General features: G+C 39.9%; 2 protein-coding genes across 15 annotated transcripts; one reads left to right on the top strand and one right to left on the bottom strand.

Moving 5' to 3' along the window:
- The first annotated feature begins 6,251 nt into the window (after positions 1-6,251).
- si:dkey-178k16.1 (band 4.1-like protein 1) lies at positions 6,252-40,304 on the top strand. 9 transcript variants are annotated; one of them, XM_037277637.1, is made up of 25 exons: positions 6,252-6,488; positions 12,771-12,877; positions 15,072-15,160; positions 15,354-15,503; positions 21,890-21,994; positions 22,886-22,928; positions 24,438-24,513; positions 25,975-26,193; positions 26,283-26,370; positions 26,454-26,606; positions 27,221-27,318; positions 27,719-27,894; positions 28,448-28,692; positions 29,082-29,120; positions 30,578-30,607; positions 31,659-31,814; positions 32,099-33,073; positions 33,959-34,009; positions 34,749-35,153; positions 35,431-35,646; positions 35,848-35,907; positions 37,558-37,647; positions 37,721-37,801; positions 37,915-38,028; positions 38,436-40,304. In XM_037277637.1, the coding sequence occupies exons 3-25, from the start codon at positions 15,089-15,091 to the stop codon at positions 38,439-38,441; spliced, it is 3,648 nt and encodes a 1,215-aa protein (XP_037133532.1). In that variant the 5' UTR covers positions 6,252-6,488; positions 12,771-12,877; positions 15,072-15,088; the 3' UTR covers positions 38,442-40,304. The 9 variants fall into 9 exon arrangements, with proteins under 9 accessions (XP_037133532.1, XP_037133539.1, XP_037133521.1 ...); XM_037277644.1 differs by having other exon boundaries at positions 12,793-12,877; XM_037277626.1 differs by lacking the exon at positions 12,771-12,877.
- A 693-nt stretch (positions 40,305-40,997) lies between these two features.
- On the bottom strand, positions 40,998-108,525 carry cntn3a.1 (contactin 3a, tandem duplicate 1). Of its 6 annotated transcripts, XR_005101365.1 has the most exons (24): positions 108,190-108,524; positions 97,306-97,449; positions 90,620-90,752; positions 87,648-87,823; positions 81,166-81,261; positions 71,595-71,798; positions 71,022-71,124; positions 68,396-68,580; positions 66,461-66,600; positions 62,677-62,809; positions 60,485-60,635; positions 53,824-53,951; positions 51,393-51,568; positions 49,796-49,913; positions 48,771-48,929; positions 48,496-48,645; positions 47,995-48,065; positions 47,437-47,671; positions 46,456-46,571; positions 46,044-46,230; positions 44,980-45,092; positions 43,607-43,775; positions 41,577-42,137; positions 40,998-41,493 (listed from the first exon to the last, which is right to left on the bottom strand). XR_005101365.1 is itself a non-coding variant. In XM_037280373.1 (23 exons), the coding sequence occupies exons 2-23, from the start codon at positions 97,358-97,360 to the stop codon at positions 42,046-42,048; spliced, it is 3,042 nt and encodes a 1,013-aa protein (XP_037136268.1). In that variant the 5' UTR covers positions 97,361-97,449; positions 108,190-108,525; the 3' UTR covers positions 40,998-42,045. The 6 variants fall into 6 exon arrangements, 5 of the variants coding, with proteins under 5 accessions (XP_037136268.1, XP_037136249.1, XP_037136262.1 ...); XM_037280373.1 differs by having other exon boundaries at positions 40,998-42,137; positions 43,655-43,775; positions 108,190-108,525; XM_037280354.1 differs by having other exon boundaries at positions 40,998-42,137; positions 108,194-108,524.
- Between the last annotated feature and the right edge of the window lie 35,654 nt (positions 108,526-144,179).

A 144,179-nucleotide genomic window follows, 5' to 3' on the forward strand; every position in this document is an offset into this window, starting at 1 on the left:
CAAAATAATACATGCTATATGACTAATGGCAAGTGACACCACAAAGGAAAAAAGGACATCCAAAAAATACATACCACTGTAAGATTGCACAACCACTAATTGTGAGTTGTAATTCAAACTGGTACACTGAAATAACTGCGCCTTGTACTCATTTTTTGCTTTACAAAACATGGCAGTAGCACCATTATTAAAAAGCTCACTGAAAGAAAAGGTTACTGTTTTGCTTAGAGCAGTCCTTCTCAAATAGTGGAGCGGGCTACCCTGGGGGGCGTGACCTCGATGGCAGGGTGGGGGCGTGTGACCTCATGGAACATGTTCATTTGGGTAAAATGGAATGCAGAGGTGTACTCATTACAATTTTATAAACATATTATACTTTTTATAGTCACAGATGAGAATTGGGGGGGCATCACAGAAAATAATTGAGAAGCACTGGGTGAGAGTAAGATAAAGCCTTTTGTCAGCGTGCACAAAGAACTGATAAAACATGTGTCTTAGTTCTAAGCCTATGAAATGAAAAGGCCAACAGACAAAATGAAAAGTAAAATGTATACACACATTTTAAAATAAATCATAAAAGGGTATGACAGATGCATCTTTGATTTCATAAGAACAGAATTACTCACCTTGGAAACATGTCCACAACTAGTCCTAAAATTACTTAAAATTCATGTTTATGAGCTTGTGACCTGCTCTTGACGATGTTTTTGAGTAACACATTGGCCTGAAAACTGAAAACCGAGTCGTAACATATTAACGTCATTTGAATCTTGATTTACTTACCAATTATCTTCATGATCAACAAAAAAACATTTCTGAAAATGCTTTTATTGTCAATTGTACTAATCTTTGCAAGTAGAACCAAGCAGCCTGTCGCAGCCCACAATTGGCAAAGAGATGATGAGACCCAGCCCGCTGAGTGATGTAAAAAAGGAAACTCCCAAATGCCAGCCGGAACATGTACAGTTGCCGGCGGGATCCTGCACCTGCTACAGGCAAAAATGCAAGCAAAATTGTGCCTGCTTCAATACACTTACTGTTCAGATGCTGAGAGGCAGAACTGGCTTAATTGCATTAGACAGACCGAGAAATGGGCTGATTTCAGCAAGACAAGATATACTGAGAAGTAAATTTGTGCTATAATTCTGGATCCTTGGGGTATTATGTCGATGTTTTTGTATATTATGTTTTTTGCATGTTGCCAACATGTTATCCATACCCCTGCTGTTTCAAATTGTGAAAAAAAAGTGCACATACCAATGTAGGGAAGAGTCCTATTCGAGGGAAGAGTCCTATTCGGCCAACTAAAGAGTGGATTAATTTTTTTAACATTTTCCATTTATATTTTGGTGTTATTATTGCCTGGTGTTGACACAGGAGCAAATGTCGTCTCAGGTGTGCAATAAATGTAAACACGGATATATGGGGTATGGTCACTTGGAATCAACAGTACTGTACATATAAGCAAAACATTCTTTCTGTTTTGGATATGGGAAAGAAAATCTATGTGGAAAATTTATTTTATAGCGTTTCAAACAAAACCAGTTTTGCAAAGTGCAATACATCCCTGCATCCTACATGGATCGTAACATCCAGGGCACTCTCTTCACATATGCCCATCAAAATAAGAGGGGAAAAACACACAGATTTCATGCATCCAAACTTTGCCAGATGACATTCCATTTCTAAAGCCTTGAGATGGTTCATAAAATTGAGAAGAAATGCATGCTGGCCTTTACTTTGATCAATGAGACAATCCAAGTATTAATAAAAATCATCAGGACTGTGCTATAACAAAGTTATTCAACCGAGTAGAGAGATACGGTACATATTTGTATTAACCCCTACAAAATGCAGAACCAACTGTTCTACCAACATATACACCAACATGACCTTGAAAATAGTTGAATTACTTCCATCTGTTTTGAAATAAACTGGGAAAAAAGTAATCTAAAACACAAGCCAGTCAATGGTTTTATCAACTTGTAAGCGCATGAATGAATTTATGAAGTTGCCTCAGGACAACAGTTATTGCATGATGAATAAAAACAAATAGCTTTACATGTTTACCATTTCTTTTATTTATACATTCCACGAAGAGGTTTGTTATGATTCTGTGTTACAGTATGTGCAAGAGTTCCCAGACATGACTCATGAGAACCAATGAGAGACAATAAGCCCCGCAAAATTTGCTTTAAACAGACCCGTATCAGAAGATGCCACAAGCCGCCCAAGCGTTCATCTTTTTTTGCGCAGAACCAAACAAAAACAGTTTTTTTAAAAATAGTACATGTTACAGTATGTGCAGTAGCTCCACTTCAGCACAAGGACGGAGGAGCAGAACGAGCTCCGTTGACACGGAACTTCTGCATTTGGTGTTCAATGGCATTGCCAAATGTTTCTGCAGGAATTATTTCTCAAATGTACAATGCTGAGAAAAGGTATCAGCCCGCTTCTTAGTTCTCCCACTTTAATACTTAAGATCATCAAACAAATGTAAATATCAGACAAAATAATCAAAGTAAACATTATTGGTGATTTTATATATTGAAGAGGAAGTCAAGTAAAAAATATAATTTACAATTGTATGTTTGATGTGGCTCCACCCATCCAAACACGGTATTCTGGGTTTTTGAAATATGAATCTAGCAGCAAAATCAAGCGTTTATATCCATCTCAGGAGGCATCTATATGTAAATGGTCTCTTTGAGTAGAAGCACCTGTGGCTAAAGCCAAACTGTGGCCAATATATACATTGGACTATATTTTTTCAAATAAAAACAACCAAAGGTAAAAGTAAACTCTAGTAGTTACCTGACAGTGGTATTTATTTATTTATTTATTTATTTATTTATTTATTTATTTATTTATTTATTTAACAATAAACTAATTTGTTGTAAAATATTTTTTGATGCTTGTGGAAACGTTACAGGCTTTCATAATAATACAAAATTATAACTACCGAGGACTTACTATATTAAACGTAGCCTGCATTTCATTCATTGTTGTGTACTGTTCTTTATTTATTATTTGCTCTTTACATGAATGGACCATGCATTCCGTTCAGCCTTTTGGGTTTGACTTCCTTCGGAACGGTACTTAAAAGTAACCTTTACATTCCTCCACTGGTCTCATGTTACGTAATCAAGTCAAAGGGTTTGGTGGACCCTTTGTGGGGGGTTTTCAGTCCATCAGATACGTATGTTGACAATATCCTGCAGCTGTGCTCCCTCGTATGTTACAACAATGTTTTGGTTGCTTGATCAAAAGTATTTTCTGTGAAGACTATTAATTCTATCCAGTAGAACAGGGATGAGCAACTGGTGGGCCTCGCAAACTTAATGGCTCCACCAAAATATATATTTTTTCTTTTTTTATAACCCCCCCATGCAGTCTTCAGAAAAAATCGATCTACATTTCCCACAAAAAATAGGGGAAATTGGGATAAAACATAATCCCTGAAAAAATTGGAGAAAGTCCGAAATATTAAAAATGTGCAGGGTTGGATTCTGGCTCCAATCTTCCTGTGTGGAGTTTGCATGTGCATGCCTTTGTGGGTTTGCTCCAGGTGTTCCAGTTTTCTCCTAAATTCCAAGCATATACATAGTAGGCCGATTGACCTCTCCAAATTTTTAGTAGGTGTGACTCTGTGTGAATGGTTGTTTGTGTGCCTTGTGATTGGCTGGTGACCACTTCAGGGTGTACCCCACCTACTACACAAAATCAGCTGGGATAGGGTCCAGCATGCCCGCTGGATGGATGGATGGATGGATGGATGGATGGATGGATGGATGGATGGATGGATGGATGGATGGATGGATGGATGGATGGATGGATGGACGGCCAGACGGACAAACTGATGGACGAACTGACGGACAGATGACGGTGACAAACATTTGCAAAGGAAAAAAACACACTACAGTGATCACATTAACACTGAGGGATGTGCAGGAAAACAGGTACATAGTATCAACAAGTATATATTTACAGGCAGGCTCCAGGGTAAGTCAATAGGTCTATGGTTGTACAAACCAGTCATCACTGTTGCCTCTGTCGCTCAGATTTGACATTTCTCCAACAATATAAGCACAGAGTCAGAATAACAAAGAATGATATAAATATAAATAATAGTAAATACTTATCTCACGTCAGTTACAATAAGAGGCAGGCAATGCTGTGAGACCACAGAGGGAGCGCTCAAGCGGGGTTCCTTATCTGTAGGACCTTGTACCTTCACGCAGGCATCATGATGGTAACAAATCTTCTTCGAAACATTTGGAACTGCAAACAAAAAAAAACATTAACTCAGGTAATGCATTGGATAACAGGAAACAAGGGAATTTTTCAGTGACCTGTGTGTTGATGGTGACGGCTTGTGACTGCCACCAAGTGGACGCATTTTACAACCCCTCTCTGGTGTGTTCTGGCAACACAACAATTTTAAGATAAATCATGGAGTTGCAGTCACATGCATGCAGGCCTCACAAGTTTTTCAATCATCACAGATGCGATGAATACAAACACATTCAGTAGCAGTGTGTTACAATTTGAAAAGCTTCCCAATACTTTTGGAACTGTCACCCTCATCCACTGAGGTATGACAAAGAAACTATTTGGGTCCAAACTTTCCCAGGTTGAATTCCAAATTTAAGGGCCTTAGATGATTCAGAAATAAATCAGATGGATAAAAAAAAAGGTTATGATCCTGACTATGTAGACACAATAGATATTTTCATTATCCAGTGGGACAATCAAACAGTCAACCAATAAAAAAAAAAAGAATTTTTAAACAGTCATGACCTGGGTCAGTCATGAAAATAGATAAATGCAAGACATGCCAGTACTGTCAAATTTCAGCACAAAAGAGTTCACTAACAAACATTTATGAGAAGTTGCCTCTGAACGGGTGTTTTTGCATGACTCAAGGAATGAACAAATTTAATTGTTGGTATTTTTCATACGTTCACCAAAGAGTTTATCTTTTAGCCGTACGTATATGTATCAAGTACACTGAATATGAAGAATCAACGATAAGAATTGACAAACAAACATAACCGAATCAGAGCCCAAATAAGCCATTCTTTCTTTTTGGTATGAATGTTTTTATGTATAGGTGGTCCAATTTACATTTGAATTGTTTCCTATCACTTGAAAAATTATATAATCCAGTACACAAGTAAGTAGTTTTTGCTGACAAGCAAAATTAAATAAAATTAAGTAAAAAATGGAGAGAAACGAGTTGTTTCTCTGTATATTCAACCCTGTACCACAGTGACATTGGATTTCACCCCACCTGCTGCGTATATCCATCCATCCATTTTCTGTACCGCTTTATCCCCACGGGGGTCGCGGACTTGCCGGAGCCTATGCCAGCTGTCATCGGGCAGTAGGCGGGGGACACCCTGAACTGGTTGCCAGCCAATCGCAGGGCACACAGAGACGAACAACCATCCGCACACGCACTCACACCGAGGGGTAATTTGGAGCGCTCAATCGGCCTACCAAGCATGTTTTTGGGGATGTGGGAGGCAACCGGAGTGCCCGGAGAAAACCCACGCGGACACGGGGAGAACATGCAAACTCCACACAGGAAGGGCCGGAGGTGGAATTGAACCCGCACCCTCCTTACTGTGAGGCGGACGTGCTAGCCAGTGCGCCACCGAGCCGCCCCTGCTGCGTATATTTTTTTTCAAATAGCTGTGACTTTCACTCATGGACCTAATCACACTCACAATCGCACTTAATCACAAAACGTGGCTCATGCAGCAGACACATAATTCCCAATCATTTATTAGGATATTTTCCATTATGGTGAAGTCAGGTGCTGGAGTGATATTATGTCAACCTACAGTAAAAATAAATAAAAAATACTGAGATGACATTTTTGTATCTTCTCAGCAAGTATTTTCCCTATTGTTTACTGCCAACTGTAGCTTATATCTGCAAACCAAATGCCTAGGATGGGCTAAATGGGTTTCGGTTGTTAATTGACAGCAGTTCGGGTTTCATTTGGAACAACCAGTTCACGTGAAATCAAACTGCGTGGGAGGGCATACGTTTTGCTGATTTATGCAATACGTATATCATTTGAAAAGTTTTGATTGAAATTGTACAGGCTGTATTTTATTTGTTGCTATGCCAACTATATTTCCAGCTTTTGGGCGCGAAATGTAAAAATAGCTTAGGTTAAAAAAAGAAAAAAGAGAAAAAACGTAAAGGTGAAACGACGACGTGATGCTGCGTGGCAAATGCTGAGTGGCGCTCACGCGCATAACGCGCATAACGCGCAACGTTAGGAGTTCCCCTCTCTTCCTCCCCCTCCTCGGGTCGGCGAAATCTTTCTCGCCGGCTTGTGGTTGCTTGCTTTCCCCGCCTGCAGGGCTACATCTCCCCGGGCAGAAGAAGGCGCTGGGCGGGGCGGCGGTCAGCATACGACCCGCTTCCTCCATGATCCGCATCCGGTATTGACGCCCGGCACCACCACACAGGTACGACTTGCGAGTTGACTGCATTTGTTTTGTGCGCTAGCTGAACAGGTGCATGCTGCGTTTGGCTGCCTGTAAATGGCATTTCAGGGCCAGCTGCATTGCAGCCGGACAAAGGCACCGCTTTGTCTCTTTTGCAAAGGGACAGAGGGCGTTGACACGTTTAATGCACCCACTATTTGTCACCTCGTACTGGTGTAGATGTAATCGGAGCATCTTTCTATTTCATGCATATTAGGCCCAGTGTGCAGAAGCTGTAAGCAGGTGCACCTTTCTTTTCCTAGCATCTCCGCTCTCCACCTCCATTATCATCCCGAGACAAATCATTTATTTCGCAATCGTGCCGCCACAGGCTTTGAAGCCGAAGATGATCATGTAATGAGCTCATTGAAGATGGTGTGTGTATTGTCGCGGGTGTGGCAGAGGGGGCAGGCGTGGGCTCCTCACAGACACCAGGTCTGTGCACGCTGTGCATTGTGTGCAAGTGGAAGCCGGAGAAGTGACTGCTGGTCTAGTGAAGCAACACGTTTATTGCAGATTAAAGTGGAATGCTGGTTGAAATGAAATCAGTTTGCCTCCATTAAAATCAATGCATTCGTGTTCAGTGTCTTGGTGATAGTCCAGGTTGTAATGTTTCCATAGGTACGTTTATGGCAACAAATAAGGCTCTTAGAATTTTTTTTTAGGAAAAATATCATGGCACCACACAACCAAACAAAAGTATGGTGGCCTATAAGTATACTGGCTGCAATTACGATTACAGTAATCCCTCGTTTTAATTTTAATAATCAATACAAATTACGTACTATACAGTGCACCTTTGCGGCCTGACTCCGCTCTGTAGTGTCTTTTTCTTCTGAAGCCATAACACAATGCACTGTGAAAAAAAATCGTGAAGCAGCGAGGCCGTGAAAGGCGAACCGTGATATAGCGAGGGATTACTGTACTATAGATTACTATTCACATAACATATAATATAGAATAACAATAATTTTTTTCCTCTTAGCCATTTTTTATGTTTTTGGCTCAATAATACTCAGATACTCTACTGTTTATTACAAATTACTTTATATTTAGTTTGCCATTTTTTTATGTTAAGCAGCTGTCACCAGCTATGAACAGCAGTACTTTGCAGTCATGCTGGCAGTGAAAACAAATAAAATGGTTTGAAGGAAGAGAGCTTACTAAAAATAAAATGTGGACACAAGTCTAAGTTTAGCCATCAAAGTGTCTATTTTCTGTAAGACAATGTTAGAGAATTTAGAAGAGTTTTTTTAACAACACCTCTGGATTTGTTGGAATAGGAACGTCAAGAGTCTCTATTTTTGCTCATTGTCTGCACACTGTGGATGTTCTTGTGGGCCAAAGGCAGCAAGCAGTACGTCTTCTGACTTCATGGAGGCAAAGGCGTGGAGGGGGCAAATTAGATCAACAGTACATGCATCTGTCCACTCATGCGTCCCCGAATCTCTAATCATCTCCTCCTATCTCAGTCTATCTGATGTGCATTTAAGTAATGAGGCTCTCGTAAGATGTTTTGCAGGCCTTTTTGTTTTTGAAACAGAAATTATACATTCAATTGCATGACTGTTTAACAGGCTGTTGCCAAGTCGGTTGCCTATGTACTTTACAATAATGAAGTTTCATTCTGCATGAGGATCACATTATGACACAAAAATGTGTCTTAACTTAGACTCCCCAGTTTAAAAAAATTATCCAGCATCTGTAGAAGCAGACAAGCTAGTCAATAAAACCTCCTGTCAGTGTGTTCTCAGAGAACCACGCCAAGGGTAATGCTCAAGTCCCATGCAGCTGCGTGCATCATTCATCATGCACACTCATGAACAATTTCCCCCTTGAGAAGTATTGAAGAGTCGTTCTTTGATTGACTTATAACAGCGTATTGATGCACAGCCAAGTGGTGTGGCCACAGCCAACCACCAGATGAAGACATGGAATAGAAATGACAACAATTTTTAAAAGGTCCCGAACGTGACAATGGGAGCATGTAATAAAATGTACTTTATTCCCCCACATGGATAACCGAGCAAAGTACGCATGACATAGACTGTTCTGGTATCGCTCTTCGTAGACATTTTTAAAGTTATGACTTCATGCTGTTTTGACTGGTAAGCAGCGACTCATAGGAGTCGTAGACCAGCGCACATATGCTCGGGCTTATAAAAAATGGTGCATTTTGATTTTGTGCCGATGCATGCTTAGTTCAACAAGACATTTGTTCTCACTTTATAGGGACTTTAAGATAATAAGTTTTGTTTTTGTAGTTTACAGCAGTGCACAACTGAGATAGTATATTTGAGTTACAAGTTGGCCAAACTTTGATAATACTACGAGTAGTAATACGAGTGAGAAAGTCTCAATGCTGTAATTTTGTTCTGCCCACCCAAATAAAAAGATTTATTGATGTATTTTCAGAGTCAAGACATTAAATCCAAGTGACTTATTTATATTTCTTTCTTTTTTCTTTCTTTCAAAAGTTAAGGTAAAAATATTGGTCTAAAAATAGCTGTTACTGGGTGAGTTAACATATCCACCTACATAGGACACTAAAATAAGTCTTCTTGAATATGCCACTGTTATTCAAATCAGAAACACCAAATGAGGTTATTTGAAGGTCAAATCACTGCATAATTTTGTCGTGTGTGAGCGTGGTGGCTGATACGTCACATGGAAAATTGTCGCTCACCCTCATCCACCCACCATCTCTGTCTCCGCCACTTCAGTATTCACACTTCTACTGGAGCTGTCACTGCCTTCACTATAGCACCAGGCGACGCTTCACCTCTCAAGTGTGTCAACAGGCAAAATAGTGCCTGGAGGCTGCTCTCTTGTGTTTTCTTCACTTTTTTTTTCTTATCTTATTTTGATACGCTTGGCAGAAGATGTTAGCCTGGAGTTTCCACAGCAACTGCATATAAAAAAGGCCCGCCTGATGTCTCTGTTGTGTTAGTTTTCAAAAAAGTTACAATTTCCATTAGCCATGCACAAAACGATGCATAGGGCATGACATCTCTCTTGCCACTGATTGAAGAGATATGTTCTCAGTTGGACTGCGTGCGGACGAAGATGATGCTCTTGAACTGGCTGTGACTATCATGTTTGATCGCCACTAACTTACAAGGCAGCCTCATTTTGGGGCAGAAATCAAGCCCAAGATGCCCTAAATTTTGAGCTGGTTCACTTGATATCTTTCATGAAGAACTTTGAGTCAAATCTGGGTTTAAATGTGACAGATTCTTTGTGGCTTTACATTTAAATTGTCATGACTTCAAATTGCAGTTGCTGTTTGCAGCAAAGTAGAATATACCGTAATTTTCGGACTATAAGTCGCACCGGAGTATAAGTCGCACCAGCCATAAAATGCCCAAAAAAGTGAAAAAAAACATATATATGTATATAAGTCGCTCCTGAGTATAAGTCGCCCCCCCACCCAAACTATGAAAAAAACCGCGACTTATAGTCCGAAAATTACGGTAGGTCCTTAAAGGCTTTCACGCTGCAATTAGAACAACAATTGTTTGCCGTTGACCAGCCTGATGGTTGTGTGCATAAACACTGGTGATGGATGAGGTGGGGACCTGCCATTGTGGCCTGCACGACTGAATTGAAAAATTCGTGGCAGCCCCGATGACATCTTGCCCACCCAACAGAAGAGATGACGGCAAAGTGATATAGGTGGAAATAGGTGGTAAACTCTGGGATGCAAGACACATGTCATACATTGAGAAAACCATAGTCAGAGAAGTAAAACACCACAAACAAGGGAAAATGATTTAGAACATATCCTCCCCAAAAGAGGACTACATATAAACTGACTCCATGGGTTAAGCCTCTATGGGTTAAGGCTTCCACTACTACTGTTTTTCGACTACTTGATCTATAGAGCACGGCTTCCTCCTGGTTGCGTTCTCCCAGCGAGGATGAGGTTGCAGCCTCACTGCTTCTTTCGATGAATCATTTATCTCTGTTGCTTTGGGATGTGAATTGCAGCAGACTGAAGCTGTACTATGCAAGCTGTGTCCAACAATGGTCTGTGCAAGAGTCTCAGGCTTATGTGTGTGTATGTACGTATATGTGTGTGTGTTTCTCCCTTGGACAAGGACATCTTGCCACTCCCTTTCACCCAACCCCCACCCATGGTCTTGTACTGGTTTCCCAGAGCTACCATGAGCCCAGTTAGAATTGATGAGTTGGCTGTGTGTGCCACTTGGAAGCAAGCGCTGATTGGAGTAAGAGCATGATGGCATGGCGAGGATCATTATAGCCTAAGGCAGACTGTGTGTAGAAGTCAGTGATGATACAATGGATTATTTTACAAAGCATGCAGAATTTCCTGTTACATACAGGACATGCAAACGCACTGTCGCACAAATGATCTCTGAAAACGGTTCAGTTTGAAGCCTCAATGTACACAGTACAGGGCTCTATTTGAAGGAGGTCTTTTATTTGTACAAATGCTAACCTAGTTAAGTAAAAAAAACGAGAGGTGTGAATGTTTGTTTGGTGGCCATTCGAGGATGTGGATGCCCAACTGTAATTCCTTCAAGTTCAGCCCCATCTCACTGAGCATTGGCGAGCATTTTCAAAGGCAGCAAATTTTGCGTTCTTGTCAGGGTTTGTTTAAGGTCGTAAGTGTTAACCAAAGGGTCGCCAGTAGGGGTGTAAATCGCAGGTTTTGTCACGATACGATATCATATCGATACAAAGAAGCACGATACGATATTTGCCGATATCTTAAAGTCTGCTGTGATTCATTCACGATACATCACGATATAGTGCTCTACGATCGATATAGAACAATATCCTGATTTATAACAATTCATATGCAAAATCAACAAGGTACTGCAAACTCTTTATTTAGGAAATTACAAGAGTATTGTAGTATACAAAGTGCTTATTTTAACACTGAACTTTATCAAATTCCTATATTTTTTCTCATATAAGTAAGTAAAGAAAAATCAATATTCTTTCTTTTTTTGTAATACCATTAACTTTAAAGTGCATTACTGAACTATTTAATTACAAAACAAAAATAAGTTCTTTATAATGAATGTAGTAAACATTACACCTTGACCATATGTTCTAATCCAAATGCAAAAAAAAAAGGGCTTCCAAACGAATGACTTGAAGCCCAAAGGGGAGCGAATTTCCTCGTCTTCTTGGACACTAGCCATAGCACCAGCCCAGGAGCCGCGTAGTTGTCGCCTCCCCTTTCACGTGCCTGCTCTGCTCTGCTCACAACACAACACGCCGCGCACTGCTCCCGGAAAGAGGAAGCAAGCAACAATGAACTGGATTTCAAAATAAAGTCGCGCCTAATGTCCGAGGTCAAAAACGGGTGATATAGATCGATGTTTACGTTTAGCATCGATGCCAACAAATCGTAGAGCATTATATCGATTAATCGATGTATATCGATGAATCGTTACACCCCTAGTCACCAGACGTTCGCCTGTTTTGAAATAGTTTTGTACAGGTTACATACATGTTTGCAGCGTAGCTTTGCACTGTAAAACGTATTTGACTCCTGCAGCAAAACAGTGAGCGAGAAGCTGCTGAAATCACATTTTCCCCACGGGCATTATGTTTTCCAAAGACAACAGTTCGATGTAAACCGTATTTAAATGCAGAATTGGGGCTTCTTTAGAGGATGATGGTGGTGTTTTTATAGCTTTGACAGGATCTGCCAATAGTGGCTCAGTTCTACCTCTTTACTTGATTAGAACGAATCTGTGCTATTTTCTAAAAGATGAGAATTAGAACAATCAGCAAAACCGGAAAGCAGTGACATGCTTGTTTTTAACTTTCTCTTGGAAGATTTAGAGTGACAATGTTTGGTGATGGGTCTTAAGAACATTACCACTGTTTCCCTCAGATATCCAGACAGCTCAAAATTACACACTATCATCTGATCTCTCATTTGTTTTTTGGCCAAAACTAGATGAAGGGGGAAAAAAAGAACACTTGCGGATGCACCCGCAAATTTGCATATGAGCAAAATTCTCAAGTTGCGTATCCTATGCAGATATCTTTTGGGGTCATTATTTTTGGACATATTCATTAAATAGAATGTGTGAGGCACATTCGTAAAAAGATGCTTATGGAGACAGACATGATGACAGGGTTACGAGACTCCCCATTACCTCTGTTGTCGTAAATGTGCTGCATTTTGGTAGGAGAACGGTCAGGAGATCACGATTTTTTTGGGGGGTCACATTTTGCCTCTTTTGTTGGATCAGAGTTTGACATATGTTTCCACTTTAGTGTGTTTGGTTTTGAAGTCTAGCTGCTGGACTGACAGCAGCTCGTGGTGCTGAGTATAATGATCCCTGAGGAGATACTGCATGACTAAAGTGGAGAGCAAAGCCAAGGTCAGTTGGAAGGCCTGACACAATCCTGAGTGACACAAAGCAGGAATTCTTTATGAGTTACTGACAGCAGAACATGACACTGACTTCCTCTAGTAACGAACGGCATTGCAGCATCTTGTAGTAATTATCTCCAGAACATTAGGACTATTATGGCTAGAAAAGGGTGGAGACTTATACACTATATTCACATTCATCTTTAATAGTCTGCACCGGTGTCCAATTTTACATGTTTGTGTAGAGCAGTAACCTACACCTTATAAGCGAGAGTCCATTGGCAAGAGCATTTGATTCGTTCCACCAATGACAGACAAACCCTCAGATGAACTGTTACAGAAACTCCTCAAACATTTAAAAATGTACATAGTTATCTTTTCTTTTGTTGTTGCATCACATTTTTAATATCTTTAATATGGCCGCTAAGGGGTTAGGAAGAAAAGTCCCATCCCCTTAAAAAAAGTGCCATAACATATATTATTTGTAATGTATTAACTTGAAAACCATCATACATTCATACCATTAGGTGTTCTCATATTAGGACTCTGATATGAATGAACTGCATGTGGTATGAGTAAAAAGAAGTCAGTCATTGAGAAGTTTGACAGCTGTGTATTTATTAATTGTTGGTTCAGGCCATTGAAACACGAGTTCAGAACAAAAATACATTTTTTAAAATTTTTAAATTAAAAAAAAAAAAATATATATATATGGCACGCTTGACACTTTTTTTTTTTCTTGGGCTATGCTGTTTATACTTTAAGCTGTTTAACAGACTTTATATCCAAATTCTTCTCAATTGGTTTTTTTCAAACCCATCAGGGGTCACCACAGTGTGCCACCTTCCAAGCGGAAAACTTGTTCTTCATCTGGGCCTGGAACCACTACTTGTGGTCTTCAGATGTTTTTTTTGGACACTAAACAGCTAGCATTTGGGAATATTCAGTCTTCATGCAACCCAAGTTTTCATCAGGATCTTAGATTTTTTTTTTTTCCCCGCAAAAGTAAAACTTCAGAATTGTTTATTCATCAGGATGTGAATGAAGCAACATCAGAAAACATTCTCAGTGTGGTTAATGTGGAAAAGTGCCATGTGAAACCCACCCATTTACTGTTTCCCAGATACCTGGCACATAAGCATTGTTTTGCAATAAACAGTTTTGAGCATTCTTGGCTGTGCTTTTCCTACTGGAGGAGAAATCATCCACTTTATATGTCAGAAACAACATTAGCTTACCATCAACGTCCCTGGAATGTTTACAAAAAAATCTTGAAGAAATGTTTAATTGCTTGTGTTGACTGTTAGCAGTAGGACTGACTGCAATGCAAGTGCACCAATAAACTGAAAACAAACAAACAAACAAACAAACAATAAATCCCACTTGAGGAAAATGCAGTACATTTGCATAGAATTGCCAAGCTTTGGTAACAATATAATATTCCTACTTGGTCAAGTAATTTAAACTCAAAAGAAGTTCAAAAGAATAATTCCAGTGTTATCTTGGCCAAGTTCAGCTGACATAAAGTAAATGTTAAAGCTCTGATCCTGTGCTCTCTTTTGATAGCAATGTCACTGTCTGACTCGGGTTTTATCTGGAGTAATTTGCCCCTCTTTGCCATGACGCCTAATCTGAATTTCAGCTCTTTTATTTGGAGAACGAGCACAGATAGGGTTGGACCAGAGCGCAGTGGTCACCTTCACATGACAGGTCTCATCCGTCACCAGTATATTGCGCTATTGCTTTTATGTCCATCTCCCCACCTTGCTGTCATACTCTTCATAACCCCTTTTACTTGTGTTCTATCATTTCTCTTCATAACCTCCCCCCGCATCATCAGATCACTACCCCTTCCTGCCTCCTCCCCTCTATCTACGTAGGTTGCCTGCTGCGAGCCTCGCCTGCTGATAGAATTTACGTTTATATCTGCTTGAGAAGACAGGATGCAGGAGCTCGCACCCTGCACTCTTTCTCTATTTCAAGATCCTTTCCGTGCATGAAAAGCCGGCTGGATGCGAATGGCAGCTGAGACTAATACAGTATGCCAGCATGACTCAATTAATGTGAGGATAGTTACAGAGGGAGAGCGTTTTGTTCAATCAATCAGCCATATTGGACATTTAGGGCCAGTAATCATTCCAATCACATTGTTCTTTTGAGCAAGCAAAATTAGAGCTGACTGTGTTTATATGTGCTCTTAGGTCTTCGATCTATTTCTATGACGACAGAGAAGGCTTTGGCGGAGGAAATGAAAAGTGCAATGGAGGGTGACTCCAGGCGAACCAATCAGGTGGGTGCACTGGGTAACTAACAGCAGCTCACTTTAGTCGGGTCTCTCAATCATTCCTCCTACCTAGACAAAGCATCTTTACATATTTCTGCAACGCTTCAACCAATTGAACAATTAATCATGTCGTGAAACAAGCAATTGCATCTGACTGAGGATAGTAGGACACGAGCACTTTTTGACTTTCTCTGTCCAGATTCCGGAGGATCATCGAGATGTGGATGAAAGCTCAGACAAGACACCCAGCAAGGCTTCCAAATCCCCCCAGAAGAGCAACAAAAGGCCCAAGACAGTCCCTGTTAAAGTCAGCTTGCTTGACGGCTCAGACTACGAGACCGCCGTTGAGGTACATTGCTCAATCCTGTTCCATTTGCATACTCACATGCTGAAGTGGGACAAGAGTGTAATTTTTAAGAGCTACATTCATTCACCCTGTCATTTACTGGCATCTGGGCCGTTAATTAAATCAATCAGAGTTGCCTACTGCAGAAGAGACCAGCAGTGACCAACTCAGCAGGCCAAAAGGACATCCTAATCCAACCCCAAATACATTTTTCTGACTTTTATTGGAACAAGACATTAAATTGTTTAAACCTCATACTACGATGTAAAATTGCACACATTTTAAAAGTTCTAAACTCGTCTTAAGTTGAGTTCAGGTAACTCTGTTTTCATGCTTTCACCATTTACCAAGTTCTCTTCGACTTAGTTATTATTTTTTGTGTATGTGTTTAATGTTAGTTTTTTATTTTGGTGCATAAACGGAACCAATACAAGAACTTGTTTGTTGGTTGGTCGACATTTGTGACAATTGAATGAATTCAGCCTATGGGGAACGGAAATGTGATTGTGAATGTCTCCCATTGTCTTCTTTTGTTCCTCTTGTTTGTTACATTTGTTCGTCCAATTCACTGTTTTGTGCTATTGTGATGTCACAGATATCACCATTCTGCGTGCACACCCGGCATCAGAAACCCATGTCAGAACACAAACAACAACTTCAAATCTTGGCCTCTTTTCTCTCTGGCCTACTATTTTCTCCACGATTTTCTGATTTAAATCGTCATTCAGCTGTAGTTTATGTTATTGTCAGCTTTTTAGTTTGCAGCTCATTTTGCTCATGTCTATAAGCTTATTAATCCTGCACCACTGCCAGACCAAAACCTGATATACTACATTATTCCCTAATTTAATGAAAACTTCCATGTCACTCTGGTGATACTAGGTGAATTTCCACAAAGAACTGAATAGCAAAGTGACTGTACATGAACACTGATATGGAATTTTCCAATACGAGTCAGCACGGGTTATAGCATTGTGGTGTCACTGAGGAATGTTTAATGGCCACACTCCATGGATAGTTGGTACAGATGACAAATGACTACCAGATGACTTTGGATAAATCAGTCAGCAGCTTTTGGGAAAAATAAAATCAACTCATTAACAGAACAGCTTCAGGTCAGGTAACACAACAGCTTAGTTTTGAATGAATAGCAGCCACTTTTTGTACTGACTAAAAAAATGTTTCTTCAGCTAAAACAATGGAAACAACCTTGAGGTTTGCGGGTCAAAACTTTCACAGTCCCATTGAGGCTTATTTTACATGTATACTTAGGAGTGAACACCCGCAAGAGTTACACAGACTCATTCTCAGAAGAATTTTGTTCAGTAATTGTTTTATCATCCTGTGAAAGTGCAGACCTATAATTTAATTAGGCTTTCATTTATAAAGTGTATAATGCTGCAGCAATTATAGCAATCTTAAAATGTGCAAAATGCTTCTGATTGCTGTCACACTGTGCAAGCAATTCTACTACATTTGAACAATCCTTGACTGACTCAGCACAGCACATTGCATTGCACCTCAGAGAGACAATGTGTGTCGTGAAAAACTAAATGTCACTGAGTCAGGAAATACTACAGCTTTCACTGTGCGGGTGGGTGCTGCTCAGATCAACGACCGCAACTGCTCAGCAACTGTGCGGCTTGAGGTGACTTTCCAGGAAGATTGGTGGATGTTAATTGAGCATTCCACATTCCCGGTTGCCCATAGATCATTCATTATGAAGCTCTTTAACCCCTTTGGCCCATGCACTTGTTGAAGGGTCTATTACGACAACGGCTGACCTTATTCCTGTAGACAACATTACTTGTAGACCTTGCCGTGACTGCCTTCCTCCATAAAACGGCGTAGCCAGCGAGGTAATTACCGTAATTTTTGGACTAAAAGTCGCTCCGGAGTACAAGTCGCATCAGCCATAAAATGCCCAAAAAAGTAAAAAAAAACATATATAAGTCGCTCCGGAGTATGAGTCGCATTTTGGAGGGCAATTTATTCGACAAAATCCAACACCAAGAACAGACATGAACGAGCAACAACAGGCTAAACGATAGGTATGCTAACGTGACATAAACACAAACGAAGAGCTGAGAACGGGCCTGACGTAACATTCAGAGTGATAAAAAAAACTATTACGTAAATAAAACGTTCATAAAACCATCTGTGTCACTCCAATTCATTAAATCCATTGATCGTCCTTTGTCAACAATGGGTGCGCGCCGCTGACGGCGCTTGCACTTCAAAATATTCCACAGGCCCATATAACGATATATAAATTAGATATCAAATAACTATTATATAAGCAATAATATTATCAAACCATCTGTGCACTCTAAATCATTAAATCCATCGATCAAATTCCTCGTCCTTTGTCAACAACGCCGCGCGTGCGCCCTGACGTCAGCCTCGTCGTTATTCCACAGGTCGAGTATATAACTAGATTGTAGCGTTAACAAAGTACAAGGAAAGACGTGGGTTTGGTAAACGGCTCTTTATTTAACAAAACAAACTTCCAGGCGTGTGGTGGCGTGGACTTCCAGCCACGGAGGTGGAAGAGAGATCCATAGAATAGGACCGGGCGTGCGTAAAAGCCATGACCGAGCCCCATCCACCGTCCTCGGACAGCCACCCGGCCGAGCGCCAGCCCCCGACTTCTATCCACGGAGGTGAAAGAGAGCTCCGTAGAGTAGGACCGGGCGTGCGTAAAAGCCATGTCCGAGCCTCATCTACCGTCCCTGGACAGCCACCCGGCCGAACGCCGTCCCCGACTTCAATCCACGGAGGTGAAAGAGAGCTCCGTAGAGTAGGACCGGGCGTGCGTAAAAGCCATAATAGTTTTTCAAACCTTCTGTGTCACTCCAAATCCTTAAACCCTTCAAACTCTTCATCCGCCGTGTCACTTAGAAACAAAGCCGCTAATGATGCCGGTAGTACGTGGGGCCCTTCGTCATCTTCGTCATCCCGTGATCAATCTTTGTCATTTTTGTAAACAACCGCCACGCTGCGTCGCGCTACTGACGTCACTTGAAATTCAAATTACAGTAATCCCTTGCTACATCGCGGTTCGTTTATCGCGGCTTCACTTTTTTCTTTTGTTGAAAATTTTTGAAAAAAAACACATAAGTCGCTCCTTATTATAAGTCGCCCCCCCACCCAAACTATGAAAAAAAACGCGACTTATAGTCCGAAAATTACGGTAATCCAAATGTAATCATGTTTTCCAATTTGGCCTCTCTTCCCGATGTTGTGAAAGAACTCTGAATGGACCATGTTACTTGTGCAGCAAGTGTGTGACGAGTGTGATTCTGTTGTCCTTGAAGCGTGCTTTTCGGCTGTTTAATGACATCGGAAGCTATGGAAAAAATTGAGCAGCTGAAAAGAAGAGCAATAACACAACAGTCTATAATGAATAGATCATGCTAGCGATGCAGCAGACCTAGCTAAGAACGGTTTGTGCATGCACACGTGACGTCCTGACAGTGCAGATCATGCAGGCTCACATTGGTGAGGTGAGGGCCGTGGCTTCGGTCAGACTCAGGGAGGAAGGCATTCAGTGAGTCTACATTCAAACGTTGCAGTTTAAAAACTGCAAACTGCCTCTTTAATAAGCCCCCCACCTCATTCTTTACTAAATAAAATCTTTATTTCTATCTAACCTCTATGGGTATTGTGTATCTGCGTTGTTTTACCTCATTACATTACATACATAATTTCTCCTTGTCCATCAGATGCACACACATCCATCCCTTCACGTCTCTTGGTCCACAGAATTTGCACTTTGACAGCAAATCCATACATTGCAATTGACAGATGATGTTTGACCAGGGAGAAAATGGAATGTGAGAGCGAGAGGCGTAGGAAACGATAAAGAGAAGTGGGGGGAGGAGAGGCAGAGACATATGGTCGGTCGTGGGTGAGTCTACTGTTTGGACACAATGATGAATGTGGTAAAATCCAAACTGTAATTTCAGCTATGAAGTGCATTGAGCAAGCAGTTTTGATGCGAAAAACACAGAGAGCCTGACTTTGCCTACCATCAAGGTTTGGCTGGTAAATGAGATATTGATCAAGTCCCACAATTAAAGCTGGGATTCCATTCCCTTTTTGCTTCAGGCTTCCATAGGAACTCTCTTTTTAGTTAGTGTTTGTAAATTGAACTGAATTTACAGAAATGCTAATGGCCATATTCTCACCTCTGCTACTTAACCACACGTCAATGTGAATCAGTCTTACTGTTTTGGAAGTTCCTTCTATGTCTCCTGGATTTTGTGGCTAAACAGAATCAAATAGCAACAAATTCAAAAATTTAAAAATCTTTGCTTCAGATCAGTTTAAATAAGATATTTATTACATATATTTATAACAAATAAAGAAATGTGGAGAAAAATAAAGCCACTATACTGACACAAGGTCACAGTGTCTTTTTCATCCATCCATCCATCCATTTTCTGAAACGCTTAGTCCCCACGGGGGTCGCGGGAGTGCTGGAGCCTATCCCAGCCGTTATCGGGCAGTAGGCGGGGGACACCCTGAACCGGTTGCCAGCCAATCGCAGGGCACACAGAGACAAACAACCATTTGCACTCGCACTCACACCTAGGGACAATTTGGAGTCTTCAATCGGCCTACCAAGCATGTTTTTGGGATGTGGGAGGAAACCGGAGTGCCCGGAGAAAACCCACGCGGGCCCGGGGAGAACTTGCAAACTCCACACAGGGAGGGCCGGAGGTGGAATCGAACCCGCACCCTCCTAACTGTGAGGCGGACGTGCTACCCAGTGCTCCACCAAGCTTTTTTCATTCAGATTTAATTCTTCTTTTTTTCCTTCTTCTTATTTATAAAAAAGGATTAACGTCTGCTCTGTTTATCATTTTACATTTGCATGTAATTACTGAACCAACGACAATAGTCATGTTAAAGGGGCATTGTTGATGCACTGCTGTTGTCACGGCGACCCTGTATCCTCCTAGCTTCGTGGTCTACAGCATCATCGTGGTGGACCAGCCAGGGCACACTTTACAGTATGTATGAGTACCATATTTTCCGCACCATAAGGCGCTTCGGGTTAAAAGGTGCAAAGTCAATTGCAGGGTCTATTTTGTATTTAATCCACACATAGGGCACACCGCATTATAGGACGCATGCTTGCCATGACTTAAAGGCTTTTAAGTGTGCCTTATGGTGCGGAAAATACAGTACAAGTTGTGTTCAATAATCAGCTGCAAGACATTTTCAAAACGGGGTTAAATAATTTTTTTTATTTTTACCATCCATCCATCCATCCATCCATCCATCCATCCATCCATCCATCCATCCATCCATCCATCCATCCATCCATCCATCCATCCATCCATCCATCCATCCATCCATCCATCCATCCATCCTTGGGCAGTAGGAAGTAACCCCCGAACTGCCAGCCAATCGCAGGGCACACATGTACGCACACACGCACGCACGCACGCACATGCACATGCACATGCACATGCACATGCACATGCACATGCACACACACGCACGCACGCACACACACACACACACACACACACACACACACACACACACACACACACACACACACACACACACACACACACACACACACACACACACACACACACACACACACACTCAGTCGGTCGCTGATGGTGTTGATAGTGTATTGCTCAAGAGCAATAAAGTCCAATTCCTCTTCATTACTGTTTTCAAAAAAATGGCACATTGTTTGGCTTTCTTCTCGTGTTCACTGCTTTAGTCTTTTCTTACCAAAGAGAAAAGGATGGAGTGGGAGAGGGCACAAGGAACCTATTACGTCTGTTTCTATGGTAACAGCTGCTTGGTTGCTTTGTCACCGTAGGAGCTGGACTGCCCAAGGAGATGTGTGTGTGCACATTGTGCATGTTTGTGTGCAATCAACAGTGTGCATGTTTTTTCCCCAAAGGGCTGCATTAATAAAATGTGTGATCTGTTGTTTAGCTGGTGATGTGTTTTCCTTCGCCTGACGCTTGTTGGCACTCCCATTCAGCAGGGGGTAGTCATTGCTTGGCATCTTTATGATGTTAAGCATTGGTTTTTACCCTTATGGGACATGAAACGTCAACGATGAATAAAAAAATGTATACAACATGCAGTACTATTGTTTAGTGCCTTGACAGATAAGCCTTCGACAACGTCAGGACTTCCTTATAGTTTTATGGATGTTAGGTGGTAAACATTCCGCAGTCTGTATGCCTCTTTTTTAGTTGTTGCTGGCATACATTAAACATGTTTAGTCACTTGCAACTGTTATTGTACAGTTTTTTATAGCGATGTGATTGTGTGTGTGTGTGTGTGTGTGTGTGTGTGCGCGTGTGCGTGTGTGTGTGTGTGTGTGTGTGTTTGTGTGTGTCTGATAGAAATTTGCCAAGGGCCAAACACTGCTGGACATGGTTTGTGGCCATCTGAACCTGTTGGAGAGGGACTACTTCGGTTTGACGTTCCACGACCCCGACAATACCAAGGTCTTGCCAACATATTAACACACCTTTGGAAATATTTGGGATGACTTGTTCCGAGCACGATTCCTTCACAGCCAATATGTAAAAATTATATAAGGGTGGCACGGTGGAGCACTGGTTAGCATGTCTGCCTCACAGTTCAGAGGTGTAGGACTTGATTTCAGCTCCGGCCTTCCTATGTGGGGTTTGTATTTCCACCTCTTCCTTAATCGCTACTCTGTGGATCTGAAATACATAATGACAAGACAAGTCCGTGGCACCTACTCTCCTGACCACATTTGCTTCACACACTAGTTAGACTGAAGGCGCATTTCAGAATGGAATGTGAACGCTTCCACAAAAGAAATTGGATTCTACCAAAATAAATCCAAATTGAGCATAAAGACCTGCTCGACTATGTCTAGTGTTTGAGGCAAATCATTGTGGCACATATGCAATGACACATCAAACAGCATGTAGTGCTTGATTTTGTACACATATTTTGTGAGAGCAAATATTGGAATGTGAATTAAGATGTTAACATGATTGATTATGCATGGGACATTCTATCAAATGAACCAGATGGAACCTTAATTCGAACAAGATCAATGCTAGATTGATGTTGTCCAAACATGTTGGCTTCAGACTGAAAATAGGATTATACAGCCTTTTTAAAAGAAGGTGCTTGGACTCGAAGGAGACTCATAAAAGCTGCTGGTGACATTAAACAGAACAAGCAGCATTTGGTTAACCTTCATCACACCCATATTGATGTTTCCTGTCATTTGTAGAGGCCAGTTTTTGCTCTTCAGCTATGCAAGACAGTCAGCAAGGAGCTCTTGAAATATAGCTGAAGGATTTTGCCGAGGTCAAATCTCACAAAAATGCATTGTCTCTTTTTTTCATCTTTATCAGCATTGGTTGGATCCGTCCAAGGAGATTAAAAAGCAAATTCGAAGTAAGTGCACGACAGAGACTATGCACACTCAGTATATTCTGTGTGTGTGTGTGTGTGTGTGTGTGTGTGTGTGTGTGTGTGTGTGTGTGTGTGTGTGTGTGTGTGTGTGTGTGTGTGTGTGTGTGTATATGAGTTTGAGTGCACACGTGTGCATGTACGTATGTATCCGATTAATGAACTAGACTACGTGCTTGCAGTTTGTCAATGAAATGATTTCTCAAAAATATCTGACCTCGACTTCATTATCAGACTGCCAAAGAAACAAAAGACTAGAAAGATGAGCGAGAACGGGGTTGGTTCATTTAAGAAAAGTTGAACAGAGGGCTAAATCATGCAAGGGGTAGGTTTTATCAAGTCGTGAAGTTCTGTTGAGTTTAAAGTAAGGGTGAAGTGTGTAATAGTTTTCAAATGTTTTCAACCCCTGTTTCTGTGGCATTTTCCATTTTCCATGCATGGAGGCAGTGTGCCCCAGTAGAGGTCTGTGTAGATCAGGTGTCAGCAATTGAGCGCTACTTGTAGGGAACTGATTAATGTGAACATCACATTATGTTTATTCAAATGTTATTGTTAACAATTAACGGCATTCATCATACAGATTACTAAGGCCGTCAATATCAAATATTTTTGAGTCAGTTATTCTATTAATTATTCCATCGACTAATTGGACCATGAATTTATTTTGTATAACAAAATATATATTTTTGATGACTTCTTATTAATCGATGATTGTCAATCATTTGTTATTGTTTTATGATTAAACAAAGCCAAATAAACAACAAAAGCAAAATCACACAGGAGCCCCAACCTTCTTGAAACTTAGAACTTCTTGGGTTTAGCAAAGAGCTGCTCGTTGGATACATGCGTCTGAGGCTACTTTAAATTTAGCACTGCAATTACAGGTAATCCATACTTTTCGTATCCAATAAATTGATTACGGTTCAGTTGTTTGGTCCATAACCGGTCAGAAGAAGGATAAATGTTCATTATTGTTTTCCAAAGTAAAGCAGATGTTAACAAATTTCTCATTCTGATGAAACACAAACGATATGTAGTCTGCTTACGTGAAAAACAGAAATCACCAATTGTTACACCAATCAAAGCATTGTAACTGTTGAGAGGTGGAAATCGGAGGATTAGTACTTTTTTAAGATATTTGATTAATCAATTAGTTTTGACCCCTCCAGTGACAACAAAAATCATTATAAAGATTTTAGCACAATAATTATCAACAATCATTTTACAAGGCGGAAAACCAAGCAGATATCATCAACACAAGACATCAACAGGACTACCATGCTGACCTAGTGAATATGGCTGTAATCAATTATCACACCAATTCATATTTTGCCATAATATACAGCAGAAATAAATGTACAGGTACAATAAATTATTTCAGTATAGTCCAATAGAATGGATATTCGGTCCAAAATCAACAATGCAATCTTGAGCTGAGGTGTTGAAGATTGTTGGAAATGTGCCTAACTGTCTACGTCGCTAATCTGTTCACAGTTGGCGCCTGGATTTTGGGATTCTCTGTTAAATTCTACCCCCCAGACCCATCAGTGCTCATTGAAGACATCACCAGGTTGGTCGGAATTCTACAGCTCAAGTCTTTAATGTCTTTGGCCATCACTTCACTTGAGTAGGATTGTTGAACAAAACAGTTTAGACTGGGCAGAGACAAAATGACTCACCTGAAAGTGTGAAACCAATTCTATTGAAAAATATTTCCGTAAATTCAAAACAGACAAACTGACCGTAATTTATATTTTTCAGCTATCAGTTGGACAATCAAATGAGCGACTGAGCCAAAGCTTGATTAAGACATGACCTATTTTGGTCTTGAAACTTTCGCACAGAACAGCGTTTGATGTTTGGGTCCTGACAAGTAAAATTATTAGGTTTCCAGTTGGTTCCAAACACTGCGTTAATTGTTTTAATCCAATACTGCTGGGACAAATTACAAAAGGATGAATCACGCAACTTGTGGAAATGCATAACAGCACGTGTGACTAAATTCCACAACTCGTTTAACCTTTCTGTGTTAGGAAGGTGTATCCCCTGAGTAGAATATGCATCCCAGATGTAGAGTTCAGTGCCAATACCCCAAAAAATCTAATGATTGAGGACAGAAAAGGGTTCAAGTTCTCAGGATTGTATCAAACTGTCAAACATGACATAAAGTATGCACATCCGTATTAGTAATAATAGATGAACTGGTGATATAAAATGCTCTAAAGCCATGCTGCTCGAATTACTATGTTTATAGAAGATATTTTTTTTCCATGTGACCCAGTGAGCACACTGCTTCTTTGAACACGCAGGAAGCCTTACTGGAGTTGGTTTCAACCGCAAAGCAATGGTCTGTTGTAATTTTGTCACGACTGGTATTTGTATTTATGACCTTTTTCCCCCCGATCTGAAAGTACTCTCGTGTCCAAAACAACCACTATGTATAACTGTGAAATTGTTTCTGGACAGACATTTTCTTAAAAACGCCAAGGACTAATCAACCACTAGCTGTGTGGTTGTTTGACAGAAGCGATGAAATATTCTTCTGTTAAACTGTACAATTGGATCCAATTTTGATTATTGAATAACATTTATAGTCTTTGAGCAAATTTTATGGGGCTAATCACCAATGTTCACATAATGCATAGCACTTTGGTTTTAATTTACTTGCTCATGACCTAATGTGCAACTGTTAAATTGGACACAGTCCACTGTGCAGCCACTGGTTAATATCGGATTTCAGAAAAAAAAGAACATGATATGGAAATGATCCGTTCCACACTCCAAATGTCAACAAAATAAAACTTTTATCATCTGTAACAGCCAGGGGTACCCTGTGCCATAGTAGGTAAGAAAAAAAAAAAAAAAACATAAATGAAAAATCAAGTGCGCTGAAGTCTCACAAGATTTGAAGTCTCTCGAGCCTACATTGGCAACAGTGGATGTTTTGGCAGTGTGAAAGTGTATTTGTGCAGTCATCTTAAAAGCAAAAAGACAGAAGGCTAAACCTAACAAGTCTCTACATATTTGTTAGGTACTACCTGTGCCTGCAATTGAGGGACGACATCCTGTCCGGCCGTCTGCCCTGTTCTTTTGTAACGCATGCCCTCTTGGGCTCCTACACTGTTCAGGCTGAACTGGGTGACTATGAGCCCGAGGAACACGGGCTGGATTATGTGGCTGACTTTCGCTTTGCCCCTAATCAGACGCGGGAGCTGGAGGAAAGGGTGATGGAGCTGCATCGTAACTATAGGTCAGCACACAAATTCACCTAATTGCCAGTGAAACTTTGTGGGGTATGGCAGATTCAATGATGACTCATTTGTGATTATTCCACCCTAGAGGAATGAGTCCAGCAGATGCAGAAGTGAATTTTCTAGAAAATGCAAAGAAGCTCTCAATGTATGGGGTAGACTTACATCACGCTAAGGTACATGTACAGAATATAGTAGTGATACAATTTCTAGTATATGGTAGTTACTTATGCTAATACAGAGATTTTCCCATGATTAGGATTCCGAAGGAATCGACATAATGCTTGGCGTGAGCGCTAATGGTCTGCTCATTTACCGAGACCGTCTAAGGATCAACCGTTTTGCCTGGCCAAAGATCCTCAAGATCTCATACAAGAGGAGCAATTTCTACATCAAGATCCGTCCTGGAGAGGTACTGTCTTTTCGGACGATGCTTGGCTTTGCAATTAATGAACCCAATGCCCAATGAGGACGGCTCATGATTGTATGACAAATCCTTGCTAAGTGAAATGAGGGTACATAGACTCCACTATTTCATGTAGTAAAGGTTTTACTGTTGTCAGCAGGGTGCAATAGTGGTTAACATGTCTGGTTGTTCTTCCCGAACTTTCATGAGCGCAATTTTCTTTCTATCTTGCGAGTGACTAACAAAGCTAAAGTTTTCTGAATTTCCTTTCTCTATCTCCTCAAGTCAGTGTGAGTTTACATGTTTACGGTCAGGGTCGTGTTTTTGAAAGGACAATTTAAAGGCCTGTGATATTGCTAACAACCTATTGATTGGGCAGATGCTACTTCTATTCACATCACTGAACATCTGATGCAGGGAGTTATTTGTCAGTTGGCTGGAGTTGTACCGTACGTGTCACCAAACAAAATGTGTCTGAGGGAAAAGAAAATATATCGATTCTTCCATTGCAGTAAACACAGCTCACCCTCACACTGTCCCTTCATCTTTCCCCGCACTCTCTCCTCTCACCCTTCCTTTCTTTTCTCACCATCCATCACTCCTTCTCCCTCACGGCTCAGTATGAACAGTTTGAGAGCACCATTGGCTTCAAGTTGCCCAACCATCGGGCCTCGAAGCGCCTGTGGAAGGTTTGCATTGAGCACCACACCTTCTTCAGGTAGGACTTGGGTACTCGCCTATTCTGCATTGCTGCATGGCACAAAACCGCCACTCGGAATGGGCCTGATCATTGATCATACAATCATTAAGAACGCTGCTGTCTGCGTGCAATTGTTGATTGATCATCTTGAAGCAACTGAGACAAAACAGAATGCAGCTTAGCTGGTCAAACCAGCGGGGCTGCTGATTCAGTCAGAAACCATTCATGTAGGTAGTTGCTGCCTCTACGTATTCTTTAAAGAATGCTGATTGCGTCATGCATTTTTCGATTGGCTGCATCAAGACAAATCTTGGCCATATGGGTTAGGGACCTCATTTTATCAGCAGAAATCCAGGACTAAATTGCTTTCGTTAATCTCTTTAACCTCAAAAATATACCCTGGGAACTGTTTTTACAGGTTGGTATCTCCAGAGCCACCACCAAAGGGCTTCCTGGTGATTGGCTCCAAGTTCCGCTACAGTGGGCGAACTCAAGCCCAAACCAGACAGGCCAGTGCTCTGATTGACAGGCCTGCTCCTCTCTTTGATCGCTCTGTTAGCAAGAGGTACTTGCTGTCCCGAAGTATTGATGGGGGTAAGAGCTCCTATTTGTCCTGAATCCCTCCAGGCTACAACCATGTTTTTTATGGTCTTCTGAAGGAAGGAATCTTTCTTGGCAAGGCTTTGTCCTGACTTTTAGATATGGTTAGACGTTTGTAGACTCTTTTTGATGGTGAGCCCATCATTTAAAAATTTAATAGTATAACTGCACGGCTCTCTTACAGTACAGTACACGACCTGTCATTCTGTCACCACAATGTTATAAATGACTCCAGTGAGAAATGTTATTTGTGACAAAGTATAAAACTACTGGCCGGAATCAAATAGACCAACTCAAAATCTTTTTCCTGGTCAGATTGTTTTTTACTTGACAACGTTCACAGGGCTCAGTTATAACGCCTCTAAGGTGAGTGCAAAAATGGGCCGCACAGCATAGTGAACAAAAACAATTTAGAAAGCTGCACCCCACACCGCATAATTGCCCTCAAATCAAGATTTATTGTGTGTCAAATGGATTTTTGTAAAGTGTACCTACATGAATTATTAAAACTAAACACAGCACTTTCCCTCCACTGGCACCAAACCAGCTTCAACTTTAGGTAATAGTATGGACCAGTTGTCTCAGCGAAGCTCGAGTGAACGAACACAGTTCATGTCTAGAGAAGACCTGGACCAGGAAGGCAGCATGGACCTAGACCATGATCACTACCACTATGCGGAACAAGACCAAGACCATGATCACGACACTGACCGAGACTTAGAGCTGCACCATGGTCAAGAGTACATTCGTGGTGCGAGCATTTCAACATGCAGCAAAACTTTGGAGCTCAAGGTATGTTTTCTCACATTGACTGCTGATCAAAACAGATTTTATTCCATACAGTTCTCAGAGTTTTGTACTGACCCACATCCTTGACTTGACAAACATCCACAATGATAAAGTCTGTGAAACCATTTATGCTCTTCAACGTCCTTTGCATTGGACAACGGTATTCACCATCCCTTTGTTGCCAATCATTTGACTAATCTCACTGGTTTTCAGCTCCTCTCCAGGCATTTAAAAAAATCCTTCACTTGGTTCTAAATCCCCTTATATTTTTTTGAAGCATCTCTAAAAGATTTCTCTCGTTTCCCTGCTCTAATGTCATCATCCTTTCTCACTAACCACCCCCTTTGCTGTTTTTGACCTTTTTTTCCCCTCTGGCTTGTCTTGTCCTGCAGGCCGAGGAAGCAGCCTCGCCTGTAGACTCAAAACCAGAGGTATTTTGGCCACTTATGCGTGCGTCTGTTTGTGGTTGTTGTTGGTTTAGTACCGCAACTTATATCTGCACCCCATGTCCTTTTGTGACTGTTTTTTCCCTGAAAGAAATGTTACTTCTATTCAGCTGGAGATTTTGCAGAATTCCAATGCTGGTAATTTGTTGTGACACTGTGAGTTGTTCACAAATTAATGGACAGAAGATGAAGGGGGGACAAAATAATGGCAGTCCTGTGTGGAGTTTGCATGTTCTCCCCGTGCCTCCATAGGTTTTCTCCGGCTAGTCAGGTTTCCACCCACATTCCAAAAACATGCACGATAGGCCAATTGAGCACTGGAGATTGCCCATAGGTGTGAGTGCGAGTGCAAATGGTTGTTCGTCCATTTGTGCCCTGCGATTGGTTGGCAACTAGTTCAGGGTGTCCCCCGCCTACTGCCCGTAGTCAGCTGGGATAGGCACCAGTACGCCTAGACTTTCGTGAGGAGAAGCGTTTCAGAAAATGGATGGATGAATGGATAGTTTACGTTTAAATCAATTAGTAAGTCTTTAAAAAGAAACATCACCTAAGTTACAATGTACACCAGTGATTGTCAATTTTCTCACAACAAACACCACCTAAAAAAAGTTTAATCTTCATGACCAATATGAAGTACAATTGTGTAATGGGCCTACATATTGCTAAAAAAATGAAACATTCCTGTTTCTATTATCAAATTAATCGATATGGCTCATATATAGTCATAAGCCACTGTCGATTTTTGTGTTGTGTCAACATTATTATCAGACTTAAATATCAAAACTATGGACCTAATTATTATTTAATCACACTGTATTGCACATAACTAAAATGTACCTTAATACTTTTTAAGAACAAACACAGTTCTGAAATAATGAATGAAAATGTACTAAAAGGTTTAACAGATCAGCACTTAGGCAGTGATGCTTCTGTAGAGGCATGCATTCACTTGTATTAAAGGGAATGATTCATTCTAATTTTTAGCTTTCATTACAAACAGATGGTCCTCAAGCAGTGCTGATTGTCCAGTGCTTCTTTTCTCAAATGACTAATCTCTTGACGTTTCAGTCTGCAACAGCCAAGTGTGAAAAATTATCGTTTTTGAGCATCAACATGCTTTTAATTGGAACCTGCCACACAATATATACTTATGTATTCACACACTCACGATGTTTACACAATCATTTACTACACAGTCTTTAGGGAAAGTAGTCCTTGTTACTTATATTTAATCTGGGAATTAGTATATTAATAATCAATAAGCCAATGTTGAAAGGGATTGTTTGACGATCGTGTGAATGTTTGCCCGCTGGTTTTCCTTTTTTCCCTTTGCTTTTACATCTTTGCATGAAAATGAACCAAACTAATGAAATAAAATCACACCATCATCTGTTTTGCTTAAATCGCCTCATCGCATTTGGCTTGCTCCCCACTTGGACAAGGATCTGGCCTCGGCTCGGCCCAAGCAGGAGGTATTTGCTTATCTTGTCTACTTTGATGTTCGTCAATTATTGTCGTGCAAGAACACAAGATGAAAAATATTTCGTTTGACTTCAGAGTGCCATATTTGCAAACACATTCCACTATACAATGTGTCAAACTACTTATTTTGCTGAGGCTGTTGACTTGTTTTGAGCACCAAGGAGCTGGAACCTGTATGTCTGAATGTAGTGAGAGGGTGTAGAGTGGTGTCTTCCCCAAAGCAAAAATAAGTCATTGAAAGTCATTCTACTGTATAACGCCGTCATCTGGAACCGACGTCATTCATCCAAGATCGTTCACCCATACAGTTACACATTTGGGAGTGGGAAAATCGTTGGGGCTTGCCAACAGTCCACACCTCAAACCAAGTGAACACGTGGGATTGGCTTGGGTGTGGAATGTATTCTAAAATGACCAACACAACCGCAATGGCTGACTTGTTATGACTCCTGGTTGAGGAAGTAAAGAGCAGTGTGACTAGTTTGAGGATTATGCGCATTACAAGGCTGTTTTAGCGATGTATGGTTCTTCCACATAACCCAGAATGTTCTGTGAAAGAATGCCAATATGTCTCGGTATAAAGTTACCATGCGCTACTGATTAGAATGTGATTCAACAAAGCACATCAAACAAGTCAACAGCAACAATAAAATAAGGTGGTTGGCATAGGCTGTGATGATGTGAGCCATTTTACATGGGGAGAATGCACATACCCAGCTGTGCTACTCATCCCACAAATGCATGATCATTAGAAATAAGGTATATTTTAAAAGAGCCTTCCTGGTGGTATGACATTATTGGCAAGAAACATTTTTAGTGTCCAAGAGGACCAAACATTTTGTTTAACATGTAAACTGGAAGTTTGTTAATGTGATGACGAGAGGGTGTGAACAAAGTCAAATGATACGTAATCTAGCAGAGGAAATGTGTAAGCCTTAGAGAGTACAAAAACACCCTGTTTAATTTGGGCCTTTTTAAAAGATCTGGAAAGTATCTCTTTGGTGTTTTGTAACTCAGCCTTGACTTTTACTGTGTAAGTAGCAGTTCTTGGACAAGCCAGAAGATGTTCTACAGAAACACCAGGCCAGCATCAATGAACTGAAGAGGGCCTTGAGGCAGCCTAATAGCAAGATGAACCAGCGGGAGAAACGAACTTGCTCTGCTACTCCTCCCGGAGGAACCCCAGAGCGGAAACCAGTAAGAATGTGATTTGATTACTGAGTAATGAATTCAAGATTTTCCCTTTGTCTGATCTGTTTGGCTTGGCCAAATGTCCTGTAATGTCTTAAGCAGACATTCCAAATGTTACTTACTGAGGCTGAACGAACCATCAAGTGAGAAAAACACATCTTGATGAATAACGGAGGAATGACGTGATTTGCATTTCCCCTTGACCTGTCTTGAAAAATCCCTTTTAGTGTTTCGTAGGGTAAACATTGGGGTGTGACGCTAGGCTAACTCTTTACTCTATGTCAACATAGGCGACTGGTGAAGTCAATTTGATTGACAAGCAGGATGCTTTTGGACGAGCGCTGGATTGTGACTCTAATGTGGCTAGAGACACGCTGACGGTCACACCTTGGGCTGAGGAAAATGGGGGAATGTGGAACTCTCAAACTGGCAAATCTCTTCAAACTGACTTAAGAGCAATGGGACAGACAATTAGAAGCCCCCAGGATGCTCCTTTGGCTGCTAACAATGGTCATGATTTTCTAACAAAGCGTTACATTCATGAAAATGGATTCAGTTCACCAAATACAAAACAAAGAAATGGAACACCGAGCAAAGATGTTAAGCTTTGCCAACATGAGCATAACATACCTCAAGTGCCATCAAAGAACTTTGCTTTCTCCTCGGAGACTCTGGATTCGGACTCAAAGGGAAAAGGGGCCGAGATGTCAAATGACACACAGAAAATCGAAGGCCTGAGTTCTGAAGGTTTGCTGAAAGATTTCTGTAACAGTTTCAACTGTGAACAGCATGAAGTCACCAAAGTCGTTCCTCTCAAGCCGCAGAGATCCAAAAGATCTTTGAATAAAAACACCATAGTTTGTGTGAATCCTCTTAACCAGTCTACGTGGGTTACTGTCGGGGATACGGCAATGACACAATCAGAAGGCGAATCCGCGGAAAAGAGAAGTGTGGAGGATAATGTTAGACTGGCCACAGATAGAGTCAGTGACTCAGCAGCTAGAAACTACCACAGTGGCGCTGGAACATTGCATCATCAACAAGACTTGAGAGAATTTAGGGATGCAGCAAGTCCGCTGCCAAAAAGTGGCGAAAAACCGGAAGATGCTCAGAATAACGCAGAGAGGCTCCTGTCCAGGTTACCAACTGTTCCCCCACGAACACTCCCTCTGAAAAAACAGTGGTCCAGAGACCGCCACAGCAACACTGACTGCAGCCACATCCACTACAGAACCAACCAAGACGCCGCCAAGAGGAAGCAAGCGGTAAACCACCTAAAACTGTCTGTCCATCATGGGGAAGTAAAACATTGCATGAGCTTGACGCAATGACATGCAGAACTTGTGTTTGCCATCTCCAAAGTACAGCAAAATCACGCGCTCATCCTTTACAACTCATGAGACAGAGAAAGCAAAAGTCATTGATCGACTTAATTCTTCTCCACGCTCCAGCGAGCTTTTTGCTTTCCTTTTCCCCCCTCTGCAAAGCTTGACATCTGCTTGGTCATTTCAGAACGTCACAGACCTTTATACCAAGCTCCCCTTTATCCTTCCAACATCCTCACATGACAAAGGTGGCTGCTGTTGCAAGAAGCGCAAGGCCTTTTCCAACCATTCCTCCGCCGAAATCTATTGGTAAATGGCCGAGAAAGGCTGTGAAACTAAATGACCTGCATTGGCACTTCTGTAGCAACACTCGACAATCTAAAAGACGTCGATTAGACACGGTCAGAGGCTGCAGAGCTGCCAAACCTTTCTGGTTTTAGGCATTCATACATTCCATTTCCAATGTAGTATACCTTTCCCTTGAAAATGGTTATTTATTATTTTTGTTTAAAAAGTGGAACGGTTCAGTGCATGGCATTGCAGTTCTTTTGAAATGAGAAATAGCATGCTTCTGACTATAGCTTCAGTGAGGACATTTCTTGTGTTTCTTCCCAGCCTGAGTAAGAAATCCCAATGGGCAACTTATCACGCATTACACAAACAATCAGCAGAGAACATTGCAAACTTTTTTAAATGTTATAACCAATGTGTTCATTTTTCTAACTGAATCCCGTTATTTCGGTATTATTAGGCAGACTGTCATGAATGAATTTTGGATTTGATCCATTATTGACTGTATAATAACTTCTGCTTGTTCTTCTGTAGGAGACCCCTCCGACACCTGCCATTCATGAGGAACCTCTCAACGATTCCTCGGTGAGTCGTCAATAAGCATCATACTGGATGATAGTTTTGACTGAAAACAATCCAAAATATCAATACTCAAGCTAACTGTAATGAAATAAAAATAGAAAGCTTCCATAATAAAACTGGTTCAACCTTGGTTAACACTAGGAGTCCCAGCATTTTTGACTCTACTCCTTTTCGTCCCAAGCGCTGCAATTTGGAACGCTGGGGTACTTTATATCTCATTAGGCCACTTTTTCTTATGTACATGGGTCCATTAGATCGGAATGTCATAAACAGGGATGGGTGTAGGGAGATATGAGTGTGGACAATGATCAAGCATTATGTTCAGTCATCGGCGTGACTAATTACCTGGTGATCTTAGACACTGAAATGCTTGCTGACGCTGGACAAAAGTACTTTGACACTACTTGAGTGTTTTCTAGGAATGTGAATCTGCTAATCTGCTCTTGCTGGAGTTTAGTAATATGTCTCACATTATTCATCATCTATTCAGAAAAATTGTCCCAAAAAGTCACATGTCCAAAGCAAAAGGAGAATAAAAAGATTACAGTAATTAATGTCAAGTAATTCTACAAATATAAAGTTTTATATGAAGTAATGTTACAACAATTGATGTGTATTTGGAATATGTGCTCCAAAATTCTCCACAGTCTTCCCCTTAGCGCAGGTATACATCATACTCAGAAGTTAGGCTAGTTAGTTTTTCTCAACTGTATCACAGAGCTAACGTGAACTCTATCTGTAGCAGGAGCCTTGGGAGAGACGTCTGGGGTCAGTGTCCGAGGACGATCAAGACCACGAGATCTTGTACTTGAAGGAAACCCACCTCGGCATCGAGCGCAAATGTTCCAGCATCACAGTCAGCTCCACTTCCAGCTTGGAGGCCGAGGTCGACTTCACCATTCTCACAGACCTGCACACAGGCATGGAAGAGTTCTCCCGTGGCATGACCGAGCTGGGCGAGCGGGACTTGTCGCCTGACGGGGGCCTGCGCTTCGGGATCGACTTCCTTCAGCAGCAAGGCCCCTCTGGGTCGTCGCCTCCTTTGGTGTCTGCGCCTCCTGTGTCCAGAGGAATGAGCAGCAGTCCTCCGGCTAAGCATGTCCAAGCTGAAGAAGTTCGAACGGAACCCAAACGGCCTGATGTGCAGGTGAGCTTTTCAGATTTGTTCAGCCTGTCTGATTCTGTATTGATGGATCGGAACTCAAAAGTAGGTTGTGGACACATTTTGTGGACAGGTTGTTAAAAAAAAAAAAAAAAAAAAAAAAAAAAAAATTCAATCATCTCTACTGAGGGCACGTAGTATAAAAAAGATAAACTGCTATATTAAGGTGATATTTGCATAAATTGAGGCCTAAACAATATGTGATTTTGTTTACTGGTTTTCTCTTGAGAAACAACACTTTGCTTTATGGTCTCCTCCCAAGCCTGTAGTACCTAAAAAGCCCAAGAGGTCGGTACCGGTGTCATGTTCAGTGGACAGGGAGCAGTTACACAGAGAAGCCAGTCGTGTCACCAGCGCCACGCCTCTGAGTCGGGAACCCAGTGATGTCATCGGCGCTGTTAGGAAGACGGACGTGAGGACAGAAACCCAGCCCAATGGGTCAGAGGTCACAACAACCATCGTGGAGTTCACAGATCAGGTTGGTTAGGACTGCGTAATATGGTCGTAATGGTTTTTACACGGTTTATTTTTTTGCAGAAAGTTTCTTCAATGTATCAAAATTTAAGTAAGGTGTTCTTCTGTGTTCATTGTAATGATGCAATCGTGACTTTGTACTGCATCTTGACTCAAGAGAGGAACTGGTTTTGTAGTTTGGGTCTTGACCTGTAACTTGTTGCAGGATCACGGTATGACTGGCCTGAGCGAGGTCTCTTACTCCACAAGACAGAGCATTTCCCCTGTGAGTGTTATACCCGCCAACAGATACACTTGCACAATTCAGAAAAATCTGTTACAAGAGTAAGGAACTCGGTAATGTTAATTGATCATTTTTATAAAGATTGTTAACATTTTCTTCAATTTTGGGGGTGATAAAATTGATTTTGGGGGCCTGATTGATTAGTTTAACATCTCATATACAGTGTCACAGCCACATATGACACTGTGGATGGTGGGGACATGTCTTTTGCAGTTTCATTAGGACCCCAATCTGATTTTGCCCAAGATATCCTTACAATTGCTTTTTCATTTGACCATTTGTCACTGACACATCTTATAAATAGCAGATTAACAATTTAAAACTCTCGCGTTGCAGCGTTGTGGGCTCTATTTTCTGACTCTCATTGAACACAACTTCACAGTCAGCTCAAGTCTTTCCACGCCGGAAAAAAATAGGCATTTGATCAGCGTGAAAGACAAAAAGGAACAATTCTCTGTTGATGTTTGTAACAGCTTTCTCCTTAGCGAGATTAGTCTTGCGGCATGTGCTCAGTAATAGCTGAATTGAAATATACTTTAAATGTACTTGGAAATCTTTGAAACCATTTGCAAGGGTTAGGGTTTCAAAGTAGAGTTTGGGTCTTTAAGTAGGGTTTAAAACGAGGGTTAAGGTTTCAAAGTAGGGTTTGAAATTAGGGTTATGATTTCGAAGTAGAAAATTAGGGTTAGGGTTTCGAAGTAGGGTTTCAAACTTGGGTTTGGGTTTTGTAGGGTTTCAAACTAGGATTTTGGTTTCAAACTAGGGTTAGGCCTAAGAAATAGGGTTTCAGTCTAAAGTTAGAGTTTCAAACTAGAGTTAGGGTTAAGGGTTAGTGTTTAGGTGTTAAGGTTAGGGCTATTGGTTAAGTGTCGTAGTACGGTTTCAAATGAATGTCAGCTTTTCAAACTAGGGTTAGGGTTTCGTAGTAAGGTTTTAAACTCGGGTTTGGTTTTGTAGATGGGTTTAAAACTAGGGTTAAGGTTTCAAACTAGGGTTAGGCTTTGGAAATAGGATTTTAGTCTAAAGTTAAGGTTTCAAACTAGGGTTAAGCGTAAGAGTTTAGGTGTTAAGGTTAGGGCTAGTGTTGTAGTGCGGTTTCAGACTAAAGTCAGCTCTTCAAACTCAGATTAGGGTTTTCCAAGTAGGGTTTTAAACATGGGTTTGGGTTTTATAGACAGGTTTAAAACTAGGGTTAATGTTCCAAACTTGGTTTGCGCTTTGGAAAGTGTCTTTCAATCTAAAATTAAGGCTTCAAACTAGGACTAGGTTTAATGGTTACAGTTTAGGTGTTAAAGTTAGGGCTATTGGTTAAGTGTCGTAGCATGGTTTCAAATGAAAGTCAGCTTTTCAAACTAAGGTTAGGGTTTCGAAGTAGGGTTTCAAACCTGGGTTTGTATTTTGTAAAAGGGTTTAAAACTAGGGTTAAGGTTTCAAACTAGGGTTAGGCTTTGAAAGTAGGGTTTCAATCTAAAGTTAGGGTTTCAAACTAGGGTTACGGGTTAGGGTTAAGGCTTCTTGGATTAGGTGATAAGGTTATTGGTTAAGTGTTGTACTGTTTTAATATGAAGTCAGGTTTTCAAACTAGAAGTTTGTTTATAGTGGCAGGTGTGTGAACTGCTTTCCCCCCTACAGGTGCATATGAGCAGTCTTGGAAGAGAGTCAACGGGGTCTCCCATCCTTGTCACAGAAAATGTAACATCAGCAACCACACAGGTTACCAAGGTTGAGAATAAACATTTACAAAGATCATCATTTAATGTGGAATAGTCTGTTTAGTGTGGTGTTTAACTCACAGACGGTGAAAGGAGGCTACTCAGAGACCAGGATTGAAAAGAGGATCATCATCACAGGAGATGATGATGTGGACCAGGAACAGGTGAAGTGCACATTTCAATGCAAACAAGGTTATGGCACTGCAGCCCTTCCATGCCATAATATTGAACTCAGTAAATTGATTTTTCATACATCTGATCTGATCTGATCTGGCAGGCTCTGGCCATTGCAATCCAGGAGGCCAAGCAGCAGCATCCGGACATGCAGGTGACCATGGCGGTAGTTGTCAGGGAAACAGAATCATCCGCTGAGGAACGGCATGGAGCAGAGGTGCAAGAAGCCATGTTGACTTCTTAAAATGTGCATGCAAAAAATCAGTTCAAATAGAAACTGATGATTACTAGTGTAGGAAGTGTCTGTTGATTTCTCCCTAAGTGAGGTCATATGTGATAAATGTTCCTTATTTACAAAAATAAGCATGCAATGAACAAGGTGGATTTTGCTATTTTGCAGCTTACGAGTGCCTAAATATTTAGCTTACACCACAAAAAAGAATTCTTGGTACTGCTATTTGTAAAATCACAAGCTAGCGTTAATACAACTCGAGCTTTTCTGACAGACCATTGCAATAACAGATATGCTATTCTCTTAAGTCCAAACCAGTTTAGTTATTTTGAAGTCACGTGAATACACGTTGCTTTAAAACTACATGTACACCTCTCTTCTGTTTCCTACAGTCGTGATTTCCAGAGATGAGAAGCTGTGACCTATCATCCCAAGTGGCAGTCTCCATATGTCCCATACCACCCAGTCGAAACAGTTTGAATCTAATTTCTGCTATTCTGATTTCTATTGACACACAGCTTCATTTTTGTGACACAGAATGCTTTGGGTTGATGCTGTAAAGAAAATTTAAGGAAGACAAGTTTGGTGGATAACTTGCCCTATAAGAATTTGACAATTGTTACTTTTTATACTTCAAAGAGATTTTGTTCATTTTTGTGATATTGTGGTGCAAAAAGGGATGAGAGGTAGTAGTATAACTCTTAGTCCCCAAACTTCTGCTGTGAATGCTTCCTAATTAGTAATGCACTGAATAACTGTCATGACAACTGGAAATGGACATAGTTATATCTGCGTTGCACTGATAAAGGAGTTAAATAGAGAAGAACAATAGCGCCCTCTTGTGGTGTCTTCAAGGCCCATCGTTTAATTTGAGTTTATAATTCTACTGTGTAAGTGGTGATGAATATGACTTGCTGCAACGTTGTGAATTGTACATTTCAAACAATTTCTGCCTTTGAATCTACAAATCAGGAGTTGCTAATGCATCTTCTATTCCCATAATAGTTCGGCATGTTTAAAAGGGGCCCAGTTCCTTCCCTTCTTTCCCAGCCCAAGGAGCTCAACTGCATATTTGTGTAGTGATTAGATTAAGATCATCACTGGGCTTCTGTAGCGATATTTGAGATCATATTTGCATGGCAATGTCTTTGCATTATTGGGCTTTAATTGAGTAATGCATTTAAGCCAATGTGAATGGTTATGATTTCAGATTGTAATGACAGAAACAACAGAGATCAAGTCAATCACAATCCAGACCAGATGTATAAAAGAGGAAATTTAACTTCCTGACAGGAAATGAAAAGTGCTCACCGAAAGAAGGTGCAGATTTACCCAGGCTACGTACTCCTAAAACCCAGTGATAACAGATAATAAACTGTATCCCTCTTCCCACAACTGACACTGACCTGTATGTTTTTACAATTAATAGGCTTCATAAAAATAGACGTTTTTTCTCCCCTCCATAATGAAAAACAAAACAGGAGCACACTCTGTTGCTGTTCCACGTTTTATTTACGCTTCATTCATTTCGTCAAGAATGCTGTTATTTATCTAGCAAAGTGCAGCACTCGGATTGCAGTTTATTTTGACAGTACAGATGTGCAATGTGCCACTTGTCAATTAAATGGGCTGTGGTTTGTGAAGGTTTTTTTTTGTATCAACTAGAAATGTAATTACTGAAGTGCCAGCCTGTTGACAAGGACTCAAGACTAGTGTCCTTAGATGTAGAACTTCTGCAAAGCGTTGGATCATGTGACTGATAAGAATTGTTGTAAGACTTTTTTTTTTTTTTTTTGCTCAAGGAGTAAGGGGATTATTCAACATTTACATTGGTGTGGTGTAGCTCCGTTGCGTGTCGTGTGACTGGAATGGAAGATGGACCAAAAATAAAACAGTCATGTACCTTGTAGTTACTGTATTCGGTCGAGGTCAGTGAAGATGTGAAGTAGTTGCCAAGGTCCTGAAGGACACTAGAGGGCAGCGGCGAACAAAGACAGCCTTGCATCAACACAGTGCACGTGAGCTTGTCATCTTACCTTTAATCATATCGGATCTTCCTGTGCACGTGACAGAAACGTGCTTGTCCTACTTGAGATCAACTGCAGATGCTGTGGGCTTTTGACTTTGAGACCCTCTGCACTCCTTCTGCAGCTTCATTTCTTCTGCAGTGCTTCTCCGTCAAGTTGTGCCGTGTCCTTGCTGTACATTGTCCTTGCATTTCTCTCAAACAAATAAACAAGACTAGTACTTGGCTTTCCCTTGCTCAGTGTGTGTCATTAGAGCGTGAATTACATTTGTGATCAAATGCATCACTTGAGGCCACATATAAAAAATATGGTCATATTATATTCAGAAATGAACAAAATACCCATATTGCATATTCAACTTGTTAATATCTTAACCTAATATGAAACACTTAAAATGATTATTTTGATCAAATATTGCAACATATAAGAAATGTGTGAATATAAAGTTTTCCCTCAAATAAAAATAAGTATATTCCAGAAATTTAAATACATTGTAAAATAAAATCGATTGCGAGAGTGGTAAAATGAATTCGTGATACAGTACAGTACAAGAGTGTGTCTTTTTATACAATTAAAATACTTTGGCCAGTTGAATATTGTGTCAAAAGAAATGCACAGTATCACTAGAAAACAATTTTTTGTGACATTTGGAAACATTTTTATTTGTATATAATTTTTAAGATAATACTCTATCATGATTGCACATTAAAGGCATGGACAGCAAACTGTATCACAGCAGAACTCCTCAACTGGTTTTGTTCCAATCGCATTTTGGTGACATTTTCCCCACAAATGTGACATTCATGAACAGCGAAAAAAGTTGAAGGTCTTAAACGCAGCTTCAAGAACGTTTTGGCTGCATACGGACCAGGAATGCATCACTTACATTCCAAGACTACTTTTATGAGTCAAGAGAAAGAGACCGAGGAGGAAAATGGCATCATGTTTATTAAAAGCTTGTTTAACCATCTGAACATCCGGCAAATTTGTCAACCTCAATCTGATAACAGCCAATTACAAATAACCCATACTCAGTAAGCCAGAAGGGTCTGTCTCTCATGATGAAAGACGGTGTTGTATGAGCCCACATTGCCCCAAAGTACATAGAACACACAATACAACATGGAGAAACAAATTAGGAACATAAATGAATGCAACTGTTGAATACCAACAACAACAACAACAACAACAACAACATGGATCCTAATTAGAAGACTTAAGGCTCAATTGGGACCTGAGGATTCCATACATTGAATGTACAACTCTCAGCGTGCCATCATTATGCACTTGGTGAGAAGGGAATATGGAGGAGGAAGGTAAGACATCGATTCACCAGTGCTCGCACCATCAGCAGGTTTGGCCTTGTCAAATCTATGAATCACAACTTTGGTTCCAGTCTGTTTTACGCCTGATGGGATGCAGCCTGAAAATAAAAAAAGCATCAGTAAGACGCAGGTAAAGTCACAGACGTCTCAAACTGGAGTTTGTCAAAGGGCAATCGGGTACCTTGTTTCGCCCGGAATCAGCAGTATTCTTTTTTTTTTTGTTTTGTGTTCCAAAACACAGTCTAAATGGAGGCAAGATGATTTTTATCAATCAACCACTCTGAACTAGAATGTCACTTGTTTGGATTTTTCCTCTGAAAGTTCTGCTAGTCTCCATAGGACAGAAAGAAAATCCAGGAAAAGTCCATCATGGGTACACAACCTCTAATACATGACACTATCCATATATTAGAAGTGAGGAAAGAAGAAACAAACAAAAAAAGCATCCAGAAAAGCTGCAGGTCAATTCATGTCACATCAACGCCTCCTTAAAGGGCCAGTTCCTTTAAATAACTCCTTAAAAAAGGATGAAGCGCATTCTTCGCAAGTCACAGTCAGGTGGGAAGCAGGTGAAAGTGAAGACAAGGCTCCCAGGCCTCACGTCTCACACCTGCTCATTGTCTTGATGTTAGGCTGCAATGTTGAATTGGTCATAGCTCGATCCTGGCTGTGAGGATGACAGCAGCAAGGTAGGCCACAGGAAGTGATGAAGACACCGAGGCAGCTCCCGTGGCGATGGAGTCTTGAAAAAAAAAAATCACACACACAAACATGTAATGCCTACTCAACAACTGGAAAACCTGTCCATCAAATTTTGACTAACACCTTCAGAGAGGTTTAGTTGACTATGTTTGTTGTTGACGACATCAAACTTTCAAAAGTTTCCCCCTTTTGTGTAAAAAAATAAATAATAATAACATGGTCAAAATATTAGAAACAGCTTTTAATATGTTTCAAAACAGTGCTTAGGGTACCGTAGCAAAATTGTGTGAATTTTCAGAGTTGGAAAAATTCAATGGTAATTTAAGAGAGGAAACTACAATTTACAAAATTAATGATCATAAAAAAAAACAACAACACTTTGGCATACTTCTGACCAAAACAACATAACTTCATTCAAGTACATTTGGAGCTTATTCCAGCGGTCTGGTACACCCTGAACTGGTTGCCAGCCAATCGCAGGGCACACATAGACAAACAAGCCATCACATTCACAATCTCCTCTACGGATAATTTGGAGTGCCCAATTAACCTACCATGCACGTTTTTGGAATGTGGGAGTAACCAGAGAAAACCCATGCATGCACGGCGAGAAAACGTAAACTCCACACAGGAAGACCAGAGCCGGGATCAAACTCCACACATCTGTGAGGCGACATGCTAACCAGTGCCCCACTGTGCCGCTCTGATTTATTTCATTTTTAAATCAAGCTCTTGCATTGGATCGGGCAAGTTTCAGAAAGCATATAAATGAATGTGTTGCTTGAAGGAGGGCCACTGGGTGGCACTAGTGTGTTAAGCACACGCTTAGAAGAACCTGGCATTCAAATAAAGTTGCAAAAACAAACAAAACATTTTACAACTAAAGTACATTATTTACATGCCGTCCATCAATGTACGTTGGTGAATAATATTTGTACTGCTGCCTGTGGAACTGTACATAGATAAACCTGATTCCACTGCTTTACAACATCTTCTTTATCTTCAGCATCTTTAGAATTTTTTTGAGATATAGTTCAAGAAATAATTAGGATCAATGCCATATCCATACTTGCAGTGAAATCAAAAGCCTGGAGCACTTCTCTCAGTAACTTGCCAAACTGATCTGCTTTGAAGGCCTCTGTCATGTTTGATTTAAAAACAAACAATTCTGCCTCAAATCCATTTTTGGCCCACAGCAATTAGAGCTGGGCGATATTGCCAAAAATAAAATCTATTTTTTTTCACAAGGAAAAAATCAATTTAGAAGACAGAATCCCATAGGGGGAAAACTTCTACAACAAAAAATGTGAATCCTCCCCCCAAAAAAGAAATATTGATATGTCACTGAGACCTAACAACAATACTCATTGCAAAGCTCACTGACATGCACTTAACATCTGTGCGTAACTACACACTCAGTTGTTATGTTTCCAGTCGAATGATTGATTCCATGTGATACAGCAACAGTGGCGGGAAATGTTTGCATGTTTTATGTATCAGCTCTCCTACCTGCTATCTTGGGGATTGTAATCTGCCGACTGCTGATGCCCTCCCCACCTTCGCTGAAAGGTTTAATCTGGATGACGTAGTCCTCGTTGACGGGCAGCGACAACTCTAAGGATGTGGTGTTGGTCTCCACCACGCTGGGACGGCTGTGTCTATCCTGGCTGTACATCACCTGAGAGATGAAAAAAAATATGTTAGTTTCCTGCACGATGCAACATTGGGACAGACGGCAAGTATATGGTGAAGGTCGTAGGACAACTTAATGGGAACACCTCCAGCAAGTAATGCAGTGTTTCCCAACTTTCTGAGTCAAGGCACAAAATTGACATTAAAAAAAATGTCAAATCACACTACCAAACAATAATGGGGAAAAAAGTATATACACGGAAATAATGACAATCTAAGCTAGATTCACACTGCAGACAAATGCGACCCAGATCAAAATTTTTGCCCAGGTGCGACCCGTGTCTTTTCGAAGACAGTCTGCATGGCTCAATTCAGATTTTTTCAAATCTGACCAAAATTGCTTTCATATGAGGTTCTAGATCAGATTGGGATCAGGTGGGGGTCAGGCTGCTTGGTAGGGAGATTAACCGTTGGATCGTCTGTGTCTCATTTTCCCAAAATACTGTATTTTTGTACTTTGTAGTGCATTTACATTGGAAATGATTCATTTTGTAAAAGAAATTGGGCTCATCAGTCACTCATGTTTTTCACTGTTTAATCTGTCCGGAACATGAGTGATATGTGTTTTTCATTGTAAGAATTGCAGAACAGAAAGTCGCGTGGAATTGAAGCATATAAAATAGAGGTTCGGGTGTATATAATATATGTTCTAGTCACTAAATAATTTTCAAACTAATGAAGTGATACTTTCCCACCCTACAACTGATGATCTCTAATGACACACTGCTAATGTGCTGCAACACGCTGGTTGGGAATCAAATAATTCAATACAGGAGACGTGTCAAAAAACAAAGTAATTTTGTCAAAGATATTCACTGATTGTACACTGCATTTTACACCCACTGAAAACTGGTACAACTGCAATAACAAAACCAGCAACATACTTGTCGTACACAAGTCACATAACTTACTGTCTTTCTTACCACCTTCTATTAATTTTACTATAGGAATACAGGTTAGTCTTCCCCTCCCTTGTTTGTGTTTTATTTCTGTCTTTGGGTTCACCTGCTGCTGTCAGCCCTGCCCTTCTACATCAGCCAATCAGCTCTTTTCCTGCTCTTGCGTTCCACTGAGGTCTATCAGACTGTGTCAATTGTATTCTTTTACGCTTTTGCCTGCATTAAATTGCCAGTGAAGTAGCATTGAGTTTATTCTCCTGTTGTTTAAGTGCAAGGGTTTGCACTCATTACCTTATAACCCGTAACTTCAGACTCATTGTCCAGAGCGTGTACTTGGTCCCAGTGCAGTATGACCTTGGAGTTGGAAGTGTTCCACATGATTTTGACGGGAGCCTGACTGGGTGCTAGAGTGGGAGGGAGAGCGTTGGAGAGGGGTGGAGAAGAGGCGGTCATGAGGAGATAAAAACAACAAGGCGGCCAATCAATAAACATTAAAGTCAAGAACCAACTCAGCATGAAGGATATTTCTCATTAACAGTTGAACAGTGACTCAGGTGGTGCAGACATAGTAGCTTTGTTTGCTTGTGAGAGGGATGAGGTGCCAAGACACCTTGGTTAACAAAAGTCAAAACTATTGTGATTATTATTTGCTCTTTTTGACAATCTATACATGCATTTAATATCATCCAAACATCCAGTCCAACAGCGGCTAAATGCACCAGACTTAAACGTAATGGGTCAGTTGTAATGCATTCATTTTGCGACGTGCACTATCTTGTCGAAACGACATGCACAGTGTGGCCCAACACTGACTGCCAGATCCTCTTCAAGCATAATTTGCATTATGAAGGAGGTAGTCCATTAAATTAGCGACATAATAAACTGACAAAATAGAATAGAAGGATGAGTTACACTCCTGGTAGAAGCAAGACTAATACAGTCAAACAAGGAGTAGTAAGGAGTCAAACGAAGCATAACGATTCAACGTATAATTGAACTATGATCTAAATTGCGGAACAAGATCATGTTTTGCTGATAACGTAGATATCTAAACACTGGAGAAGTGAATGTGTCAATAACTCTACATCCCTAAGGGCTCTAAGTATTCCTTTTTTCCCCCCAGCAATTGAACTGATCGTCTTGGCCATTTTATTGTCTGACAAGACTTGGGAGGTTAAGAGCATTTGGAAGGTTAAATGTTTAGTCTCAGACTGAATATTTCAAATTCCCAACTGGTATAAAGTACTGTATTTTACTCTGGGAAGGAAATATTTATGTTGTGTTGACTGTCACCTGCACACACGCACACATCAATGGATACATTTTGCCAGTTATGTTACAAAAGGAGCTCTTACGAGGCTTCTTGGTGGTGACATTGACAATGCTGCTCTGTGGACCCACTCCAGCGCTGTTATAAGCCCGCAGAGCTATCAAATAGGTACAGCTGCCCTCCAGATCTCTGATGTGCACTGATGTCTTATTCCCCACCGTCCTAATCACACTGGCCGCCTCCTGCTTCGCCTTTACCCCCCAGTACTGCAACTAAAGAAAAAAAACCAAACTATATGTTATTGTCTCTAACACACAGAACAGCCGTAGATTGAGGTGTACAGACACAGTGTGTCCGGAATATAAAATGACTGTCTTCATCAATATAGCTATGCACAAATAGTGTGTGTCTAATTAAAAGCAGCTAAATAGCAAGAAAAAGCTATGAATAGTTTTTTTGTGACCAGTTGCAATTGTGTGGGCATGTGCTGTGTTGACCTCATAGCCCAGGATGCGTCTGCGATTGTTGCTCCAGGCCAGAGGCTTCCAGGTGACCTCCACCACAGATGCTGAGATGCTCTTCGCCCTGAGCCTCCCTGGTGCTCTGCTGGGCTCTGAAATGTACACAAGACTGTCTCGACATATACTCGCTTCACACCTTCGTACACATTTTTTTTTTACCACTTACTTATTATTGTGATTATTATACAAAAAAGTAAAATAGCACACATTTAATGGTGACTATGATGTTAAAAATGGCCCGATTTGACTGCAAAGTATATGGTCGATATCAATGTATACGTTTTTTTTTTTTTCTGTCTCTTGAAAAATAAGGCTGCATTTATTTAATATTATTTCAAAATATAATACTTAACTTTTAATCTGAGTTCAACACACCTTTGAAAAAGTCTACTAAACTGTTCTACAATAAAAACATTAAATAAATGCTTTCTTAAACATAATAGTAGGACTGGGCGATATAGCTGAAACATGTTTCTGAATATAAGTGAATTATATACGATATCAACATTGTCTATGTCAATATTGATAACTACTGATATTTTTGTAGCTGTTGAAAATAAAAACTGTTTCTGTGTACTTTATAAAGTGCAGAGTTGCTCCTCTAGCAGTGATAGTTATGTGACAGAGGATAGTTGCATACATGAACCTTCATTCAATGTTAATGCAGTGTATGTATAGTGAACTAATACTCTTTGCAGTGCCAGCATTAGCGTTACCCAACCACCACCAAAGTCGCGGGTAATATCGACCTACGGTGCATGCAAATCAGCAAAAAGAGACAGAACAAGAGTAAAGAACTAAAAACAATATTAGGTGCATGCCGTGGGTGGAAGGGAAGGCGTCAGTTGTTTTATGTTCTCTGAAGCCATTCTCACTGTCACACATTACGCACCATTTATCTGATGCTACATGCTGCGCAGTTGTGTTTGTTTCACTACACTTGTTGTAGCTACACACCTTCCTCCGCTGAGTAGATGGTTGCCACAGGACTAAAAGGCCCTTCTCCGTTGTTGTTGTAAACCCCGACTTTGATTTGATAAGATGAATAAGGGGGAATGCTCTCATTCTTGAAGACATATCTGGAGGCGTCAGGAGATGTGACAGCAGCCTGCATCCAGCCCTGTGCACCCAGTGGGCGGAAAGCCACCACATAGCCAAACCCGGGGCCGCTCTGCAGCTCCTCTGGAACAGGCTAGAGTAGGATAAGATGACTCATAAGGATGACTCAAGAAAGTGATATTTAAAGTTATTAATACCAAACGAAATGCACCATTGGAATATAGAGGAATACGGCTGAGGGTGATGCTGAAATTGCAAGTACTTATCACGCTGCATAAGTGGATTTATACTAAGGAGAAAAAAAAATGACTATTCCAACAGGCCTTGAGCGTTAATCTTTATGTTGCGGTTCACAGGCGGGGGGAAAGTCAAATAAATAAAGAAAATACAGAATGTGCAGGAATGTCTTTCTGGAAAATAAAAGGTAGACTACTAACTCAGAGAAAAAAGAAATACCTCCCAAGTGATGACCAGTTCTGAACGTCCCCCTCCACCACCATTCACTCTAGCCGGAGTCACCCTGGGAACTTTTATATGAACAGAAAGGATTAGATGCCTCATGCAGTAAAAAAAAACCTGAAAAAACACGCTTTACTCAATAAGTAATGTTTTCATCAGAGCAATCAGATTCAGATACTTCAGGTTTTTTGAAATTGCAAACAGAAATGTAGTTCATGTACTGTATGCCACATTCAGAATCTAGAACCACTAAGTTTCAATTTAGTTCTTCATTTCATTCATTTTTCTCTTCACAAAGACGAGTGAAGCTACAAAATACCATGGCTGACATCAGCAGCAGGGAGGTTTGCATGAGCAAGAGGCACAATTGAGTCCTTTCATAATATCTAATGCTGGGCTTCGTGTGTTTTCCCCACTTTCAATCAACAAAGCTCCTGAATAAGCTTACTTTTGGTGGTGTTGATTTGAAATTAATTATGAGTAAGTTGTGGTACATACGCGTGTCCTTGGTGCGGGCCTTTCTAGAGGCTTTGCTGGGCTCTCCTGTTCCGATGCTGTTGGTTGCCAGTACTCTGAACTCGTACTCCACCCAGGGATTCAAGTCGATGACAGTGGCTGACAACTGCTTTCCCCCGAACAGCTCAGGAACTAAGAGACATTACACCAAATTACCTTTCATCAAAACCCTGAAGAATCCACACTGGAGCTGTCACTGAAGTATTTACTCATTTCATATGTATTTTTTTAAAATCCTTTAGATGTAAGCAACCTACCAGTGGAAACGGCTTGCCACCCGAGCGAAAAAAGTGACCTGGCCTGGATGGTATAGCTGAGAATGGGGCTGTGGTTGTCCATCCCAGATCCCCAGGTCAAGAGTGCCGTGGTCTCTGTCACCTCAGTCACTTGACAGTCCACAGGGGGCCCTGGAGGACCTAGACGCCAGGGTGTGAAATTATTTTCCAAAGGGGCAATGTGAGGAACTGGAGTTGCTGTTGAGGGCCAACATTTTAAATGTATTAGTAATTGTGTGTAAAGCTGTAAATTGTATTGCTTCAATAAGCTGCTACTGTGTGTATGTTGTTATATTTAGGAAAATAAAAAACTGTGTAAGTGTCCCAGAGGGATAATTACAGAGCGTAATCGTGTAATTAGGCCTTATTCTATGTCAATGGTTTCCAATACAAGAATCACTTATGACACTTATGTGCAATTTAGAAACGCAGAGTAAGTTAAGTATTAACAATAATGTGACAAACCTAGAGTTTTTTTCCACTACTAATTTTAATATTAACCTTAGATGGCAGAAAATACTAAAGATAGCTTTCCCCTTCTCCCAATAGTTAGCAGGGCACACAGAGATGAACAAAGATCCGCACTCGGGCTCACACCTACAGACCATTTGGAGTGCTCAATCAGCCTTCCATGCATGTTTTGGGGATGTGGGAGAAAACCGGAATTCCCGGAGGAAACCCATGCAGGCACGGGGAGAACATGTAAACTCCACACAGAGAGGGACAATATTATATTATATTATATTATATTATATTATATTATATTATATTATATTATATTATATTATATTATATTATATTATATTGAGAGCTCTCATCAATTGTTCAGTAACTGACTCGTTTAAGAAAAGAGAAAAAAGCTGACTTGAAACGAGGAAGAAAAATTCAAATGTAAAAATTACTGATTTTCTCTGAATTAAAAGTTTCTTTTGCAATACTGTGTGTGCTTCTAAATTCTACACAATTTGAATATATTGGCATAGAGTATGTGATACATCTTATCTTACCTCTGACCACCATATCAGTGGCAATAGAGACACTGTCCACCTTGGTCTGAACTGCACATGTGTATTTCCCAGCATGCCTGAGCTGAATATTGCGGATCATTATGTCCCCGGCCGAGCGCTGTCAAAACAGTTCAGGTTAATTTATTTAAATAAAATAGCAGATTTTCTTGGTATTCACTTCATGAGTGAGCTCCGTGGTAGTGAATTCAATGGCGTAACCTCAGGGAGACAGTCGTGCTTTGCAGTTATTTACAATTTTTGTTTGAAGATTTTTTTCCATCATATCTATCCTTCGATTTATTCAACTTTTCTGCACAAACGTCTATCAATGCCAAATGCATTCTACCTTCAAAACCATCAGAGCCACAGTAATAGTAATAAATAGTCACAGTTTAAAAGAACGTTCCTAAAATGTTACATTTACATTTTTAAAGTAATAAATATTTAAAATATACTACATCATGTACATACTATATATATATACATATATATAATGCGCTTCTATAACAACTCTATGTCCAAAACCCTAATCAATCATCACCAAAATGTATGTGCCCAGGTGTATGTATGTGATAGTCATTCTCGGGAAATAGATCAAAACTAGTAATATGTTTTATTTACTTCAAGTTGTACGGTGTCTCATACAGTGGCAACATTCTGTCACTGATTGAACGAAAACAAATGTGCCCGACTGTCACCAAAATTTGTGTGGCCATGCATAAAAATATAAAAATCATAGTCTGACAATATGAGAACAAAATTCGGTAATATTTTGGAAGATAGTCACGTTGGAAGTGTTACCTCGTTAATATATACATATGCATAATATCGCTTCTGCTATGACTGTCTTCAAAAATATTGCAAGTATGTACAGCATGTTTATTCTAATATTTTTGTTTTTCAGAAAACAAAAAGTACAGATAAAATTAGTGTTTAAGTACAGGATCAATGTAGTATCGTTAACATCAAAACGCTCCCCATCCTTACTCTTGACTGACCAATAATCGTCATGGAGCTTGCTAATTATCCTACACTCGCTATGCAGTATTTTTCACAGCATGTTAGTGATCTGAATGCAGTGGGGTCAAGGGATTAAATAAACTGCAGGGCAGGAGACATTATTAGGCTACTATTGCCCATGATCATGTTGAGTGCAAGATAAAAATAAATAGGGAATGATCAAGCACATCATAATTGCTTCTCTTGTTTAGGAGAGAAACATTGTTATAGATGATCAACTAATATGCTTGGCTGCACACTGCATAATGACTTAACTACTTGCTGCTCTTGTCGATGGAGGATAATATTACCAGCTCAACGGGCAACCACAGAGCCCTTAACACTTATCTGTATGTTTCTTATAAGCAAACAATGAATAGGTTGCTCCCTGATGTATCGGATAAATTAACCTGTAAACTGAATTAGTGGAGCTTTCTTTTACATACAATGAAGACCAACTCTCCCATGAGTCTCTTTAAACTAGTTAAGTAAGAAGTGTGTGGTTAAAGATATTTGCTGCCTCACCATTCCTGTGTGTGAGGGATTTCATTTGTATGTGGCTGTGTTACTTACAGAGCTATAAAGGATTGAGACTTACCCCACCAACTCTTTCAAAATAAGCTCCGGCGCTGCCAAAGTGGATGAGCTGCTCATTGAAGAACCATGTGAACTTGAGATCCAGCGAGGGGTCATGATAAACCTGGCATGGCAGCACAATGCTTTCCCCCACCGTCACATCTAGATGACCGGCCGGGCTTGTGATCACAGTTGGCTCTGGAAACATGGAGCACTGGTTGAAAAAATGCTAAGCAATAAGTTCTCCCTTTATTCATGAATCACACACTTTTTGTATGACTTTTTGAGTATGGGTGTATATTATCCTATGACTTTTCTTCTTTATGCTCCATAAACATTTAACTGTAAATGGAAAAAAATACAACTCATCCTTTTTTTCTTTTAGTCCTGGTCCAGATATTCACTCAACTCAGAATAAATTGTATTTGGTCTGTCAGTGAGCAAATATTGTACCTCTTATGTGGGTTGCATAAATTACAACACATTCCAATGTCACTATACTGCTGCAGTGGCAAAGAAAAATAAACTCGGCCTGAAATGCAATTTCAGTCTGTGTCAACACTTTTTGTGTTAGCATTTTACTTTTCTCCAGCTACGGGATCTTTATTCTGTCTCATATGGGTTCTCGTTTAATACACAAAATAGATAATAGAGCAAAGGTTGAGAGTCCGGTGAGCAGTGAATTATAAATGCATGTCATAAGTATTCTAGTAGACAGAGGAGTAAAGGTCTGTATTTAGCTCTGTCAAGACAAGGCAAGTTGTTTATCTGGTAGCGGCTAAAGAGAACTGGCTGGTCGTCGTGGTGCATTGTAGGTGAGTCTGGGCAAAGTTTCAACACTGGATGCAAAACGAGTAAAACTTTCTGCCCGTTGATAGCAGAGCTGTCACGCTCGTTTCTTGTTATGACTGCGGGGGAAATCGCAAATTGGCTTCCTCATTCACAACATACAGTATTCCCCTGCACACGATAATCCTCATTCGGTACAGTTCTGTTTTTATAGCTCTGAAGCGGCTTCTTTTACAACCTAGATCTTAATATTTGCATCAGAATTAGCATAGAAATTGCTGCAAATTTTGTGGGTATGCCTCAATATGCTCATACTGATCAAGTAGAGCCTAAATGCTATGTCTGCAGTTTAATTTCCCATTACGAAGGAATACAAAGCATGACATGAATTCCAGATGGAAGAATAATTCACACTCTGGAAAGCAAGGTACACAACAATTAGATATATTAAAGTAGGATTGAGCTCTGGAGGCAGAAAGCAAGATTTATTTGTATAATTCACATTATTTGTTGCAATGATCCCTTTACTAAAATAAACCACAAAGACATAGTCTGATGAGAAAAAGGTTGTCTGTAGTTTTAACTAGTGAATGTCAGAATTCCCACTTAAACGAACGCACCAGTGCAATTCCAGCAGCAACTCCCTCTCCCTCTCTAGCAGAGGCATGCTACCCAGTACAATGAAGAGGTAATATAGCAATAATTATTTATGAAAAAACGTTCAGGCTGATCATTGAAAAAGACACAATGTTAAAGTGATACTGTATTTGAAAAATTAAGAGTTTAAAATTCTAATTTATAAATATAAACACACAGATTATCTATATGTTACCACAACTTGTACATAGAAAGAAAAGAACTGGGGGTGTGGGAATGAATAGTTGGGTTTCTAGCAAATGTATTTGCAATTCAAAGTAGATGTGAAGAGGAATCACCAAAGGCCACTCTAATAGAGCACTGTTGTCAACTCGGCTCTTTAAAATGACCCCAAGATCTTACTGCACAGCAGAGGAGTGTTATTTAGAAGGTTTTAAAAAAAGCCATTGTCCAGAAAAATAAACGTAACACTAAGGCAAACAAATGCAATCAGCTTTTAGCTTCTTGCAACTAATTGGACTGCACAAAGTAATTTAAAAGGCCATGGCATATACATGGGCACCTTGGTTGAAGTGTGTGACTTTAGTGTGATTTAAAGCGCAACAACAATGACTGATTGTCGAGGATATCTTGCACACCAGCTGCTTTAATTTTATTCTATTCATACGTTTGTAATTGCTTTATAATTTTAGCTGCTCGTCACTGATATGTGACAGGAAAACAGAAATACACAGTGTTCTCTTTGAATTAAGACTTTTATTCAACGTCGCCATAGCATTTTGTGGCAATGAAGTGTGGTCTTTCAGGTCTGCAAGCAAAACGAAGAAATGGTAAAGATGTTTCTCTCTTTTTTTTCTTCTGTTCAGATTGGTGATCTAATTGTTTTTCATTCAACTGTGTTATGTTAAAAGTGAAGGAAGATTAATAATCCATCCACCCAAATTCTATAGCACTTGCCCTCATTAGGGTCAGGAAAGCTGGAGGTATCCCATCTAACTTTAGGCGAGAAGTCTGGTTGTCAGTCACTCACCAGGCAATGATTAATCTAACAAAACAGAAGTTCTTACCTTTAACCAAAAGGCTACCGGCGCTGCTTGCTACGCCAAACTGGTTTCTGGCTACGCACGTGTACAGACCGGCATCCATTTTAGAGACATTGGATATGCGAAGACTTCCATTATCCAGCACAGTAACTCTGCGGAAAACAATGCGCACACAGACACATACAGTTTATACAAAGTTTATAAGGCGTATCTGATTAAGACCGTTGACAGCATCAGTGTTGGTTTAAGGAATTTAAATGGAAATTTAGCCTGGCTTGCGCTAACCTGCATGGTCATGCCGCTGAAATGAACAAGCCCACTATCCTAAAGCGTTTTAAATTGAGCCTGGTGTTTATCTCAGCAAAATTTAATTGGCTCCCTGCGCTGCAGTGTGACATAAGCAGGACTTCAGCACTAAGTGCCACAGTTTGATTTCGCTGCACTGTGACTTGATAAGAACAGTACACTTTATGGGAAGATCTACTCATACCGTGTAACTGTACTTAAATTGCTAATATGTAAATTTATACTCCCTAAGGCATATATACACAAATTGATGCCAAATGCATGCACTCACCCTGTATGCAGTATGATAATCATAAATTAAACTTGTTCCAGTCCAACACTTCCACTGTATACTTGTATTATAAATCTCACACTACCATTAATCATAAAAATAAATTGTCAAATCTTATTGTGTAAAGCCATGAATGAAAAAATTCTCCGGGTAGAATTCGCTCAATTGCCGTGTTTCTTGTGTTGCTGATGCATTTATGAATATTAACGACTTAAAGCTGAGAAAAGCACAGTCAGACAAAAGATAAATATCGCCTTCACCAGTTATTGAAATTGATTCAATTATTCCTCATAAATGTCAGTGAAATCTCAGGAGGAACAAAGTCGACCCGCTTGGCTGCGTGACAATAAAAGAAGGTTGAGCCGCTACAACAGATTGTCCCAGCAAGCGACAACAACAAAGCTTCTCATTTCAAATGTTGCCGTCATCAGTCAAGCCTGGCAGATTTCATCTGACGCAAAAAGTGTGCTTGTGCCGCTTTACCTCTCAACGAGCTGCTGTAGTGAAATATAACCAGATATGACGGAGGAAAAGTCGGCAAGGTAACTCTTGTGCAATGAAGACCAGATGCTTCCAATTCCCAGAGATTTGAAGAACAAGTTGATGTCACAGAAACTCTAAGTAATTCTAAGATGCATCAGTTTATCGCTGGCTAATGGCACCCCGTGTGTATGTAAATTGCAATGACAGAATTCAATGCACTGGTTTCTTGCTTGCTTTGAATGCAAGCATGTGAATGTACAGACTGGCATGACTGTAAATGTCCCACAATACCTTGGTACATCTTTGGGATATCCATCCATCCATTTTCTTACCGATTTTCCCCACGGAGGTCCCGGGCGTGCTGGAGCCTATCCCAGCAGTCATTAAGCAGTAGGCGGGGGACACCCTGAACCGGTTGCCAGCCAATTCGCAGCGCACACAGAAACGAACAACCATCTGCACTTGCACTCACACCTACGGGCAATTTGGAGTGCTCAATCTGCCTACCATGCATGTTTTTGGGACGTGGGAGGAAACCGGGGTGCCCGGAGAAAACCCACGCGGGCACGGGGAGAACATGCAAACTCCACACAGGGAGGGCCAGAGGAAGAATCGAACCTGCAACCTCTGAACTGTGAGGCGGACATGCTAACCAGTGTCCACTGTGCTGCCATCATTGAGATATTCTACAAAAAATGTACACTGATTGATTGGAGGGAATTACATGACACCACAATTCTAGGGGAGACATTTTCTAAGGGAGCGTCAGTCCTGGCCAGCTAACGCCGTGTAACAATTGGACTAGAAAACAACTTGTATCATCATTAGACATGTCCCAATTAGAGAGCAATGAAATTCTTTTTAGAAACATGAAACCACATTGAGGCCTACCAGGTGGAGACAGAAACAAAAAGCTGACCTCTGATCTTATTTCTTCAATTTAAAGAAAGACATAGACACGAGCTAAGACAGGGGGAAAAAAACAACTCCGAAGCAACCTTTAGTGGGGCTGGGAGCACAATGTGGGCACTGGAAAAAAAAAAGATCTTGAAGACTTGCACATGTGGCAGGGATGCGGGACCCTGTAGTTTACACATAGTATTACTATGACAAGCAGGCGAAGGTTTCCTCTGCAGGGTGTCCAGGCTCTCCCTTCGAGCCTCTCACCCTATCTCTGTCATATGGGAGGGACCCAGAGTTTAACACATTTAGAGGAGCCAGATGAGGTGGCTGGAGTGAGGGAAGGTTGAGCTCCCCTGCTGAAGCTGCGACCCGCCTCCAGATAAACTGTAGATAATGGATGGTTGGATGGATATTTTGTGTGTGTATGTTCATTTCCATGTTACTTACATAGCTTTTTACACACATGTTGTGTTTGTACACACTCGGGGTGTTTCAGTTGCTAAGTAAATGCAAACAGTAATCTCACATTTTGTGTGTTTGAAAATACAGTATAATATGACCCTGTGGGTACTGTTATGATGTTTCAAAAAAGTCTGACCAATATTTGTACACATAGAAAGATCTCTGTGGCAGATGTAGTGGAAAAATGGCTGGAAATGCCTCATTGTAGAATACAATCACAGAGATATGCTGCCTCCAAACACCTCGCTTGTAATGGGAGCATCTTTTAAAAGCATTTCGGTGTCAACATGGCATTGCATTTATCGTGTGCTTCAAACACCTTTTGAAAAAAAACGAAAAATGAAAAATTTATTAAAAAAGACAGCAGGATTTGTTTGGTTGGGAAGGTAAACAAAGAGAAATTGGTTGAAAATTACTGGTGTGAGTAGTTCTATTGAGAATCAGGGCAACATCATTTTGTTAGAGTCAGTGAAAAACACACCATCCACTGCAGAGAAAGCAAAAACTACTACTGAGACTATCATAATCTACAAAGGATAATATGAATGGTCTCTAAAATCTATTCTCCAAAGACCAGCAAAAAAATCTTTGACAGACATTAATCCCATGATCTTGTTAAAGATGAACACCCTCCAGCAAATAATCACATCTCTTTGAATTATTTATCTAATTATCTGATTTTAGGGGAATGGTTTTATCTCAATTTTTAAAAAGAAGCTGCTACCATAAATTCCTCTGAGCACAGATTTGAGTATTAACATAATCATTGTGGTCCTTACTGAGTAAGTTATCAGGGAGCTAAACAACACTTGAGTGCCGCTGGCATGTTCGATGGCAGCAGACAAAGTTGTCTTTTAATCTTTAATCTAAGTCATTTTGTCAGTAAGAGAGGTCGTGCCAATTTAATCAAATTTCTTGCCATCAATATTTTATCCTGCCTCCTAGCCCCGATTGTACAGCAATTTCCTGAACACATTTGGATGCTTTGAAATTAATTACCCAGCTCAAGATGCCATTTTCTACTCAGTAATGGGGTTATGCCAATATTTCAAACACAACTTGCTCAAAATATAGCTGAACACGCCTCTTTATTAATGGATACCTTGCAGGCGGCCTGAAGCCCTCCAAATTTAGCCAAAATGACCAATATTGCCCTAAAGACTTTGGGAATAAAAATACATTGTCCACTTGTACCTGTGGGACAGCAAATTTAATCTTGCAGGCGAACCCAAGGGGTCTTTTGTCGTGGACGGTAACATTGAGTTATGGATATGAGATGTCACACTTGTATGTGGAGTTCTCTCCTCAGCAATCTTGAAAGGGATTATCGAGGATAAGGATGTGAAGAGCATTAGCTATCTGGAAAGCTTTTACGTTGGTCTTCCTCCTGTCAAATATTGCACTAGCGCAATTAACAGGAGTGGGGAAATTTGTGAGGCACATAAAAGATTGAGTAGTGTGATACAGTAAATAGGCACTTTTCAACCTTATTGGTGGGTGTTAAAGTGAGCTAGTGGGTGTAATCGAATAGCTCAGTCTGTCTCTCCATGGTGCAACAAAAAACTATCAGGCTGTAAATAAAAAGAAAACTTAATTTGAACCACTAAAGAAAGATGGCATAGTAAAACTATTTACTACTATGATATTCTGGCAATCTGTTTATTTCATTCTCTCCAATGACATGATGTTTTTTTATAGGCAGGGCATGAAAAACTGTACTTGCACTATATCTGATGAATTACGCTATTAACCATATTACTATTCTCGAGCATGATTACCAGTATTGTATTACAAATACGTAGTAGTGGCAGTGATCAGCGTTTACATTAAATTCGTTACACACTTTACATTGACCTACAGCTCTCCACATACAGTACACGTAAACGTCAAGGCTATCTTGTTCTATTTGCATTTGCATCCCGTAAGATTAGAGGAATCGCTGCAGCAAGATTTTATTTACACATCAGGTTCTGCTTTATTCTTAGCTAGTTTGTACCTCTCTACTCCACATCCTTGAAAACATTATCCCTGAAAGATTAAGTAGGAATTATGGGTATTTTAGTTCTGCCAGTGGGATGGATTACTGCTGTGCTACTGCTGTAATAGTGCTGGTAGAAGCCTCATTTCTGTGCAGTGGAAACTAAAATCTAACGAGCGAGGAAGCAGGGAAAAGGCTTGCGAGAGATGCTGCAATAATGTCAAAGTCTACATTTGGTATGCAACTCACCCACTACAAACCCGAATGGGAAATCTCCCCATTTGAGTGCCATTGCACATGGCCTTATGGCTCCATTTTTCTTTTTATGTTTAAGAGGATGATGAAGCTGCAAGTTGGGTCGATCGTTTCACAGCACAACAAATAATCTTGGTGCTGATGCAGCCGCTCGGTTTCAAATAAAACATCTGAGAGCTGTAACCACTGCGTCATTTGGGCTGGTATTGGTATTTACTATCAGACCAGCCTTTCAGTTTTCCCAACAAATTGTCTGGCTGGGGTTTCTGAGTTAAGACTTCAACTGCTCCCACACTGTGATGTGGATAAATATCTGAGGAAAGAAAAAATGCTGAACAAGCCGAGCAATTAATCCCGTGTGGAATGACAAAATTGGATTCGATGTATGTTGCAGCAGGTGTGATTTGCCTCCTGCTGGCGCATTCCTGAACGTTGAACACATTCACACATAGCAATGAATCACTGACAGATTTGAACACTTTTTGATAAGTGAGGTTTTGACTTGCATTTGACACCATTCCAGGAAGTACAATGGGACACGTTAACAATGTGCATCCTGAAGGTCCCTTGAAGCACCCTCCAAATAAAAAATAAAATAATTGCATTATTATTCAACAATTCACAAAATGCACGCTTTTTGTGCTAATGGTTTTCAGTTCGGTTCGGTACACGCCCAAAAACCAATTACCGTATGTCATGTATAGGTTATAAGTGAAAGTAGTGTATGTTCATAGCATTAATTATTATTAATTATTTTTATTGTATTCTCATTTAAATTATTTTATTTTGTCTTTCTAGCTATGCTAACGGTGACAGGCATAAAAAATGCTCGTCAATTGGATGCAAAATGTGTATAAAAGTTCAGATTTCTCATATACAAAATAAATTTGTGACAATTAAATTGAGGCAACTATTTTGCATGCATACTTTTTACATTATTTTGCTTGTTATGCTTCATGTTTCAAGCGAGATTTAACGTCAAGTATAAAGTGAATACCATTGCTCAAAACAAATTTGCAGATTCACGGACAATCAAAAGAATCTGCCTCACCCCCGATGACATGCAGGTCGCAAATACGTGACCTGGCCGTTCAGATAGCGGTCGCATAACAAAACAACGGATACATATCTATTCTACGACGACATATGAAAGTGTCCTAGGTCGGATGCAAAAAAAAAATGGAATTGAGCCGTTCAGACTATCTTCAGATACAGATTGCATGCGGGCAAAAAAATCATAATTGAGCTGCAGTGTCAATGTGCGATGATGCACATGCACCACAATTTAAACCCATTTAGCCGGGCTAAAGATTGTTCTACTTTCTGCCACCAAATTATTTGGTGCATGTTAGGAGCATGGAAATGAAAATATCCTAGGTCCATCAGAACACGCAGCGTGGCGTTGTGAGAAAGAAAGCTTGAACCTGCACGGAAATCAAGTTGTGGCCGTTTTTATGCAGAGCACTGTCTATGAAAATAGAGCCCCTTATTGTCCTATCTTTCCTTGCTCAATGAGGTACTGCATTGATCCATGCAAGCTGATTTCTAATAAGATAAGGTGTCCAGTTGGCTCCCTTGATGCCACATCCACTACTGCAGAAGAAGGCATGTTATTCTGCAGCTTGTCATTGATCAGCCCTTTTGGGGATTGTTTCTATTATGTACGTCTCACTGCCTGGATCATCATCATCTGCCTCGAGTTTGAATAGACGTGCAGAACTCACATGCTGCTAATGAGCTGATAGATCTAAGAATGGTCAATTACCTTTTTGTAAACAGTATGGAAGCCAGCCCCAGCCAGACCCTTAGAACAATTAAGTCAAAGAGAAAATGTGGAATCCAAAAGGGAAAGGGGTGGAATGCAAAATTTAAGAAATTCAGATTTTACTGTTTGCCGTGGTTTGGTTATTTGCAGTTTGTCAACATGAGTAAAAAGTAGACAAAAGCTAAATAACATGTCCATGAAATTCGCTTCGATAACGATAGCAGTCGACTGTTCAAGACACATTCACAGTGAAACCCAGTACCTGTGGTTGTCTCTCAAGGCTTCTTTTCCTTTCCTCCACGAAATCACACCCCAAGGAGACATCTTGGGCTTGCATTCGATCAGGACATCACCACTCTGTCGCGCCAGAGTTTGGGCCTTCAACAAATCCTGTGAGAAGTCTGGAGCGATGGCTAGATGAGAGTCAAAACAAACAAGAAATTAGATGGTTTCTTCCCACTACTTTAGTGGCATTATAATTTATCCTATTTGTATGTGAAACACTTCCCTATGAATTACGATATGAAATAAGCTATGTAATTGTCTATTTTTTTTAGTAGGTCCCAAAACCCAGTACATTCTGGTGCAAATTAAGCACAAATAACATGGCTGACATTCTAAACATTTATTATACTCTTGCTCTTACAAGCACCTCCTCATTGCTAACGTCAGCTGTAATTCGACTCAATTTCAGTTTTTGAGCGTACACTTACAATGTATGTAGCTCTTGTGCTATTATATTTTCAAATACTTATTAATTGTGATATTAATTTGTTGTTCCTATCCCTAACACATTTCGAGCCAAACCTCTGTGAAAAGTGTACTGAACATCTAAGCATTTACTCTGCTCTTTCAAAACTCGGCATTTCATACTAGTCAAGTGATTTGCAGTAACTTCTTCAGCTTTTTAGGTTCTCGCTTCTTGCACAGTGTGCTATTCCACACTTGCCTGTAGTCATATAGAGTTACAACGGAGGCGAGGATCAATTCCGTAATGCAGAGGATTCGCACCACGCAGCTCATAGCTGCTGTCCATAAACATTGTGCAGAGCAAGTTAGCTTAGTGCCTAGCGTTCGTGAACAGATGGGAAAATGGAAACTCGGGAAGATGGGTGATTGTGTGACGTGGACAAGCCGCTTTTTTCTTTTTTTTTTTAATCAGCTCAGAGCTGATTCATTAGCATGACCTATCCACGAGTAGCATGCCACCTCTGATTAATGAGCTTTTGGCGACAAAGAACACTTAAAAAACAACAACGCAGCTTTGGTGATCACAAATCTGCATTGTCTGAGATCAGGATTTCGATCTGAAAACGATAAATCATTCAGCTCTAGTAGGAAGGCTTGAATTACTGCTGCAATGAAGTCGTGAATATAGAAGCTAGAGCCCTACCAAGGACACTATTAGAGTGAATGAGCATCTAAAAACATACAAATAACTTCATCTAGTACATAGGCCGGCTCTCACACCCCTATCTCTAACCATAAACGGTTGCTTGTGCAAAAGAAAGACACAATCACATATGCTCACAGAGCCACACACAATCCTTTTAAGAGGATATTTAATGTGAAAGAAAGTGGGTTTTCCATTTCCATGCATTTCCCTTAAAATGGACATTATGCATGAAGAATGAGGGCTGTGAAGCAAAATGAAAGAATGCAAAATGAGAGGGAGGTTTCCTTGGTGGTCCTTTAGGCCTCAATTACTGAGGTGCCGGTGTCTCATACAGTTTGGTATGCGCTCACGCTCAGCAGAAAGCTCTTGCAAGTCTGCACACAAGCTGGCGCCGGAGACATACACGGTGGTCAGAGAGATTCCAGGATTGGTGTCACTAAAGATATAATTCAAACTGCGAGATCAATGTGGGCCAGAGAATCAATCAGCACATCAATAGAAAGAGTTGAGGCAGGATCACTTGCCTGCCGTAACTCACAATGCCCTCAGCATGCAACAGTTCATGGCAACAAAGAACATTGTCGTGCTGTAGCGACCTCCCTACACACCCGACGTGGCTGTGGGTGATTACAAACTGTCTTCACGGGAACCCGTTTCAAAGACTAAATGAAATCAAGATGCATGTGACATCGGAGCCGCAGTTTAGCTCTGAAGAATCCTTTAAGGAGGAGGGGATTATGTAGAAAAAGGAAAAAATTGTGTGGATTCAGAATGTCTTTTGTAACACCAGTCCTGGCGCTGTTCGAACACACCTTGCAGGTGAGCACCTACCAATGCATGTCAGTATGTATCTGCCATACACACTGACATACAAGTTTTGTTTCAGGCATTGCATCACAATTGATTGTTTCAGTGCAGAACACCAGCTTTTTGACACCTAGCTTTTGTCTCTTAGCTGTTGACGAAAGTTCCTAACACAAATTTTACCAGAACTGTGTCAGAAGTTATAGAATGACATCATGTGAATATATTCTGAGGTACCAACAAAGTCTTCTTACCTATGACTCGAAGCTCAGCATTGGTGAATACTCTTCCATGCTTGTTCTCAGCCACACACTGGTACGTGCCAATGTCAGCCAGACTCAAGCTGCTGATAGTCAACACTCCATTATTCACCTGAATCCGGTCCTGCTTAAGACAGACACAGAAGGCATTTGTAATCACTATGCAGGAAATGTCATGTACTGCGACATCATTTGTATTCAAAGGGCAATGGTCTTGGCCTTCATCCTGGAACTTTGCTATATTGTCTAAGATACATCTGCAAACACAATCTAATGTTCTGGTGTAGACCTTTTTGTAGTTGGACATCTTGAAAGTTAACTAAGGTAGACACACACACAGGCAATTAGCTATGCAGGAGATATACGTACTACTTTGCTGAACTGACCTTTGAATTTATGTAAACCATCCTGAGAGAAAACTCCCCAATTAGTGCCACAGTGGCATCACAAAATAAAATAGTTGCTCATACGAGAACACACATTACTGGAAGGTAGGTAATTAGTGCTGTATTTGGACGGTTTGGATTCAGTCTGATGAATAACCTGATTTAATTCAAGTGTTAGCAGCAGATTTTCCAGACCTGGGGGGTGATAATCGAAAACCGTGCTAATTTTCTTCAGCCCTAATAGAACCATGGTGAATGGCTGCAACTCCCCATTGTTTAACATAGTGCTCAAAGTGGTTGAGATCACACCTTAAAAAAATATTTATCACTTCATCACGCAATTGCTGTACTTATTTTTATTTTTATTTTTTTAAAAAACATTCAATTTAAATGAAAAGATAAATGTCAACACAAACAAAGGTCACTTCACTCTTCTACTTTGTAATTCTAACATGTATGCCATTGTAGTAATTGTTTTTGTGACTGACAAGTATTGTGGAACACCCAAATCTGAATGCTTTTAAGGTTGAAAAAAAATATTTAAAATTCATGTCCCAAATACATTTGGAGGTATGACTGAAATTATGCATAATGTGACTGATCTCAAGCTAATATTGTGAGACTTCAGTAAATCTTAATCAAGATCAGTTTAGCCAGTATATGCATGTGTGTGTGTGTGTGTGTGTGTGTGTGCGCGTGTGTGTGTGTGTGCGTGTGCGTGTGTGTGTGTGTGTGTGTGTGTGTGTGTGTGTGGGAGGGTGTGGGTGGGTGAGGGTTGTATCAATATTGACAGTATTTGTTCTTTTTACCCCATCTCCATTGTTTTCTACTGAATTAAAGAAAATAGTTGAATTACGTAAAAAATGGAGATCAGCCAGCGTTCTGGAACAGATTGTGTTTGACCTGAGATGTCCCACTCTAGTTTCAATGGCTATGTGGCAAATGTGTGTGTCTGTCATCTTGAATAACTCCAGAGCTGACACTTGAAAAGTCAATTGGTTCACGTCTGCCAGTGACACAGCTGAGGAGCTTCAAACTGGTGCCAGATCTAAAGCTCAGTCACATGATTGGCACATTGGTGACCTGGCGCCTGAGGGAGTTCTGTGTGAGGATGGATAAGATGCAGTTTCCAAATAAAACACAACTATCTGCATGGTTTGGGGCCAGGGAAGGATGCATATGTGTGTTCATTGTGACTTTGAATAGATGGCCCTTTTGAGGTTACATATTGCAAGCCCCAGGAGGTGATGAAGACTAAAGACATCTGCGTGATTGCATGAGGTGGTGTCACACTACCATTCTGTTCCCACTGTCCTGATTTAATAAAAATCGTGCTGGCCTTATTAAATTTTTAACGGTGGAGAAAATAACTGCATTTGTTTGCTCCTCCGGCAGCATTAAATAATTTGTTATTCCGAAAACAGCACTGTTGCAAGTTGATCTCTGAAGAACAAACGATAGGGGTATTGGTGCTCCCTGACATCTGAAAGCGCACTGAAAGTGTGCTCAGACTTTTTTAAAACTGAAAGTCCACACTCATACTGAAGCAAGCATGTTGATGGTTAAGCAAAATATAATCCAGTACATAGTGAGTGGGCCCTTGTTTTGACAAGAGGACATTTTGAAGTGACAGCTCTCCTTTGAGTCATTTATTCTTCTAGGAAGGGTCAGAAAAGCATAGCAGGAGCGAATAACATAATAGAGACCCACAGAGAAGGTGAACCCAAAAAGGGAGATAAAAGACAGAAAAAGACAGGGACAGGGACTGATACATTCTAATGAGAAATAACAAATGCTCCCCCTGGCTCCCCCTTCACTTTTTCCTCCCACTCACTCTCTCGCTACAACACTGACCTTTGGGTTTGGAAATTGATTTAATGCTGCTGCTGTTGACGGTGGCATTTTGAAAATGGTAACTCCTCAACTCATTAATATAGTCACATGTACAGAGAATATGTTACCTGGGTAGACTGTCAGAGGACATTTCACAAAAGTACGTATTTACAGATCAATATTGAGGCATTCTAGTGACTATGGGTGCCAAACCGAGAAATTACCTTTGACTGACAAAACATTTCATAATAATTAACACATGTGGTAAACATCTGATAGAGTCCCTGACAATAGGATTAATTGCACAATAAATGTGTGTTTGCTGAACATAATTTCAAAAGTGAGGTTTTGAGAAGGTTTGTTCTTAAATGCACTACTTAAATCCACAGTGAAGACAACTAGAGGTGGAGGGAAAGTAATGGCGGCCATTAATGGTAGTTCCTCAAGAGTAACACACACTTCAAAAGCCTTTTCTTTGTACTTATGCACTATACGCTCTCACCATTTGCTGGTTTTCAACAGAGCACTTAACGGGATAGTAATTTGAGTTTGTGTATTTTCCAGAACAATCTAATGTTCTGTGATAGAAATATGCAACGTTCGACATAAAATAACACATTGGAATGAAAGTACACCTTTTTCACAACTCCTAGGTACAGTATACGTATGCATACTACTTACCCTAGATTTTGGATGATTTCAAGAAAAAAAAACTGTTATTCTAGAGTTATGCCTTCACTCCTGGCTAGTATACACATTATATATGTGGAGGAATTAGGTTTCAAAGTTAATAGCCCATTGGGGAAATGAATTGAAGCAGAACATTCTTGTATAATGTGTGATCATTGTGTTTAAGCTCTACTAATATCATATCAGTTCACAATCCAAGTTACCAGGAAGCTGACATCGTCGATCATTTTAAAGAGAGAAACATTGGCTAATCACGCGGCGGAGGTTACCTGTACTCATTTGGGCGACTCTACAACAAATGGGGCAAATTGGGAATGGAGATTAAATAATAAGGTATTGTGTCACTGTCTAAAGGAGAAAAGACACTGAGTAGTATACAAAATAGAGGAGATAATTGTTGACAGAGTCATTGGTGGGGGAAAATTGCTTCATTAGATTCACTGCAAACATGCATAAATCTCTTTTGAAGACAAATTTAGTCTGCATATTTGATTTGATGATATTTAATACAGACTTGCCTGTACAAACCAAAGTCTGCAGTTGTAATGCATACAGATGAATACATACAGCAATGTATTTAGCTTCTGGCTATCGTGGACTAAAACGTTTTTCAACTGTGTTCTAATTAAATATCCGTAGCTGGAACTATGAAGCACAGCAGTTGGTAGACAGCAAAACTTGGAATACGCCTTGTTTAGAAACATTGTCAATATTTTTTGCCAAACATTTCACGTTTGGGCTCATTTTGCGGCTGCATCTGTTATCCTTGACTTCTTGTCCCTTTTCCACTTAATCTTTGTGGTGCTTTGGGGTGTGCAGAATTAAGCAATTAAAAGCATCCAAATTCCAACTCAGGAGAAGTCCCTTACCTCGATCATGTCCAGAGGCTCTCCATTCTTCAGCCAGCGGTATGAGGGTTTAGGCTTGGCACTGGCTTTGCACTCCCACACCAGAGTTTCATCAATAGTCTTCTGAGCATCTGGGGGCTTCTCAGTCAAATGAGGAGCAGCTGTCACAAACCACATACAATAAATATGCAAACTAACAACATACTGTTTACCTGAAAATGTAAGCAAGTCACTCTTCAGACTCTTTAGCTAAAGACACAAAATATGAATTGACTTCCAACTAACCCAGGGGTGTCAAACTCAAGTCCTCGGGGGCTGCATTCCACTGTGGTTTTTTGAGTAAATGTTTTTAAGTGCACCTAATAGTGCAGAAAATACGGTAGTTTTTAGCAAGGTAAAAAGCACAGCGGTATCTTAAAGTCAGAACATCCCAAAGACATACAATTAGAAGTTCAACCAAAATCTTCATAAGAACTGCCAACATACACAACAACCACGAGACTAAAATTTGCACCAAATAGTAAGCAGCTAAAAGATCAACATTGTGGGAGTTGATTTTTCTCCTTTTTTTGGTATTTGTTTTTAAAATGACAACTTCAGTGTTAGACGAACAAGAATGTTCCAAGAGAAGAATATGCAACAGAAGTTACCAAGAAATAAGAAGACTCACATTCTAAGAAGAAAAGACTCCAGCAGTGTCCAGTTACTTTTGTTCAGCTTTTTTCATCGCTTCTAACGAGCTAATATCTTACCGGTTGTTTCGGCAAATACTTGCACAAGGACAAATAAGGCTAGAATTTTAAGAGTTGTATGGCGTAACAGTGAAGACAAAATATTCCAAATATAATTGATCTTAATTATACATTTTGAAATAATCCACTAATGGAGTGTTATCTATCTTTGAGTTACCATTGCATTCTCTTTTTACTACTTGAGGCATCTAAAATTCCAAGAATGCCTCTATATTTATGTCACATAAATAATTTGCACCTAATCTCTGGTGACAGAATAGAAAGATTTATGGTGCTTTTGGAGAAGACACATTAATACAGGAAAACCTGCCAGGGTCAAGGAGGGAGAGGAATCTAAGTCAGTCCATCTCCTTGACATGATGTGTTGCATAAAGAGTTTGTGGTGTAATAGGCACCAAGCTATCAAGTTGTTGAAATTGCATACTAAGAGGAGCACAATCACATGACTATGTTGTGATTTAAAACCTCAAATTAAATTAGACCTGATCACATCATTCGCCAATTCTCTGTGCATATTTTTGTTGTATAAACAGCATTTTCAATTCTCACCTCAGATATTCTGAGCCACCACATGTGCCACAAAGTCCTACATTATCATATCAAAAGCATCCCTCTTACAGAAATGAGATGTGGATGATTATTTAATTCAAGCAAATCCCAACTGAGCTTTATATGCAGACATCATTAAAGCAGGAAGTGCAAGATAATGGGAAGAAAAACTATAAATTCTTTCATCAAGAGCCATTAAAAGCTTACTCAGAATACGGCCATAAGGGCAGTGTTGGCGAGGGGCAAATCACTTCTCCCTGAAAGGTGATATAAATTTGTGCATGCTGCGCCCAATGTTAGCTGCCGATACAATAAAGAGCTTGTCAGAAACGAGCTATTGGGCACAGGTTAATATATTGCCACATACCAATATATGATGCAGTTATTTATAGGCTCTAATAAAAGCTAGATGTTTTATAACAACATAAACCTTTTTGCCGGACTCTCCCAAATTACAATTTTTTGCTGAACCAATTTCAATCTTGCTCAGTTTTGGAGAATCCTTGAGGTTTTTTAACAACCTCTATAAATCATTGGCTAGAGTATTTGATTACAAAAAGACTGTAACTGGACAGTTTTTGGACGAGCAGTGCAAGGAAGAGAAGACGTGTTGAGATTTACACCCAAGCCATTACTTCCAATAGAATGAGCTTACCATAGAAGGACAGTTTTCCTTTTACAGAGTTCCTGCCTCTGCTGTTTTCAGCCAAACATTCATACATCCCTGCATCCTCCTGTTGAAAGTAAGGGATCTCTAACACTCCGTTGGCTTTATTGATGTCCACTTTTCTTCCCGAAGAGACTCCATCGACTCTCCTCCAACTGATGGTTGGCACTGGGCTACATGGATGTAAGCAATAGGATATTATGAGTGTTTAGCAGGGGTATGGGACAGACTCCTGTTATCACAATATATTGCAGTGTTATTTGTCATAGGATAATATCAATACACCAGCAGCAGATATGGACAGTTGGATTATGTTTTTAATCATTCCACTTAATCAGGAATTTGATTTAAAAATTTTGCGGTTTGTGTAATGGGATAGAAACTGTCAAAACCTTTTGCTGAGACGACTGAGAGCCCTCAGGGCCAGGCCATTGAGAGTGTTTCCCTATTGCTAAATCTGCCTTTGGCTGGTCTGGGATGACCAGAAGTAAATAAGTACCAACCACACAAATATGAGATAAATTAGCTCGACTCTGGAAAATTAGAACGCAAATTAAAAGTCTCATAATGTTATACTGAAGATATGAAGAGGAATTTGCCAATTACGTACGTACGTCAACTCAAACCAGTAGGCGAAGGACTGCACAATCTGAGGTGTGGCTTAGCTGCTTGCTGTTACACGTTTTATCTCATGTATGTGAACAGGAAATTCATAGGCAGCTTTGATAATAAACTCAATTGATATTTTTTAATATTATCATAATTAGTTTCTTTACTTTTGGTGATACAGGCAAAGCTCTGGCTACCCTGCTTTCCCTGACCGCTCTGCATTGAACTTTTACTTTTAGATTGTCAATGTAAAATGCAAATAATATTAATAATAATAATAGGGTGGGAGTGGAGCACTGGTTAGCATGTCCGCCTCACAGTTATGAGGGTGTGGGTTCGATTACACCTCCGGCCCTCCCTGTGTGTTTGCGTTTGCATGTTCTCCCCGTTCCTGCGTGGGCTTTCTCTAGGTACTCCGGTTTCCTCCCACTTCCCAAAAACATGCTTTGTAGGTTAATTGAGTACTCCAAAATTGCCTCTAGGCGTGATTGCGAGTGTGGATGGTTGTTCGTCTCTGTGTGCCCTGCGATTGGCTGGCAACCGGTTTAGGGTGTCCCCAGCCTACTTCTCGAAGACTGCTGGGATAGGCTCCAGCACGGCCACGACCCCCCACCCTGCCTACTGCCCGGAGTCGGATGGGATAGGCTTCCAGCACGCCTGCGACTCTTGTGAATATAAGTGGTTAGGAAGATGAATGAATTTACTTTCCATTTTAGTTTTGTGGTCTTTAATTTACATCGATTTTCTTTTTGAAGCCATCCATCCATCCATCCATCCATCCATCCATCCATCCATCCATCCATTTTCTGTACCGCTTAGTCCCCACGGGGGTCGCGGGAGTGCTGGAGCCTATCCCAGCCGTTATCGGGCAGTAGGCGGGGGACACCCTGAACCGGTTGCTAGCCAATCGCAGGGCACACAAAGACAAACAACCATACGCACTCGCACTCACACCTAGGGACAATTTGGAGTGCTCAATCGGCCTACCAAGCATATTTTTTGGGATGTGGGGGGAAACCGGAGTGCCCGGAGAAAACCCACGCGGGCCCGGGGAGAACATGCAAACTCCACACAGGGAGGGCCGGAGGTGGAATCGAACCCGCACCCTCCTAACTGTGAGGCGGACGTGCTACCCAGTGCCCCACCGAGCCGCCCCTTTTTGAAGCCAATAATTATAATAATTTCCATATTTCCTGCTCAAATACATGGGCAAGAAGGCAACAGAAGCATTGCACTTTCAGCGCCATCAGCGACTAAACACCAATTGTAGACTCGAGGATGCCGACAGTTGGCGCGTACACTGACTCAAGAGACATTTCTTTTCATCTTTATATCGCCAATGTACGTCTTTCATCACAAGTCTGTGCAGGCTGACTTTCATCATTCAGTCTAATGCCGAAGACATTTAGTCTTCCTGATTGGTACTTTGTCTCAGCTGGTTGAGCAGATAGAGACCGAACTGCCATCTTCAACTAGGAGTCCTCAAAGACCTCTTCTATTAATTTGTATTGCGGTAACTGTGTTTGGCTCCAGTACATAAATTATAATTTTATCAAATTCTTCAGGGATTTTGATACAGATGGGTTTCACATCAGACATACACTCCTTACATGTGCAATTTTATACTCGATGAATTTCATAACATATCAAATATAAAGTTAAGATCAGATGCTTTTTCATTGAAAATTTTGAAAAAGCCCCCCCCCCCCCAAAAAAAAACAGCAACAATAATGAACTTGACTTTATATGAAAACTATTTTGTTTTTCTTGATATCACATTGTTGTACAGTGAAGTATAGATTGAAGCACGATTAGAAGCTTTGAAAAGATATGTTTCAATTAAGGTCGAAATTGAAGCCTAAAAAGGATTCATTAGAATGTGATATACTTTGTTTATCAAATTACTGTCACTGAATTTTCCAATCGTTACAAAATAGATTCTATTGGTACAGTCAGCAACTTATTGTGAGTCATCACTGGAGTTATAATACACAGGGGAACGTACTTTCCAAGCGCAAAACATTCCAGCTTAACAGTTGAGCTCTTGGCGACTGGGACAACTTCAGGGAACTGCACCTCAATCTTTGGCTCATATTCACCCATTACACCTGGTGTTCCAAAGACAAATTGAGAATTGATGTCACATAATTGTATTCATCTTAAAGCCTGAAAATGTCACAAACATTAAAAACAAAGTTCCCCAATGGTGATAATGTTCTGTGCAAGACAATCAATGGAAATATCTAAGGACGTGACCCCAAGGCTGGATCACACGCATGCACGTTAACATTGTGCAAGGCACTAATACCTTACAGGGAAGTAGACCGAGCTGGAGGCAAGCTTCGGCTGGCCACAAGTGCAGCTAAACTCGTTGCCGAGTCGCTCCAAAGTCAGTAATCATTAATTTTGTTCTCATGAAGAGATGACGAAGAAAAACGGAAAAGCCATGCTAATTTCAAGGATAACTTAAGACACAATCTCATATTGTATTTAGATTTGTATGTGAAGCATAATGCAAAACTAAAATAATCAGAATCTGAATATATGCAAGCTCCTCCGGTTGTGGCATTGCTCTTACCGTCTACTCGAAGCACGAGGGGTGTGGGTGGTCCTTGAACACTGCTTTTGGTGACTGTGTTGGTGACTACACAAGTGTAGTTGCCCACGTCCGAGGGTTCGACTTTGGCAATGTAGAGGTTGCCTGTTTTCTGGGACACGAATCGCCGCGTGTCCTGGATGACAAACGATGGGTACTCGTTGAAGATCCATGTGAAGGTAAGCTCTGTAAACAGTCACGGACATAGCAGATGTAAGATGCATGATTGTACATTCTCTCCAAATACCGCAGAGAAAATCAGCAGCCATTTCAAATTGAAGACATGCCTTAAGTGATAAAGTCATTTGTGGATCGAACAGAGCCAGCTTTCTGTGATTAAAAAATAAAATGAATAACCAAGAAGCAATTACTCTCCTCGTCCTGAATGCATGATTTAATGCATTGGGTTCACTATGTTGTAGTGATAATTGTGATGGCACAAAGACGTTAGAATATTTACACCGCAATACTAACCACTGCATCTTATTCATTATTCTGCTTACTGTAATGATCAGACCACACTTGAGTACATTTTAAGAGCTGGTATTCCAATTATATTTTGTGGCTGGCAAGTATTCACAGCAAAAAATAAATCCACAAATTACAGATGCTTTATTAAAAATTATATGATGCCTTGAAAAATGCCCTCTACCTGATTTATGAATAAACTCTAGATTTATCACACAGACAGGCCAAGTAAAATACAAACACATTTTGTATGTGGAAGGTTACAAAGCCATTTCCAGGCCTCTGGGACTCCAGCCAACCATGATCAGAGCCATTATCTCCAAATGAGGAAAACTAGGTTCACTTGTGAATATTTTCCGACGTTGGTGTCTTGGATTACTCCAGGAGTGAAACTGCGAATCTTCCAGGAAGCCACAATAGAACAAGCTGCATCCCAAAAACTACAGGCTTCACTGAATGTAATTGTTTCTGACACAAGTTTTGAGAAAGACAACTGGTAGAAAAAGGTATCCGAGAGGGAGTTGCAAGGCGAAAACCTCAGCTGGCGAAAAAGAACACAGATCGCCAAGAAAACCTTAATAAGATTTTGGGGAGAAATTGTGTTGACTGAGAGGTGTACAGCCCATTACAATAAAAAAAAAAAAAAAAATGCCAACAGTTAAACATAGTGGTGGCAGTGTGATGGTCTGGGGCAGGCTGCTTTTTTACTTCTGGACCTTGATGTCTTCCAAAAATTCCTACAGGCATACATCCAGTCATGCCCTCAAGGTCCAGCACTCTTGGATTATGTGACAAATGCTCCAAAACATAAAAGAAAGTCTCACTCTGAACAGCAAAAAAAACCCAGAAGACTTGGCCAATGCCAAATCAAAGTCTAGACATACCACTTGAAAGCCCTCCACTACAGTGCTGAGTGAAAACAAATTTGCAAAGAACGGTGGGCCAAACTTCCTCCTCCTTTTTTTTTTTTTTTTTTTTTTTTTTTTTTTTACAAATGCTTGAGTTCAGTTATTGTTGCCAAGTTTGACACAAGCATTTGTTGGGGTCAGGGGACACAAACTTTCCCGCAGTCCTTAATCAATAAAATCATCATTGATCGCAATTTATATGTACCGTAATTTTCGGACTATAAGTCGCGGTTTTTTTCATAGTTTGGGTGGGGGGGCGACTTATACTCAGGAGCGACTTATATACATATGTATGTTTTTTTTCACTTTTTTGGGCATTTTATGGCTGGTGCGACTTATACTCCGGTGCGACTTATAGTCCGAAAATTACGGTACTTGGGTTGTCCTTGTGAGGTATTAAAAGTTGGTTTAATGATATGAAACGTTTACTTTGAGTGTGATAATTATGGTGGAGGGGGTCAGAAATTGGGATGGTAACAAGTGCATCTTTACTTTATTGGATTTTAGATCAAATTGCCACCACATTCTATAGGAATATGAACCAAGTAGAAGGGAGGCTTTGCAACAGAAACATTATATTCCCCATAAAAACCTAAAGAAGTTTTGATACCGGCAACCAGAGAGACTGGTCTGCTCCTTATTATATCCTTGACCCAAAGTACAACCTTAGTACAACTCTCACAAAATGATGAATCAACTCTCTGAAACCTACCCAACATGCTGTGTTCACACTTACCTCCCTCCTCAGGATCAAATACAACACACAGTGGTTCCAGCTTTATATTCTTATGCAGCCTGTGTTGGAGTATGAGTCTGCTTTGGTGTATACCCCAAGAGAGTCAAGCATCTACTCAATTTTAGTGAGGTCAAGATAATTTTAAAATAACAGGCAGAAATTGGACCTATTTATGTCAGATTAACTTTTTCAGCAAAACAGCAAAATCAGGCATGAACCAGATTTCAGTCTCATAATAGTGGTGATGCCATTTCTCCTCGCACAGGAAATTTCTGATCCAGCTATTGATAAAGTTTGATATTTGGGCCATTTTGCATTATTTTCTTGCAGGTACATGATTAAATATCATCCGGAAGCTAGTAAGCAAACTCACAATGTGTTACTATGTTGGCCTGTTCTACTTCAGGAGTAGTGTCTTCTTGCACTGTTTATAGTCCCCATCATCAACTTCTTCTCATTTCTCACTGTCATTTATTGTATCTCTGTTGTCTTTTCTTGTCTGAAACAATCAGATCCTCACCTGCCCTTGCATCGCAGTCAGCCATGTCTCTTATTCAGAGTCTAGATAATTCTGCAGCGTTTGTCCAGCCCTCGTCAGGATGGTGTCTCTGATGTTAATAGAACCTTCCATTGTCCATTTGCAGTTATCCTGTCCCCATACCAACATCTGACAAACCTATTACTAAATAGCTGCTATAAATTGTTTTAGAGTGAGAGAATAACTGAGGTAGTATGCACCTCGTACCCCAACTATGTATTTCAATTATAAAATAATTACGATCATAGAATAATGGAATTGTAACGATGCATTGTGAGAAGGTCAAGGTATGAGACAAACCTAGTTGACAACGTTCAGGACAATAACCATTGTTATCTATTATTCACTCCTCTTAAACAGTGTAACATTGTAATTTGTAAATGAACTGAACCCCTCACCCGGATTTAAGTAAAAAGTGAGTCAAGCATTTATTTTTGGATTAAAACCATGTATAAATTATAGATTTCTACTTTGACGTTTACCCTCGTCCCTCTGACAAATATCGATAATACGTAACTGCCTCACTTGATCCATTGGACTCACTGTGGGGGCAGTTGTAAGAATCTCCCTGTGCCTAAATAATACATCCCAGGGCTCATTCTAACAAGATCGTGTAAATTAATTGCCACTTTTGAAACATCCTCCAAAAGGTGCAATGAATGACAAAAGCAACAACAAATAAGCTGTCCATAACAGGATGGTTAAAAATTACGGTAACAAAATAAATAAAAAAATAATAATAATAAAACACTAGGGATTTGATGATTTTTCATTCTGTGAAAGGGCTGGAATGGAATAATGCAAAATATATGACAGTGACTGGCATATTTTCATTGCAATTCTATTTAACTTGTGTATAATGAACATGCAGCATCACTTCCCCTGTAATGGCATGAGATGAAGAAATAAAAATAGAACATGACAGGCCAAGGACAATGTGAATCAAGACTGGCTTTACGTGTGTGTATTGTATCAGAGGAGAGTATACAAGCAACTTGTTTCAATGTGTGGGGGTGGGTATATTTTGTGTATTAACATCTGATATTTACTAACAAACTTACCAGCTATCAACATATTTTTGTGCTATGTCTTTAACACTAAAATGGCACAAGATGGAACACAAAACTGGCTAATAGAAAACATTTTTGGAATAGCTATTTTTACAGACTGCAAATGCAACAAACAAGCTAGTATGCTCGCACTTTGTAAATAAACACATGCGAAGAAGTCAATTATAAGTTGTAACACATTCAGATTTAAGAATAATGTTGAAATGAGCTTAAAATTATATTGTGTTTTGTGATGTTACAAAGTTATTTTCAATGAATAATGATTTTAAAAGGGAAACTATATAGTGTCGTGTTATGAGGTATGAACGAATGAGGTCCTCCATACAAACTGAGGCCTCGGTCGCATGATTTTTTTTGTGTGGGACTTGATACACACTTTGAATCGGGCTTCATTTGGCCCATCACTACTAAATGGGCAATGAGTTTCCAAATTGCTGCAAGAATTCCTCAGAGGGGCAAAAAATCCTGTTAGAGTAGCTGAGTTCATCCTGTAAATGATGTAATAGTTCGCATCCACAGTCAAATTTGTGAGTGAATAATTATTGTAGTTAAGAACATGGACCTAGAAACTAATTATATTCCAGAATAAACCTGAGTTATATCAAATTGTTATTGCCTACAAGTAATATATGACTGTGACGCGTTACTTTTGTAACACGTTACCCGAACACTGAATTTGGGTTACATCTAGGGTGTTAAAATTAGGAATATTTATGGTTGGGACTTCAATTACTTATGGAGTTTAGATATTCAATGCAGGTCTTGGGTTCATTGTACTCACAAATATGTTCCACATTCCCTGCATGAAATGGCTTAGGACACGCACATAAAATCTCTGTGAGCTATATGTGATGTTCGTTGCTAGCAAACATCATGTTTGAGGGTAGCTGCAATGCAAAAACAGAACAAGCGATTTCAGCCTTGAGTAGATATAAAAGGACTCCTTCCATTAGTGAAAAGAGGTCAGATGCATCAGGTTCTGTCTGACCACACATATTCAGACCTTCTAAAAAGCAAAGGATGGCACGAATAACATCCAACCTAAATGCAGAAAAAGATGGTTTCTGAATAGATTTTCATTTTATACAATTTTGGACATTTTTTTATTTAAATACTTAGAGCTCAGAGATTCACTGCATTTTGAGTGCATCCAGCTACTTTCTAGAGCTGTCAAAAGCACTTTGAGGCATTGTGAAAGTGAAATAATGGCTCCCTGAATCATGCATGGGTTACTGAAATCCCTTAAAGGGGAAATGAGGCAGATCCCTGTTTTGTGATCATGAATTACATCCTTTCAGCCTTTATGAGAGCTTGTTTCTCACATATACAGAAATCTGAGTGTGTAGTCAAATGTCTTATCTGTGTTTCAAACATTGTGTTGAATTGAAAAGTAATGTACGCATGACGTATGAAGCATGTATACACGTACAAAAATATAAATATTGTGAATGTATGCCACTTGTTTTTTTTGGGGGGGGGGGCTTGTGTAAATGTGTGTGCCTGTATGTGCCTGTGTGTGCGTGCGTGTGTGTGCCGAGGGAAAACACTATCAGATACTACATCATTATGACTGCTGATATTAGCAGGCTTTCAGAAATGACATTAAAAATTTAGGACTGACATCATGTCACAATCTGAACCTTTCCATCACTAGTCATAATCGTTGATGACAGCTGCTGAAAATATTGGTACAAAATGGATCATTTCAATTTCTGTGCTGTGTCTCAAGAGAAAAGCTAGGATCCATCACAACAAGGCATGAAGGGACTTATGGAGTAAATACTAAAAGCAGTCTACTTGCTTGTCCAAAAGCAGGCTTGGGCTAAATTTAAGTGATATGATGAAATCAGCAGTGAAAAGGAAAATGTCCTGTTTATAATGACATTTACGTTTCATTCAATATTCAAAATTAGACTTCACAGCCCAAGTAACAATCATATTCTGACACTATAATATGTGCAGTAATTCAAGTACAATATGAACAAATAAATAAACCTAAATATAAAATACAATGTAAATTATTTTTAGGGGTAATTCAGTTTTTAGCACATTCACCTCACAGTTCTGAGGTGAAGGGTTCAAGTCCAGTTCTGTCCTTCTTGTGTGGAGTTTGCATGTTCTCTGCATGACTGCGTAGGTTTCCTCTGGGTACTCTGGTTTCCTCTCACATCCCAAAAACATGAATGGCAGGCCGAATGACCACTCCAAATTGTCGGTAGGTGTGATTGTGAGTGCAGATGGTTGTTTGCCTACGTGTGCCCGGCGATTTGCTGGCAACCGGTTCAGGGTGTACGTACCCGCCTACCACCCAAAGACACGTCTGGGAACCTCGTGAAGATAAGCGGTTCAGAAAATGAATAAATAATGATTTAGAGTGTACGATGCATGCCATTGTCATATTTATAAATGAAATACAATGACATCCACGACATCCACAACCATAAATCTACCTATGCCCCGATTAAAATTGACTAAAACTGTCTTATGCTGCCTGCGTCAACACATAGCAGGCATATGTTTCAAATGACTGTGCCACCAAATTGTCAGGTGCGCCAGGCGCATATCAAGGGAAACATCCTCGGCAAGCCAGAACCCCTAGCACGCTGCAGAGAGATGATCCAAACTCCCAAACAAGGCCATCAAGGCTTAGTCCAGCATGAAAAACTGTCTGACAAGAATAGACCATTCTCAAAGTCAAAGTCAAAGTCTGCTTTATTGTCAACCTCTTCACATGCCAAGACACACAAATGTACCAATGTAGCAGCCTTTAGTAACATCAGCTTGTATAGAGTGCACGAAGATACATGGTTATCAAATTCAGGTAATGATGCGGTGGATGATGCGGTCAACATGGGACTGCACTACATCCTGCACCACCTGGACACCCCAGGAACGTACGCCAGGATCCTGTTCGTGGACTTCAGCTCGGCGTTCAACACCATCGCTCCTGACATCCTCCAACAGAAGCTCATCCAGCTTGCGGTGCCTGCCTCCACCTGTCAGTGGATCACCAGCTTCCTGACCAACAGGAGACAGCGTGTGAGGCTGGGGGGCATCACATCTGACACCCGGACCACCAATACTGGAGCCCCTCAGGGGTGCGTCCTCTCCCCACTGCTCTTCTCTCTCTACACCAATGATTTCTCCTCAGGTGACTCTCCTGTGAAGCTCCTGAAGTATGCAGACGACACCACTCTCATCGGACTGATCCAGGACGGTGATGAGACTGCGTACAGACAGGAGGTGGAGCGGCTGGTCCACTGGTGCAGCCAAAACCACCTGGAGCTGAACCCGCTCAAGACCGTGGAGATGACAGTGGACTTCAGGCGAGACCCTTCACCACTTTTACCCCTCACTATCCGCAGTAATACTATTCTCTCCACAGACACCTTCAAGTTCCTGGGAACCACAATCTCTCGGGACCTGAAATGGACCGGCCACATACTCTGTCCGGAAGAAGGCCCAGCAGAGGCTGTACTTCCTGAGACAGCTCAAGAAGTTCAACCTGCCGCGAGAGCTTCTGAAGACCTTCTACACTGCCATCATCCAGTCTGTCCTCTGCACCTCCATCACTGTCTGGTTTGGATCGGCCTCCAAACAAGACAAGCACAGACTGCAACGGACAATCAGGACTGCAGAAAAGATCATTGGAATCAACCTCCCATCTATCCAAGACTTGTACCTGTCCAGGACCAGGAAAAGTGCAAGGAACATCTCTACAGAACCTCCTCACCCAGGTTGCAGTCTGTTTGAACTACTCCCCTCCGGACGGCGTTATATAGCTCGGTACGCCAAAACCAGCAGACACAGAGACAGCTTCTTCCCCCAGGCTGTTGCTCTGATGAACTCACACCACTCTTAGAGTCTCAGAGTCATTACTGTGCAATAACATCCTGCTCTCCACACCTTTTTGAATTTGTCTACACTGTTTGTACTATGTGTCCTCTCTGCATCCATTGCAGCCTAGTCACCCTGGAAGAGGGACCTTCCCATCTGTGGTCTCTTCTCAAGGTTTCTCATTTCCCCTAGCTGGAGTTTTGAGTTTTTCCTTGCCCTTTTGGGAGTTTAAGATCAGGGGATGTTTGAGAATATTTGCCATTTTTCACATGTCCTGAGTGTTGTTAGTCACCTAAATGTTGAACAGAGGGTGTGATTTACCGAAGTCAAATTCCTTGTTTGGCACGCTCAAACATGGCGAATAAAAACTCTTGAATCTTGTGTATCAGCAAACAAAAATAACACATAAGCTTGAAGGCAATTCATTTAAAATAATTCAGAACAACCAATTCTTAATTAGCATTCCCTGAAGGATAACATACAACAGCTCCAGACTGAGACTCAAGTGTCATTTCAAGAGAGTACATGAAGAGCAAATGAAGCTCATGCCTGTTTGTATATTTTATTCAAATAACTCCAAAGGGATTTGGTGCACGCAATCAATCAAAAGCAAAGCCATGTCAAGTCAATGGACTCTATGCACGCACAATTTTTACATTTTGGGTATGGCTAACTTCCAGTCAACAGTTTAATGCATAGCGTTTATAATAGTGACAGCAACAAACTCTTTAAAATATACACTGTGATTGCTGGAATAATATTAAAGTTACCATATACGACCTTTTAATTCAATAAATGCGGAATAAACCATCAAAGCACAATATCTCATTTTATGGCCATTCACTGTTCCACAGTACATGCACAGACTTGCACAGATTCTTTTGAACAAAAGCAACCACCAAATAGAGTGCAAAATGCTCTACAATTCAGATGCACCAAAATTGAGGTTCTAAAAACATAAAAAGCAACCAATAATAACAATGACAAGCACTACTGAGATGAGGATAAATGTTTTCCCACAGCTCGAGAGTCTTTCGATTCCCTTAACCACAGCTTTCTGACGGAATGGCCGACAGGAACAGAGCGAGTGAGACGAGCGGCCGCAGCTGTGACTGGCTGGCCGGGGAGCCATGCAAGGAGAAATGGAGAAAAGATAGACAAACTACAATCGCTGATTCAATTTTGTTGCAGTGAAATTTTTATGTGAAAATTTTCCATTTCACTTGTAATACTGGCTCACTGTTAAACGTGTTCAAATAAAATCCTGAAAATAATGGTAAGCACACCATAGAGGTGGCAGGAGGAGCTCTGTCTTTGTCTTTAAAAAGTCACAGCAAGCCCGGTGCATTATTCCTATGGCTGCTATTTTCTCTAGCATCGGCCTATAACATTCAGCTTTATTTGCTGCTATTGACAGAAGACATTTTGACCTGTATGAAGACGTATTGCTATGCGCAATGTCTCGGATTTTAAAGGGTGATGTGGTTTCCTTTTAGATATGGGAGCCCTAACAAATCCTGACACAACCTGTTTTACACCAGTCTTGTTGCCAAAGCTTTTCTTACCCCTAATGAAAATCCATTTGCTGTTCACAGTACACAGGTCACAGCCTGTGACCATGCTGATGAGTCCTTGAGCAAGAAACAAAACCCTCACACTTGTTGCTGATGCTGCGTCATCAGTAGGTGAATGATGAGATGGTGTGAAAGCGCTTTGAGTACCTTGAAGGTGGAAACGTGCTTAGTATAAGCACATTTACCATTTGAAAGTGACATATTCTACACAAAACAAACTGTAACCCATAAAGCAGTGGGCCAACATAGTGTCACAGAATAATGATACAATTTCCAGTATTTAATCTCCAGGTTTCTCTCTCTCACTCTCTCTCTCTTTCACTGACTTGATCATGAAATTTTTTCAAAAGCTCATCACCAAAATTAGGGTACTTATTAGTTAAACTTATGCATAGTGTTGGTAGAACAAAAAGACAGCTTACCTCCAGAGTGGAGTGGTGTGCCACACAGCAAGACCACTCCTTGGCCTTCACGAACTCTCACTGGATTTCTTTTTTGAGTCTTGAAATTCTCCAAGTCTGTTAACATTAAAAATACAATAAAGATGAATAATCATTTTATTTCTCACAAAAGCTATAAAATGAGGCAAACAAGAAATGTCAAGTTCTTTATTGATGGGGGGAAAAAACATCAGTCCTATCTGTGATTTCTCCATGAATTTATATATGGACTATCATTTGAGGCTTTGTTTCAATGCATAACAATTTAATCTTTTCACGACACATATGTTTGCATAGAAGTAGACACGACTTTTTAAAGTGCTTCAACACTTCTGACTGGGGCAGAAAGCAATTCTTCTCGTACAAGTCACACATGAGTGAATTTAATTGCAATTGCACATTGTTATCACTTTCTGTGTTTCATCCTCTGACTGCACAAAGACCAGCAGCAATTAAATGACTACGACTAAAAGACCAAGTACATGTTGACAAACTTTGAACAATTTGCATCTTGCCTTCATCGTAGATACTGCAGGTAGTGCAAACCAAAACCATGATGCAGCTGCCATAAAATTACATAATCATCACTCAATTGAAAAATACACAAATGAACAAAAACATTGAGAGAAAAAATGGGTCTCTGTGTTCCTAATACCCCCATAAAGTTGTTTTCCTATTTTGTAATGGCATATTGTTTATATGCGTCCATGGCCAACAGAATTTCTGTGGCGGATCCATGATGATATTCTTACACAATCGAAATATTATTTATAGAAACACATACACCCGCTCATGCAGCATAAACTGTAGATCCCTCCATCTGGACTAAAGCTCAAGAGAATATGTGCTATTTATTTTGTCCCTTTCTTGCGATAATGACACAATTGCTGTGTGACAGTGTGTGTCGAAACAGGTGGAAGTCAATACAAGCAATTAGCAGCACAAAGCACACAATAAATGGATAGAAAGAAAACGACAGACAGGAAAGAAGTATAGAGTGAGCCCGAAATGATTCGTGAAATAAAAAATGTGGAAGAAAATATAAACTTCATATAAAGAGCAAATGATTGAACAGGATTGCATATACTACGTAGGGTAGACCAACATGTATTCTGCACTGATTAGAAAAGGACACAAGAATCAGATAGTGTCAGATATTGTGGGGTTATTGAACAGTGGGAATAAACCGAAAATAAATTAAATACAGTCAAGATAAATAATTAAATACAAGGTAGACAAGGTATACTTCAATTAAAAATATAGAGAGCGAATAAAAATGTCAATCACTAATATGCCACATTTGTAGGTCAAGATTAGGAGGATAAGAGGCTTGTCAGGGAAAGTATACAGACTTGTGTTTGCTTTTTTTTTCCTAATGAGTTAATGTGGGCTATATTGTAATCTACTAAACATGTGCTAAAATGAAGGCTAAAAGGTTGACAAGTGGATAGTGAAAAACCTTGGCTGCAGTGGCAAAGACTTAATAAATCTCTCACTACATGAAAATGGAGATGCAGCATACATTTTCTAACATTGCTTAAAGCTTACCTTCGATGAAGTATCCAAAACAAAAACTATGTATGGACTGGTGATATAAGCTTCGCTGATTCGTGAAAGTCACAATTGTCTTTTTCTTGGCAAATATTAGTCACCCTGATACAAAATTGTTGCCAATAAATGGTGACTGTTTTGTCAGCCGACTATTTTGCTGCAGCCCAACACCAGAGTAATATACCATTTTTTTAATGTTGGCTATATAACTGATCTATCCAAACATGTACTAATATGCAACAAAATGCAACAAAAGAATGTGCCACTCTTCAACGTGGCAGCGTTCCCAGAGGAAAATCTACCAGTATCTATTAAAGACACACCTTTTTTTCCACACAAAGTGATTCCAGGTGTCAAGATAAACTATCATGAGCAACTTTTTGTACATGAGCAACTAAAGTCAGTCTTCCATTTCACATTCCATCCATCCATTTTCAACACCACTGATCCTGAACAGGGTCGCGGGGGGTGCTGGAGCTTCTCCCAGTGGACATCAGGCAAAAGGCAGACTACAACCTGAACTGGTCGCCAGCCAGTCACAGGGTACATAGAGAGACAAACAACCAGTCACACCCACATGCACACCGCCAGTGAGCGAGAATCAATCCAATGCTGCCCACACAGGTCAGGAGCGTGTGTGTCCCCCTACACCACTCGCAAAAATGTCACAATATCTACTAAATAAAATAAATTTAAAAAATGATATAGAAGTTTGCATGCAGCTATAAAATGTCATGGCATGCACATACATAATTGTGCAATACATTTTTAATCTTAGCGACAACACTTCACGGAGTTCTGCTCACAACCAGTGTTTACCTCTTCTCACAATAATATAGATATGATTATATGACATAACAGTTTTTTTAAAGAAGAGGCAGAGGTATAAGAAAAAGATAAGACTTCCTAAACTCTGAGAGTGCAACTCCACTAATCAATATTCAAGTTGCATATGCTGAGGTAGGTGCAAATGAGCTAGACACACTAAAAGCCAACAATGCCTGACAAGCCAAGCTGTTCTGCACTCCTGGATCATTTTATCAAGCCTATCACAGCTCTGCACCTCCATGTGCTTCTCCATGCCACTGCTTGGGCTATTTTGAGTGCCTTCAGATCCATGAAATTGAATGTGAATTAGCTGTTTTGGCCAGGTTACTCCAATGTGACCCACTGTAATGAATGAGATTATACCAAAGAAAAATCAAAGCTACTCTGTTAGAGGGTAAACTTATTTTGGGTGTTTTTACATCGATGATAAAACAAGCATTACAGACCCACACAATTGATAATACATTGAAGAAGCCAATGTTGGTTTTGTTTTTTTATTCATTGTTTACTTGAGAGACTTGCCTGCCAACCGTCGCCTAAAATTTACTCCCACAAAATAATTTCTTAATAACTCTGATTCACATCCACTGTGCCATGTGTGGGAGATCATGAAGTGTTCTGCAGATAATGATCTGATTCAATTTGTCTGAATTATTTCTTTACTACAAAAAAATTATCTTTGGTCATCTACCTATGCAAGTGACATGCAAAACAAATACTCTCCCACTTGATGGCAGAAGGTACAATTAATCTATGTTCATACAACAGAATAATAGCTTTATGTTCAGGTAAACAGGGATTCATTTCACACTGAATAAGTAAATTAGTGAGTACATTAGGACTGGCTTATTATGGGATACAGTCTAGACAGTACCTTTTACATTTTTGTTTGGTGGTGTGCCATGAGAAACACCACAGTAAAGTGTCATGGACAGAAACATGAGATTAAACAAAGACTGAAATTATAAACATTTTAGTTGGATTTATTTAATGTTATCTTTGATGTATTGAAAAAAGCTCATCGTTTTAAATACTGAAAAAAATGTGTCTGATTGTTTACATTTATTTTTCCAAGACGATAACCAGATTAAAATAGAGATATAAAATAATCTCGAAATCCATTTTCTTCCTCTAAATGTGTAATGAGGTTTCTTAATCTGTACTGTACTGACGCAACCAATGTAAAATTAGCATATGTGTTTCAGATTTAAAGAAAATAATGACATCAAAAATTAAGAGTTAAATGTGTTCTGAAAATGTATACTGTATTTATATTTATATTCTATAAACCACGACTTTTTGCACAAGCTTTGAACCCTGTGATTTATAGTCCAGTGTGTTTTATCTATGGATTTTTCATGATTTTTATGATGTTGTGTGATTTGTGCATTTTCTCTTACTATATATGGAAATAAAACATTAAATCACCCGTGGCCAGTGTGGCTTATATCTGAAAAAAAAAAAACGTGGATTTTCCCCGAATTTTAGCTGGTGTGGCTTTTATTTGGGTGCGGTTTATATTATATGTATTTTTATATGTATATATTTTAATATGTTCTTTTGAGCAATACTTATTTGTTCTGACTGCACTGCAGGGTGCTTTTGTCAGCACACAATATAGTGCATACAATAGAGAAATACATAACACTAAGGCAAATAAAGAGTGTCTAGCCTCAAAAGTGTGAATAATAACCACACAAACACAGACATTTTTATGTTTGAAATGTTTTACAGCTGCTTAGTAAAATGCAGTCAATCATCACTTTTCTTAATGCTTTCAACTGTTCCCTGACTACTTTTCCTTTCTTCTCAAAATAACACTGCAGAGTGTATCTACGGGACATACGCAGTACTGCTTTCCTCTGTAAAATTCAGGCCTGTAATTGATTTTTAAGAAACACTGGCTACCTCACAGAGTCCAAAGGTCTGATTTTAAGCCAGAAGCATTGACTAATGAGTACACAGCTGATGTTGTTCAAGTGGGAAAGAAGAAATAACAAATATGCTACACAGGTAAGATAATAGAATAAAATGGGGAGAATGCAAAGCAAGAGTAATTACAGGGCTGAATTTGGTAGAAGAAATCACGGGCAGCTAGATACAAGGGAGTCACATCCTGCTTTGCTTTCATATATACAGCCATTTCACCCTTCATTAAACACAGTGTTATACCCTTGTGGATTTATACACAGCTCACTAACTCGGCTGTGCATTTCTCCTTATCACGACAGTGACCCAATGCAGCATGCCTGACACTGCAATAGTTGATGTCATTTTAAAAAACTTGCTCATTTAGCACCGAAATAACCCAGGCAGATTTGAAAACACAATCTGGCTAAGCAATCGCCAAAATGATTTAATCCAACACTTGTAATAGGGAAATAGAGACTCTATTTAAAAAAAAAAAGTCATTGTTGTCATCTGGATCAAGAACATTTGTCAGGGTTTAAGTCTGTCCAGATGGTAAGAGAAACTGTTATAGCATCCATCTGGCAGAGGATTACAAGTGTTCTTAACTCATACATATGAGCTGCACATTCCTGGATTTGGATCTGCAGTTATCTTTGGCTGAGGCAAATCCAAGACAGTGATAGTGTCAGCAGGGAGTCACATAAAGACATTGTTAAAGACGATGTAGTGTTGTTTTTAGAAACAATTGCCCTCTTATGTTCTTAAGAAACCAGCCTTGATTATATTACCAGATACGAATGAAGATCCAAGCCCTGGCTTCATTGAGGGAGAGCTTTGTCTTTGTCTAACAGCACACGTAGCCGAGGGAGGTGTCAGCCCCGAGGTGTTTGAAAAAGCATATTGCCCTACTCGGACTCGTAGTGTGTTACAAATGACCCAGGACTGACTCTCATAACTGCTGCTGCACTGTGAGTTATTTTCTTGGCCGAAGACATGCTCAATCACACAACACACTTAATTAAGTTAAACCAGGACCAATAAATATGATCTATGACATATCAGCCCTGAAACCTGTCCCCAGCTGTTGACAAAACCAGTGAGTCTGAGGTCTGGCCCAGGAGATGGATGAGGGCTATCACAATGAAATGCAGTTTAGGTCGTGTCTCAAAAGTGACAGGAAGGATGAATATGACAGAAAACCTGATAGAACATCAGCCCCGCAATCTGTACTATACACTGGGGACAAGGACGCACCCAAACCTAGAGATGGGGGTACATGTAGTACTCGCCCTCCGTGCACCAAGAGATCATCTGTGCATCTTCTACTATATGATATGGCAGACAAACAGACAGGTAGACAGACATCAGCATTCTGTCAAGCTGTACAATCTATTAATCGATATGAGGGCTGTCACTTGATATGGACACCCATCAACAGAGCAGGCCCCAAGCTCACCTTGCCATCAGAGATGCCCCAGACCCGTATAAAATATGATGGATGAGGCCAGTGATGCAGCAGCTATATGGGGTCTTGTCAAGGCCCCGCCACACAATCACACACTCTTCATGAAATGGATCGCAAGTTTATAAACACATGACAGAGTCAAAGACTCAAATGAAGCACTAGAGAGATTGTGTGAATTATATAAACACAAAAAGTTGCTCTGTGTTTTCTCGTTATTAACGCAATGGAGAACGTTGTTATTGCAGGGAGATCGCATCCGACATTTCCTAGAGAATCGTGCTAGGTTATAATATTTTCAGTAAAATGCTACATCTGTTCCAATGAAACTTTTACTCGGGCAAACATCAGGCTAAAGTGAAAACATTTGAAGTTCAATTGAGGAGACTCAAACTTTAAATACATTAAATAAAAATAAACCCAAATTGGCTCAGCATAAACAACTTTTTGGGATTGTTTGTCACCTTGTCACAGGAAAATGTATTTAAATTAGCACAAGGAAATACCAGTAACTAAAATTGAGGATTCCTTGAAACCCCTTCTCTCAATACATGAATTTGTGAAAAATATCAATTTCATTCGAACCCCTTTTAGCCACAATTTGTGGAAAGATATCAGCAGAAAAATAACTTTCCTCTTAATGGCGGCAAAATGTTTCTGTTTCAATTGTCTTCTAAACATTGAAAAGAACAGTTTTCCCATATGAACTTACAGGCAATGTGAAGACTGGCCTCTCTGCTGACGATCGTGCCAAATGAGTTTGATGCCAGACACTGAAATATGCCAGAATCGTCTGCTTTACTCAGATGGTTAATGTGTAAATTTCCTCCCGTAAGGGAATATCGTGACCCCGATGTTGGCACGATGAAAGAGTCATTAAGCCTCCACCTGTGAAAAATAAGACAGAGCAAAAAGAGCGAGTAAGTCATAATCAAAAATATCTTTTAAAGAATGAAGAAATACTGCAACTAGGATTCTTTTAAAATCAGAATGGCTTCCTAAAATACAATCGTTAAGAAAGTTTTGCTTCATCAACGTACATAAAACTTCAATTGAATATATGGAATGGGAAGTTGCAGACAAACCAACAAACAAATTGTGGCATTAAAAACTTTTACATGGCAGAAATAATAGCACATTTTCATGTCTGATGCCGGCATCAAACCAAAATGCAATCTCCTGAAATGACCACCAAAGCAGTTTTCTAAAGATTATTCTGGCTCATTTAGGCTTTAAGAGACCTTCTTTCAAAATGAAAACCTCTAACTTTTTCTGAGAATATCTTTCCATCCTGTCTGTGTGGATGCGAGTGTGGTTTCGTGTTTAATTTGTACTATATATATACATATATACATATATATATGTATATATATGTATATATATGTATATATACATATATATATGTATGCAGTATCTATTGTAAAAAAATGTCATTTTTAAAAGGGTTGTGGAGACTTTTTATTTCCACGGCAGCAGTCTTCCGTTGTAGGTTAAGACAAATGAATTTATCCTTATTGCTCCTAAAAATAGACCAGTTGTTTTCCTCCAGGTGATCAACAGAGAGATCCAAAATCTACAAAAACCAAAGCCTTTTCCAACATTCACAACCGGTGACCTTTCATAAGCAAAAAGCTGCCAAAGTCATGAGTGCAATATGTTTTGTTTATTTAACCCTTAATGACCACTCGAATATCCATAAAAGTCACCTCCGTGAAAGAGAAGCAATACAGCATAGCAGTTTGCGAGCAATCTAAATGGAGTATATCAACTGCCACCTGGTACTTGCTGTCATTAAAGCTAAATTTAATGTGAGCTGGACATGCTCTTTTGGCATAATAAAAGACTCGTTTTATCAAAGATGAGTTTGACCGTCCACACAGAAATAGTTAATAAACTGGTCAATGTGCACTTAATTTGATAAACATAATGAGATTTTCTATAATTGTTTCAATTAAACATAACAACCAGGATGCAGAAGCTTATAATGCTGGCAGAAGAAGCTGTCTTTCAAGGGGATCATTTCAACCTATTACACATTAAAGGCTATTTGCATTTAACTATATTGTGCTGAATTGCAAATGTGATGTGGTCTCAAAGGATTGATTGTGGCCTTTACACAAATTATAGCATATTTCAGTTTGTTTTCATTTGTCATCTTTTCTAAGAGGCAAGGTCCTCGGCATTGATCAGTGCCTAAAACAAATGCTGAGACTCTAGAGTACATATTTGGTGGGTTACAGAATTTTTGACATGTAGTTTCTTAAATGTGAAAAATTTTGAGTATCATTTGTCTTCCTGACCATCAAGGTCTTTTGCAGGATTCTTTTGAGTTGCTATATGGTTTCAGAAAGAAAACAGTAAGTTAAGGAGACTCCCGCAGATCCATATCCACATGTGGCATTGATCAATAGCTTTGTCCAATAAATTTATGATGCTCTTTTTTTGCATGTGTATGTGTATTGGGCATACATCAGAAAAATGAACAAATGTCCTCGAAAACACGATTTGAATCGGAAAATCACTTTTGATTCAAAAGATGCGAGTACATCAAATCGAACTGAATCGAAACGTTCCACTTTAAAACTTATCAAGATACTTCTGTCATTTATCGGAGAAATTTATATTTGAAATAAATGCTACATTAAAGTTACCTACTGACAAATTCACCCATATTGCACAATGACAATAAGAATCTCATTGCATTATACCCTGTCAAATTGGGCTGTATCATATTGGATTGAATCGCAATCACTTAATTGACCTCAATCAGATTGTTCCACTTCAAAATAAAACGTCTTTAAATCGTATCACATCCCATGTATCAAGTTAAAGAGCATAATGTCTTTTAGTGAAGGGATGCACAAAAAATTTACATAATACTATATTTTTTGAAACAATAAGTCACTCTGGAGTATAAGTTGCACTACTGCAAAAATGCAGGACAAATAAGAAAAAGTATGTGCGAGTCACATTTTTGGTTGGTTTGTTTTTGAATCAGGTGTGTTGCAGTTGTGACACATCTGAAACAGGCTAGAAAGGGGCTCTTGAGGATCGAACTTGGGCAGCCCTGGTGTAGCGAGAGCATCTATGTATATACGTATGTATATGTGTATGGCGTTTGAGCCAACAAAAAGACCATTTGGAAACTCAAAGAAAAATGTTCAAATGTGCCGTTCTGTTATTCAGAGTGCCCCAAAAGGGAGTGTTGTAACCCAAAGTGTCAGGCAGTACAGATGGAAACAGTTCAATCGAGTATGTTCTGCCTCTCCAAACACACAAACTCTCAGGCTGTGCCCATATTCACAGGCTGGGTCCTCCGAAGGCCGCGTGGCTTCACTTCTGTGGCGGATGGACCAATTTTCCATTTTTTTTTTTCGCAACAGGTCTTAAACATAAAACCCTTTTGTGTACAGCAGGGGTCTCAAACTCCAGTCCTCGGGGGCCGCATTCCTACATGTTTTCCAAGTTTCCCTCATTAAACACACCTGATTCAATTATCAGGCTCCTGCAGAACGTGAGGATGAACTGATCATTTGAATCATATGTGTTTAACGAGGGAAACTTGGAAAACATGTAGGAATGCGGCCCCCGAGGACTGGAGTTTGAGACCCCTGGTCTACAGCAAACATGCTTTTAGAGTGCTTGCTACCACCCAGAACACTGAGCGATGCCTGTAGGCTTTACCTGTATGAGGGCGGGGGATGGCCCTGGGCCTCGCAGCTAAACACCACTTCTCTCTGATTCTCTCCAGGCTGAAGGGGAAACACCACACTGCCGGGTTGTTTGGTAAACACAGGCCTAAGCAAAAGTCTGTTACCTATACGGAGACACACAAAAATATGTATATCAGTATTGATGCCTCGAGTAAACCTAAAATTTGTTTTGTACATGTAGGCAGGTAGAGCACAAGGAAGCAAATGGGATAAGATCCTGTACATAGAGAAAGGCAGAGTCACGCAGAAATCTATTTCTTTCAGGGTCAACAAGGAACATAAGCTGACAGTATTTCTTCTTATGAAAATGCATCTGTTAAAATTAAATTAATCATTTAAAACTACAAGAAGAATACATTTGGCCATTTTTTCCAATGTCACAGAGAGTTTGTCTAAAACGGTGAAAGCTTTAATAGCTGCAAATGGAGAACCACTGCATATTTATAGTCTCACTTCGCTCGCTTGTCCAGGGGAAATTGTCTGCTATCTAAGTCAGAATGTTAAGCATGGGATTTTTGGAAACGATAAAAAAAGATTATTCCAGAAAATGAATAAAAAAACGAAAAGCAGTGTGATTTTTTTTGTGCAGAATTCCCTCCCTATTTTAATTAGACAGGTGCAACAGTGAATACAATAGTCCGCAAGGCTCATGGTAATTGCATTGCAAACAATAGATGCTTGGAGTAATTGTAAAGGGAATTTATTATAGACTTTTTGAGAATGCATTTGCATTTGTGTAATGGCACAGGAATAAGAAAGCTGTGTAGGTTAGACAACTTATTCGTAGGAAAAGCAGGTTTCTAGAGCATTGAGAGTACAAGGCTTAGCCCCAAAAATAACTGAGAAGGTGGAGATGTTTGACAAGAGGCCTTGTGTGCCGATTGTTCGCCTCCACAAGGAAAAGCCTCTCGAAAGGTTACACAGGCTAAAAGGCCGTGGTTTTGTTAGATGATGGATGTCTGTCAAAGTACTGCGAGGGAGGACATTTTAACAAGGAGTGTAAAACCGATAGAGATTAGGTAATGTGTTTTTTTTACCAAAAAGCATCTGTCAATGTTTGTTTTCTATGCTGAAGAGATTTCGTACCATGTGAATGGAAGTGTGACTAACCGCCGACTAGTCCAGATTGTACCCTGCCTCGTGTCCAAAGCCAGGATTGCCTCCAGCTCATTTGTGACCATAATATGGAAAGGTGGTGCAGAAAATTGATGCATATAAGACTAAACTGTTTCCTCTTTAAAGAAATCAATAAAATGAATGCCAAAGCGGAGTGCACTTAATATAGTCAAGTCAATGAACAGCAGTATTCTATTTGGTCACACCACCAAGGGCTTATGACGGTAGCTCTTAAATGGCCTGTCTGTCGAGAGCACCGTTGCAATTTTTGGCATAATGTTGAGTAAAGGTTGGAAAAACAGGAAGGAATTGAGAACTGTGGCTGAGGTTGAAGGCTCTGTTCACACAGACGTAAACACCCTGAAACTTTTTATTTCCCCTCGCGACAGAGAGATTCAGGAAAGCTTGTGTACTTGTATTCAAACTTAAAACATCTACCTACTGCACATGGTGAATCAGTCTGAAATCAACAGACCAAGGACGTTTTCTTTTACCCTAGAGAATTTAATTTGAGCAACCAGGTGCAATGTGGGAATGCATCTGACAAGTAACCAGAGTTGACAGATTGTCACCTATTTGCAGATCTAAGTCGAGGTTAAGGCAGAATCCCGTGGCTAGACCAGCCATGAGCACCTCTGGGCTGCGAAAGCAAAATGATGAAAAATCACTCTATCTGGCAAGTGCACTGATCCAAAATCCTGACAGAAAGTTCCCCCATTCAATACATCGGGACCAAGATCGAGGTCATTATGAAAGATTCTTTAAAGAAAATAGGTCGCCTCTACTCTTATCCGTCACCTGCTGCCTGATAGTGATAATATGCAGTCATTTCATAAGGCTTCTCAAACAAGGAAAAACCGTAGTAGGTGGAAGGAAGGAAGGGAGCCGAGCTGTTTTGGGGTCTGACATAAAAACTTATCTCAAATTCAATACAAGCTGACGCCAAATGAATACCTCCATCTTACCTCAGCATGCATAAACAGGCACATGGGGAGTCAGCTGTAGGGGAGTTATCGGCCGTTTGAGAGGTCCCAAATCCATTCGTTTCAGCTCAAGGTTTTATGCATCAAATAAAAAAGCCAATCTTATTTTTAGAACCAGCTTTCGTCTCTGTCGGAGTCGATAACGGACATCTTTCAGATCTCTCATTGAGACAAATATTATTTCAAGGATTAGGTTATGCCAGGTGTTATACTATAGGTTCAAGCACATCTAATCAAAATATTAGGCAACTTTTTTCTTCTCAAATTTATTAAGCTCATAACCTTAGCACTATTGGTAAAGCAGGACAAATATTGATACATAAAATGAAAATGCCCAAGAGTGAAAACTTTGGCTTTGGGGTATTGCCACTACTTACAATATTGTCTGTAAAAAGAGAAATTGGATCAATATTCTCAAGCAATATCCAAGCATGATAAGGTGACTATACTATGTTCGCGCAAATCAAAACTAGTTCACAAGAAATGCAATAATACCCCTTTTATGATGGTGTCCAACAGCAGATTCATTGGGGAAACATATCATTGATTTCGATTCACTCTGTATGTGGGATGAGAAAATTAAAGCTATTTCTTGTTTGTTATTATTGTACATAGGCAGAGAAACATGCTGCTTCAGCAAGGACCATTTGTTATTGAATTGCTTTTATTCCCTCAGCAATGGTGAGGAGGTTATTAGCTGTCAGATAATAGCTACTAGAGGCTACCTTAATTGAAACATCAACCAAAGGATAAACACTTTTTTTTAAAAATCCACTCATTTTTAAACTTGGATTCTTTTCTGAGTCACAACACTATCACATTGATCTTACACAATGGTCTTAAATCCAAACAAATGCTGCAAAACAAATCAATAAAAAAAACAAGTGCAACTTCTAAAAAATGAAATAATTGTTTTACCTCCAATTATACCTTCTTTCTGAGCATTTTAGCAAACTCCTTGCCCAAAAAATGAAGCAACCAAAAAAACAGCGACAGTCACGTATAATATATTTCTTCACAAAAAGCCTTGTTTTGACTAGACTTCAAAGCTGCTTTTCATATAACGCACTGCATTCTACTGACTAGATCTTCAGGAGAGCATGCATTTTCAAAAGATCAGTGGTGATGATAAATTTGAAAAGTCACAATGTATCAAGGACTGCCTGCTATGCTTACAGCTTTTCAGTAGCTTGACCACAGATGACACCTGTGATAAATCATCCCACTTTAAAAACTTAAAGACTTCGGTGAATGCTGAAGTCTGATAATATCAACAAAATAAATGAAAAAGAGAATCCAAAATTCAAAACGTTCCTTTTTAGGGTTAAAAGCAAGCTCGAGCTTTTCTTAGTTGACTGGGGAAAAAGTGGAATCCACTTCGGACTGGTTGCCAATCAATCACAAAATTTTCAAACCAGAACTCCTAAGATATAAAGTATATCTGAAATATATCTTCATGAAGTGCTTGTGATTTGTAAGATTTCGTTGAAAACGACAGATATTTACATGATGCATATTTACGTATAAATCATAATTTCCAGACAACAAGCTGCTACTTTTTCCTCCACATTTTGAACACTTATATGTGACGCGGATAATTTATTTTTAGCGACTAGCTTCATGCGACCAATATATTTATCGACAGTGTCATCACTTCTGACCAATGAAACTGCCAAATACGGAAAGTGTCCTGTCGTCATTGGTCGTGAAGCTTTATATCAGTTATAGTTTACTTGAAGCATTGTACTCTTATTAGAATGAAACCAAATGACCAAATGGAATGAAAATGCTGTTCACTTGTGACGTGATCTATTTCAATTTTCGTTTACATACACATACATTCATCAAAACGGCTGTTTCATAAACACCTTTCTTTGCAAACATCCCATGTTTTAAGGTGGACACTTCTGGCTAATAACCGACATTAATATGTAAATATTCGTATCTGAAGAAGCCTGAACATGATCCCGCTCATTTCAATGAGGTGCGTTGCAGCAGGGAGACATGGGCTGCGACCGAATGTGCACACTATTACTATTCCCTATCTAGTGCGCTTTTAAGACGGCAGAGCAATTCAATTAGCGGCCCGCAGGCCACATGGGGCCCAGAACCAACCCCCGAGTGGCCCAGCCTGTGTTTCAGGCTGCCTTAATTGAATTGCATTTAAGAGATGCAGAGGGCATCTCAGTTTGCAAGATTTCAAAAACTCTTTTTTTAAAAAGTGTTTGAAACGGTGAATGCAACATTCGCCGAGCCTACCCACCTTGCTGACGGTGTTGTTTTGAACCGTGGCTAGCGGTGCTAAAAACAGGAGTAGTGGCAAGATATTGGGGAATTTTTTGTTTAGAAAATTGACAAAAAGTGTCAATTCACCAATGTGTATGGCCCAGCTACATTTCTTGATGTGAAAATCTGGCCCAACTGAAATCATAATTGAATAGACCTGGGTTTGGGGATAAGAGTGGACATTCAGACACATCCACGGATAACAGGCAGGACAGCGGCCCTCCAGGACCCAGTCTGGACACCCCTGATCTAGGTTGACAGTTGAGCTAATTCCTTTTGGCTCAACAGAACACTGGCATAGAAACAGAAGTTAGGAAAATTTAGACTTGCTTTCCCACCCCACTAAAAACTGTTGTATTATATAAAAGAATAAAAACGCTATTTCATTTCCCCTCTTGTGATAAAAGTGATTTTGTCAAAACTCTACCCCTAGTGGGTGCAAGCTTCACTTCTCTTTTTGTGAGTGCCTGTTTAGTGTATTTACAGCAAGTCAGATATGAGATACAGGTATCAGCGTGATTTCACCGAGCAAGGAATACACTGAAATTGACTGTAATTTTCCTCTCAAGGGTTGTGATAATATTGCTGTAGCATTTTTCACATGATGGCTGGTTCAGGAGAGTCTAAGCGGACGGGTCAAAATGCATCTTGCAACCAAGTCCAAAGTCACCTCCCTGCTCCCTGACATATAAAAACACACATCCAGCGCCCCTGGGAGGAAAGAATGGGGAGGGATCTGGTTAACTCCCGATGAACTTTCTATGGGAAGGACTTCCTTCTGGCTCATCGGCTCGTTCACATAGCCGGCTGGCTGCCTGGTGTACGTATAACCTTCCTCAAAGCAGATACCTGATATAATGACACTGCTTATGCTACTCAGTATTGTGCTCATGCGTTCTAAAATACTATTCATGTATTTCTTAGAATACCAAGGCTTTGAGGGTCTTAATATATTCCGCTATAAGAAGGCTTATGTCATGGCCAACTGCCCAACCTCCTCTCATATACTGTGGGAACAGAAACTACATCAGTCATAATCACAGACCTTTTGTCATGAGTAAAAAGAGAATTATTTTTTTCACTTTGAAATTTTTCTGAAAGTAAAATTAGATTTGAAAGTTAAAGGCAGCTTCACATATTTCAATACATAACTACCATAAGCAGTTGCACTTTAAAGTATCTGGACAATCAATGTCAATGTATGAAAATGTGTGAATTAGTTTGCTGCAGTGACCGAAATTCAGTAATTTTGCTTTATTTCATTATAATCTGTCTTTAGAAAAAGCCAAATGTATCATATAGAGTGATTGTTTGCAAATAGCCAAGTCTGACCATCAAAACCCTTTCAAAAGAAGTAGTTTTCCTTTAACAAAAATATTCTATAATTTGCACTTAATTTGTGGGATTGATTTTTTTGTATGGTATGCAGCACTGTCATGAATGCTCTGATTAAAACTGTTCATCTGGCATCAAATCTCTTCACTCTTTACTGTGTCCAGATAATGCCTGAGGGCCTATAATACAGGGACGCAAATTTAAACGGCAGATTCTAATCCTTTATTAACTGACACTCATCTGATGTGTACTGGATTTACAGATAAACCGTGCTAATTGCCAAAATGGCATATGTAGGTGTGAAAATGCAGCACAAAGAGACAAAGTGATGAAGTAAGGCACACAGATGCTAATTATTTTACAGCCCAGATACTGGGGGGAACTGGTAATCTGTAACAAGACAACATGAAAGATTCGTCATTCTTTTACGTATGATGCTCATGCCGCAAAACCCTCATTTATATTGCTCTCATCCTCAAACTCCGACATTAGGAGACGTCACATTTGACCCTGAACATTTTGTAAGAGACTCAATTTAGGTCTCTCATTAAAAGCAAGATCAGTGAAAGGATTTCTGTGCGACTAGCCATGCAATCACAAATAGGTTGATGATTGAAGTGTCCTTTAAAAAGAATGACCACATTTTCAACTGCAAGACAGGGAGGGTTTTTTTTTCAGAGGGGAAAATCTGTCTCTTTTTTTCCTTGCAGTGCCCCTAAACTGAAGTCATGCTGCTTGAAGATCGCAGGGAAAATACATCAACATTGTCCACAAATTACAGGGATTACTAGAAAGGTGCTGGGTGCCATAAAACCTCATTTTCTTTCAGATGCCCTCTATTCAGCAGTTTCTAGAGCTGTCATCAATTTTTGAATAACAATTCATAGTTAATATCCCAATACACAGAAAATAAAAATTGGTCATTCAGGAGGTTTACCTGCCAGGCAGTCCAGCAATGACAGCAGCAGTGCCAGTTTCCACAGCAACTCCATTTTGATGGTCTCAGGTCGATGCGATCTTAAATCCAATCCTAAATGTATGATATTCTTTCTTTGTCCTTTCGAGCACTTACACTTGTTCCCTGTTAAAAAGAAGAAAAGGAAGGGGGGCACATTAGAAGTGAATTCCAAATACAGATGGGCATTAGGCTAAATTTCCTAAATTGCTAAAGATGGAGACCAATATGTGAATAAAGTTTTTTTTCTTAGGACACACTAGTTGTTAGTTGTAGTTAAAAGAAAAGGCATTGAATGAGTGTGCTCCATATAGTATATCTATTTGGGATAATAAGCAATTATTGACCATAAAGAACCAATTATTTGCCTGAAATTGAATGTTGATTAAATCAAGGCAAAATGTGCATTACTTTTTGCATTGCAAACAACAACTCTTATTTCACTCTCGACGAGGTAGTGGGCTAAAGACAAAAGCTATGTGATGTTACGTCCAAGCAGATGTGCACCATGGCACCTCTCTGAGAGACATTTACATAGCAATAGTATATTCTGTAGATTAATTTGTACAAAAATAAATCCAAGCATGGCACCTCTCTGAGAGACATTTACATAGCAATAGTATATTCTGTAGATTAATTTGTACAAAAATAAATTCATCAGTCATCAACTACTCCAATTCCAATTAAAATAAGTTCTTAAGAACTGATTCGTAGAGTACTGTGGTTTCCAATAACAAAGTAGTGTCTCTCTCGACAGCTATTTACATTATTAAAGACCTAAAAATGCTGAAAAACTACTTGATCTTTGTTTCTTAAAAATCTTTGAAAATGCATTTCAGGACAAAAGAAAATTAGCTTAAAACAGCTTTAAGGCAAGGAAGTGTAAAAACAGAAACAAAAAGATTTGTCCAGGCAGAGACTACAAAGACAAAATCAATGTTCAAATGTGCTTAACAGTGCATAGCAGGGATCATGTCTGCAAAATAAAAACAAATGGGATTTCAAGCTTGTACTGAAACTTGCTGAGACAAAACAAAAAGGAGACTGGTTGTCAGACATGCAATGAAGCACTGGACGTCTTCTCAAATTCCTCCAAGATGCAGAGATTAAATCTTTGCTGCAAATTGCTGACAGCGCAAAATTATTCGCAGTTCCTCGGAAGAGTCACATTTTCTTGGAGTCTAATTTTTGATGCAACCCGCATTAGGGTCTAAAAAACATTCCCATAATAAGACATATTCCTGCTGTCGCTGACATCATTTTTCTGTCAAACACACCCAAACATGTTGACATCTCCAGTGTGATTACAAGATTAAATATTTGTCTGTGACAAGCTGGTGATAAAGTGAGAAAAGATTAAATGACATGAAAAAATTAGCTAAACTTACTCTCGCTAATACATTGAACTGAGTAAGGACACAGTTTTCTTTGACTGGTCACAATCAGTGTGCAGAACTAACGAGAGAGTTGAAAACAATACTATTCTGTTGAGTCTATCAAGAAGCAAGCAGTGGAAAAAAGAGACAACTGAAAATTTGCTCTTTGAGCGTTATCTTTGAAAAGCAGAAGCAAGCATGCCTATTCAAGTGTGAATACATACTGTACATGCGCTGCATTTGCATACAATACCCTCACTTCTGAGTCTACAAAGCCATTAAAAGGCAACACGTTTACCCCATAAATCTCAATATGGAGATTGACTTTAGCGTCATCTTTTCTTCGACATATCCTGCGGTTATTACAATGCCAATGCCATAAGTAAATGTTAGCTTTAAATAATAAAACAGAGACTTCAAATCACCTTTTTATGCTTTCAGCTATTTTTGCAGGGCTTCTCCTTCAACAGAAAATAATTGCAAGAGCTTCACTGAATACATATTACATATTTTGTAATAAAAAGAGAAGGACCTGAAATTCACCAGAACCTACAGTAGCACTGCAACATCATCCATTCTCTGTACAACTTGTCCTCATTAGAGTCGTGGAAGAGCTGGAACCAACCCCAGCGGACCTTGGGCTGGAGGCAGGGTAGATTTACACATACAGAAAGACACTTATAGCCTTACAAGTAATGTTCCTGACATGTGTATAATGACACGCGGCTGTACAGTGGACCCTCTGCTATTCGCGGGGAGAGGGGCCAGCTTGGGAGGTCAGTCGGGAAAATTGAAATGCACTGGGTAAAAAAAAAAAACATTTTTATCACCCAAATTCTTCCAAAAACGCTGAGAAACATTCAACGTCGCTGTCGGGCGGAAACCTTGAACGGGCAAAATGACAGCTTTACAGGAACTTGTTTTGAGTTCCCAGGCTCCGTCTCGTTCAATTTGTGCTTTACCTTATGTTACGACATGGTGATGGAAATTGAGAATTGGTCGAACATGGCTGTGGAGGCCTGGAGGTTGGGAATGGGTGTGTGGTGAGTAGGGAGGAGGCACACGAAGGCACACAAAGGAATATGGGTTCACTGTAATATATAAAATTGTGTTGGCTGATCATTCACCTTTGAGAGCTCAATTAACAAATGTTTGGAAACACTTGAGATATCCCATTCAAAAGGCAGTCTCATCTAATCTTCTCATCTTTAACAGCAACCTTTTTATCTCCATTACTGGCAGACACGAGGCCTCAGTTACTTGGTGGATAAAAGACATCTTTTGATCTAAAGATGCTGACTAGTAGCAGGTCAGGTACCGCAGTGACCACAGTAGTTGTTGAACATCTTCAGTGATTTACCCTTATGACTTGGTTGTCACAAGAGCAATGACTTACGGAAATTGATTATTCCCATGTTGTGTGTGTGTGTGTGTGTGTGTGTGTGTGTGTATGTATGTGCGTGTGCATGCGTGTGTGTATGTGTGTGCGTGTGCATGCGTGTGTGTGTGTGTGTGTGTGTGCGTGCGTGCGTGCGGGTTTTCTTGTTTGCCTGCTTTTTTGGTGGTATCAGCAAGTATCCTATGCACATTTAAGTTCTTGAACTTGTATTCTATTGATGCATCCTTTATTGACAACCTTGTGTTATACTGCAATAAGACTATTATATAAAAGTGTTTTATTTGACTTTTGAATATATGTTTTCCTGTTGGTGAATAACCTCTAATTTCCACAGACAAAAGCACTCAAGATTTCAAGCATTGTCAGAATGCTACCTCTTATCCTTGTCTCATCTGACAGCAGCAGCTGAAGCTGACAAACTGAAAATTGTAGTACAGTCGGACAGTGATGCCGGTTGATTTGACCCTCTCCACTACGAATGATCACGCAGCCGCTATCATTTTTTCAGGGCTCAAAAGTGTGTTAATAGAAAGGTGCTCCTCGTCCAGATGAAGATAAAAATCCACACTGAAATCCTGGGCCGTAGTACAGACACACTCTCGGTCTAGCGCACACCCTCAAGCACTGAAACATGAATGAGACCAGACACCCACTCCCTACAGAAACGATACAAGACTAGTAAAAATGGCAGATGCTACATTTTTTATCACCTGAGCTGTGACTTCGCTTGATCTACAGACACCCGCTTGATCTGTGTTTTCCTCCATCCCACAGCTCTGAGTGCCTGCAGGTTATTTAAAATTCATTTTCTGCCCCCGCTCCCATTGAGATTGCTAGTAATCGTGAAATTTCCCTTCTTGACCCCACGCACGTGAATCAAAGTGCCACAGTAGCATTTCCGTGACAGACTGGACCAGATAGCGGCATCTTGTCAGATTGTGTCCCGCAGTTTTGTGGTGCTGTGAAACTAAATGACCAAAAACGATAGCAATTGAGCTTCATTTGTCTTTCAGTATTTGAGATTACCTCACAATGTCACAGGTAATTAATATGCATGTACTCTCACTGGCATTAGATATGGTGTACCTACACGACATTGTTACATCCTATAGAGCTCTATCAGAATCTTAATCAGAAACGGTTGTCCCTTAAAGGGAAATTGATGTTGCAGCAGGAGCACAGAAGGGACACGGTACACAATGACGATATCAACATTGGCTACAGTATTTGAAGCTTTACAGGTAACGCAAGATATTTGGCCACCCACATGCTTTCAGTCAACCTGGATTATTTTTCAGAACCAATAACAACATACTGTTGCAGGTTGTCACAACACCATACACACAGCTAAGAGGTTTCTTCTGCTGAAACTGGAGTTTCAGTCAAGGTGCACAGTCACACACAGCAACCAATTTTTGGACCTACATTTACAGAGGGAAATTTGTGTCAGAATTATTCACACAATTACATCAACAGAGACTGACAGTAGCCATCACCAAAGTTGACCATAGTAATCAATAAATCAATCATTAAGAATTTCATAGTTGTGTGGAATTAAATGTTGATACATTTCAAAACTGTAGAGGCAAAAGGGAGTGCATAATTTGGCTGCAACCAGCACGCAATGTCGATTCCTCCAAATATCTGTGCATGTCTCACAAAACTTTGCAGTCTCAAGTCAAGGCTGCTTTATTTATAAAACACATTTCATTCACAAGGTAATTCAATGTGGAATGTAAATATATATAAAAGCAAGGCAAAGAAAAAGTAGCTTGTATAATGCAAGACAATATTTAGAATATTTGAATATTTTTATTTTTTTAAAACCTTAATTTTAGATGTGGTGGACCAGGTGACAAACAAGAATTGATTTCATCAATGCTCATTCCTTCAGTGTTTTAAATTTACGCCAGCTAAATCTGATGACAACATTTTGTCAATGACGGACCCACGCCCAGGTGACAACAGGTGTAAATGGTCACCTTTGGTATTCAAGACCAAGACCAGTCAGCGATTTATAGAACAGTAGCAGAACTTTAAAGTCTAGAGCTGACTGGAGGCCAGCGTAAAGCCTTTCGGACTAGAGTCATATGCTCTGCGTTCTGATCTCTTTATTATGCATGCTCATTACTTTAGTTCTCTCTGTACTGATTTCCTTCTCTTGTGTTGCATGTCTTTTGAATTGAATTGTTCTGGTTATAGATTAAGGTTTTGTTTTGATTGCCAATGTCAGAGTGGCATTATTATCTTTGCAAAGGAATTGAAATTGAATTGAAATTTCAAACCAGCTCTGCACCTCACAGGGTTGTGCTGGTACACCTAATAAAGTGGCCAGTGAGATTATGCTCAAAACTCGTTTGAAGTGAGGTTATATACGCCAACTAATTTCGGTTCTCCACAAACAGCTCACCGTGGGAGCCAATTGAGGAAAATCCAACATATCCGCCTGCCAAGACTGAGCCTCAAATATCGGTGCAAAACAAAGAGACTAATAGTGTTTTGATGTAAACCCACAAGCCGCTGGTGTGACACATCATATGCCAGCTTCTTCATTTCTCCAAACGGGGCGCTCTGCGAGACCACTTGTCCCAATCTCCCCTACGACAAGAACAATAGCATATGTTGAAAGGTTGTCCCTGCTTGCATCTATCTCCATGTCCAGATTTAAACATATCAAAAAAATTTCCACTGTCCTTTGATGGATTCATCCCTTCCAAATAGGCTTGAAATTTTAAAAATTTCTGGGCACCAGTTTTCAGGTAGCTCCTTAAAGTAATAACTTAGAAGATAGCACTTAAATATGGTCGCATGGCAGTGATAAATTTAGTAAAAATAGAGAGAATAATGTATTGCTGCAGGGTTAAATGTATTCACCTGCTACTGCTAATAAAACCATTTTCTCTGACTTCTCTTCCAAAGTGTTGAGCTGCTGAAGCAACAATAACTTGTCATACAATAGTCACGGAAAATGCAATGTGCTTGTTAGTGAGCTGAGTCCTGGCTGCCGTCATTCTCTCTATGAGCAATTTCAGGATTTTTTGTCCCAATAGTTCAAAGTTCAGTTTGAAATGTTGCAGTGGGAGAAATGTAGCAAGGAGCAGGCACTGTGAGCTTTTAGATGAAAAGCTGCAGGAGACAGGCTTCAACTTTAACATCTCAGTGAGGGAAGCAGCTCTTTTCACTAAGTCCTGCTGGCACACTCACAGGAGCCATGAGAAGCATCAGATCAGACCTCACTTTCTCACCAAATACTGGAAAAGGGGCCAATTACTGTCTGTTCCTATTCAGATGGAAATATGTTTCTTTGATGTCACTCCGGTATTGTGGAAGTGTTTTCCATTTCCACACACAATGAAATTGTTGTATTAGAGTATAGGGCAGGAAAACTGCTGATGTTTTCACCAAACAGGAATTCATATGAACTACATTTTTTGCATGTGCCTTATAGAAGAAGCAAAAGGAGCAAGATCTTCTAACCCACGTTTTATTGTTTTTCAGTTATTGTTTGCAACGTTTTAGTAGATTGCTAAGAAGAAGGCACTAAACTAAAGCCAGGAACTTTTATTCATGAACTTCAAGGTTGCCATGCAGGTTTAGGGTTCAAGGCGGCTAAACTTTTTATTAAAGGGGAAGTCAACCCCAAACTTGTCTTTACAATCATATGTTGTATGTGGCCCCACCATTCTAAACAGAGCATTCTGATTAATAATAAAAAAATATATACATATATATAATTTAAGCAGCAAATGTCACCCGGTTTTACCCATCTCAGGGGCGGCCATTTGCTGTTGACTGAAAATGACATCACAGTTGCCAATCACGGTTCAGCTTCAGAAAATTGTCGAGTTGCAAAATGGCTGCCCCCTGAGATGGATAGAAACAGATGGATTTTGCCAGCTGAATTCATATTGCACAAACAAACATTAATCAGATGAGTGTGTTTTGACTAGTTGGGCTGCACAGAACATATTATTCCAAAGAAATTTTGGGCATTGAATTCCCCTTTGTTGTGGGGATAAGCAACAGACGTGATATTCTCCAGTAATCCAGTAGTCTGCACTAATGACATTATTGCCAGTCAGAGATTACAATTAACCGGTCACAATGGATAGATGTTTTGCTTATGTGGCTCCTGAGCGCCCTTTAATAAATTGTGAACGAATTCATGGAGTCGACACGAAAGGAGACGTCTATTTTTCTTCTTGCATTGAAGTACATCAAAGACAGACCTTCAATAATGGACTTGAAAGCAAAAGAAAGATTTGAATCCCACTGCAGGTATCTACAAGGAACTGGCTGGCACCACTGGGTTCGAGAAGGCAGCTGGTAAGAAAAAAAATGTGCCAGCTGTAGTTCTATCATGTCAATCACATACACGATGTTATCAAAAGCAACATGAATTATTCTGAAGGTTGCACACGTCACAGATATGGAACAAATATGGTTCCATATTACAGTACAGCAATGGATATAAAACGTCTGAATGACATGCAAAAAAAAAAAAGACTGTTGAATATTTATTTACTCCAAGAGCATTTTTGGAGTTGGCATTATAAGGGTGGGAAACTGTGATTTATTTGATATTGTTGAGAGATTATCCTTGAGTGAAATTATACAATCAAGCTTCATAAATAGTAGAATAATGAACAGCAACTTTACATCAATTGATATATGTTATTGGGTTGCCTTGAATCGAATGGCCTTTATGTAATAAGATTAATATGATTTCTTGTATCTGGTTAGGTTAAAGTTGCTCTTAAAATATGCATAATAAAATAACAATATGCTGTTTAATTCAAATTTAAACTAACCTTTGTTTAAGGCATTTCATTTATAGATAGCGCAACTGCATTCGCACATAAAAACCTGGCGTGTCTTGATTTTCATGCCGACAGAATCCACAATGCACTCGTGTAGAAGTTTGGTTTATTTCTCTGCTCCATGCTGGGCGTTTCGTTTGACAGGTGCCTGGTGCACCTGACAGTGTGGTAGCAGAAAGTGGACTTAACTTTTCACCTGCTGGGAACACGTCTAACTATCAGTGTGTATCAGTTGGTGAATATGATCAAGACCAATGTTCCCTCTAATTTTTCATGTATCTGGGCATAGACACAAGCTCCCTGAGCAAACTGAGGACTACAGTGAGCAACATCAGGTCGCTTCGGGGGGGTGCTCATGGGACGTCCAACGCTGCGTGTTCGTTTCGCTTCGGGGGGGGGGGGGGTTGCTAATGGGGCGTCCTACGCTGCGTGTTCGCTTCGCTTAGGGGGGGGGGGGGGGTGCAAATGGGGCGTTTAACGCTGTGCGTTCGCTTCGGGGGGGGGGGGGGGGGGGGGATGTTTATGCGCTGGATAGATTTCTTGTGCGCTGAGAACGTGCGGGCAGTGCGCGATTGCGCACGCGCGCAGCTTAGAGGGAACATTGATCAAGACGCAGGCAAATAGATTATGAATTCCGTAGACGTGTGGTGGATGTAGAGCTGTCAAATTAATCGATTAATTAACAAGTAATCGATTATCAAATTTATCAACGATTTAAATGATAAACTCATTGTTTAAAGTTGTTCAAATCCTCTAATGTCAATCAAACTCAACAGTATTTTTTCATTCATGTTCGTAGTCATTCATGAAGACAGACTGATTATCTTTAGTGTTTACTCCAAACAAGACATTTGCAAACACATGCGCTGACAAAAGGGACACCAGTAACCGAATCAGTTTCAAAAAGGTTGGTGAGTATTAATCCTTCTTGTGTGATACTGATTAAATGTTGTTTAGTTGTTTTTATTTACAAGTAAACAATACCAAATAATAAACAACAATAATTACGTGAATAAACTATAAAAAATGGTGGGGAATGGTTTTTGTCATACATTTCTATGCAAAATAAAATTTTATCAGATTATTTCAGGGTGGGGTGGTCAATAGAATAGTGACAGCCCTAAGTGAATGTCATTGTGATTCATTCACAAATATGAGCAGTGAGCATCCTCTGATTCACTGCAGAAATCGATTAATTGAACATATTATATATTATTATTCCCATTTTTGAAAACATCCCACTGGTCAGACATGGAAGCTGGCTTGGGGGAGGGTGAAGGGAGGATAGCACACATGGACAATCTTCTTTGTGTGCTTTGACATGACACGGATACAAACAAATCAGTTTATTCTTCCAAAGAGTATCAGCACGTCTTTCGCTTTTTCAGGGACTGATCAGAGCTACTTCAAGTCAGATGTGTTCATGCCCACAATGGCAACCCCCCCCCCCCCCCTCCTTTATTAATGCGGCATGTTGCACCCACTTGCATGCATTTATGAAAATACCCAAACCGAGTCTCGCTCCAGCCTATCCCTGCACAGATTTCATGCTAAATTGCACTGGCCATGAAAAAACAAAGCCTTGATGAGCAGCTACACAAAGTTCAAAGAAGGAAGGAAACATTAAGTATTGGGAACATTTTATATAGGTTGTTATGAGTTTAACAATGTCCAGCTTTGGAAAAATTGCAGACTACCGTATATATTGTGCATCGCCATTCAGACAAAAAAAAATAAAAAATACTGAGCTATGGCCTTGGCCATATTGCCCGGCTGAACTAGATACTTAATTGATCTTGTGGGAAATTCTGCAGCACTATGCTTGCATCACCACGTACCCTTACAACAAAACAGATAAACATAATACATTTCTCATACTGGACAGCAGTTTCGGGTTCTTTTTGGATATTTTCCATGTGCACCAATCAACCAGTTCCTAGCCTCATGTCTCATTGCATGACAAACATGTTGTAAATGTGTGAGTGTGTGTTGGGGGGGTGCTCATAAACAGCTGTGCAAACGGCAATGTGAAATAAAGCTTCATTAGTCGTAATCACATAAGCTATATGCAGAGCAACAGACTGCCCAAAATAACCAAAAGTACTATACCCCAGAGCAAAAACTCTCTGTGGGGTAGTAAATGACCTTAACTAAATTTAGACGATAATCCCCGACATTCAAACATGCAGCCGTACACCACATGTTCATATGCACCTCAGAACATGGTGAGAAGCAACTTAATCTAACATTTTAGTACTCATTTACCAATGCAATGTCTACTTTTCCTGCTCTTCTCTGCATGTTATGTTGTTTCATCCTCTTATTTCAGACACAGTGGCATCATCACAAGTGTGTCAATGAAGGAGGTGCCCAAATAGATGTAGAAAGATGCAAAATGTGGGATGAATAATACATCTTTAAAAAATTAGTAAATTGGTTTAAAAGTCAAGATTATGCCTACAAAAAGGTAAACCAAAACAAACTGCCACGGGGCCATTGTGTTTCTCAGTGATCAATTCTAAGCTGCATCGGATACACTTCAAGACACTGTTTAGATGTGCAGGTTTTCACGAGGATTCTATGAGAATAACTTGCAATGAAGTTGCTGACGTGCGGCTTTTGGACAATCTTAACCGCAATCAAGCTCGGAGCTCAGTTCAATTAAAAACTGGGAGAGATGATGAGCCCGGACTCAGTTCAATCCCCCCTCTGATTACTGACAGCAAATGAGTTCTGCCTGTGGCAATATGTGGATTTGTGACCCCGCACAGAACACATGATATGTAAACAAAGATAAATGTCAATACATCCCCAAGATATACAAATTTTCTCTGATGATGCATATGCTTACAAAGCCATGCAATTAAAGACACATGCATGTACAATATGTGTGCTCACTGCTCAGTAATTTCTTTGGGAAATAAAAAGGATTCTGAAAAAAACTCAATATTGCCCCGCACTCCCCCTTTAATTTTCTTTATCTTTTTGACCATGCGTTATTCGTGTGTAGAGGTGTCTTAATGTAGACTTTAAATTTTCCTGAAGTGTGAATGGATATTTTGTCTGTCAATGTGCGATCGGCTGGCGACCAGTCCAGGGCGTACCACCCAGCTTTTCACCCAGAGTCAGCGAGGATAAGCTCCAGCACACGCGCGACCTTAATGAGGGGGTATGGAAGATGGAGATCGATGGCGAAGCAGTCAATGAACACAAATGAATGACGCCGTAATTAAATCAAATATAGTACTTAGAAGAGGCAGAAATGATTTACCCGCCTCAGTTCGAGTAGGTGGTGTTTGTCGAGTTTTATCCCTCCTCGGATATCCATGTTAAGGCGCACATCTCCTTTCAGCCTCGCACCAGTACCGAGCGTGAAAACTAACTCTTCTCACGCTTCTGTTCTTTATCCTCGAGATCCCATCCAATGCTCGTTCTTTCGTCTTTTTTCTTTTTTCTCTCTCCTCTGCAGCTCTTCTTACTTCACGCTCCTTCTCTGAAAAGCACCGGACTCGTCCGATGTGACGAAGCCCACCAGTGGCTGTCAGATGCTGGTTCTCCTCCCGAGCGCGCTTCGCGTGTGGCGATTTGGGGTTTGAGACTAGTTGGGGTATGCTCGCTGGCGTCTGACGTAGGTGGACGAGCGTCCGAGAGCGTGTAACGCGCACTTCCTGTGCGCACAAGGGACGCAGAGCTGGAAGACGCGCTGCATTTTTACATTTTTATGTGCAGTTTTCATTCCCGCTCGAGCCGAGTCTTAATTCCATAGAGATTGTAAACTATCTGAAGTTTCTGCAGAGAGGTTTCTACCAATACCATATATTATTCAACTTGCAAAGTAAGCATTATTTACATGACTACAATTTCGATCAGTGTTTCCAAAATATAGTTGCACTCAAGGGGCACGCTAAAAACAAAATCCGTTACTTTAATGGAACATTTCCTGGGTTGCTAGAAAAAAGCAGGGGGGAAAAAAGAGTTGATCCCCCAGAATTAACTTAAATAGTGTTGATATATAAAAGTGATAATTAAACAGACATTTGGAGTTACTGTATGGATACTACGTAGGGTTATGCTTATTTTCTTTGTCTTTGCTTTTTTAAAACATCATCATGTAAACAGTATTACTTATATATACACGCTTGCGTGTGTGTGTGTGTGTGTGTGTGTGTGTGTGTGTGTGTGTGTGTGTGTGTGTGTGTGTGTGTGTGTGTGTGTGTGTGTGTGTGTGTGTGTGTGTGTGTGTGTGTGTGTGTGTCACACTCTCATATATGAAATGAAAAAAGTGTTGCCTGAAATTTTTAACATGCCTTTTACTTTGTTGCTGATACAAGTCATGCCAGGTCCATCATCACAATTTAAACAAATCTTTGTAGACTAACCAGCTGTGTTGACAAAACTCTTTTTATTCGCCATGCCTTTAGCCCATAATTCATCCATGTTGAATGGGATTTAAGAGAATCAACGGGTGAAGATAATTACAGAAGAAATTAATTAATGCCCTGCTGAGCCTTGGAAAGAAGAAAGGGAGAGAAAAGGACCATTTGGATTAACCTACCAAACGAGTACAACATTCCTTAAGCAACTATGCACGCAGCTAATTATGGCACATCAAGGACCATTTGATAGTATACATAGGCGACCCTAAACCAAACATCTGAAACAGCTTGAATATATATTTATATGCTCGAACCTGGAGGGAACATTTGTCATCTTCTAACTATGATGTTTTCTCGAAAAGAAAGACAAGAATTTTGCCCCGTGCGGTTTACTTGTTTCGCTTTGCTCTCCATGGGGGGTTCGAGTATGAGTGTACTTCTATAAATGACTAGTTTTTCATTGTTGTTTGGAGAATGTCATGCTCTTACTTGGATTAGATATTTCCTCAGGCAGTAATTGAGATGCTAAAACAAGTAACTTGTTATTACTTTCAGAGTCAGACCGACATGCATTTCCAAGACCATCTTTCTGAGAGCATAAAAATATACCTTTTTTGCACAGTTTGAACTGCCATTCTATTTGCATATTTTTAATGGAAACATGTTTATTTCAAATCACAACACCGCACATTATTCCATATTTGAAAAATAAGTGTGATTTGTGAGAAAAATAACCACGTGAGGTTTTTCTACTGGGCCAGCTCTATTTGTGAGAGTACAATACTTGGCACATGGCCCAACCTGGCATTGGCAGAGTTCGGTCAGCCCACTGTACACCTGTCTCTGTGTGATATCATTCAATTTTAATGAAGTGAAGGACAGTCGACAGCTAAATTATCTCTGTGACACATTCACTCCTTAAGTCAGGAGGAAACAGACCTTAAAAGCTGTCTAACACAAGGCTACACTAAATAAGTCATATAGCCGGGCCACATTGTTGAATTTCTCTTATTTGTTATAATCTGAGTTAGACGCTTACTGCTGAGGCCACACGCTTCTGTAAATTTGCTGTTAGAATATACAGGAGTGCATACTACTGTAACTACGTAAAATGTCTTTAATGTTCGCTGCTTATAGCTCCTGGCTGTTTTGAACACCCAGTACCTCTGTCACGGTGCTGAGAATAAGCACCTGAACATGTGAAGAAGCGTTATGTTCAGCAATGAGTTTTGGTTCTGCGTACAAAAGGTGAATGGTTGAAATTAGAGTGTGGAGAAGCTGGGCAGGGAACCATGCTGATTGCTGCAGAGCAGGCGCAACACCTTTTGTCTGTGGCAGTGTGATCATCTTCGACGGCATCTTCAACACCGAGAAAAAAATAGCTCATTATCTCATGCAGAGAGATATCGGAATGAGATTCTTAATTACTTTTCACCTTTATACAATGAATCAAAGCCGTACCAGAGGCGGGGAGTCACCTGCGAGTAAGCGGATTCTATTGCCAGGAATGGAATGGGCCATTTAACACCTGACACACACCTCATTTGTTTATCTGACTCCAGAATGGAGATTCTCTTGGACACATAAATTCAAGATGTTCTTTAATGCCTCCGATGCGTTAAAATTGCGGGATCCTGTGTGAAATAGGCTGCTCATTCAAGCACTGTTCATATAAGACAAGTCAAGGAAAACTCATCTCTCCGCCACACTTTGCTTTCTGCCTTTGATTGACAAGAAGCTGCTATAGATCTGTCAGGGTGTCTTATATCAAAGCAATCTTGGTGAGAACAATGTCCCGTTGCAGGAGTGTATCCACTATGATGCTGTCGAGCACTGACATGAAATGCACACAGATTTTGGCAGTTGTAGAAGTGTACAACTGCTTGTACTTTTCATAATGTGTACATGCATGAATGCTTGAAACAAAGTGTTTCAGAGAGCAGATATGTAAAAAAAAAACAACAAAAAAAAAAAATGAAAACGTCACAATGGCAGGCTTCATTGTGACTTTGGTGCATTCCAGTAGCCTGAAGTCATTATGGCCGATAAGAATGTCCTTGTGCAAAGTAACAGCAACTTTCTGCTGAGAGCAGGACTTTGAATAGGCCCAGATGACGTTTAAAAATTATGCACAAAAAGTACTTAAAGCTGCAGTTACAGCAGAAATTAAAATATTTGCAACCACCATATATCAAGCCTGACTTCTACAAAATATGCCTTTTTGTGACATTGTGCATTTAGGACAACATATGTGTGGCTTATTACCAAATTATACTGTCGAAGAAGAAAAGGATATGCCATCAAATGTAACAGAAGCTTGTCACGGTAAATTCAGGGGTGTGTCAATCACTTCAAAAATAAAAACCTTACCCCAAACCGACACTTCTCAGAATCAAGCAATAAATGAATAACTTGTTTGCTATCACCGTATTTCCACCAAGCGGAAGAGTTCACTAAACAATAAAAAGATTTGGTGAAACGTCTATGAGATAAACATTGCGGATGAGCTCTCAAAATAGCTTGACACCACTGCTGCAGGGTAATGTATGACACATCAGGGAATTCAACAATGAGGCAGACAAGAAACACAAATATCTTTAAATGAGTTACCCCTCTAATTATACTGCAGTACTGATAGCAACCAGGAATAAAATGACAAGCAGATAATGTGAAGCAGTTACACACTCCATTGCATTGTAACAATTAAGCAACAATCAACAGATGTTGCCGTGTCTACAGTCTACCTCTAACCTTACACAAGCATTATGCAAACAATGGCCACCTTTAGAATAGATGTTTAATTTTAAATCCTGGTACTGTCTGTAGTTGAGTAATTAAACTATATCACCAGTCTCGCCGTTTTAACCCAGCGCTCAACGCATTTCACAGCAATTATTGAGACAAGGCACACATTTTTAACTACAGAAATCACACGGCATGCTATTGAATAAAAATATCACACGACTACGATCATTTCTTAAGGGTAACACACACTCAAATATTATACGCACCCTGAAAACAGCCTATTAAAAGCGCCTGGGCTAAAACGACGGGAGCACCCCTATTGGTCTTTGGGCAGGTGGACTTGTCAAATTGCACCCTCCCATTGTTTTCTTAATTTTTTTTTAGAGAACGCTGGAGGCTTACCTCGCTTACTTTATTCCAGTGTGGCATTTTGACTCCTTATCACTGATGCGAGTAGTAGTTTGCAATTGTTTTGCTTTGCTTGGCAGAGGGCAGCAATGTGGGCAACAACCATATCATGCCAGAATGCATTGTATCAAATTAGCAATAAGCAAACAATATTTTTTTAATTTATATAAAATTAGTATATATCACAAACAATGTTAGTAGTAGCAGAAGTCGGTGGTTGTATCACTGCGCCAAACAACTGAGGGAGAACTTGAATAAATTCAATCTTATTTACCCAAACAAAAATATGGCCAGTTGAGCATTTTCTGTTTTTCTTGTTGTGTGGGTTGCATCCTTGCTTTATAAAAATTATAGTGGTATTGATTTTTTTCCTCGTAAAACCTATTCTCTGATCGTCTTTGAGAGCATAACTCCTTTATCTTTTAAGCATAGATTGCCTTACCCAAAAGAAGTCAACATCAATAAAGGGATCATGAAATTAATGATATGCTGGATTAATGCTGTAGGGCCTGATGGTCTCATTGATGCATTAAATTGGAAACAATTTTTATAAAAGTATATATGTATCCATGTATCTTCTCTCTAGAGTGTGAGATGAATATTGCGATTCAACACTCATAATGGACAAACATGAAAAGTTTATTTTCTGTCTTAAAATGGTAAGAACGCTGACATTGACTTGAGACTTTTTGCTCCACAGGCCAAATTTTGTGAGCGCAAGATATCTCAAAGAAAATCAAGACTGATTTTTTCTTCCTTTTCTCGCTTTTCCTCTTACCACCAGCCTTCACTTGCTGCACACTAATGACTGCCCTGCCAAAGCATTTAACCTTGAGCCAATCTGTCTTCTTATAGCTAAAAAGCTGAGCTCTTGAACCATGAAATAGAAGTAGATGTTCCGCTAACAGAGGGCTACAACCCAGACTACTTCACGATTAATCAGTTCATGCTATTTCAAATGGCATGAACTCATTGCCTGGGATCTATGAACACATAGGCTACAATCACAGGGAAGCAACTCAATTAAGGTAGTTATGGTTGACTAATTTTAAATCTTTATCAACATGATTGTTGTTAAAACTAAAAGGATTTTCAGGCCAGTAGAATTCCTAATCAAACATACTGTAGCACAAGCATGAGCTGAATTCATTATTGTCACGTATCCTGGAGCAGCTTTCTCATTTGACACATTGTAAAGAAATTGTGAAGGTATGTGCATTGCAGTGTAAGCAGCTGTCTCCATGCACCGCAGGGCAGATGGGGGAAAATGCTGTCACGCAGTGTGAATGAGCAAAACCTGCATACAAACGTTCTGTAAGGCCCACCCCGCCGCACACCTGACTCAGCCGAGAACAATTGAAGTGGTCAATTGCCCAAGAATAACAGCTTGTGACTCTTTGCTGTACATGAAGTGGTTGAGCTTTCTTTATCTGCCATTGCAGAAGTTGTACAATTTGACCAAAATATCCCAAAATAAGTTCTGAAGTTCAAAATCTTTTTCCATCATCAGACATGGCCTCCAGATATCTTGCGGACCGGCACCATCTGTCAAAAGGTGGATAATTTTTTGATAACATGACATCAAACAAACCGAGTGGACACATTTATGCTCTTATTCAATGCATACTCCAGCATATGTTCACCGACCCGGGAGTTTGGTGTGAGGTGCTATACATATCAGTATCAAGTGGGCCGGTGGTTGGGGACCACTGATGTCAAGAAATGAGGTCAGAGAGGTGCCTTAGTAACGCTATGTTTACGACCCCTTCTCATTCACCATTATAATTAATAAGAAAAAGTTTAAAGACTGTTTATTTTTATTCTAACGTAATTAACATGTGCATGTATGACTAAAAGTAACACTTTAACATTATCACACATCGCCAGTACAGTTAAAAGTTTTATGGGGGTGTCAGGTTGGCCTTTGGAACAAAATACCGTATTCTCACTCTAATTGATCTCAACGGGATGCTTTGTTTTAGAAAATGATCAAATCAAATTTTGAACAATGTTGCCAGTTGTGGCCACTCTGGGAAGGCACTGTACAGTAATGACAACTTAAATCTTTGTGGAACATTGTCTCTGCCAATGTTGTCACAAGAATAGCATACTTTTCAAAAAAAGACCACAAACATGCACGAACACATTACATGTAGGATTAACATTTCGAAAATGTTGTGAATTTACTCCAGCATATTATATCACCTATTGTGACGATAAAGTAAGTCACTTCACCTTAGTTTTTAACACTGCAATTACTGTTTACCCAAGTAACATCTTCCAGTTTGTTAATTTACAGGACCTTCCGGGTGAGCTTTGTCTCAATTTGTTCAAGAGCACCACCAGGAGCCACCATATACTTCTGCACTGAGGTTTACTGACTTCTTTCTCTTTAATGTTATTTGCCTCTAGATTAACACTGCTGTGGCTATCGTGACTTTCTCTGTTTTCTCAAATGAATAATGCAGTAAAAGTTATCCAAAATGAGTCTGTCTTTCCCCAGTTTTAGTGCATTGATTTGTTACACCTCACCCACATCTGCTCAAAGGAGACTTAACGTCTGCTCTTACAATATATTGTATATGTGCATGTGTGGGAGGATAAATGAACGACAAACAGCAAGGAAGTATCAAACGAGAAGTGCACTTTAGAGGAACAATACAAGCGTCATCCGATCTCTGTTTTCAAACAACTTAATGCTGCTTGCAAGCCTTGAATAAAAATAAAAAAAATGTCTTGACATCTTATGTGCCATTACAGTACTGAAATGACGGACTGACTGATTGAATACTGCTCGCTAGCCTTGGGCAAAGAAATAATGTCTTGACGTCTTCTGTGTCGTTATAGTACTGAGGTGACTGACATCAAACTCAACAGCTCTGATACGTTGCATAAATAACTTTAAAGAAAGGTTCAAACACTTTTGGAGTCTTGATGATATGTGGAAACTGGTTCAGATGGAGATGTCATGTATAAGTTTGTTAAAAAAAAAAAAGGATTAAAGTCCCAATGATCATCACACACACATCTGGGCGTGGTGAAATTTGTCCTCTGCATTTAACCCATCCCCATGTGATTTGAATCCATCCACTGGGGGAGAAGGGAGCAGTGAGCAGCGTGCTGTTAGAAATGGACATTAACGTTTTGGGAGTGAACACAGTCGGCTTGTTTCCCGACCAATGTATGTTGGCGTCCATGGAGGTGATCAGCGCACACAGTGTAACAATTCAAAAAAGAATGGTAAAATTGGATTTATGATGTTCAATTATTAAATTTAAGGCTCTTTTGTCTGCCCTTATTCTATATTTCCTTTTTCTTTGGTTATTTAGCGCCACTCGCGCTATTAAGGTCAGCAGCTTTAAATCCTCAGTTGTAAGAAATGGATGGAGGTCTATTGATCATACTCAAGTTGCTCCACTCCTCCGTCTTTGATGTACTATGACTAAGCTTGTTCATAACAAAATCTCTCACTTAATTGTTTATTTCGTGACATCTTGCAACATGGCATGTGGAAGTAAATACACAATCTAATGGAGCGACCTCGATCACAACTCAGACTCATCATCTTTTGCAAATGTTGGTGCCTAATTGTGATAGCAAATCAAAATTTCAGCATCTGATTCTGACACTTTAACTAGTCTTTCAAAAAAACCTTAATTGACCATTTGAAAATCGAGCCAATGGATTGTAATGTATAACAATGGGAAATTTATAGGAGATATTACATTTTAATTTATTACGTTGATGGTCTTTAACAAGATAACAAAGCTCAAACAAATGACAAACAGTAAAAATCCTTAATAGCCCTAATTACCACAAAACGTTCACATCAGTCATCAAGTATTTGATTTTTGTTTTTATTTTCCGTTGCTCAAGCAACAACAAAAAACACTAGTCCAGTTTAGCTATGCCAAAGCTTCCAGAAAATGTGTTTTGGTGAAATCATTGTAAAATTAACTCAGGAGAATACAAGTAATAATAATAATAATAATTCATTAAATTTGTATAGCGCTTTTCAAAAACCCAAAGACGCTTACAGGGAACAAGGCAAAGACATACAGGAGGGGAGGGGGAGGGGGACGGGGAAGAGACAATGGAATAAAATTAAGAAGAGGAAACCAGTTATGGGTAGGGGAGGTCATAGGCTTGAGAGAAGAGGTACGTTTTTAGACGGGACTTAAATATGGGGAGTGTGGGTGAGTCACAGACAGACTGAGGGAGAGAGTTCCAGAGTCGGGGTGATGTGCAGGAGAAGGCTCTGTCACCGAAGGATTTGAGTTTAGATTTTGGGACTGTCAGACGTGAAGTATTGGAGGATCGGAAGGGACGGTTGGGGCAGTAGGGGACAAGGAGGTCGGATAGGTAAGTGGGAGCCAGGTGGTGAAGGGCTTTGAAGGTGAGGAGGAGTATCTTGAAGATGATACGCTCCTTAATGGGGAGCCAGTGAAGAGAGTGGAGAACAGGAGTGATGTGTTCACGGGACCGGGTGTGGGTAAGGAGGCGGGCAGCAGAGTTTTGGACTAGTTGAAGTCTATGGAGTGAGTGAGCAGTGATTCCAGTGAGAAGGGAGTTGCAGTAGTCAAGCCGGGATGAGATGAAGGCGTGGATGAGGGATTCAGCAGCAGGGAGAGAGAGGCAGTGCCGGATTTTGGCGATGCGTCGGAGGTGGAAGTAGGAGGTCTAAGTCATGCCCTAATTCACACAGGTAACTGATATTCAGTTAAATGAGACATACGTACCTTTTGGCAAAATGAAGGAACATAGTAGGAGATCCTCTGTAATTATTAGTGAAGAAGAAGAGTTTTTAATGAACCAGGGTTAAGGATGCTGATGAAGCTGCCTTCCTACACTTGAAACTAATTTTCATTTTTCACAATCAGTTAAATCCCTCACCCAAGAGAAATGATTAAATGCAACATCTATTATAATCATGGCAGCATAATGTCGAGGATGAAAGCATCTTCGGTTTATTAATTTCTGATATATTACGGCTAGGGGAAAAAATGAGTACAGTATTCACATATTCAATTTTAGTATTGTATTTCTACCCTTAATAGCACACTATCTACGTATATGTGCCTTGCTACAGTACTGTATGAGTAGACAACAAACATCTCTCCATTACTTTTGACAAAGTTTTCAGATATGACTAACCATTTTCATTTAAATAAACCATTCCAACCAATATGATCAGGAGACAGTATTTGAATAAATGGGATAATCTAACTGGCATGAAATGTTTTCCCTTCAATCTTGATGGCTTTTAGTGCAGCGGAAAAGTAAATGTAGTGAAAGGTCATCGGAGAGAAGCTTGCTGATTACTCAGCTTGAATATTGAGAGGCTACAAGAGAAATTAATGTAGTAATCTCGCCTCTTGACTCAAACTGTTGGAATCAGAAAAATGATGAGGGGCCTCCAGTAACGCCCCATATAATCTAACTCAGGGGAACATTTTTCACCGTGTTCAAAAATGTATAAAGATCAATATTTAATCAGCACCAAATATTGGACAATGCACAAAGAAGTCCCGAGATATTCAATGCTAGACACAATGTCTTGCTGTCAGCGGATGACTAAGCTTTTGGGGAAGGCTTCACGATTTCATGCGTGGAAAAGCATCACAATTGTGAACCTGAATGGTCGGCGAGCTCTCTCAACCCTCTAATCCTCTTGCAGGAGGCACAGACAATTGCATTTTCAAGATGCAAGAAGCTTTTTTGTGGCGGGAACCCAGAATCATAGTTGCAGGCAGCATAAACTTCCCGAAGAGATGCGCTTGCTGTCTTGCACGTTAGAACAATGCACTTGCATGAAACCGCCACGGCTGTGGGTGTGATCAACATGCTAATTCATGCTTCAATGTCTAAGATAGGAAATGTGTATAAGTGTGTGTGTGTGTGTGTATGTGTGTGTGTGTGCGTGCGTGCATGTGTGCGTGTACTCCACGATTTGTGGGACATTTATGAGTGCAGGGCTCAGGAAGTAGTGCATACAAAGTATCTATGATAGTTCTGAGCACGTTTCACCCTAATGTTCGTTTGATTTAGTTGTATAAAACATGAAACGTTTGTTGTTTTGCTATTAAAATTACCGTTTTTTCCCATGTATAATGCGCAAAATGTAACTAATTTATTGTCCTAAAATCTGGGGTGCGCATTATACATGGGTACAATTCTTTTTTTTTTTTTTTTTTCATCCGGATATCATACGGAGGCCGCCATTACAGATGCGCTTTATTCTCTGCTGTTCACTTCAAACACGCTCCATACGAACACAATGCTCTCGTATCAGACGCTTGCTCGATCACCTGCTCGTTTGCTGTCACAATGTACCCTGCACAAATCCGAAACATTTCTTCGCTATTGAGTTTGCTAGCGCATGCGCAGTGATACTGACCGGCAGAATAACATCCGGTTGTTCCCAAAGATGATCTTTTTTCTAAAATAATTTTACGTTTACGGACTTAAGTAGGAGTCAAAATTTGGGTGCGTATTATACATGGGTACAGGCTTTTTTCCAGCATCAACATGCCATTTTTAGGGTGCGTATTATACATGGGGGCGCATTATACATGGAAAAAAACGGTAAATCAATTAAAATATCTGTGTGCCCTGTGATTGGCTGGCAACCGGTTCAGGGTGTCCCCCACCTACTGCCTGATGACTGCTGGGATAGGCTACAGCACGCCTGCGACCTCCGTGGGGACAAGCGGTACAGAAAATGGATGGATGGATATACACACACACACACACACGCACACACACACACACACACACTCGAGTTAGGGTCGCAATGGCAAAAATGCACCACATACATTTCCTATACTCCAAAGACCAAGATTCCTTGCGAATAAAGCATGGGCAGAACACAATGACGTGATTGCTCTTACATGACACGATCGGATTTTTTAATCTTAATCATGTTTTAGAGAATCCCAAACTAGAGCGTATTCAGGGTTTTTGATCAGTGTACATAGCCTTTACAAAACCTGAATACTGCCAATGCTTGGGTTTTAAGAGGGTTATTGACTGCACATAAACATAGTCTGTGTGAACTACAATTTATGGTCAGATGTAAAACTATGCTAGTTTTGCAAATGTTTGCTAATTTAAGCTCTACAACGTTGTTTGACTAATCTCTCAAAAATATGTTACAGCTCCTGTCCTCCTTGGGACACTCAGCAATCCACCTGTCATCAGTGTGCCACACACTGGACACTTGATCCCAGAGGACAAACCAAGGGATGCCCGAAGGGGACTATATAATTTTGGACCAGCAGAACAGCATTCTGCAGCACGAATGAGTGCAGTCAGGATTACTCGATGTCCCCAATAGCCATAGTAACCAATGCACACACGTCCTCTAAACATTTTATGGAATACAATGTGAGATTGCACAGATTTTTTTAACTGCAGAGGATTGACAGTGACAGAATAACAAAATGACTCATTATATTTAAAATAATAAAAGCGTAACGCGGTGACGTTTCTGGCCTTGACACTTACATAAAAGGGATCATTGAAAGACAGTGCGAGACAGACAGCTTGCCTCCCAGTTGGTTACAACATCATGTTGCCAAGGTTAGGAAAGGTCAAAGTCACCACGTGGTTTTCAAACAGCGTCATGTCACTGATGTGCATCCAAGAGTCCAAATCAGATGAACTGTTGACAATATTTTGTTTGTTGTCGAGATACACGCCCAATAGGAATTGAGCTTCATGAATTTTATTGACATTAATGGCACTGTAGATCAGGTTTAATGGTCACAAACAGAGATTCATGGTTAGATGTTCTAAGCAATCAATAATATAATTGCTTTATGGTATAAAAAGCACATGCTTGTTTTTATGAGTACAGTATTATGACATTCCGCTGAGAATTTAAATGTTAATATGGCTTAAATGAATCTGCAGGAGGCATTCTCTAAGCAATGCTCTGTCATAATAAACAGCCCTCAACTGACTCAAGCACATTTCTTTATGGATTAATACTTAATGCTTATTGCGGGCTTAAAATGTAAATCACCTCTAATTCACATGGACACACTTGGGAGGATAGTGAGAATATATAGACTGCAGTGGACTGCGGCTCGTTCATGAGTCTTGTTTCTGCATAATAGGACATTCGCCCAAACTGTGCTTTTCATGCACTGGACATAATTTATAGCCATGTCTTTATTAATTCATTTATAATAACACTAGGCCTGAAACGTAGGTTTTTGCAGCTATAATAATCACTCTCAATAAACAACTCTTTTTGAAACTCAATGAATTATTTCTCACACATTTTCTGAGATAGCAATGTTTTCTGAATATACAACATTGAACCAAAGATAACAGCTCACGATTTCACAGAACATACTTTTCTTGGTTGTTTGTGAATTTAATAAAGTCAGAGGCTGCTCACTAATGAAACGGCTATAGTACATGATGTCACTTTATTTCCCCCCTGAAGACTTTCAACTCATGCGTAACAGTCTAAAAGCAAAGAGGACAAAACGTGACTTGGGCGTCTGATTCATTGGAGTGGACAGTCAAACAGAGAGCATGCAAACGTGGGTCAGAACACTCAGGAGAAGAGCCCCCCCGCAGGCTACAACATGCAGCTAAAGGTGGAGCACTCATTGAGAAACATTATAATGAGGTTTGTCACTCCCAACCATTCTGCTCGAGCAGAGAACAAGAGGGGTGCAAGTAGATTTCTACTCAATGGAGCAGAATAATGGGAAGAGGGACACTCGTGTCGGGAGGGGATGGGCAGGCCCGGCCAATACTGGTTAAGGAAGCAGTGTGTACTGAAAAAAAGATGTGGCTTGCACTCTAACATCGCTGCTGATCTTATAAAAGAAAGGTTACACCAGTCTTTATTTTAATGCAGTCCAACATGCATTACATATCCATCCATTATCCATAATGCTTTTCCAAGTAAGTCGGGATGCACATGACAAACATTGAGGCAGATACAATGCACAATACATGTAAAGCTTATACAATGTGATATAAATCATATAACTGAATGGTGTGATACTGACACAATAGTATTCAAGGTAATTTCACGGCAGTGCAGTATGAAATGCAATTTGGTACTGCACATAAAGCTTGGCTTTAATTGAATGTTTTCTGTTTTTATTGCCACTAAAATTTGTTCGAATGAGCTGAGCTGTTTGTGAGTTAAATTGTGATCCTTAGGTTAGGTTTGGCTAGCACACATGAGTCAAAACTTTAGACCTACAGTAAAAGTCTTTAGACACGCACCCAGGAAAGGCACCCAGAGAGGCACCATTTGGTAAACGTAGTTGCACCTCACCAGCAGCCAGTCTTGATTTTCATATTTTGCCACCCTTCCATGACGGTTATGTGTCAAATGTGGCAAAACATACTGGTTCTCATGAAAACGTGTCCAGTATCATATTTTTATATACTCACACCTAAATGTTCAAAGTGCCTTTCCAAGAACCGTATTAGATGAGTATTAGATGAGAATGAGCTGGGCAACCACATGTACAAAAATGAATATCTTGGCGCTGATCTCTTCATTTTTAAGAAATTACAACATCAATACTTAGGTGGGAAAATAACCTTTAGAGCCCATTTAAATACCGCTGCAAGATGTATTTACGCCCCAGGTAAGATCAAATGCTCCTACGGTGACATAACTCACATTTGTATGCAAGTGAGGAACTCACCAGAGTCCATCCCTAAGCTACTCTAAAAAGCAGTCGTAAAGTAATAATTACCGTAAATATTTGTATTGCAAACATTTTCTAAGCAGTAACACTTTTTCCCCACACGATAAGGCACAAACTATGGGACGGGAGGTCAAAAGTTATCTCAGTAAAGCCCCGTTTCTACCGATAAATCTACCTGGCTCTACTCTACTCAACAAAATGAAAGAGGCTTGAATGTGACACGATAATTTCAAGGTAATCAAGAATAGAAGAATAGAGTGCTCAACGTGCAGGGATGAATGGGCATGAGGCTTTGTTGGTAGGTTTGTATAGTTAACCTTTGGTAGTCGAGCCCGCATACTCAAGGTTTATCACCCTCTAATTCACATATTTCGTTTCCATTTGTTAAAAAAAAAGCTTTATTCCCTGACTACCCCCCCTACACCTCCTCCCTTGTTGTCAGGATATGATAAACGATAAATGATAAGCACATTCATATAAATGTATAGTTTGTCTTTAATCTTCAACATGACTGTTGTTGCTGTTGAATTATTAAGGGGTTTCTCACCTCCAAAATAATAACACATCAATATAATTTATTGTTCATCTGTAGAGGGTAGGACTGTCATAACAGTAAAATGAATTACGTTTTTTAATTAATTTAGTTATTTAAATTAATTTTGTTAATTAAATTGAATTACAGCAAACATTGTCATTCTGATTAATTTCCATTTGACTATTTTGAATACAAACATGGTTATGTTTTGCTCTTCAATATTTGTACAGGCCTAGTGGCTCATTTGCCAGCTAATTCAGTTAAACAGTGACTTTTATTTAATTGATTTACTCTTTATTTATTCAGGCAATTGAGAACACATTACCGACCTGGCTGCAGACAACAAATTAAAATAAAATAAAAGCAATTACAAAATAGTCTGATTTGTGATCAAGGTGTAGAATTGAACAAGGTAAGTGATACAGAAAAGGCAATGGATGAATGTACTAGTACTCATGAGGCCTCACGTTGAATGTCGGTCAGGTTTGGTTGACCCTTAGCAGGCCATCAGTGGACAGTTTTGGTCCAATTCAACATGTTGAAACCTTCAATGATAGTTCATCACTCAGAAGCGGAAGTGAACCAGCTTCCAAAGAAGGCACGCACACACAGGTCTGCCATTACTGTAGGAAAGCGGCAGTCTGCCAGAAGTCTGCCACGTTGTGCGTTGAGACCTTTACACAACATATTAATTGGAGGAATACATTTCTGTGAGAAATCTATCCCCGGGCATACTCAGTCACAGCATGTTTCTTGCCTTCTCTCAGTGCTATCGGTATCTGCAGGCTACTCAATTTCATTCTGAATGTTCTTTTTGCTGTCACTCAAAAATCGTAAAAATGCAGCCACCTCATTCATGTTTCCATCGCATCCTTGAGTTTTCGCATCAACACATTATCACCTTCAGCTACATTCTGCATTGTCTTACGCTCCAGGGCGGCATTACCGCTGTTATCAGAAGCACCTCATTCAGAAGATTTGTTTCCTGTGGTCATCCACTTTTCTGCTGGTCTCCAAGGACCAAAGTCTATCCCTCCCACTCGCATTGAAATATTAATTGAATGCCTTTCATTGTCTTATCACTCCCTCTCAAGGTGGACATGGGGTTTGGAATGAGAAACTATGGGGGGAAAAAAAGCTGTTCATTATTCCAACCTATGAATTAAAAATATGTTCCTAGAAGGAGAACTCAGGAAAAGTCGGATTTTATGTTGTCAGTGTTGCAAAATAATGGTTGCACCTTACTTGATTGGAAAAACACTACATGGAAATCTAAAGTTGGATGAAACGTTATTTGATAAATAAAGGAGTGTTTGAAGAGCCCACTCAAGTAGTTGCATTTGAATAAGAATAGATGCAAAAGACCATCCAGGGAACAAGAGTAATTTTAATGTTTTGCAGCCAATGAGTGAAGAAGTATGATTTAGGATCATATGAGCTAAAAGGAAACAAGTTTCATCCAGCTAACTAACATTTATCATGGTTTTAAAAAAAGACTTGAACATTTAAGGCGATGAAATTTTATTAAATTAAAGTTAATCTGTAAACAGAACATTATTTAATGAAAATTACAGTTTAAAACACTCTGTTGATTTGAAAATTTGGCATTTAGACTAAAGTAGTTTATGAGATGCTAGAATAACATATCAATATCCTTTGCAACATCCACACTTTTCAAGATGTAAAATGTGGTTTCTTATTTTTTTGTGGGCCTGTTGTGGCAGGCTTTGACTGGACTGCTCAGACCAACACCATTGTTGTCAAAAGAGAGCGTATCCTCAAATCCCTGAGCATGCGCCTCAATGAAGAGTGAGAGAAGCCCATGAAGAATACAGTTCTAGTACAGTTCTTGCATTATGGTGCATTGCAGTTCTACACCACTGCAAAGAACAACCACCATAATTAACACATTTGTAGGCAAGTCCCCAGCAGGAGCCTCAGTGGCCACAGCAGTAATGGCAAAGATGTTCCAATCCCTCCACTGAGACAATGATCTCCACGCCAGGAGGTGGCCGCTGGTGGCTGAGCCTGAGAAGATGAGTGGACGTCGGAAAGAAGTCGATGCTGGAGGTGGACAGCGACAGTGACAGATGAATCGGAAAAGTTCGAGAAGTATCCACCACAGCATGGGAGATAATGAGAGCTATCAGCAAAAGAGAAGCTGCTTTAAATTGCCCCACATTTCCTAGTTCAAAGTACTTGAACAGAGGATTTCCATTCAACATGCAGTGATTTTAGTGCATGCACGTATATCACTCAGGGACAGGGTCGTGCAGTGACCTTTGGAGGGGCAGGTGCTTGAGGTTAAAAAACAAGGGCACATCGGAGCCGCCCCAACTTGCCGCCAGCTTGCCGCCAGCTTGGTGGAGTGTGCAGACTGCTAAGCTAGCAAAACGCCAGCACCATCAGAAAGTACGAGAGTGAGGTTAATATAAAAAGGGCAGCTCGCTAGAATCTCACACAAAGAACGAGTTTGAAATACCTCACGAAAACATTTGATTTAAATTCAATCTAGTTATTCAGTACAGTCAAAATAACTGGCATTCCCATCACTTCTGAAGACAAAAGTTATTCCTCTTGTTCGCTTGTACCACATACACACATGCACATAAAAATAAAAGCACGACGTTTTATTGAACTTCTCAGGATGTGATAATAGAACAATCAAACTTCAACAACAAATCATCTACTTATTGATTGCTGAGTAATTGACTCTTGATATGAAGTGATTGCTGTACAGGCAATAACCACCACTTCTTCTTGTTTTGGCTGCTATCAATTGGTAATGCCTTGGTTTTGCCTACTTTTGCCTCCTCTTGCTGGTGTACAACAGCGGTCTACCAATGTAAAAGGGTGGCACCGTTGAATCAAAGTATCGACGTGTTTCCTATACTGCCAAGTGGCGTTGTTTACATTTGGCGAAGTGCATTATGGTGCACCCAGATCTCTATTAACCAGGTCTTAACCTGCCACATGCGGGTGAATTCAATCAGCGGGAGGTAACCAGGGTACGTAAACCTATGAGCACAACGACATATTAGCAATCACACAACGTTGTTTGTGGCTGGTGAGTGAAAAAAAAAAAGTCAAAACCTGCTATTGTACCAAGATTCATCCATCCACTTTGTATACTACTTACAATGGTCAGGGTTACTGGAACCTCAGCAGATTTTTTTGTTTAATTGTATTCTTCTTTTGCAGATTATTTGGATGTTTTATTTCAGAATGACATGTTTATTTGATTGCATAAAGAAGCTCTCCTGGAAAACCACTAAAAACTTTCACAAAGGTTTCTACAGAGATTGCAATCGAGTAAGAATGCATTAAGACAAAGTTGCAGAAGTGAAAGGTTCACCACAAAGATTTAGCTTAGCATTAAATATTCCAACAAAGTCATTTTTGACTTGCATTTGATAGTCTTCACTTGGCCAATTCTTCAATATCAAGAGTACCTCGTACTTGCACAATGTTTCAACAGAATCGATATCAATAAATGTGATTATAGTCAAGGGACAAGACTAATTAATGATCATGATTTACAATTAAAACCTTCCTTTGAACCATTCCATAACCATGACCCTTGTATGGTACTTTCAGCACTCTCGGGATGTCATAGTAGCTCCTGCATTTACTTTGACAGCTTCTATACAACATCAATAACTAATGCGCACATTTGAAGAGCATGGCGCCCTCATGTACTATACATGCTGTTTCTCCTTTTGCATTCCAGGAAAATCTTGACTCAAAAATGCAATGCAACAATTTTAATAACTCAGTTGTCACATGTGCAGTGACTAAAAATAAGATAATCAAAGCATTTTTAAGGATTTTGAAGTGGGATGTTGAATGAAAATGAAGACCTTCCATGTAGAAATAATGCCCTAACAGATTTTGTGGCAAAATGCTGCAGTGAAAAGACAGAGAGAGGGCGGGGGCTTCTTTTCACAGACAGATAGTAGGTCACAGTGAAAACAGTGGCAACAAAACTAAAGAGCTGAAGAGAGAAACATTATTCAGGGAAGCATCCTCCGCCAATGTTATGAAGGTGCAGCAGTGACGCTTGGAGTGCTTGAATAATTCCAAGTGATGTGGTCACATGATTTTTACCCGTAAAATTGAAAGCATGGCATGTCACTGCAGGTAATATCAGGAAATCCTTAAGCTAGGTTGAATGCATTTAATATATTTTTAATACTTTCGATATTTGTTTCTAAACAACATGAAATGGAGTTGCAACTGCTCTAATTAGAATGGCAACCTTTTGAGGTTTATAAAACTAGACACTCTCGGCCAATACAACACACATGATTTACAGCACCATGCAGTATTATTGCTAATTGAGAAGATCTGAGAATCTAAATAATTATTGTCTTATTATTCCAGAAAATATTCCATTCTGGCATTGTTTTCAATTTTCATTATATTCCAAATGGTGGTGTTGGCTTTGGCCACTGTTTGTGCAATGGATCTGATTGATTTCCATTGTCTGTTTCCCCCATGGCCATTTCTGTGGTTTTCATGTTGGTGACACCGCTAACGCTTCACAAACTCCAAAGCTGTAACTGAGCGTAGATTTCAGTATTATTTATAGTTTGAATAATTAACATAATCACGTTTGCCATAAAAAATTGGTCACATGTTCCAATAATTGTACTCAAATGGGACAGGTTCAAACAAAAGCTGAAATACAAATAAACTGCAGTCTTTTGTCTCATATTCATCTCTTGATGTCAAACCTAAATTTACCATGACAGGAGCCACCACACACGAGTTCTGGTGGCATGAAAGCAAAGTCGAACGTTTGGGCCATAATTTCATAAGTTGTAAATGGAGCAGTCCAAACAACACTGTTCATCACCAAAAGAACATTGTACAGTACACCTACTTTGAAGCATAGTGGTAGTTGCATCATACTTTGGGGCTGTTTTTCTTCAATGGAGTTCCACAGGTCATTGCGCTCATTCTAAGTGAAAAATGAGAAATGTTTGCCAATGATTTATTCTGGTCTCATTTTTTTTTTTTCATCTTACAAAAACCTGGCAAGGGTCTGTAGACCTTTTATATCCACTGTACTTCATTGTGTCTCTACTCAAATGTTAAGATGGCTTTTTCTTCTCCGACAAGGCTGTGCTAGTGTTTCAGACATGACACTTTGATAGCAGTGGACCCTCATGTGCTTTCGACAAGCCAGAACAAGGAAAGCTTCATGATGTCAGAAGTGACATAATGAGGACATTGAGAGTAGTTTTATGAGAACTGAGCTACAGAATGTTCTCGATGTCAGCAAGATGAATGGAGCACAAAAGTTCTATTTACTCATTTTGCTGCTCCGTATTCGCGGTGACTCAAGAATATGCCTCTATTTTTATTACAGCAGCTGTGATCTAAATAAACTACAACACACTATTGTTTATTTAAGTACAGTATTTGACTGGATCAGAGTCACTAGCAGCTTGTGTGTAAACCAAAATAATTGCACAGCGACAGTAAACCAAGACACTACATTGCTTCCCTTCAAACGTCTTGTCTTTAAATGTAATTCAACATTTGGGATTGTGTCAGGAGCAACATATTTTGAGTGATCAAAAGGACAAAACCTTATGTACATTGCTTAAAAAAACATCATTAAGGCGCTTTAATGTGAAACCATTTGACTTTGATGTTTTAACCTTTTTAACATGAATGAAGAATTTCAAACAGAATTTTCCTTTTCAGCCCTTACAATTGAGAAAGTTACCTATATCACTATAGCCATTTTTTTTTCCTATTCAGAAACATATCAGTAAATAATAAACAGGTACATTTTGATACTGATCAATGCATTATGTGCTGCACTTTCTGCAACAGTGAATTAAAAATATTCTTGCATAACATTAATATAATTGTATTTGAGTGAAATATTATTTGGATTCAATGATTTTCGAAATACCCATTCCAGAAACATAATGCAAATCAAAACTTAAAATTGGTTTTGGTAGCCACTGATATTGTTAATTTATGGCAGCTAAGGTCTGTATTGTCAACTTTGAACTTTTTTTTAAAAATAACATTCAAATAGTGTTGCTTGTCATGGGAGGGGGCACAAAATTCAAGGACTTACATTATCCAGCTTGACAATAATCAAGATATATTAAAAATATGTCCGTGTAAGTCATTTTAAAATTACAGCCCATTGCAAGCTCATTATATTCCACTAATGCAGCCATTAAATTGGCCACTGGAAAGCACTTGATCGGAGTGAGTTTTGGTTTCGAGGGAGAATGTCATGACTTCATTTGGGTCAAAGTGATGTCAGAAATTGTGGAAATGGGTGGTGAAGGGCTCTCCTGATGCATGCTAAAGTGCCAGTGAATGGAGGGGCATCTATTATTTATCTCTCATACTAACCAATAAGTCCAGAATGAGCTGTTTTAATTCACTAGGCAAACAGGCTTACAGCAGTCATGTATCAATAAATGTTAATTATGCCGGCTCCTGGTCGCGCTGCACAACAAAGTCCGCCATCTCTGATTGCCGCAGCATGGAATCCAATATGTTGCATGTCAATACGACTTCACATGAGAAGGCAGTGAGTGTTGCTTGTGCAATTAAGGCTGCACTCTCAACCTTAGCATAAGTGAGTGAGCCACCTATCATTACCGGCAATTCTGCTTCATCTGGATTCTCTGTCAACAAAGCTATCGATCGAAGCAATGGATCAGTGTCACTCACTGTCCGCTCATGTTGAATTATGTATCAGGTGCTCGGACTTGCAATCAGTGCATTCAGGTACAATCCGTTCCTGGCAGTGGCATTCATTCTGTTTGAATTGTTACGGTGCGCTATCATGTTCGCGACACTTTTAAATGGCATCAGAATCGAGAAGAAATTACAGAGCAATCTAGAGCAGAAACATCGACATCCCCACACATTGCTTTAGTCCTTTGGCTATGTTGGAATATGCTGTTGAGCAACAATCAATATTGTCGGTCAATAATGCCTTGCCCAAATAAGAGAGATGGATGCTTTAAATTGACTATATCCGTAAGGCCAGCAAAGGCCAGTCCATTCATCTTAAAAATGGAAGTAGGAGCAAAACAGGAAAGTGTTGCCAGTGTTCTCCAATAGTTTTATTTGCAGTTAGTTTGCCATATCCTACAAAAAAGAAACACTAAATATCATGAACAAAAAGTGAAAAAAGAAAAGATTAATTTAATCCTCTTTTAATTCTAGGACATTTACAATGTTGCTTCAAGGGCAATAAGCAACATAAGACATGCAGCATGAGCCTTTATAACAGTGACAGTATATTATTTATAACACGATCAAAATCCAACAGTAAACAGCTGCAATTACTGCAAACAATATAATGGTTGATGACTGCAGAGTAATAAACAGTTCTCAGGAGTGTGCTCAGTATTCTGCATTACGGACATTACCCAACAAGTAATTGTCTATGAATCAACTCATATACAATAGTGCCTATTTGGCATATTATATTCTGGTCCTGATTGGCTGTGTTTTTCCAAAGGCCAATGTGGAGGTTGTGATTTAACCCGAGATATATCCTGTGATTAAAACCCAACACACGGAGGATGGATTCAAAATAAAGTTCACCAAAGTAAACAAAATGAACACAAGAGCATATCACCATTCAATTGGCAAGGTTAAAAAAAAAAAAAACACGCAATTTTAATCAGAGCATTTATAATGCAGGAGATTATTGAGTCTGATTTGTTTTGTTGTGTAAATGAGAGTTCATCCTCAACTCTTTTCAACCCAAAAAGTAACAGTAACAGTCAGACTATAAAGACATTAGAACTGATGTGCACAGATACAATAGGTATTTTTGCAACTATTTGTTTTGGATGTCCTGACCACTCGCTGCGGTGCCCTTTGAGCAACGCGTTTAGGCCCTGAGGTTACTCAGATCCGGGTCGCAGTACCCTTTGTGTGCCCCATCAAGCTGACAACTCTCCTAGTACTCCTACAGAAAGTACACTGCAAAGTGTTTATTTATTTCCCCCCTCAAGAGATTGAAATGACTGCAAGTAGGTGAGTGAGGTCATTCATTGTAAGGTTCTACTTTACAGGCATGTCAGGATATTGGAACGACTGCCATTATTGGAGTCATTTCAAACTGATTCCAAATTCCAATATATTATTTGAAGCAGTCAAAATACAAGTCATTTTGATAATTCACCAATTTTCCAAAGTCTGGAAGATCAAAACACAAACCTCTGGTAAAAGGCTCAAGTATGCCATGAATTGGAACTTGCCCAGGGTGCTAACAAAGACGTTCATGCTCCAAAATTGACACCTGCAAATTCAAGTGAAAAATTATAGCCGCCTATGTGGACACACCTAACACCTCCTGGACAAATATTTAATGGCCAGACAAGAAAAAGACCAAACTATTTGGCCAAAATGAGCTAAAGTATGTTTAGATGGGTTCAAGATGAGGCTTTCAAAACAAAGAACTATGCTAAATTCCCAAGATTTTGATACCATGTTATTTGTTTTGTGGTCATTTGCACCAGTGTACCAATAGGACAGCGATCCCACACACATATCAAGACTACTTTTAGAAATAATAAAGTCGACTAAAATTAGGGGCTCTATTTTAGTGCCGGTGCAAGTCTAGCACAAGACACGGTCTAAATTTATGAGCGTTAAATCTTGCCTGGCGGATTCAAAAAAGGATGTTTTGCATGGTTGTCAGTGTAAATGTAGTCGACTTGATTTGCCGCCAATCAAAGCGGCTACTTGCACTCTCTTTACATGGATTTAAAGTCCTAGATCTGGAAATTAATAGATAATGTATTTATTTCAGCATTGAAATGTTTACTTTACAATCTCATACCTCCTGGTGCATTAACAATTACAGGGACATAAAGATCATGTAGGTAATTACCTGTTCTTTACATTTAGGGCTGCTGTGGCATAAAGCCTATTTTGGTTGGTGGGCTCATAAATGTGTTGAACATTATATGTATAATCTTTTCTTCTCGTAAAACGTTCATTACAACAGGCTCACAGGTCATTTCGGTGGAGGTTGCACAGCACACTGACTTGACGATGCTGTTGCATTATTCGTGTGTTGTTGTTGGTGGTATTGTGGGGGTGATAAATGTGTGTTATATGACAAAGAGAAAGAGACACGGGGGTACAAAATGTGCCCCTCTAGCCTTTGTAATTATCTGCCAATTTTCTCTCCGTCAGTTGCCTTTATCATCCCGTTCAGATCTCACCTAGGGGTCGGAGAGGCTGACTCCGTGGCACCTCTATCTCTCAGTGTGTGCCGTGTGAAATGTAGAAGTCCTCCCGTTGACCTCTGTCTGCCAATGCGCCGCTAGCCTTATTTGTTTCCCCGTAACGGGAGACATTTGGAGATAAGGATAATTATCAATCAGCGACCTCGGCAGCTATTTATGCCACTACTGAGGGGGAAAGATGTGGGTTGGTGTTGTCTTCTGATATGCTTTCAGGATGGCCTGATAAATTGTGCCTGTTTTGTCCACAGATATTATCTTCACTGAAAGGGATCTTGTAGGAGATTTTGTCATTAGGTTGAAAGAAAATGCTTTTTTTTTTTTTTCTTTCACATTTCCAAATCTTAGGTGCAAGTCATTTTAGCAAAATTTGAACACATGTTCTGAACATTACCATGAAATTGTGACATTTACATAACAGCGGTACCCTTGGGTTAAACGGATGCTAGTGCCTGGAAGCACGTGCATGAAGCTTTCACGCGAGCATTATGAGAAAATGTAATCCCCCATCTGATGTGACATTTGGACTGCACCACAATAAACAAATGCGGTAAAAAAAAACGACACACATGGCGATCATTAAGTCCATTATTTCCTGGTCAAGCACAGTTTACCATCCCATTATACAAGTTAAGATCATTCATAAGGAGTGAATGCCACTGTAAGCCTTACTTGTGCTGCCTTCCTTCATTTTGAAATGTCACAGCTCCATTGCTCACAAATGATTTGTGTCTGCCAAAGGGGACAGCACATACTAATTAAAGAATATGTTTAAGCTCAGGGAAACATGACTGAGCAGAGTTGCCTCTCGAGGTTTTCAGTGCAAATTTGTTATCTAAGATGAAGCCAGTGAACACAGAGATTTTTTTTAAACAGCCATAACTTATCCATAACGTATTTAAAAAGGTTCCTAATGGGTATAATTGTGATTAAAAAAAATCTTTGGGAATTTGTCTTGGCACAGAGCGAGATAAATACCACATTGACTACTTACATCGATGTGCCATTTAGGTCCACTTTGCTGCATGGTCAACCAGCAAATCTGAATTTCCCTTTAAACTGTTAATGAGCGCTTTGGCTTCAGAGAAAAAAAATCTATTTGTTTCAAGCAGTTTGTTGTTATTGGTTTTCATCTTTAGCCAGAGCCAGCGATGTAGTTTATACTTGACATGCAGTGAGAAATGCATCATTATTCCCACTATACACTTCGGAATATGGTCATGGTTGGAGTTTATTTGTTTTGTCTAGTTCTTATCAGAGTTTGTGAGCCATCACACAGTGTGTGCAAGCACCTGCTCTGTCGAAAGACTCCTAAGCCACCTTCTAAATTGCAAAGAAGGGGTACCCTTATTCAACTCAAAATAGTAAATTAGGAGCAGGAACTGTTTAGTTTGGCGAAAGCACTCAATCGTCCCTCTGGGTATTATGCGCTTGACCAATATTGAGATTTGTACATGACATTAACTTTTCCGACCAGTCCTGGCCTCATCCTTCATTTGCATTAAAACCAGGGCGGTTGGAAAACATGCTGACTTGACATTACAGCAAAAGAAAAAGTCTTGCTGGGGTCTGTGCATGACATTGGCACGTAAACTGCAAGATCTCCCCTTGCAGATGATGAAGTCGGTCCCACATGCAGCATGGGCATTTGGAGACTGCCTTACACTCATGACTGTATGAACCCCACCCCCTCACCCCTTAAAACGTTAAGCCACACAGTCAGGGTGGATGATGATGATTATAATTTGTTCAATGAAATTATTTCTCCAATGATTCAGAGGAATTGTCCAACATTGTTGCCATATTTATGAATGGAATGACATCCACCACAAAAAGGGAGAAAGCGACAAGTCAAGACTTGTGCTTGATTAGAAGCTGCACACAATACTTAACAATGTGAATTCATAAACTTGTTATTTCATGGAAGAATTGGGAGTCCTGTAGAAAATAAACAATGGAAGAATACAAGGATGGAGTCAACTAAATCCAGTCCTTGACATTGCAAATGTAACACCGCAGACTGCAAATATCCCCAGATACTGTCTCCAGAACGTCTGAGTGCCCAGGCAAAGGAAGACTTCATTCACGGAAAAATTGTGGCGTAATTCCCATAACAACTCATCCCTTTAAGGTCAGACTCTCAATGATATGTAGTGGAACCCCAACAAAGTGCACCCCAAACCTTCTCACCAAGGAATCAGAGTGGGTAAAGAATTTTCCCTAGAGTGGGTGAACCCCCTCAAGGATAACACACTGAGATGCTGCACTGTCCGTCAATATAGTAAAAGACACTTTGGGATCCCTATTTGACAGGAAGAGAAAAGCTTTCATAACGAAAGAGAATGGATGAGTCTAAGTTGGTTTTCACAGACATAGGCAGAGTGGGAATTCTTTTTTATGTTGGCAAGGCTCTCAGCGTGCAGCAATTTAGCAGTGACGGAAGATGGTATTCTTTTATCTGAAGACAAAATAGTTTTATGGCATTAGGTTTTACTCTAAAAACAGGCTGATTCATTTTTTTACATCTGTGTTTTTTGAGCGTGACATTGGTGCTTGATTTCAGTGGGAAGTTAAATGCTTTGACAGCTTACGTGCAATAAAAAAAATCGGTGGTTTTTGAAGTGTTCCCTGGGTAAAGGGGCATATTCCTCACCTACTATAACGGCCGTGTTGGTCACCGTGTTAACATTCTGCTCTTTGTTACAGGTTGAATTACCATTTGGCACACCATTTTGAAATTCTTCAAGGACTTTCAAATTGAGTGAGCTGTCAGTCAGTAGAAATATATTATAATATTTTCTCAAAAATTTCCACCCACCCACCTTTTGGCTTTATGGACTGGCTGACTGGCGGACATGAACGTGCTCGACTGCACGAGTGGTGGCAGGCGTATCACATCTGGCTGGCAAGGAACTTGTTTTGTTCTGCTAAAATCGTCTGTTTAGTGGCTGAAAGATAAATGTTTCCTTGAGCAGTTGTGTTACTTTTAACGTCACTACAGGGGCTATTGTTAGCCTGCCTGCCTGCCTCCTGAGATTTAACAAACATTTTAGCATAATTAAAAAGATTTGTGGAAACTACAACCGAAGACGTTGACATGGACAAGGGTAGAAATGTGCATATTACAGATTTGGTGGAGATTGGTCACTGTTTCAGACATGAGGTGACAACAATAGAACGTGACAAACCAAACAACATTAAAATGATTGCCTTCCTACTATGACACGGAAAGGCTCAGATGAAAAAAACAACAACAACAAAAAAAACACAAGCCAAGCTCCAAAAAAGATACAAATTCTACTGATTCTTTTACGGGGCTGAATTTTAGTGCTGGCATAATTTTTACAATGTTCAGTACTTATTTGTTTGTTTGGTAAGTCTTTTCCAGACATTAAATATTTATGTTAAACATTTTTTGTTTTCCAGAGAAAAAGACAAACATATTGAAAAATTGTGTCATTGTCCATCCTGGCAATGTGCAGATGTCAAGGTGTGGGGAAAAAAAGAATAAAAAAGCCTGGCTGCCTTTCAGGACTGACATTTCGCTCCTGACACTGACAGGTTACCAGCCACTTTTGATACGTTGATGAACAGCTCGACATAGTCCAAGCGCTGTGTGTTATTACAACCAAAGTTCGAGGCCCGTCCACCCACTGCTTGTCAAGCTGACAATAAATTCAACTCAAAAGGAGTTTTAAAGTTTTTAATTTAGTGTGTGCAACAGTTTGGTGACTTGAGTAAATAAAGCTCTGTTTATACATTATGTTCACGACGCCAAAGACAGCCACGTTTCAGGTCACCATGAACCAAACAGGATGGTTATGAAACAATGCAAGGACGCAAAATGGGCAAACCCAACTTAATTTGACAAATTCATCGTAGAACATGTCAACATTTGGAGGGGTTACATGTAGAAGGATGGAAGGCATGTTTATCTATTACCGTAATTTTCGGACTATAAGTCGCGGTTTTTTTCATAGTTTGGGTGGGGGGGCGACTTATAATAAGGAGCGACTTGTATGTGTTTTTTTTCAAAAATTTTCCCCCAAAAATTTTCCCCCGCGATAAACGAACCGGGATGTAGCAAGGGATTACTGTAATTTGAATTTCAAGTGACGTCAGCAGCGCGACGCGGCGTGGCGCGGCGGTTGTTTACATAAAGGACAAAGATTGATCACGGGATGACGAAGATGACGAAGGGCCCCACGTACTACCGGCATCATTAGCGGCTTTCTTTCTAAGTGACACGGCGGACGAAGAGTTTGAAGGATTTAAGGATTTGGAGTGACACAGAAGGTTTGAAAAACTATTATGGCTTTTACCCACGCCTGGTCCTACTCGACGGAGCTCTCTTTTCCGGAGCTCTCTTTCACCTCCGTGGATTGAAGTCGGGGGCCGGCGCTCGGCCGGGTGGCTGTCCAGGGACGGTGGATGGGGCTCGGACATGGCTTTTACGCACGCCCGGTCCTACTCCACCGAGCTCTCTTTCACCTCCGTGGATGGAAGTCGAGGGCCGGCGCTCGGCCGGGTGGCTGTCCGGGGACGGTGGATGGGGCTCGGTCATGGCTTTTACGCACGCCCGGTCCTATTCTATGGAGCTCTCTTCCACTTCCGTGGCTGGAAGTCCACGCCGCCACACGCCTGGAAGTTTGTTTTGTTAAATAAAGAGCCGTTTACCAAACCCACGTCTTTCCTTGAACTTTGTTAACACTACAATATAGTTATATAGTAGATCTGTGGAATAACGACGAGGCTGACGTCAGGGCGCACGCGCGGCGTTGTTGACGAAGGACGAGGAATTTGATCGATGGATTTAATGATTTGGAGTGCACAGATGGCTTGATAATACTATTGCTTATATAATAGTTATTTAATATCTAATTTATATATCGTTATATGGGCCTGTGGAATATTTTGAAGTGCAAGCGCCGTCAGCTGCGCACACCCATTGTTGACAAAGGATGATCGATGGATTTAATGATTTGGAGTGACACAGATGGTTTGATAACATTATTGCTTATATAATAGTTATTTGATATATAATTTATGTATCGTTATATGGGCCTGTGGAATATTTTGAAGTGCAAGCGCCGTCAGCGGCACGCACGCATTGTTGACAAAGGACGATCGATGGATTTAATGAATTGGAGTGACACAGATGGTTTTATTAACGTGTTATTTATGTAATAGTTTTTTGAATAACTCTGAATTTTACGTCAGGGCCGTTCTCAGCTCTTAGTTTGTGTTTATGTCACGTTAGCATAGCTATCGTTTAGCCTGTTGTTGCTCGTTCATGACTGTTCTTGGTGTTGGATTTTGTCGAATAAATTGCCCCCCAAAATGCGACTTATACTCCGGAGCGACATATATGTTTTTTTTCACGTTTTTGGGCATTTTATGGCTGATGCGACTTGTACTCCGGAGCGACTTATAGTCCGAAAATTACGGTATGTAATATAATTATCTCACAGCTTTTTCAAATTGTGTCACATTGTATAGTGTTTGGTTCGCATTTTGTCCCAATGTTGCTGTGGTTCTTGTGGCAAGCTTGGATGTATCGTAGCCATTTTGTCACATTCATCCATGCCGTGTCCTGGCATGTTGTTGGTTGATGGGCGAGATTTTCCGTGCTGCATTTTCCACAATCTGACCCGGTGTGCACATTCTGGGAGTGTCATTTGAGTCAGGGCCACAAATATGTTCCAAAGATCAGTTGGAAACCTTGACAGAATGTGAGAAACGTGAGGAACATCACCAGAACATGACAGGCCGAATTGTTGAGCGCACAGCAATCTACATTGATTCCTTAACACAGTTAAACCGACAAGCACCTACGTACCATCTGAAGTGTTATCACCATCTGCTTTCGCATCTGTCAAATAGCATCTGTCTATATTTAGCCATGGTGTTATTTATTAACTAGTTTTGACATTATGTATCACATTCTAACCACAGCCATGTAACTTCCAAATTAATTAGTGTCTTCAAGTCAATTAGTGTCTTCTCAGAGCACCATGTGTTGCCCACAGTAGCCTTCAAATCTCCAAATGAAAGTAATTTTTAAAAAAAATTGAAAACAACGCATGTATGAAAACCAAAGCCCACTATACAGCTTACTAATCACAGGAACCAAATTTAGCAACATATTTACTTGACAAAACAGTTCATGCATGACTCAGTATGGGACTGTGGAGCATTTTTTCTTTTTTTTTTAGCATGAGAAATACAGAAACCAAAGAAAAAAAATTAAAGGATCTCATACTTGCTTGACTTAAAATGTGGAAATATTTTTTGAATGTTTCAAATTGTCATGTTCCATATATCTGTCTGCCTGTTCTGATTAGTGTTCTTTCTCAGTTGGCCGGAGCCAACATCAAACCCGCAACCTCTGCATGTATGAGGCAGATGTGCTCAGGTGACCTTTCCTTCAGAAGCAAAAGAACCCACAATTAAATAATTTGAAATTGATGGGAGTAGAATTTGGAAAATTCATATTTAGCATCCACACAGCCTCTCAGGGAGAATTTACTTTGCAGAGACGAGACAAAACTGGATCTTTTTGACAAATCACATCAGCTCCAAGTTTACAGACTCACAAATAAAGCATAAAAAGAGATGACATTGGAGAAGGATTGGTTGTCTTGGACTGCTTTTCTATGTCTGGCACAGCACCTCCAATCTGCAGCGTACAATGAATTCTCAAGACCATTTAGCCATTCTGGAGTGAAATGTGCTGCCTAGAAAGCCAGTTCTCAGTTGCAGGTCATAGTTCCCCCACATAATAAAACACTCAGATAAAATCCCTCCAAAATGACTAAGAACAAATTAATGGACTATTCTGAACTGCCCAATCTAAACATTGAACATACTGCACAGTGCAAGAAGCAGAACCATGGAATGTGGAGAATGCACTATTGTGGGTTATTTTCTTTTACAAGAAGGACTCCAATAATTCTGCTTAATATACGTACGGGATTGAGACAACCTTCGTCATGATGATGATGCACATTCATAATATTGTTTACTGTACACGTGATACAGCACAGAAGAATGATCCCTCCATGTCACAGCATGCCAAGAAAAGATTGAAAAGAAAAGTGTGATTTCTCGCTGCTGTGTTGAGAATGGCCATGCTGATGCATATAAGACCTGCCTATCTTATTTAGATACACATTCACGGATTTAAAGCTACATCATGCTGTGAACCGTATCTCATTTCGCCACTGTGGTGAACCTATCTTCACCCTGGAGACACCATATTCTGAATGTTCAACTGTGTCCTTGGGGCATTGGTAACAAGCAAGGTGCACAGCAATTAGCCTGGTTTCTGTGCTCTTATTTAATTGCCCAAATTAGGGAGCTTTCGCTGCATGTGGAGAGTGCTTTGAAACAGTGTTTTCTATTGAGGGCTGCATCTGTGTATTATAATAACTGTGTCAAGGACATGTTTTCTATGGAGTTGATTTTGGGGGTGTTTTTTGCAGCATTTTTTCACATCCCCATATTTAGCATGGAATAATACACGACAGATGGTCATTTTGGAATGGATGTGCGCACTGCAACTTTAGATGACTTTGGAGTAAATAGTGGCTTTTCTATCCACTTCTTGTTTTGTCCTTTATCTTAGCAATGTGTGAGACTCATGTTCAGCAGGGGAGTAATTTACAGTTGAAGTGGTACCGTGAATTTTGAAAGTTCAGTAAAAGTACCACTGAGAGTTATATGCCAAGTATCAGGTAGCCTATTTATCATACCAGATGACAAACTATCATGAGTCATCAATGGAACACAGTTGACAGACAGGGTTGTTCATTCATCTTTTGTTATCTTATGTCTGCTGAACCTATTTTCTTTGATAAAGGCAGCAAAAAAATCACCTCAACACACCTAATTTCAGCCATCATTAAATGATGAACTCTGTCTGCCTTGCCTTTTCCTTATTTTTCTTTGGCACTTTTTTCTGACAGAAGACTGATGAGAAAGAATGTGACAAGAGAAGAATATCCATTGACGGTATTATGAAGCGAGTGAGCATGCTAGTCTGAGAAAATCAATAGTTGCATGTTTGACGTTTGGTGGAGTTACTTGCTTAATTTTGTAAGTTGTTACTTCCTCTTTTTGCTTGAATCGAATAGTTATGCATTACTGCTACATTAGTGTCTTGCTGGCATCCGACTAGTTAGCTGTCATGATTATTTTAGATTACTTTGGAGATAGATTTTATTTCATTCTCATGTGACAGTTAGATAGTTATATAATATAGTGTATGATTCTGGAATATTTTTTCCTAAATAGAATTTTATTGAAGTTAGAGGGAAATGTTTTGATTTGAACAAAGTTCAACGAGCGTCATGCAACTCACCAACAAATCCTTAACTGTAGAAATACTTGTTAGTGATGTGTAGCGAGGAAAAAAAAAAGTGCTGATAAAAATGAGATACATTCATGAATGACTTTTTCTGATAGGTGCTTTGACTGGTCATGGCTGCAATAGATGTTTCTGCTTGTTTCCGTCACGAAGAACACGCTCTCGATCGATGCCAGAGAGAAAAAGAGGTGGTCCACCTGCAGCATAAACACAGACCCACTGATGTCCTTTCTTGTTTTATAGCAGCAATTAGAATTCTTTCATGAAGCTGTCTGAGGCTGCACATCCACAAAACACACCTGCCCTCTGTGACGTGTATGTTCCAGGAGGACTTTATTTTTGAGTTTTGGCACCCTTACTTTTTTATTTATTTTTACTCTGGTGATAACTGCAGAATTACTGTAAGAGACTCTTGGTTTTTATAGACACATTTATATGCTTTACACATTGAAATTTGAAGCAATTTTAAATCGTTTAATAGAATCTAGATGCCACACTGGCTTGAAATAATGAGAATAGTGTATCTGTTATCGCAACGTCTACCCTGGATTCCCTACTTTATGGACTAATATTGACAGAGCAGCCATGACCCAACCATGTTGTGTAGCCACTAGCAATAATGGTAATTACTTTGGTTTGGAAATGAATTACACTTGCAGTGGTAACTTTGGAGCAAAGATTCAATTATTCCGAGACAGCTGGAACTGTGCAAGTATGCGTTTGTTACTACATATATCCATTTATCACTATATTTTGAGACTGACAATCATTGAGTAAATTGTTTTGGAAATTGCAAACATGGCAGCCAACTTTATAGCAATTTCAACAGAACCAAAGTATCCACTATGTGTGAGTGGAAATATTTTAACTGTTTTGGCATTTTTTCCATCTTCCAGAATATGCTTGGCATGGTTGCCTAACACAGTTGAAAGAAAAAAAAAAAAAGGTTCAATTTACACCTTCGACTACAACAAGGGCACAAATAATTTATTTGGTTCCTTCAAAGTTCCTGGATCCCTTGTTGTTATGTCATGTTTTGTCATTGTTTGTGAGCAACCATCCTCCGTTCATATGTATGCATTTTGTGCATAACCAGCTTACACCCTGTGCTGCTTATACAAATTGTAATGCAAGATTCATACCCCTCCTCACACCTTGCGGGTGCCATCCTTTGTGTGAACAGCAAATCTGTCTTGGCTATACATCAAAACAGGGCACAATGCAAAATGGCATTCGTGGAAGAAAATAGGTTGGATTTAGTCGGGAATTTGAATGGAGGGAAATGGCATGGGTTAATAAGGGGGATACATCATATCTTTCTTGCGGCTTGAGGCTTGTCGATCCGTCCGCATCATTACTCATCCGCTCTCAAAGATCTGACAAAGATACAAATAGGAGCCAAATCTTTGACCTTGCATCCCAGAATATCAGACCAACAAAGTGACTGATTGTAGATTCAAAGGCAGCTAGAACGAAGGCATTTTGCTGGGACCCTAATGCCTCTTTTGTCTCTTGTCTGCCCAGTTTCCTTGTTTATTTCAAAGCCGTAGAGGGAAACGAGAGTATTCATAATAGATGGAAAGCGTTATATTTCTTATTTATCAGTGCACCTCACTTTTAAGACTGTGCTATGGAAATTTACATATTGAAAATGAAACTGTCAGAAGCAAAAACACAACAGTTTAAAGTTAGTTGTATTTATTCTTTGTTTTTCTGAATGCAATGTTGCACGCTGTGCGATGTGTCTCAGCTGGATGTTACCTACTCGATTTCTCAATTAATTTTTCATGAGGGAAGGTTTCACAGGCAGCACATTTCATGGCTCAGCCTCACAAAGATTGTGTTTCAAGTTGCGGCTGGGCTGAAACGCAAGCCCTCTGAGGACATGTGAGCTTCTCTCGGGTAAACTGAGGTTGATCATGCTAATATGTGCTGACTTACCAGGGTCTTTGGGTCAGTCTTTGTTTTGGAAACGCAATGCAGATTCACTTGGCAGTCACACAAAGCACACGAGCATTGACGGATACAGGTGTATTAGATCTGAGAAGTAGTTGTTTTATTTTTATTTTTATTTTTTTTGCATTGAGCATGCGCAGCTCATTGGAGTCACTTGTTACTATAGCAAATGAAGCATCCACCCCCCAAGGAGATCTGCAGTTTCTGTGATAATTGTATGGCAAGCAATAACTCTAAGGGTGACCTTTGCACAAACTATCCATTGAAAGATTACATCAAACCACCATAATCATCATTTCAGATTCATGGGTAATATCAATTAAAAGAAAGATGGGTGTGAAAAATCAAAATTACATTTGCACTGTCAATGCACTTTGATGAAACAATGAACCGCCTTCTACGTCCCCGTTTCACGAACTAATCTACTCACATTGTCCCCCCTGCAACCTAACTGCAGCTATTCACTCTAAAACACCCATTTGCGACTTTCAGTTCTTTCTACTAATACCCTGAGATGCCACGAGATGGCATCAAAATCCAAGGAGAGCAATAGATGGTGTCAAAGAAGTATATTAAAGTGATACAGTACATCTCAATTGAGAGAGCATGAGCCTGATATACTAAAAACTGGCGTGATCAAAAACAACGGAATCTGGAATTGCTTCGTCAAAATTGCCAAGTAGCTTATTTGGCGCAATCTGATAGGCGTATTTGCACAGACATGAATTTTGCCTGTACGATATGATTTATCAAACCTGAATATTATGATAGGTGATTTGGCATGTCTGACAGAGGCGGTTACCATGACGAGAAGGCGCAGGCAAATTGAGATGCCACAGGGATAACGCTCAGTCCTGCTCACGTAAACATCTTTGAAACATCTCAAACAAAAATTGAAGTGACACATCAGCAATGCAGTTTTGGAGCTTCGGAAAGATCTAAGAGCTGACAAAAGAAGGAGTCGTGACATATCACCTGTGACGAGTTTCCAACTCTGCATTTCTTTGCATCTGTGTCATTTAAGCATTGTGTGCCAAGTGTCTGCTGGCCTTTCCCAGAGCAGTTATTAGCACATGCGGTCAACAGTTTAGATGCAATATTACGCTAGATGGGCACTTAGGACCCATTAAAGCTTTTATGCAGTTGCTGGCTTCCCCAAAATGACAGCGATCAATAGTACTTGTACTTCAGTATATACAGTAAGGATGAGTACTTTTGACACATTGGAAAGCGATACATTTTTCTTGACAAAGTCTAATTGCAGCGTTACAGATTTTCGACTAGTTATTTTTTATTTTAAATGAACGTGTTTGTCTTCTTGCAGCTTTTCTCCAACTGTCAAATGCACATATGTGCATTTGACTGGAAGGTGGAAGACAAGCGCTCAAGATCCAAAGTCGAGCCAACTTTTAACAAGCTATGAGTGTCTCAGCCATGTCACCTGCATGACAGCCCTTGTACAGTGACACATACACACGTGCGCTTACGCACGCACACACGCACTTGCGCACACACACTTATTATTGAGAAGGGGAGCAAAAATTGATCATTGAAATGTGGTTGCACAGGTGTGCACACCCTTTCACCCTAGGAACTGTTCAGAATTCCCTTCACCTTGTCCAAGCAAAGCAAAACGCAAGATGCTGCCACCATTTTTCCTTGTATAAAAAATGATTATTTCTAATTTGCTTTCATTCATCCATTGCCATTTGAACCCCACTGTAAAAATTTGCTGACCAGAGAAAAGTCAAGTGGACAGTGAGGGCTGAGTGTTTAATAAAGACATTATTTGACATGCCAAGAAGCTGTTGCGGTTTTCAAAGAATACAAGATCAGCCGTCACTTTGTCACAAAGCATGCAAACTATGCATTATTATTATTATATTGGATGGATGGAATATTATTATTGCTAATTGCATGAAACAATTTTGAT

This window comes from Syngnathus acus, chromosome 2 (assembly GCF_901709675.1).
Source record: "Syngnathus acus chromosome 2, fSynAcu1.2, whole genome shotgun sequence".
In the NCBI taxonomy this organism is placed as follows: Eukaryota; Metazoa; Chordata; class Actinopteri; order Syngnathiformes; family Syngnathidae; genus Syngnathus; species Syngnathus acus.

Bases quoted from the DNA above. Each gene is read 5' to 3' on its own strand.
- si:dkey-178k16.1 (XM_037277637.1), top strand. From the start codon at position 15,089: ATGACGACAGAGAAGGCTTTGGCGGAGGAAATGAAAAGTGCAATGGAG. The intron at 26,607-27,220 runs GTACTGTCTTTT...CTCACGGCTCAG, and splicing joins TCAAGATCCGTCCTGGAGAG to TATGAACAGTTTGAGAGCAC. The intron at 29,121-30,577 runs GTATTTTGGCCA...CACTTGGACAAG, and splicing joins CTGTAGACTCAAAACCAGAG to GATCTGGCCTCGGCTCGGCC.
- cntn3a.1 (XM_037280354.1), bottom strand. From the start codon at position 97,360: ATGGAGTTGCTGTGGAAACTGGCACTGCTGCTGTCATTGCTGGACTGC. The intron at 68,581-71,021 runs GTACGTTCCCCT...ACATCCATGTAG, and splicing joins GAATGTTTTGCGCTTGGAAA to CCCAGTGCCAACCATCAGTT. The intron at 47,672-47,994 runs GTATTTCTTTTT...ATCCTACTCTAG, and splicing joins AACTGGTCATCACTTGGGAG to CCTGTTCCAGAGGAGCTGCA.